This window comes from Vanellus vanellus (assembly GCF_965231255.1).
Source record: "Vanellus vanellus genome assembly, chromosome: 1".
NCBI lineage: Eukaryota > Metazoa > Chordata > Aves > Charadriiformes > Charadriidae > Vanellus > Vanellus vanellus.
The window spans coordinates 64,594,681-64,703,036 of NC_138905.1; the positions used below are offsets into that span (position 1 = coordinate 64,594,681).

Genomic DNA, 108,356 nt, shown 5'->3' on the forward strand with positions numbered 1-108,356 from the left:
CAAAATAAGAGTCACATATCACTAAGGTCTTCCTTTGGATTCTGTGTTGTATATGCTCCCTTCTGCTGACCACAAGAAGTTTTGACTGTGCTCAGCCTTGAAGCCAGGTTTATTTTTCCAACTGTTTCCCACATATGAGTAGCATTACTAACCGAGGAATCTAAAGCCTATTGCTCAAATATAATGACCTCAACTGAAGTGAAAAAAAAACCCAACCAAAACACCATAGCTTGAGTACATTAAAATCAAATACACTCCTGAGTAACTAAATCCAATCAATAAACTAGGCAAAAATGACACAGGCAAGCAAAAATGACCCTCAATGACCTTACGAGGATTTTTGCTTGTTTTGAAGTGACTTTTCCCATTTCTTTTATGTGACCTTATAATTCTTCTTGTGCCAGCTGTTCCCAGGGCATTCCTTACCAACACAGACTTTGTGCTCAGGACATTCAATGCCCAGTGTTAGGAAGTGAGTCTTCATTCCCCCATTAAACCTTAAAAACATAGCTGGTAGGAACTGAGAACGTACACGTGTGTTGCACGCAGAGGAACACACCAGCACACAGACACACAGGCACATGCTTTCACATTTCTTTTCAGTGTACTGGAAACCCACCGTATCCCCCTGCTTGGATGGGTGTTTTTGGAGAAGCACAAGCATATAGACTAAAATCCTCTGTCTGGAAGCCAGCCCGGTTTAATGAGGGCTCAGATGCACTGCGGTGAATTTTTGGCAATGACCGGGCCAGAAGCTCAATGGAGGCAAGAATCTAAAAATAAGTAGAAAATAAGTGATCAAATCTGTTGTTCCAAAGTTGTAACAGTCTCTTAAAACCAAAGGCAGAACATCAATTAACTAAAGAAAAATATTTATACACAAATTTAAACAGAAACTTTGAAAAATAGATTACTGCATCGCACTCTGATGTTTATATCCTCAAAAAGCTGAAAAGTATATTTTGGGAAGAAACTGTCTCATTTTCCCCTTTAAAAGGGCGTACTGATTTCCCTCTGTGAGCATAATGAATATAGTTGCTTTTATCTGCCTCCTTGTTTATGCGCTAGTACCTATACCCACCATCGCTGCAAATAGACCAGCTTTGGCAGCAGTTTGCTTAATACCATTTAGCATAATGCCAGCAGGGGGAGCTCCCTATTTTTGGAAAACGCTTTGGTTATATTCAAAACAAAAAAAAAAAAAAAAAAAAAAAGGCTCCCCCCTGCAAGCTTTTAGAATCCAGACCTTCCTCAGCAGGCATGACAAATCAAGTTTTGTAACAAAACTATCGGTTTCCCTTCATAAAGCTTGGGGGAGAGCAAGGAGGGGGGTTATAGAGATTTCTGAGAACATACACAGCAAGTTCTAGTTTGTGTGTCTGATTGTGATTATTAATTTCACTGTCTCCCACTTGAAACTTTCTCCAACACATAAATGTTTCTCCAACCACACAAGTCATTTTAATACCTGCTTTTTGAATGGAAAATAAACACTTCTAATTAAACAGCACTAACAAGGTACCAAACCGGTACTCTTACAGAGTCATGCTATAGCACTAATCAAAAACATTTTGAATTGTCCAGTGAGTTCATAACTGATCTTTATTTTTAATACTTGAATTGTAAAGTCTACTAAGAACTAAAGAGGAACATTTCGCACCTGTGGAAAAAGGGGTCTCTCATCTCTCTTCTTTTTTAAGCATTCGGCCATTAGTCTCTTCATAGCTTTTGGACAGTTGCTCCGTACTTTGCTGAGGTCTGGAGATAGGTATCCTCGTCCCACCATAAAAATTATCTTTATTTAAGGGGAAAAAAGATGAAAGGGTAAGAAGATGAGTCCATAAAACAAACAGTAACAAGAGATTAACATTTTGCTAGACCATTTTAGTCCCAGCAGCAACTTTTCTGCTCCCAGGAAACATCTGGTATTGAAATTGCCAAGTTTCTTAGAATAAGGCTTGCTAACCTACTCAGTACAGGAAAAAAAAAAATAGATTTTTCCTTCTCCTCCTGAAAGAGATTTCTGTGAAACTTGAACACTAGCAAATGGGTTACCATTTACAGCAATAACGATCTAAGAAATGGTTCTTCGGTGTCAAAAACTGTTATAAAATCAAGAATACGCAACCCTGTGGTAGGAACAGAATGCCTAAAAATAGATATGCTGTATAAATAAATATTCTGTTTTATATTATAAGCCAACAGCCAGTTCACGCTGAAAGGTATTTTAAGAAACACATGGACTTCAGATATTAAAACCCCTTACCTTACAAGAATAAATTCCTTCATATACTTTTCCACCACAAAAGCTTATTTTTGACATCTGACCACCTTCCTCAACCCCCCCCAAAAAAACTACAAAAAAAGAAACTGCTTCTCTGTAGAAGAGGAGATAGACAGGCTTTATATTTTCACAGTAATTCCTTTAACACAGAAAGCTTATATTTCACCCAAGGATAAAGCTTAAGCATAAAACAAAGTAAAGTAATAGAAAGCAGGAATGCAGAGCATAAATATGGTTAATGTTTTCTTGGATCTATAAAAAAAAAACATCAAACATCATCATGCCAAGCCAAGGTCAAATGCAACGTGGTCTGAGTACTGCAGTCACGCTGACACTAAAAAGCCCTTTCAAACTAGCTAATCAAAGATCCATTCATGCTGCAGCAGATAATCACTACCCTTTCTGAATACCCAGACAGACCCAGCAGGTGTATCATACTTTATATTTAATGAAGTGTAACTATTTCATATCTTGACACTGACAAAAAAAAAACAACAGAAAGACCCCACCATCTCAAGCAAGCTTTACACTATTTATACTACCATAATCCTGGTCCTTTTTCAACTTTCTGATTCAGTCACATCTGTGTTGGCATCGAGGAGCATAAAACTCCCATATGGTTCCTTTAGAAATCCCCATGTGCCAGAGCAGCATTTCATAGTAAAGACGTGTCTACCCTGTCCCTTACCTCTGCTGAAATGAGACTTATCATCATCTAGAAGTTACATTTTTCTAAACAATTACACTACTTAAGTTGAAACTATTCAAAATTTGTTATTATGTTTCCAGTGCTCTCGTAACAAATTATATAGGGATTAAACTTTTATTTTAACTACAGAAAAGACAGTATCAGTACAAGAAGAGTCCTAACCTGTCTAGAAAAAAATCTGTTAAGGTGCGAGAAACACTTTGAAGTGTAACAAGAATGATGCTTTGGTCACTAAGATTCTTTGTTATGTCATAATAGCTGGTGTAGATGCACCAACAGACTGGTTTTCAGACAACAGACCGGGAGTGACAAAACTCACATTTTACATGTTGGCTTCACTTGCAATTTAAAATTTATTGCAGCACTCAGTTGTGAGCACCCACATCACTGGGTTCATTTTTCACATCTCAAAAGGTAAAACCAAAACAATGCCCAAATACTGCTTTTAGAAGGCTATATCCATCCGGCCAGGAATCTGGACATTTCCCTTCTTTCAAAAGGCAAAATCAAAAAATAATAGTAATAATAACAATAATAATAATAATAGGAGTCACTCCAAATTTGATGAGTTGGGATGAAGTGTTCTGACAAATACGGAAGCAGCCTTATAAAATGGCATTCACAGATGAACGTTGCTATGGTTGCAATTCTCAAGTACTGACAGTGAAAAAACAAGGGATGCGGACACAGAAACAACATAAATATATCACCGCCCAGACATGGTATAGTTTACACCAAAGATCTTGATGCATAGATACTATTTTCAGATTAGACAGAGAAATAATGAATCAGATATGCCTTCGCAAACATGCCTATCCTTGTGGAGATATATTACAGGCATGTGGTATCATTAGACTGAAGGAATATTTGTTCACAATTAAGTAACCTTCTTACAGGATTCACACACTCTGTAAAGTCATATACTCCATCAAGCAGGATTTGAGAAATGCTGATATCCCAAAATTCAATTAGATGGTGCATGCATTTCTCAAGATTGAAATGAATATAAAACATTCAGCGAGATGACTACTGTTCGATTTTGTCAATCCTGTTGCTGAACTATTATTCAATGCAAGTGGAGGGCTGGGGGAGGAGAAAGGAATAAATGAACATATGGAGGATCATTTTGCCTTTGCAGAACTGTTCTAAACTACATTACTATTAAGTAACCTGCTCTCTCCCTAATAAGTATCCTGGCAACCAGATCAGAAGCTGAAAATCTATACTTGAAGTAAAAAAGAACAATCAAAACACCTCAAAAGAAGTAAGTAAATTGGTGTTACGTAGCTGAGGCAGATCTAGAAAATGCAGAAATGACATCTTGTAACATCAGAATCAGAAAAACAAACCAAACACACAAAAAACATCAGAACGTGTACTTCACAAGGCTGAATCAATCTCTGTTTCAGGCCACAGCTGACTGAAGTCAAGCACTTCCCTCCCCTTACCTGGTCCCTGTTGTTGATGTTTGAGTACGGTAACTGTCCAGTCATCAATTCATAAAGAACAATCCCAAACGCATACACATCCGATTGAAAGCTGTATGGGTTTTTATCTTGCATCCTGATAACTTCTGGTGCCTGTAACATAAAAGGAAAGAATTAGTTTTTCTTTCACCACATCAGGCCTCACATACCAGAAACAAAACATGGACTTGTCCAGAGTATAACAGGTGCAAGGCCCACTCTTGCCTTCAGATGTTACTGGGTCCTAATGTAGAGTGGATGTTGACATGAATCTCCAAATCCATTGGTTCTTCTTAGCTAGGTGATTATTCCTCTACAACAAAACAGAGTGACCTTGTCCAGGCCGAGAAGCTATTTGGAAACTAGAATTATAACACTACTGAAAAGAATGCCAACTAACAGAGCCTTCATTTTTTTTCAGGGAGAAAAGGAGAAAGCAGAGTTGCACAGGAGGCCATAACTATACTTATTAAGACTTAAGCGACTAGTATGACCTCTTGAGAGTAACCAATCCTTAAAACTTAAGAGCATCTTCCTTTTGGCTGAGCTAGTTCCTCTGCTCCTTTGCAGAATGTTTTCCATGGCTTTTCTCACCTTCTCCTCAACCCTCACACACTTTTTCCTCAGCCACCATTTTCTTTTCAGTTTAAACCTCAGAATAAGGGATGAAGACACTAAAGGTTTTTTCCTGACTACTGGAAAACACATGCTTGAGGAAGAACTGAAAAGCAGTCATTTAGTACTTCATATTACTGCTTGTCTTTTCCAGCTTAAGCCAGCTTGAGTATGAAAATGTGCTGGAGGAATAGTCTTAGAAACTTTCGCCAATTAAATTTCTTGAAACAAACACACTACTTCCCCCTTGCTTACCATCCATAGAATAGATCCAGACAACTGTTCAAACTGATGGGATCCGCTCCATCGTGATTTCACTGTAGCTAGACCAAAATCACCTATTTTTACTGTGAGGTCTTCGTGAAGAAAAATATCTAAGGGGGAAATGTTAAGGGAAAACAAACAAGTGGTACCAGTCCTGTCCTACAAGAACAATAAACAGCTACAAATTTGCAACATTAGACATAAGAGTTTTAATTATCCAGCACCACAGAAGAAGGTTTTCAGGTAATATAGATTCTAAGCAGCCAGCGTAGTGAATTATGGTACTGAAGGGTTACATAAAAAATGACCGAGCCAGTGCTGAACAGACCATGGCCCAGGTGGCTTTCTTGAAATGCCAAGTACAAGATGAAGAAAATATTCCATGAGTGAACTGGCATAATCTTTCATTATATGTAGAAACCAAACGATGCAAAAATCTTTGTGATACCACAACACAACTTGCTACGTTATTGCAATAGACATAGTAAGTATTCCTTACTTTGCTACCAGTGATATTACCCCTTCTCAGTGAAATTTCAACTCAGCAAATATTCACACATGAACAGCTTTTTGCATCAGCAAGTTCAGTGCTGGCAGAAAAAAGCCCCAACCCGGAATGCTGTCACGTTCCCCAATCACATCGCTGGGAAAGGATACTATTACTCTTGAGGTCTCTGTGGATGATTGACTTGGCATGCAAATAACTGAAAAGGAACATCATAGATTAGGTAGCTTAAATGATATTTCACTAATGAACAACTCAAAATTCACGATATTACTAAAACACCTATTCTGTAGACATTCAAACTGCACATATTTATCAAGGTGGTAAAACATCAGTTACCCATGATAGTTCCTGCAAGTCCCAAGAAACAAACAAAACAAAATAAAGCTTAGATTTCCAGCTCAAACCTGATGCTACTGAAGAACAAAATAACAATTACACGCCAACTTCTGCTTTTCAGTTCTAACTCAATATTCAGCATAAAAATGAAAGAACTTCAGTAGTTTTTGACATGCCATTGAGTGCTGAAGGTTCTGCCTCCCAGCCTTAATGGTGACTGTCAAGACACTTTGTGGGCTAGTCACAGCTTTAGGTAACCTGTTTCTAAATTGCGGGAGCTAAATGTGCTTTCCAGTCTGAGTGTGTACTCAAGTATACTGACTGCTTTTTCAGTATGGGACTGGAAAAAAGATCCCTTGATTGCAGAATGGATAGAATGCATGGAACACAGAGGGGAGTACTTGTCCCACAGCATAGATACAGCCTAAATTAGGCAAGTAGTCTCCCATGGCTCTTTGTTTAGTCAATGAGATTGGCACAAACCTGCTGGAAAAGCCCCAATTTATGTCTCCACTTTGAACCATGTTCATAAAACAGCTTCTGAATCTCCACTACCTACAGAGGGAGCCTGGGGAGATGAGCAGGCAAACAGAAGGCTGAGGCTGGTTGCTGCAAACACTTCCCTCCCCATCTCTTGACTGAAAATGTAATAGAATACTTAGTAGAAAAACGGCACAAATAACTGCAATCATCATAGTGGTTTTCCAGCCGGAGGGTAATTTCTCTGATCCTACATCAGTGTTCTGATTTTGACACACAATATTGGGATAGTTTTGTAAATTCTAACTCACTCAATTGGCCTCCATGGGAGCAAGGATTACTTACAGTCCTTAAAAAAAAATAGGTATGTTTTCTTCAAATGCTGAAATCTATTATTTAGAGAGCTACAATACTTACAAGAAAAGAAGAAAAAAATCAATTCTTTTTGCTAACAGGGCTGTCTGCCTTCTGCATTATCTTACAGGATTCTGTCCTTTTGTTCACAGGGCCTTTCTTTTTAAACTATGTTTTACCTCCTACCATAAGACTATCTGCACTGTGAAGATCATAAAACCTGGAACAGAAATCTTTGCTCACAAGATTGAAAGTTTAGCTGCATTGTAATTATCTTTATTCTACTGTCTAAGACTATATTTCCTTGATGATTTGTATTTCCCTATGTTCCTAAAAAAGAACACGAAGTCTATTTTCCTAATCAAAATAATAAACAATTCACCAAATGCTTTGCTCATCAAGGCAGGACTCTGGGCTCAGCAAAGTGAGCAGATAGCTGGCCGTCAGTCAGAGTGTGAAGGGGATAAATAAACATTGCCACAATGCTCATCTGCAAACAACTAATACAATACTTACTCCATGCCTTGTGCAGTCTGTCGTGCAATATCAATGAGTTTGATCATTTCAAATTTGGTCTCAATGATGTGTAGATGGTGATATAAACTGGACCCCTCACACCATTGTGTAACAATAGCCAACTGGGGTTTTGTTGAATAACCCATGAAAAGCAGGATATTCACATGTCGTGTTTTCCTGTTGGAAAAAAATAAAATCAGGAAGAAATCAGGCGGATCAGGAAATCAGGAAAAACCCAGGCAGATCTATCACAGTCTACATATATACTTCCAAACAGAAGTTGTTGGGTCAATCACAACTTTTACTAAGATAACATGATAACCTGTTGCTAGATTCAGTTTAATGAATTATTCCAGCAATTAGCCTTTCTTATCATAATGACATGGAATAGCTATTCTGGGGTAAGCACTGCTTCCTCTTGCTTTTGCAAGCAACCCAGCACAGGACTGCTCAGAAGATGCTGTTACCACTAGGTCCCCATGGAACAGCAACGGTTTGCAGGCTGCTTTTGTTTAACCCCAGTCCAGCTATGAGATGTTGCTGCCCATAAGGAGGACATCCAAAATGAAATTCCAGTCTCAGAGGCTTCCAGGAAGGACAACTCTTCATTCAGAAACCATCAACACACTCCCTTGACAAGGCTTCAGTTTTTCTTCGTGCTTTATTTGACAAGAATTTTGTACTCTCTATGGAGCCAGCATACAAGAACAGATGGAAACTGGTATGAAAACTGTACCTCAGTAAGGTTATGATATGAACTTGTTTCCAAGCAGCACTGGGAGAGACTGGAGTTCACCACAGAGATTTGGCCACATTAAATCAAACCTAGTTCAAAGACGGAGCAACTCCAGACAGAAAAACTTCACAACGAACAATGCAGAGAGGATTATCTCAGTAGATATCCCAGTAGATTCAAGGCCTGAAAGAATCTACTGATACACTGTGAAATCTGAAAGATTCTCCTCACCCTCCAGGAAAAAATCAATCACATTCTTATTGTCATCAAACAGACATGAAGAACTAGAAACCTCCAAACATACAATGAGGTATTATGAAGATGAAGCACCTAAGAATTCTGGAGTATTTCTTAGCTTTCCCAGGGGCTGAGGAAAAACAAAAGCAATCTTCCAACACAGCTTGGTATGGAAGGCAGTCAGCTCACTGTTGATGAAACCTGACAGTCCAAGCTTAAAACCTGTGGTAACTTCTTAAATCTATGCTGCTGCTGAAGATGGCAGAGCTCTTTATGTTTTCTTATATTAAAAAACTAACATGGGAGCCTAAAGTGTGAACCACTCTGTCCTCTCAGCAATGCAGACTAGGACAGTTCTGCACTATGTGACTGCCTTTTTCAGGTTCAAGGATTTGTCAACTGATGCTGAGAGTAACTGCTGAGTGAACAAAAAATAAGTGGTTTCTTGCAAATCCTACTTCAAAGCTAAGAAAGTAATGATGAAGATAATGAAAAAGGCACAACTACAGGTAAACATGGCTTCTCCAGGTCAAAGGATAGGACAACTGACTATTTACTGTAAGTGCTGAAATGATCAACCACAGAGAAAGGCTGGAATCCATCTATGGGACTGCCAGCAGAAATCTGGACTAGGCATGAAATACACGAGTCTTGATTTCAATAAGGTCTCCTGAGCAGGTATGTCAAAAATATGCAGAGATATCCACAGTAGCATGCTGCAGAAAGCCTCCACTTCCACAACAATGGGTTTAGTGTTTCCAGAAGTGTATTTCCTGGGGAAAAAGGCCGACCATCCCCTTTTCACCGTGTAGCTTACTGGGGATGTTCCTCCAGCACAGGCACCCAGCTCAACACATCAATTTTCCAGAGGCAAAATCCTTCTATTTTGTTTCTTAAAACAGAATTATGCTCAACACTGCTCAAGATTGTACTCGGATGCTAATGGTCTTCCCCAATAAATATTCTACTGTATTGTGTTGATGGATCCTCTTTTAACAACTGAACCCAAGACAAATACTTCCTCTGAGAAAGTACAAGCAGTAGACATGAGAAAAAGAAATCAAGAAGTGACTTCATGAAAAATACATTAAAAAAAACTCAAAGAAAAGTCAATGCTACTGAACAGAAACTATTAAACAATGGATATGGGTCAGTGCTGTATCTCAAAATGAACAATCAATGCTCTCCTTCAATCTCAAAATATGGATGAGAGGAAAGAAAGGCCGACAGTTCACACTTAGGCTTGCCTGTGCCCTGGGGGTAGTACAGTAGCAAAAAGCCAGTCCTGAGTGTTTGGACATACATATATTCACAACATAGGTGTATAGACAAACACATACAGGGGAATGAAGAACTAGCAGTGGATACAAAGCAATATTTTCAAATGGCAAGTTATATTTTCTGCCTAAAGTATCATCATGGAGGAATGAGACCAATGCGTTCTAATGGAAATACAAAATTCAATGATTAATGAAGGACAGATCTACACACATTATTTTATGCCATTAAAAATATTCTTACCTGAGCACTCCTACTTCATTTTTGAAAGCCTGTAACTGTTGAGGTGTAGGTGCCGTAACATTCAACATTTTCACTGCCACATCACCTTTAAAATAGCAATTTTTAATAAGTGTCATTGACATATTCCTCTATTGAGAAAATGCTATACAGAGCATCAGAAATATTGAGATACCCTATTTTCTAGCTTTCATGAAATAAACCACTACAATATTAAAATAAGTAAATATTCTGTAAAATGTATAAACACTGTTCTAATTTTACTGAGAAATCCTAGCCAAGTCAAAGCTTTCCAAATGCACATTTGAAATCCGCATTCATCAGGATGAATACAGAATCACACAGAATCACAGAATTTTCAGAGTTGGAAGGGACCTCCTGAGATCATCTAGTCCAACTCCCCTGCTAAAGCAGGATTGCCCAGAGCACATTAGTCAGGACTGCATCCAGGCGCGTCTTGAAAATCTCCAGAGAAGGGGACTCCACAACCTCCCTGGGCAGCCTGTGCCAGTGCTCTGTCACCCTCACCGTAAAGAACTGTTTCCGTGTATTTGAACGGAACTTCCTGTGTTCTAACTTGTGCCCATTGCCCCTCGTCCTGTCACTTGGAACCATTGAAAAGAGCCTGGCTCCATCCTCCTTCAGCCCACCCTTTAGATACTTGTATGCCATAATAAGGTCTCCCCTCAGCCTTCTCTTCTCCAGGCTAAAGAGTCCCAGCTCTCTCAGCCTTTCCTCATAAGGGAGATGCTCCAATCCCTTAATCATCTTAATTGCCCTTCACTGGACTCGCTCCAGCAGTTCCCTGTCCCTCTTGAACTGGGGAACCCAAAACTGGACACAGTATTCCAGTTGTGGCCTCACCAGTGCAGAGTAGAGGGGGAGAATGACCTCCCTCGACCTACTGGCCACACTTCTCTATGTAGCCCAGGATTCCATTGACCTTTTTGGCAATAAGGGCACATTGCTGGGCCATGGATAATTTACTGTCTACCACGACCCCCAGATCCTTCTCCTCCGAGCTACTTCCCAGCAGGTCCGCCCCTAACCTATACTGGTGCCTAGCATTCTTCCTCCTCAGGTGCAGGACCTTGCACTTGCTTTTGTTGAACCTCATTAGGTTCTTCTCTGCCCAGCTCTCCAGCCTGTCCAGGTCACGCTGGATGGCAGCACGGCCCTCTGGGGTGTCAGCCACCCCACCCAGTTTGGTATCATCAGCAAACTTGCTGAGGATACACTCTGTCCCCTCATCCAGGTCATTAATGAATATATTAAACAAAATACTTCAGCCTTCCTAGTTACTAGGTTTCATCTTTACCCTAATGATTACTTAATTCCAAAGAACATGCAAGAGTTGAGTTTCTAAACAGTGTGAAGTTCTAATATTACCTATTTAGCGCACTACTTATTAATTTAAAAATCATCTTTATGGCCGTTCAATATACTCTCCCCATATGTCCATGTCTCCCCTGTACTGAGGAACGCATAATTGGACCCAGCACTTCCCAGGTGTGGCCTCACCAGTGCTGAGGGGAAGGATCACCTCCCTCAACCTGCTGGCAATGCTTTTCCTAATGCAGCCCAGGACACCATTAGCTGCCTTTGCCGCACAGGCGCACTGCTGGCTCACGTTCAACTTGGTGTCCACCAGAATCCCCAGGTGCTTTTCTGTGAAGCTGCTTTCCAGCTGGGTGGTCCCCAGCAGGCAATGTTACTGGCTTAAGGATAACTGTTTGCCGCCCCGGCCACATACCATGCCACTTTCCTTTGTAGACTGTTCCAAATGATCCAGATCCTATCCTTTGTCCAACTGTGATCTGTCCATCTGGTATCTCCCAATCATCACTTGAATCCCGTCGACCAAGGGTTTTCTTTGTATATACAGATAAACAATAAAAAGGAAGAAAACAAGTGCATTAATGTCTGTGAAATCAACTCCTTTGTTAAAGATTTGGTATCAGCATTTCATATTATTAAAGTCCTAAAAGAACTTTCTTTTTCATATATTGTATTTGACTTTTCAAGCCAGCCATACGTAAAACTTCAGCACATAGGTACACTAAATTACTTCCTGGCATGAAATATTTGCCACAGGTTTCTTGCAGTGTTAAAACCAGTAAATAATTAAGAAATTCTAATCAAAAAAAAAGCACACATTTTAATGTTTTCAATTGTTACTCAATCACAATGCTAAATTGTGAATTAAAAAAAAAGCAGACATTTTAATGTTTTCAATTGTTACTCAATCACAATGCTAAATTGTGAATTAATAAAAAGCAGACATTTTAATGTTTTAAATTGTTACTCAATCACAATGCTAAATTGTGAATTAAAAAAAAAGCAGACATTTTAATGTTTTCAATTGTTACTCAATCACAATGCTAAATTGTGAATTTAAAAAAAAAGCAGACATTTTAATGTATTTTTACATTTGAGAATCACTACAGAACTTTCCAAGTTCACGAATCAAGGTGGGAAAAGTTAAGCTGTTATTTGAAAGGAAATTGGTATTATAATATGAAGCACACTGAGCACACTGAGACATTTGTGTGCAATGGAGTAAAAGTGAGTATAGTCAATTATTTAAATGATTTATATATCAGTCCCACCATTTCAATATTCCATTATTCGTTGGTTTAAAGTCCTTGATCATTACATACTCATCTTCAAGATAATTCAGAAGGCTTTGATGAAAGAAAAGTGAGAGGAACACGGTTGTGTAGTATTTCTATACTATGAATACACCATGCTATGAGTGAAAACAGCTGATCTTTCCCTTACCATTCTATTTCTGTCTTCTGAGGATGAGGATGATTTCCTTTCCCGTTGGGGTCCTGGTGACTTCTGTAACGCTTTCACATTGGTGAGTGACCCCGGCAAAGAGGCAGGAGGTGTTGCAGACAAACCTGCAGTTGAACCTAAATTTCAGAAACAGGATAATTTTATCTGCAAGAAGCCAGCTTACAAGAATATATTGATATCAAGTGCGAGAATTGTGTTTAAAATGCAGTATCTCCAAACATCAATGTAAATGTTAAGAGGGGACAAATATATACTAGGAATATTGTCCTAATATTAGATTAGTGCTCAAGTCTTAGATTTCAGGAAGAGACAAGTCTATCGCAAACATCCCTGTATACCAGATAGTTCCCAGTTTCTTGTTCAGGAATTACCTGAAGGACAATGTCTCTTTAAATAGAAAAAAAAAAAAAAAAAAAAGTAGTATATTTTAATTCCACCAGTTTCTTGGAGAAGAAAAGTAGTAGCATTTTAGTTAGCAGTAGCTACCCTTCAGATATCTTGCAGCTAACCTTTTAGGGACCTAATAAATAGCTGAAATGCTGTACTTTGGAATCAAAACAGACCAAATGCAAAAAATGGAAATGTTTTCTAGTTGAAGTCTCCAAGTGCCACCTAAAAACCATTTGGCTGTTTTAAAGCTATCTGTTAGCAGAAAGCTCTTCTTTAAAAGTAAATATTAGACTGCAGGAAGGATTAAAAAATAACAAGTACTTTAGTTAGCTATTTGAAGCATATTCTGTTAAATACAAAAAGAACAGTGTATCTGTAGCCTGTATGTTATCTAAACAAATTGATGCAGGACACTGTCACTAACAGAGCTGTGTTTCAGAGCCCCAGTGGCTCTTTACAAATAGAGCATTTCAACTAGACACTGCTTTTTAAAATATACCGTAATTATTCGTAACAAGGTTATGCTGACCCTCCCAATGCAAAGGACATGAAATAGGGTCAACTGTTAATTAAATTCACACTGCTCTGCTAAACAATGTATGTCATTGTACAAGACCTCCAACATTCCAATGCTTTCTCTCATATCAGTGCTTTGGGAAGCGGTAGAAGACAAGACTCCTCCTCGTATTCCTTCAGAAGCCCCCTTCTTACCAAAAAAGCATCTCCTAATGCCAACTTGAGCTAAAAAATTGACTTTGTGACTTTTAAAACTGTTGCTCAAATTCAGCCACTCAGTGCATGCTAATTTATCAGACTATATATATATATCTCCATGACTGCCTGTCCTCACTGAGCTAAAATCCATACATTTAGAAGTGGAAGCACAAAATAATGACATACCAACATATCAAAAACGGGACACAGCATCCATAAACTTTGTCCCATATGCTAAAGCAACAATAATGATGCATATTTGGTATCCTAACTACATTTACAAGCAGCTGGAAGCCAGTGACCTTAAGGATGGACTTCTGTTCATATTCATGTTATGGTCACTATACTGTCATTTATTTATTATGTTATTTGTCTGAAGTCACACGTATACGGAATTAAATGCATGATGTTCCCAGAACATGAGCAATTTTCCAAAAATTTACTGGGTTACAGACTTAAGTCTATAATAGCAAAGCTCTACTAAAATGTGTTTTCTTTAGAAGTAACTGAGTCTCCTACTTAAATTTTAATACCACGATATAGAAACACCAGCACAATATTCACCCTTCACCAAAAATGCTTACAGCACATGGTAGGACATTACCGTTAATCTGTTCATAATAATACCAGATGGCCTGTTTTCCAAGTTATTGGAATAGAATACTTCAGATAATGTTGGCTTAAGTCATTAGCTTGGACTGTGAAGCTGTACATAACGTATTCCATTCTGTAGCCAGTTTGCTTGTTGGGAACACCTGTCTTCTTACAAAGACTTCTGGAAAACCTTTACAAGTTCATAAGGTGAACTGCTCTTGATATATTCTGAAACAAAAGTCTTTGAAACAGCCAAGATGGTAGCATTTGAAAACCACGCTACATGCACTGAACTACCCATTTCTACATGTATATGTATAGACATAAATATTTACATTTCATGCTATTACTCAATAGTTGGTTTCTCCAGCATATGAAATCCCACAGAGTTTTGGGGGGATTTTGTGCAATACAACAGATCCATTGACAGCTTTAGGCCTGAGTTACCCCCAGAGTCAATGACATGAAAATGGAACAGTCTTATATTATGTGGTACAGGACACAAACAAATACTGTTTCACTGGAAATTTACTAACTAAATAAAAACTACATGGTCTAAACCATCTAGGGCCCCAAGGTGGTATCAATAGCACACTCTCAAAATGAAGTATTCATTGAAAGTTGACGTGACACATTACGTGAAAAGCTTGAGACCTAACAAGATATCAATGGAAATGTTTGTAATTCACATTTGATTTCCTAGATTACTTTCCAGAATAAAGAACATTAAATATAGAAAATTGTTAAAGCACTGAACTGACTTAAACTGAACAGTCAAGGAAATTCTAAGTTAAGGGCATCACTTTGTCTTTAAAATCACTGCAATGCAACCCAAGCACCTTCGCTTAGAAAAGTTATGTTAAGGTCCACGTTAAAACCTCAACTATGAAATTCCTTGCTTTTGAAGATTTAAGTCAGGCTTTATTTATAGTCATTTTCAAGCGTGTAAAGGTGAAAGTGAGTATGTGTGAAAAGCACATTCAAAGCATTCCAGCCAGGCCAAGCAAAAAACAGAGGTGTTTTGATAAACTCACACACTTACATACACACGGTGTGAGGGTGAGGCACAAACAGCATCTGTGGTTTTACTTATTTTGTTTGGGTGAAAACAAGAAAGAAGAGCCCAACTACCTCTGAACACTGGGCCAGGCTCAAAATCAAACACTATTTCACTGGGGACAGAATGAAGGAGGGGACTGGGAGTCCGGGATTGGTATTTCCGAAGACAGCGCATCAGCTGGTTCAAAGGGGCTGTTAGAGAGAAAGAGACGGGCAGGCAGAGACAGAAAGACAGACACATAGAAGAAATGAAAGAAGTCATGGGAAATAACTAGGATGCTTTGACTCCTATTCATAGATTGCTTCTGTACTTTGAAGGAAAAAAAAAATCGTCAATTACTAATAACGCTGTTTCAGGACTGGGAATAGCCAATTGTTTTCAGATGCCAAGCAGACAGTTTATGATCAAAAGTTAAAACCAACATGATAGCACAACATTTAAATGCTGGACAAAATGGGCAAAACTGTGGAGAGCCACACCTATCAACACATACAAAAATAGCTAAAACTGGTAACTTTAAATTAGTAGGCTTGCAGGATTAAAGGAAATTTCTTTTTAAAAAGCGTTCTATCACTGGCATAGGAAAAAACGGCTCCAGCAAACACAATGCAATAGGTAGGTACCATCCTACCAACTACCAGATTTGGATGGGAGAAACAAAGTCAGTGAAAGCCCACAATACAAAGCCTTAGAGATCTGGATAGACTGCACCAAGGTAATTCAGACTTTACTTATGGCTGAAACAAGTTAAAATTAGTAGGAGACGACTGTGTTAATGATTTGGTGTTGGAAAAAACTGTCATATGCCTGCCCTACTTACTATTTCTTTATTTCTATATTATTATTATATTCATAAGAATAAACAGAGCACATAAGAAGCCCTCTCAGGACCTTGACAGCCAGTGGAAGAAGCAACTTAACAGTCCCGTGCACAGCATGAAAAATACATTTTCTGGCACTAGTTCTGACTTAACTGTGAATTAGGGCTGTGTGTTACTGGAGGAAAACCAAAAAGACCTGGCTTTAGCGTCAGGTCCTAATAACCTTGTTCCAAGAGTAGCACAGGCATGCAGTACAGCAAAGCAGCATCTTCAGCAGGGGTAGAGGGGGAGAAGAACTGGAGTATTTCACGCTGCTTTAGGATGCAGCAGTTCATATGGAAGGTCCACCTACCACGTTGATGGTTTTCAGTGAAAACCCCTGTTGTTCCCACGGGTGGAAAGGTAACAACAGGCATAAAAATCTCCGAGAGAGAGTTGGGAAGTTGTAGCATATCTGTGTACAGCCACGTGAGGGAATGAGTGTGTGCGTGTGAGAGCAAAAAAGTGATGGTGCGAGATAATTTTGAAACTAAAAAACTAGATGCCACTTCAAAACTTTTTCTCCTTCCGTCTCCCCCACTCCCAGAATGACCGGCAAATGATTCAAACCTTTGTCAGACAAATATTAAAGTTCATGGACAAGCAAATGCAAATTAATTTTTTGTTCTAGTCATGTTTTCCTTTGTGCCTGTGTTTTTTAGAAGGAAGTAGAACAAAGGGAAGGGACAGAAAGGTTGTGTAATTAAATATAGCATAGTAGCTAGTGTAAACACTACTTACCTCCCTCTCCTCGTAAACCCTGGTCTCTAATCAAGTCCTATAAATAAATAAATAAATTGTGTTTAATTTAGGTATTATAATTTACATTCCAGAATCAACTGAGAATGATTAAATTGAGAATTCATAACCTCTCATGTTGTCGGTGAAACAAAAGTTGTTTCCTACCCTGGCTTACTAATAGCAGCAACTCCAAAGAACTATTTATATCTACTAAACTTTTCAAAATTAGTCGCTATAAAACAGCATCTATCAGTAGTAAAGTGAAACGTACACCACCCAAAATAGATGCTGACATGAAAATATTGATTTAAACATGCAGTTGGCCAAAATGCATGGAGAAATATCGAACCAAACGTTCTCATTACAGTATTTGTGGCACAAATTATTTGAACTGTCATATCAGAAGCTGGGACACCAATTTCCTGTACTGAGGTACACCAGTCAAATGAGTTCTGCTGCGTTTTATCTTGTAACAAAGCACCTTATTTGCATAGCCAGGCGCACTCCGTTCTTCTCAGAAATAAATGCAAAAGGTTTCCTTCACTTGCAATCCACTGTGAACTGAGAGTATCTTTTACAACATATCCAGACTAAAAGCAAACTACACTAAGGATTTTCTAAATGGAAGAAAACCAGAAAATTCTAGCAGTTTCCCTCTATATGTCCATTTTCATCATCAAGCTTTTTTCTTTTTTTGGTTACACAATTATTTTATTGCTTTATACATCGGGCACTGCTGCAGAAAGAACTGGTTCTTCCTCTCAGCTGCACCACTGCCATATAACATATGCAAATGTCCATGCGGCCACACTCTTAATACTTGACTAACATTTCACCTTTCACTCAGCTCACATGCAAAACACATTTTGTGCCTCTGTGTCCAGGCAGACTTCAAGACTGCTCACCTGACAAATGACTCATTTCTAGAGAGTAGACTTAAGGCCAAAATACAACCTGTATATGTTAGCAAAATTAGAAAGAGGTTGTTGTGACCAACATTTTGAGAGGTCCTAGCTGGCCCTATACCCACTATCAACCATTATTATTATTATTTATGATTCTGCATCCAGAATTTCAAAAATGTGGAAAACAAGTTAAGTATGGCAGTTTCTGAACACTCCAAAAGAATGTTCAGAACAATATATACCAGGCTCTTGAAATCCTAAGGAACATTCAGTAAACCTGAACTCAGCTTACTGCAATAATTTAATTTTCTTCAATGCCAGAAATATTACTTGAATTACAAATACTAAAAATCCCTATCTTGCATATAAAGAAATATGCTTAACACACACAATGGTTTGCGAGAGTGGCTTTCATATTCTTAAGGCTGTGGTACAGCTAGCAGCACGAGCCTTGGGACTAACGACAAAAAAAGAGAATAGTGGTTTGTGGTAGAATGTTGCTTTGAAAATGAAAGGACAGAACTGTCAAAAGGCAGTTTCTGCTTTTGCAGAATGGGTTATTTGCATTCTTACAGCTCTTAATAGCAAAAATATCATACGTGGTATCTATGAAGATTCTGAAAGACCACCAACGATTAGTTTAGAAACACAGCACTTGTGTGTACACATGATAAATTCAACACACTGATATTCATAAGGGAAACATCAAATCTCATATTCTTTATCCAAACATTATTAATACTTACATCAATATTGACTGGCTCGATTGTATTGATGTGAACATTGGGAGCTGAAGAGGATCGGTCGCGTTGCCCAAATTGATTCCGATGATCTTCATCTGCTGGTCGGAGGGGCTGTGGGATTGGAATGGATTTTGAAGGAGAAGGACTAGGGAGAATTGGTGGTCTGAGAAACAAAGTCAAGGAAAAAGAGGATTTAGGTCTACAAATGGCTTCAAACACTGCATAGTGGGTGTGGTAAGTCCTTTTCAACTATAATAATATATACATTACAAAAACTGATCTAAAGGCCTGCATAAAAGCAATTTATAATTAACGGTCTCTACTCCCCTATGATCAATTGCAACCACTCTGCTGCACAAACTACCTAATCACACGGCTATGAAGTGTTCTGAGTTAAAACAAACAAAAAAATCCTAACATACAATATCAAACTAGTAATAATAAATCCTGATCTGAAAAATTTACGCAGCCCCACATGCACTGCAGATGGCAAGATACTCTGCTGTCTCCTCACTTCAGCATTAAGGCAATACGTTCTTTTTAATGGCAACGCATTGAGAACTAAAAACGCTTAACATCTCACATCAACATTACAGTCAGAAGATGTCACAAAAGAAATTGTATGGGTGGGATTATTGTTCAATGAAGAAAGACTGAAAATTACATACTGGTCACTCAACATAATTGATTTGATATTGTGGCCAATATAATACAAATTCCTGATACTAAAAAAAAAGGCATATCACCTCTTAACCTCAACCTGTAAGAAATAACTTTGTATAGTGCAACACCTCAAATGTTATTTACAGTACTACAGTTAGGCAATGCAATAGATTTGACTTGAAAGATAAGCGTTCAGACTATACAGACAAGTTTTCTGAAGAAATGCAAATGCTGCCAGTCAGAAATGTAGAGAAAGTCTTTAATTTATGGTATCATGAATCATATATTCAAAAGACAAAACATCTAAACATTTGCTTTTATTTCTAAGAAGGCGGAATGCTACTTTTTTAGTTATCCATTTATTTCGTTAAAGTACAATAAATTGCCATTTATCTCTTACTCAAGGGAAGGTCAATCGCTGTTAAGTCTAATAATTCAATTTAATGGATATAAGGCAAAAGGTCAATGAGAACCATTTGCCACTTTTGTCAAAGAAAATTTTATGTTAAAATACACGTGATATCTGACAACAAGAATTTACAGAAAACACAACTCCTAAGAGAGGAGTCGAGTCCTCCAGTCATTCAGTTACTCATGGGTTAGCTACCGTGCCCACAAAGGCAATGTCCACAGGGAGAAGCTTCAGAAATAAAACATACAGCAACATATAGCTGCTATAGGTCCTGGTGCCAGCTCCTTACAAGCGAACGCTCCTTGGCCTCTCCAAAGATCTTTAGGGGCAACAAATATTTTCAACAGCATCTCTTGAAGTTTTTTCAGAAATGGGTCTGCTTTAAAGACCATTACCCTACCTTTCTTTGAAGAGTTTATACGGTTTGGCACTGACCGTAGAACTCAGAGCTACCTGTATCCTAAGTGCCTGTCATCTTTCCCTTCCTGGCCAACAGTCCCACAATTGAGAATGGCAAAACAGCACTTGTGAATTAATTCAAGTAACAGTCTAGTAAGTCTTGTAATAAACAATTATGTTTGGGAAGTGTGCGTGTGGGAAGAAGAGGCTGGGGGTTTAACCCTGCTTAACTTTTTTTTTAAAACGTTACCTATTGTCACATGACAGAATATAAATATTGGGAACATACTGGGAAGCAATGAACTGAAACTGCCAACAGACAAATCTCTGAGAAAGGGCCTTGAACAGCCCAGCATTTCAGAAGATGCTCAGAATTTCAGAAACAATTTTTAAACACAGTTGATTTATGTATACATAAGCTGAAGTTTTCATTCATTGCTACCAAGTGCCTATGGGCACAATCTTTTCTACCGAAGATGAGAAAGTTTTGAACTCCTGAACTTTTTTGTAAGGAAAATATGTGACTAGAACCCACATCAGGAGATGGGACACCGCACAGATACAAGCGCAGGACTTGGTTGACATTCTAAGGCACTCTAATTCCATGTTAAGGCAAGCGCGTCAGATGCTGCACAGAAAGAAAAGCCTAAAAAATGTCTCAGCCAGGCCAGTACTGTCATTGTCGGGATAGCGAACTCCTGCTCTAACTTCCTGGGAGTTCTCAGTAATAATGAAATTAAGGGAAATGTGTAACAACAAACACCAGATCATTGCACTGGGAGTGACTGTGAGACAGCATTTGAGCTCTGCCATAGAATGAGAACAGCAGCAGTCAGGTTTTCTGTGATCATGAGTAAAGCCAAGGGACAGAAAATCAAATTGCAGAAATACTGTTTCAATTACACCCTCCTTTGAGTCATAAATGCTCATCTGCTAAGGGAATTTACAAATACTTCTGTATTTCTGGTCAGAGGTCATCATGCCCATCATGTTGCTAGCACAGATAGCGTGCTATGTCATACCACGTTTGAAAACAATTTGAATAGCTTTTTCTACTCATTAAATTCTAACTGGAGGAAGTTCAGATCTTTAGAAAACAATTATAGGCTGATAAAGAACTCTTTTTTTGGAGTCTCTAAACTATTATTGGGAGGATTGCTGGATTTCAGACACCAAACAATCACCAAACCAAAAGAGATGGGAATCTCATAAGCAGTTAGCTACGTGTTCCATCTATACAATCAGGGTTTCATTAATGGGTGTCTTTGGGACATTTACAAAAAGGTAGGTTATTTTTGCTAAATGGGAATTTTGCTTGAAAAAGGTAACTAGTGAAGAGAAAGACACAAGTGGTTTGCTAGCCAAGATGGCCTACTGAGACCACAAGCTCAGAAGAGATGACCACCAGCCTCAGCCTGTGTGCAGCAAAAGCTGTATCTTGATCTGCATCAAGATATTGATGTACAGAAGCATATCAGCACAAAGAATGCAGCAATCCTCTTAGCTACCAAAAGCCCGTTCTTGTAATATTCCTAAAATTTAATTACTCCAGGAGGGCAGAAGGGACACTGAAGCAAAAAGGACCAGCCATCATCATCATTTGGAAAAGGGTGATGTCATCTATTCCAGGTGAGTTACAAAACTAGTTCTGTAGGCTACACAAACATATTGCCAAAAAAAAAAAAAAAGGTACCAAGAGGACCAGAACACAATTGCTGAAAAGAACTGTTTACTGTGGCATACATGTATAGCAGGCTGGGGCTTAAAGGAGCAGAAGTTTAAATACTAGGATCCGAGTTTTTGTTGCTCCTGTGGCCTTTGTGAGCAGGTAACAGCCAACCCGCTAGCTAGAGGAGACCTTCTACCAATAAGAAGGTCAATATTCTGACCTATTAGAGAGGTTATACCACCTCATCTTGCACACTTTCTTCCAGCTTCTTAGACATGGGCATTCCTGTAACAAACAATTTTCAGCTTCCCAGGCACCAAGCTGATAGAGTTGTCCAATCTCAATTTAATATGTTATAACCTTTCCTGGCAGTATGACAGAACACGCCTTTTCCTTGGACCACATATTTAGGATAAGCACATTTTCCCTTCCCTTTTTATCAAGGCAAAACAGAAAGACGTTTTGTCAGGTTCTACCCTTTGTCAATCACAGCAAGTGCCAACATGTCTGCAGATTTACTACAGATTTTCTGCAAAATTGGGTCCATGGTAAAGAGGACGGTAACTCAGAAAAGTGCCCAGACACCCTACCTTATACATAAATAAACAATTTTATAAAAATCATATACAGTACCTCCACCAGATCTTGGAAATGATACAATGATAAAAGTTAGTTCACTTTACAAATACAGAAGAAAATTTTAATACAGATTTTCCCGAATTTACTTTAACTCCCCAAGGTGATGTTCCACATATCTAAGAGCTGGTCTACTCAGGAAAGATTTTTCTTTAAAGAGGTTTGTTTGGGCTTCAAGATTTTTGCTTGGTTTTTTATTTTGCTGTAGTTAGGCAAAAAAATTAAACTGAAAATTCACATTCATCTAGCTTTAGTTATAGAGTGCGTGTCACTTCCCTTTCAAAACGACAGCATGTCTACTGGACTGAGATTTTTCTGCTTCTCCTCCCAGCCTGAACAAGTGCATCCCAGTTTAGCCACAGGGCTCAATGTAGTACCCTATTCACCTGGTAGACTGCATACTCATACCCAAGCCAAACCTACTGCAAGCTAAAATGCGTACTAAGGCTTTTTTTTTTTGTTTGTTTGCACCAGAGTATGATTTGCTTTGTTTTTTGTTCCTGCTGTTAACAAAGATCACAGTGCACTTCCATTTTCAAGCTAAGGTCTGTTAAAGATCTGGGATACAATGGTATTTCAGCTACACTAGCAAGCAGGTAAACTGTAAATTTTGGAGGCCAAACATGTTCCAGCTTAATTATTGTGGTACTCCACAGATATTGCCAGAAAACAAAGTAATTTTTTTTCTTTCCCCACCTCTGCAACCCAGAAATAGCCAATAACCCCAAATCAAATGCTGATTTGGAGAAAAAGATAGCATACAAGTTTGTTTCTCCAAGCTAGAGAAGGTCACTCCTACAGCATCCTGTGAAGTCAGTCTACAAGCACCATGGGACAGATCTGAAGCAGTCATAACTTCATACGGATTAGTGCATTTTTCTACACCATGACAACTTGTTTTCATCTGTGTTGGCTTGTATAAAACAACTGCCAGGATTATTACAACAGCATGCATTTATACTGGCTTTTGGGCCCAGATGAAAGCTTAGCAACACTTTCCTAAAATTTCCGATAGCTTCATAAACCAGGGGCTATCAAGAGAACCCCCACAGCTGTCATTAGTCCTCCAAACCAGGTTTCAGTTCTCTAGCATGTTATTGCAAATAAAGTATTGGGGAGCAAGGGGTTTCCCCCACCTGTTGTACAAACTAAAGATGATTTTTCCAAAGATCCTGATACCAGGCCTTTTCTGCTCAGCAAGAATGCATATCAAGTTGGATACTGTAGAAAGTTTGCTAATGTTTACATGGAGTGATCTGGAAAAGGTCTGGTGCCAGAATTTTTAGGGGAAAACTACATCATCATTTTTACGCAACGAAACACAAAGCTTTTGCTCACTTAAACACATGGGGATCTAAATGGTGTTGTAGTACTAAATACAATACTGGAAGACCGTGTCTTTATTTCCTTGGCTTTTCAGTAGCTTTTCTAGACATTTGAATATCTTTGGCTGAGGCAGAAATGATCAGTGAGCATTTGGAAGACAGAAAGGAAAGCAGAGGTGTTTAATCACGGGCTGGAGCCTGCTCTAAGGCAGGTTCTGGCAAGTTTCCAAGAATAGTGCACCAGACAGTCCCCCTTCCTTCCTCAAATTTAGAAGATGAAGCATGTTGGGAAATGTTGTTTTTCAAAGAGCCAAGATGTTGCCAACCTGCTTACTAGCAGCGTTCCGCCTCCAGCAAAGCAGACACTTTTAGTTTCTATTGAGCCCCTGTGCTATTCAAAGTCTGATCACACACCCCCTTACCACCCACTCCACGGGTTACTTACCCTGCCATAACACCTGCCTCATGAGTTTGCTGAGTTTTGCCCAACATCACAACATCTGAGAGAATAGATGGAAGTTGAAAAAAGATAACTTTGGAATATTTTGAACAGCTAACGTCTCCCTTTTCATATATTTGTAACATCCAGGGAAGTGTGTTGACAGGAATTCTGTGCTCATATTTTACGAGCAAAGACACAGAAGGAACTTTATGATAGTGCAATGAATGAAATGAATACAATGTATTACATACAGTTTGTGTACTTCAATTTTATTACAAATGGCTTTTATCAGGGAGACCTACACTTTTAATAATTCTTTCCAGTTAAGTGCGGATTATAACTAAAATGACTGCTTTGGCACAACAGGATAGTGCAAACTGAAAGAACTAAATCCGGACAAAAGACCTAATGTGGAGGCTGGACACATTTTTATACAGGGTTCAGGAATGTGCAAGTGGGACCATACGTGCTCCCTCATCTTAGGGAGGAATGTCTGGAGGGAGTGCCTATGGCTTACAGTTGGAAGAATGAAAGGCTACAGGACTGGATTGCTTTAGAATGTTACACATGAGCTAAGTGCAACAAAGTTCTCCAGCACGTTTAGCAGCTTTTGCATCATGTCCAATGGTCTCTTCCTTTATGTCTCTTTCTCTTTCCAACTTCTCCATTTGATCCCTTGACAATTTCTCAGCATGTCACACACGCCTTTGCTCTTGAGCTTGTCTTGCAACACAAACTCTTCCTTTCTTTGGCACTTTGCCTGCCGCTGGAATCCCTTCACAAGGCTAAAGATGAAGAAGGATGTCTGCCTTCTCTTTCCTCAGGTTTACCAAACGATTAGTAACGTCCCTTCCTCTGTGGGCTGTATCATACAAGTTGCTAGGAGAAATCAAAGGAACAATTATTAAACTAATAAGTGTTAATAAAGTGCTAGCTCCTCGTATTTTCAATCCCATTGCCCAACTCTCAAATTTCAATCCTTTACTCTCCTCCCAGACAAGATAACCCCAAATGTCAGACTTTTTTTTTTTAATTCCAGTTGAGCTGTTGTCACATATTGTAGTGGTACCCTTTAAAAAAACTGTGGGTAAGTATGTTTTTATAGAAAAGGCCAGCATTTTTTTTAACTCTAAAAAAAAAAAATCAGAGAAGTTAATATTTCCACAATCATACAGTTAAAAAGCAGATAAGTATTGTTAAAGAAAGGCAAAAGGGTAACTGGAGAAAGGTATGGACAGTGCTATATGCTCATATAATAGCATCAGAGCTGCTTTTGGAAAAGAAATACTACAAACAGATGCTTGGGGAAAATTGCATGACTTTGTAACATGCACACTACTTACAGACACCAGCTGATAATCAAAAACCATTTTCAAAATAAACAGAATTTTGAAGGCATAATGTATGCCCTTTTTTTTTTTTTTTAACAGTGAAGTGTACAGCAAGGCAAAAAAGTAGAAAGCTAGAAACTTTTTACAGCTCCTGCAACTATAAACATTTACAGATGCAAAACTTAGGAAAAGCTCCTTAACCTCAACTGGCAAGTATATTTAAATGTTAACACTTGTATATATGTGTAGTTTAAAACCTTAAGGCATTAAGCACCTTTGTCTCATTTTTTCCTTTCCATTTTTACTTCACAAAACTAAGACTGCCTGAAACAAGGCATGTATCAATTAAGATAATCCATCCTGTTGTATCCTCATAAACTGCTAAGAAAGCACAAAGAAGCAGAGACAACTAAAAAGTAGGAAAATTTAGCATACACCAGTGTTAGGATTTGGGCTATATAGTGTCTTTGGCACCTGCAGGCATTTAACACAGTTGGTATGAACAAGCTCCTTCACAGACTAATAGTTCTAGCCTGGTTATAATTTCAGCTGTACCATGAGAAAGGCAGTGCCCGTTTAGCTTAGAGAAGCACAGCAGCAGCCTTGTCCACAGTCTGTTGCACTAACATCCGCAGGATATAAAGGCAAGATCCATGACCTGGAAGAGGCACTTCCAAATTTTCTTGAAACTGCACAAAATAGTACAAATAAGAACATCATGTCTCTCTGTACTTACCAAATGAGGTTCCCTCTGCAGGACTGTCAATCTGTTTTCCTGGGAGGCATCATATTTGATGTTTCATAATATAGTCTTGAGTGTCCAGGGAATTTCTCTTCTACTTAGAGTCCATAGGTGCCTGCGTAGCTTCCAGCTGCGTTTCTCCTTTAGTTTGGGCACAAGGCTCACTATTCCAAGAGAGCCTCTCTGCCAAATTCAGTTCATCTCCATGCAGCACACAGGTCCTAGGAATGTTTTTCTGAAGGCTTTTGTATTTGGTGCTCTCAGTAAATCTGCATCAGGTTTCTTGGCTTTGATACACATCCTTGAGTTACTTTTTCCTGGAGATTTGTTCAGCTATCTAGTGCTGGGTGGTACCAGTGATCTTTTAGCTACTGGGAACATTATCTAAATCTGATCACTTATCTCTTCACAGAGAGAGCATCCAGAATCTTTGTTGGAAATACAGGGGATGGAGGCAGAAATCTAATTTTACAAAACCTGGGTCTGCGGCAAACATGCTATTGGTATATCCCAACATCTAAATAGGAGGAAGACAGCTGGTCTGGAGGATACTAAAGCAATGTGTATGTGGAAAAGCTACTAAAGCAGTATTATGAACCTGGAATTGGCATCTGTTCACACCAATCTTATAGTGGTGTGGCCTGTTCTGAAACAGAGGTATGTCACTTCAAGGCAAATAAATTGTAGTTTGATAACACAAACTAAAACAATTTGTGAGGATATAGTTTTGGTTTGTATTAAGTATAAAATCTTTCCAGTTTAGACCAGGTCTAAGCTACCATGCAGAAGAAATCAGTTTAACGGGTAAGGCCCCAATTCTACAGACACTAATGCACACGTTCAACTTCGGTTCGTTACTAATTTATATCATTCATGTGAATGAAAACATTCACTTCTTTGAAGTTAAGCATAGGTGGATATATTTGCATAAGAAGCCTGATTACAAAAATGTTGATAGAGTTGCAAAGCAGTATTTTGAGTGTTTCTAAGCATACAGTACTGAAATGTTATGTTATTAAACAGCAGGAATAAGGTCATACCCAACGGAATCTGAGGGGGGCACTGAGGGGTACGATCCAGATGCTGGGGTGGTCTCTCCTAAGGAGGCCTCCTCCTGCGGTATGGGGTGATGTTCAAAGAACTTGGAGACAAACAGCAAACTGTGAGGCAAGAACAAAACAAAAACAGCCTAACTTCTGCAAAGCCCAGAAGCTTCACAATACAACACTCAATAATTGACCCCCCACCCCAAAACAACCCCAAACCCCCTCACTGATCAAATTCGAAATTTTAAAATAAAGACTACACTAACACATTAATCTGCAAGATATGTTAAAAATAGTATTTGCTTGACAAAGGATCAAAAGATCATGCCTTAGACATACCTTTTTGGAAAGTAATTTTTTAATCTTTTAGTTGAAATTGCAGACATCTGGTTCCTCAAGAATGCACAACTTACACCTGTATGTTCAGTACACGAACTAATTTTAAAGTTTGCACTGATGGAACGCCAAAACCCAAATGCCAAAGGGATAGAACCATGTTATCCATAAGCCCTGAGCACAAACTCTGGAAGTGCCCAAGGAAATAGTTACAAATACCAACCTAGCATTTTAAATGATTCCTTATATGAAAGTCTATTTAAAAGACTTAATAGCATCTGCTGAAACCGATCAAATAGAACACAGAGCCAGTTTACAACAGATCCTTAACCTATATCAAAGACTTGCACAAATAGATCAATAATTAAATTCAAGAACACACAACTATTTGGGACATTCTCTTTTATGTTTCTTACCTAGGCATCAAACTCTCTAACGGATTTGTTTTCAATCACTGTAAAACCAACTGCAATTTCACCATATTAAACTAGTGTCTCAACATTTTTTTCAGATTGAAGAGAATAAACCCACATCAAAACATTTAAACAGGGCCCTAGCCATCACATAATAAAGAACTAGTTTTGATTTAGAATAACAACTGTGAACAATGAGAAGCCTGTCTGATACAGTCAAGTGCTCAGCCACCCCATTCATGCTTCAAAGAAAGCGTTTCATAGTCCAGGAAAAAAAAAAAAAAAAAAAAAAGAACTGGTTGTCTGAGCTAGCAGAAAGAATATGAATTATGCATTCTCATAAGAACAGTAGAGCTCCTATATCTTTTTCAGGCAGCACCTCTGACTTCCTGCATTACAGATTTAACATAAGAAATCACTGACAGCTGTAAGCTTAATAAAAGGCTCAGCTTTAAAAAGAATTGTGATTACTTACTCAAGTTGGTCATAATTAACACACATCAGTGGCACTTCTGTACTACAGCGCTGGTGAAATTTGTAGCCACATGTCTGGCACCGGAATCCCTGGAAAAGCAGCTTTCGACAAAAGTCGCAGAATGCTAACGTGAAGAATGTTTTTCGTACCTATATTGTCAAAAATAATCATAATTAAATAGAGTCCTTCTGCAAGCCTAAGATAGGCTATTTGCTTTTACCTCCCTCAAATACACTTACAAGCCTCTTTTTTTGATGATGGAGCTACAGTTTTATATATCAAACAGACTGACATAAAAGATTGTCTCCTTTCTGAAACAGTCTTCATGCATTAAAATTTTCTTTCAACTATTTAATGGAATTAATGCTTCACTTCATTAGCAGTAAGAAAAACAGCAACAAGTCTGAAGCAAAACAGTGCACTGTTATAATGGTAGAGACAAACATTCAGAATTTAATTGGATACAACCTATAAAAACAAAAGCTGCTGAAAGATTATCTCATCTTCTAATTTTTCCAGGAGACAAATGACATTTCTATCCAAAATTCCTATTGCAGGACTGGAAATACAGACAGGGCTTATATATGTCTTCTATGTATAATTACATATACAGTTGCAATTTTGACTACTGAAACTCACAAACGTTTAAAATCGCAGAAGGGTGAACATATGTTATCCCCATATTATAGAGGGGAAAAATGATTTAGTTTCATTTTCAAATTTATCAATACTTGGCATAAAAACACATTCTAGTTGTATTACTACATGTAATAATCAAAATTTCAGAAGGCTATCAAAAAAATGTTAAGCCTACTAGACTTTCATCTAACTAGCCATAGCCAAACTACCTTGTTGGAATGAAAGTTTAAGCACCTTGAAAATAGAATTTGGGGGTTTTAGTAAATAAAAGGTCTGTCTTCTCAATGTGAAAAACATTTTTTCCAGGATTTTGTGCGTAGCTATAGCAGTTTAGATGGATTCTGTTTAGCAGCTTCCATTTACTTGGTGCCTTATCAGGTCAAAACATATTTGTGCACTAGCATCACTGATGATGTCAGCACTGCTCTGGGAATAGTTAGTTCATTAGTTAATTGCTGCTGCAGAGCCAGCAGGGAGGCCCAGAATACATTTTATAGATACAGCAATACAAAAATAGTAGATTATTATTACAGCTCTGCAATGCAGTGCTGATTTAAACCCCCTCCATTTATAGATTTTAGAGGGTGTATTCCATCCAAATGTGAAAGTTTTAAGGGCAATCAAGTACTCTAACATCACTTACTTCAATTACAATTCTATCTAATTCACTTAAGCTATTGTGATTAAAAACTTCTTTTGCAACCTCCACCGCATCCCACAGATAGAAAATATTATTCAAAGTTGTTAATTTGAATTTGAAAGTACAAAGTTGGCTTAACCCTACTCAACACTCCATAAAACCCAATACATACGAAATTGTGTGTCGTGAGTGGCACATTCTCCAAGACTTCCACATGTAACTCCTCTCCCGTGAGCCAGGAAATGTCAGTGTCCCAGCCAATTGGCTTCTTCTCTCTAAAGTGTAAGGAAGCCTTCCATTAGCACCAGTGCACAAACCCTTGCAGGTCTCCTGCTGAAGATGTGAGATCAGCTAGAAAGTTGCACTGTGGGGGTTTGCTACCCAGTCTCTAACTGCAGGAAGCTTTAAATGCAAGACATTAAGCTCAGCACATAGCAAGGAGAGCACACCTTCCCTGGACAAACTGCATGAAAGAAACGCACTTTTTCAAACAGCTCCAGTTGTGGCCAACTCCTTGGTTCCAAGGTGACAGACACCCTTCTGATCAAATAAAGTGCTTGTGAAAATACTTGTTCCATAAAAGAGCCAAAGAGATGGCTAGTTTTGTGCAGTAAGAAAATCTACAAACTTTTTAGGACTGCAAAGTCTATTTTTTTTCCCCACAGGAACTCTATAGTCAGTTAGGAATGCACAATAACCAAGTAAAATTAAACCAAAAGGTTAAAGAAACCTATTAATACTTGTTTGGTTAGCATGACTTTGATTAATGAGTGTTTTGCCTGCAGTCTGTAAGCTCATATTAGCCTATATTTTTCCCGTTCTTGAAGTGATTAAATCTTTTTCTAGATGTTTGCCATTCTTTTTAGATGTCATCAAGACACAAATTGTTTTAGTGCAAAGTGTCATATCATTCTGAACTTTGGAAACAGCTTCCACAACGTTGGATAGGATCAGCCATACTGGGTAACTCCAAGAAGAGATTCTGAGAGCAAAAACCATCACACACAAACCGTACCCATCTTGTATTCTGTAAACAGCACAGCATTCTGGAATAAGACCTCTCATCATCAGAGCTTTCTTTAGGCTGTCTCGGACTGTCACTCCACATCTTGCTGGAACCTAGAAGTCAAATATAAAAGAAATTACTTAAAACAAGTTCCAATTTATCCCCCAAACTGATGCAAACATTTTGACCCTGAAGTGCCAAAACCCACTTTTCCCGATGCTTTACAGAATGCTAGGTAAGTTTTTCAAAATGTTTTCTGTACTGCGGATAATTTTATTGGTGAATAGTATATAAGCAATCTAGCTCAGCTAGAAGAAAGAACAAGCTCTACATTTCTATTAACATTTGGAACGTAGTCTTGACCCAACTCCAAAAGTGACTGTCCAACTCTTCTCAACTTGAAGAAAGTGGAGGCACAGCACACAGATAGCTAATAACTATGTACATCTAGAAAAAGTTCAGGCCAAGCTGTAAAATTAAGTGGGGCAACATGCCGAGTGGAATTAAAAATGAAAGAACTAACTTAGGCTGCACTCAGAAAACATGACGGTAAAATGTAAACATCTTATTTTCTATTTCTAAAATAGAAGATAAGCATGCAAACAAGTAAAATATAACAAATCATCTGAATCAGGCAGACCCTCACCTCTCACTTTAACCTACGTTTGCAACTCTACAGACACTTCCTATTTGAAAAACGTACTCCTCGCTTCTGTTTCACTACGTGAAAAGTTTAAATATCTAACAGGATGGGAAGAATAGAGAAGCAGACTAAAACTAGCCAAACAAAGAACTGCAAACTATGAAAAGTAAAGATATTTTCCTTGCCTCTATTCTAGCTGTAGGCATATCATATAGGAATAAGTATATCATCTCTAGGTATACCTGTGATTTAACAATGTATAGTGTCAAGCCATAAAAACAGAACAATATATAATCTGGTGATTAAGTGGAGATAAGGTGTTGAGTATTACCCACTTACTACTACTAGAACTAAATAGCGAAAATATATAACACTTCAGGTGGTATAACACTGGGACATCTCCCAGTCACAGACAGCTCCTCAAACATGAATCAAAAGAAAAACCCAAAGTTGTCTGAACACCCGAGACCCAATTCTAGCTTGCTAGTGGCCTAAGCCAGAACCCTCAGTAGCCAAAAGCAGTCTCTTAATCAGCTTCAACTACCTTTGGATCGGAGCCTAGTTTTTGCTCCTTGCACTTAAATTTCCATGGGTATTTAGGGGCCCTATGTCCTACTTAAGGATGACAGTGAAAAGTAGCAGTCTATTTCAAGTGGCTTTGTGAACACCACTTGAGGTTACGCTATATATTGCATTTCTAGAACTCAAACATATGCTCTCACAGAAGACACAAGTTAAAGGAATATTTTGCTTCACAGTCTTCCTCCCATTAATATGAAAGTGCTTCTTACTGGATATTGGTGCATTTCATCTGATCAACACATAAACATTTAGAGAAGAGAATTTTCACGAATTCCTTGGAAAAAAATATCCTATAGCATACTGCTTTACAATCTTGATATTCAGCCTTAAGTGACTTTGGTTTACACATTCCGTTACTTCTTAATGCATCTTTTTATTAATCTAAGTAACTTCTTCCCAGCCTAGAAGTTAACACTGTGACTTTCAATCACTTGTAGGTCAATCCTCCATCATAAATCATCCTTAATTGTTACCAGTACCTGTCACTGGTATTAAGAGGGAGTCTGGGAGCACCTATTATCGTCAATATTGTCAACAAACTTTCCATTGTAAAACTCAGCCCTCTGTTGCTTAGTTTTCTACCAAACTAATTGTTCACACCAAAACCAACTGTTCATAGGGTCACTCTGTGACCAGTATCCCCTGCTCCCGATCCCTGGCAAAGTGTTTAGCATAACTAACACCATTTTATGAGGCAAGCAGCCGTTCTCAGTGACCGAGCAGGTCATGTATTTGTTCCCTTTCCTCTCATTATTAGGTCCTGAAGGTCCTGTGAACCAAGTAGATAAACCAAACAGATTTCTTCTTCCCCTCCCCACTGACCCCGAGGTTCCTGGGTGCCGCCAGGCTGATTATTCCCTTTCTTTGCTGGCCTTGATGGTCCCAGTCACCCAAGGCCATCAGGTGGTGCTGATGGCCTTGTCACAGAACAGGAAAGAGTAACAGCATGCAGAGCACTGTCTAGAAAAATCAAGCCATTATAAGTCCCAAGGGGAGAACTTGGACTGGAGCTGCTGCTGGACAGTGAGACTCAGGGCCTGCCGCCACCAGGGATGCCTCCACCATCCTCTGCTTCCTCCAAGAATTGAGGGAGTGACTTCTTTTATATGAATTTAGAGTCTAGATTATGACTGCTATATTGATATGGCAAACCATGTGTTAAGATTTGACCCAATCTGCAGAGGGTGCAGGTGATTAGAAATTATAAATTAAGTTGCACTATAAATTCTGTATTATGCTACTAATAAGTTGGACTATACTGATCCTGCTTGTAGAAATCGTGCCATTCTAATAATAAATTTTGTGCTATACTAATCATAACATAATGTTAAGAAAATAAAGCTTTAATTGTAACTACAATTTAGTGCCGCCATCATTCTTCCACGGATCTCTAAAAGAACCTATCTGTCCCCTAAGTACCAGGTGACAAGTTCTCCCTGCCTTCAACATATTTATTTACAGAGTACATATTTTGAAGAATTTGACTAACATCTCTGAAGATTTTGGAGATGTGCTCCAACCTCCCACACAGATCAGGTCCCATTACAAGCCATTTTGATGGGACATGCAAGTGTTCTTTGGCTCGAGGCTATTTGTCCTGTAAGTACAGCTCCCACAGGATTGAGGTAGAGCCCCCACAGACACTTCAGGTCTACTTTTCCAGCAACCTCAGTTACTTCATCACTGATATCTACAGTGGAAGAAGACATTCAAACACTGAGCAGGTGACAGACAGACCCAGGGCAGGGGGAAAAGGGGAATGAAGAGAGCCAGGAAAGCGGTTGGGCATGAAGGAGAAATGGGAGAAGAGAGGCAGGACAATCTTAAGAACTGACCAGGGAAAGCATGTGTATGTGGGGAGTCAGCATTGCCATGAGCAGGTTGGGAAACAGCCAAGCAGGACAGAGGGAAGCCAGAAGAGCTAAATGAGGCAGACGGCAGAAAACACAGATATGATGAACTACCACTGGTTGAAACAACTAGGGAGGCAATGGAAGCACATCCTGAACAGGAAGCTTTCATGCTGTGATTAGGAGAAAAGAGAGCTCATTTTGAACAAGGAGCACCAGGGGGAAGGGAATGCCTAAGAGATGCGTTAGAACTGAGCATAAGGTGGGAGAGTTTCTAGCTTAGGCAGAAAACTTCAAGGCAGCAAGTATTAAGAGAAATCAGGGCAGTAAAATCTAGACCTGGGTGAGGGAACAGAACAGGACAAGGAGGAAAAGCCAAGCAGCGGAAAGGTAACTAACATTAAGGAAGAGATGAAGAGAAAAAGGGAAGGAGCCTTGTGCTCACTGGAAGACATTTTCTTCCTCCAGCACTGATCCTCCATAAAGGGCAATAACATCCTGCAGTACCTCATGAAGAAAAAAAGATCTGCATCAGGAACCTAAAAGTTCCAACTCTATTAATGAATTACACTGGTGTAAATAATGACATTTCAAGTGATTACTTTTTTCTTTTAAGTTTTACTGAAAACAAGATTTATCAAGTTATAGGCTTTCTTTAAAGAAATCAATAAAGTCCCAAGAAATCAATAAAGTTCCCAAGTTTTGAGGCAAGCTCTCAAAACTTGGAAAGTATCAGAATGAAGGTTGCCTACAGCAATGCAAGCGCAACAGAAATATGAAAAATGTGCATTAAACGTTTTGCTCACTTGTCATTTGCTATTCCGCAGTATTACTTCCCCAAGTCCCCTTCATTAACATCTGAGCCGTATTTATGCAACTTGTAATTAGAAACATGGATAGAACATTTGTTCTCTTCACTGCCATTTACAAGATCCAGCTAAAAAACAGTTGGGGAACTGTTTTGATTACTTTCGAAAATCACCAGAATCCTGTAGCAGCATCACATTTAGAACATTCTCTTACAGAACTCCTGAGCAGAGAAACAGAAGGCTAAATTAAAAGAACTAAATACTAGAATAAATCCCTGTAGTATTGATTAATCATTTTCCCAGACTGGTACAGTACGGTCTATCACCATCTGTGCACATAGCCCTTCAGCCCCCTCCTTCAGTCCCTACCAGCGCCTGCTGTAAAGCAGGAATCTCACCCTGCAAAGTATTCCCACTAAAACCTCTCTTTTCCCCCCCCCTCATCCTCTTCTCACACCCAAATCATGGCAAAGTTAAAGAAAAATCCCGCTCCAAGAAAGTGATTTGGAGAGCAACTCAATCTCAAGGAAAAAAAAAAAAAACAAAGACATTATTTTTTTTTTTCCAGTTAAGAGACAGAAGCAGGAGTTTCAGAACAGCTTCCTACTCGCCCTCAGCCGGAGGGAGGGAGGTCATGCGGCCCCGCAGCCTGGGAGAGCAAGGAGCAGGAGCCCTGGCATGGCACAGCCCCCCGGCTGCCTGCCAGGAGCCGGCAGCTCCACCACCGCAGGCAGGCACCAAAGTGGTTTTATCAGTTCCATCAAGAGTTTTCACAGGGTTCCCACAGAGCATTTTAACTGAATCACACCAGCATTCTTTGACAAAATCGGTTCCCCATGAGAAAAGTTCTGACCTACTCCAAAATCCGCACCCTTATGACTGTAATCTGGTAAATTGAACAGTCTGCACTTTATTGAAAAAAAGAATGCTTAATATTATCTCAAACCCATTTTGTGCATGCCCATCCATTATCTTTTGATCCCTCTGGTTTGTAACTAAGAGAATCTTAATCTGTTTCATAACAGTTACCACCTAGAAATTCATGTTACTGAATCAGGGAATCTCCAATCAGGAATTCCCAAATTTTAATTGCTAAAGGGTTTCTTTTTAATTTACTTATATACCTAAGATTTGTAGATCAGAAAAGGTTTAGGTTTACATAACAATTTGAAAGTTGATTCAGAAAACAATTCTCAAAAGCGAAGAGCATGAAAGAGCATGGGCTACACAATACTAAGGAATAGTATGGAAGCTGCCAATACAGGCTCCAAGCTGTGTTCGCTGTGTAGCTTAATAATATACCAGAGAAAGTAATCTGCATCTTGAATCGGGCAAGTAGTCATTGATCCAGGAAGACACCAAAACACATGCTCAACTTTGCAAATGTAAAGTTCCAAGGAAACAAATGAAAATTATTCTAGATTCTAAAAATTCTCAAAACAGTCTTACTACCTAGACAGATTAAGCAGAACTACAGCACTTAAGCTCCTCGTTTCTTTTACTCATGTTAACTATTTCTATGGACAGTAAGTATTAATAACAACATTGCTGATATATATTTAGTACCGCAGCCACAAGCATTTAAGCAATGCATAATAAATCATTTATTTCGGTAAATCAGGTCATTCCCGATTCTGTAAGAAATTCAGGGCTACATCCCTAAATAACTCTTACATCACTTTTCTAACATCAGAGCAGAAACTGGCATAGTCTCAGTAAGTTAAAAGTGTTCCTTACACCAGTGCAGTTTCCAATATTTTACAGCAATAAAGAGACTGAAGAGACTGAGGAGCACTTCAAAAACCAATGTAAAGGTATTCTCTGAAAGTGGAGAGGCTGGACAGCCCTGAATATCTAGTATTATACTTCTCAAAACTAGTTATCTGGTTCTGTTTTTTCCTCAGCCTAGCACTGTAGTTCATCTCACTTTACATACATACATAAATAACACTTGGCTAAAGTACATCTAACTTACCTTAGAGCTTCAGAAAAATTCTAAGTAGTTAAACAGAGTACTGGGTAAAATAGCGAGAATATTGCAAGTAGTATGGATTTTGAAATAACACTTCAAAGTACTGATATACTTACCTCAACACATACACCTTGAAAGATTACACGTTTTTCCTGTCTGGTACCTATATGACTAAAAAATGCCAGCAACATGCTCACTGAATTCAATGTGTCGGAAGAGAATTAAGCTAAGCTATCTTTTTGCCAAATAACTAGTTTTGCCTTCTGACATGTTAGGTTTTCTGGTAAAAATCCAAACATGAGATCCACATTTAATTTCTCATCTTAGGTATGAAGGACAAATGTTTAACCAGCCAGCCACTTCTTACAGCACTAACAGATAAAATTAACCCCTTCTGTGGCAAAGAGGTATCCTGGTTTGAGGTAATACAGAACCAATTTTCTGTTCGGTAATGTTACTTTTCAGCTAAGCCTCTAACTAACTGAATTCTCTGAAATAAACAGCATATTTTTAAGAGTGTAGAACACTCCCAGAGCAATAAAACCTGACTGTTTATAATTATGCCAAGGAATGGTATGCAGAGAGGCTCTTGCTTATACTTATTGCTATAACACCCAAGGGCAGGGAACTTTGTTATTTGCCCCATTGGAGGGTTGGAAGCAGAAAAGCATAGAGGGGTCACACCTGCGGGGAGGAGCGGGCCCAAAACTGACCAACAGGGTATTCCACCCCATCTGCCTCATGCTCAGTATAAAAGCTGAGGGATCAAAGGGTCAGTCTCTCTCTTCAATGGCTGGCGTCCAAGGAGGACTCTGTCTATTCATCTGCCTTCAATCCCGATCTGTGCGTTCCTGAATCCAGATCTGAAATCCAGTTCCCGTCCATCACTGAGTCCAGTCTGGGACTTTCCCAGTGTCTGCCAGTGATGTGACCATCATCCTGGGAGATCAATATGGTTTTGTATATATTCCATTAAACTACTTTATTAATAAAATAATAAAAAAGAAAATAATCTCTTTTTTAAACTCACAGGTCTCTCTCTCTCCCTTGTCTCCTTGGAGAGTGAGGTGGAGAAAGGCATCTGTCATTCATTTCAGTGGCCAGTATGGCCCAAACCATGACAAGAGGACCTAAGATGATACTGAACATCATAGCCTAGTCTATAAAATGAAGAACATTGCTTTCAGACACAGCTGTTCTGGATTTCAGTGCATGAAGCTCTGATCAACTTCCAGGAGAAAGCAGCATTTAAGAATATACATTCTTAATGGAACACATTAGTAAGACAAATGGGAGACAATTCTACTGCATTAAATCTTGTTTCCAAGGGAAGCTGAACAGAATTTACCCATTTTACAAAGCTGTTACCATTCCATCAAAAGCATCCCATTTAACTTGCAAAGACATCGGTTATCAGCACCCACTTGCACCTCCAACGCAATTAAGGGGTACTCACTTGTAGAACACAATGGCCTGATTTATGTGAATACAGAACATTTGCTCAAGAGTATACCATCACTAAACCACACTGGATGAAACCTGCTGTGCATAGTCAGCAGCAGTCTCCACACTATCATTTCTCAAGCTTTTGAGGGACAGCTTCCAAACTGTGTTCAGAAGAGCACTGATCATTTTTAAGGTGATAGTAGACATCAGGATCACCATCTTCAAATTTTAGTTAGGGTGAATATTAGTCCCAGTAGTTGTGAAGACTGACAGCGACCCACTAATAAAAAAAAAACGTTTGGAAAACACAGCTTCAGACTTGAGAGAAATGCTCATCTAGAAAAATATCCATAGGCAGTGTATGGGAATGAAAACCCAGGACCTTGCAGTTTCTGTTCAAGTGACGAAAGAGTCAGCTGGCTGCTCTCCAAACAAAAACCCAAACGCATTAGGAATTTAAGTTACAAAATAGCTTAAATAAATCTTTCTAATAGATCAGCCCCAGAGCCCACTTGCATAGTATCCTGTCTCTGACGATCACTCTCCAAACGCTTTAAAGGCAGGGGGGAGCAAGAAACTAGAATTCACATCCCTCTTTAAACTGTTGCAACTGATCCTGAAAACAAACGGATAGTTTCATCTCCAGGTAGTATACACACTCTCTAAAAATATTAAAGCTTTGGTTGGTTAGTTTACTTAAACAACACAAGAAGCCATGAATTTAAGTATGACTTACTAGACCTGGAATAAAAACATTTCTTCCAATTATTTTCAGATTTGTGACTTGCATTCCATTTCATCAAGTGCCGAGGTAAAGGAAACACTCCAAACAGTATTTTCCTCTATCATTAATTTCTACAGACAGACTTTCCGTCTCTTAAGAAATCACTAAGCTCTTCTTACTTGAGGAATATTCTTGAAAAGCAGTGATCAATGTTGCACCAGGCATCCCAGATGACAAGCCATCAATTTTATAATGGCAAGTTTTCAATATCGTTTGACTTTGCAATCTAAGACTGTGTGTCAACAGAATGGAAGTAGATTTAATTATTCTCTTTTCAACATATACTACTTTGGATTTAACCAAGACTGAGTTTAGCCTGGTGTGGTGGGTTAACCCCGGCAGGCAGCTAAGCACCACCCAGCTGCCTGCTCACTCCCCCCTCAGTGGGGTGGGGGAAGAGAATTGGAAGGACAAAAGCAAGAAAACTCCTGGGTCGCAATAAAGACAATTTAGTAAGTGAAGGGAAAAAAAGAAGGGAAAAAAATTTCCTAGTGATGCAGAAGCAAATCACTCACCACCAGCAGACTGATGCCCAGCCAGTCCCTGAGCAATAGCAACTTTAGAAAAACTCCCCTCTGTTTTACTGCAGAGGATGATATTATGTGGAATGGAATAGCCCTTTGGTCAGCTAGAGTCAAGCTGTCCCAGCCGTGCCCCCTCCTCAGCCTACTCACTGCAGGGGCAGTTGGAAACAGGGAAAACTTGACCCTGTGCAGCACTGCTCAGCAATAGCTAAAATACTGGTGTGTTATTAGCACTGGTTTGGTCACCAGTCTAAAACACAGCAATATATGAGCTGCTGTGAAGAAAACTAACTCAGCTCAAGCCAGACCCCAGTACAGTCTGCTGTAGCACTGCTGCTCACCTTGTTTCACTAAACACCTCCCAAAGACATATTCTTCAGGCTTTCCCAGACATGAAGCACTTACTCATGGTAGCTGTAAAGTTTATTTCATTGTACAACTCCTGTGATGTAATAAAATTTCGTTTGCTTATTGACAGCCTAAAAGAGATCTTCCATAGTTAATTACTTCCCAATGAAAATTTAGTCTCTAATTTGATTTTGCCTTTCAGCAATAGGATAGGTAGGCCAATAGCTCTCCCAGATAATCCAAGTTTGTTTTTTTTTTTTAAAGTATCAAGTGACATTTACTTGTAAGTAAACTCCCTATTACTTCATTCTACCAGTCTGTTCATATAATGCATTAAATTCCAAAGCATTCAGATACATTCAGCAAGCATCTATTGGCACAGGCTAAAAATAAACTCAATTTCTGCTGCATGTTTGATATGTCATGGGAATTTGTAATTGTTTTTGATTAGAAAAACCCAATCATGTTAAACCAGGTGTGTAATTAAAAGCAAGAAACTAATTTATTCAGCTGCCTGAACATCCCTTCTCTGAATTTTCCTTATACTTGACAGGTGAAACTGGTAGGGCAGCTTGAATGCCTACAGAAATCCAGTGATTATTACTCAGTAAGCTTGAGGCACAAACTCGCTGCATAAACTGCAGAAAGCAAGATGCAAATCTTAAGTCAGAAGAAATGCATCGAGTACCAGATTTGAAAACAGAACATTTGAAGCATTCCAGTTGTGCATGCATGATGAATTAAGAATTTATGCTAAGAATTTAGTTAGGGTAAAAAAATCTGATTCTTCCAGTCTTCATGACTGCAGAGAAGACCACATGATTGCTTGTCTAATTAAAAGGCAGATGTACGCTAATTAACCAAGGTGTGACAAGTAAGAAACCCGAAATAAGAGTTGTCCCCATGCACAGCATTCACAGTCCTGTTTAGTTTCTGCAAGTCTTAAAAATACAAATTTTCCCTTTTAAAAACTCAGTCTCACATTTGCATTTTGAGAACTTTCATTAACTTTCTAATACGTATGTAACTATGACACTTATATGAAGCATACCAATGCACTACGAAGTGGAAAAGAGCTTTACTGGCCCAAATTTATGCAGAGATTTTATACAAATCAACACTAATTACTCTTAAACTTAAAAAAAGCAAAACAAAGAAAAACCAAAAAACCAGACAGTCCTCCATAATTAAACATAGAAGAAAGGGAAACTTTTTTCTTTACCAAACTATTACTTTCAGTTTAGAAGCTACCATAGGAAGTTTTGAGACCTCATGGTGGGTGAAAATGCACAATGATTGGATCCTACCCAGAATCTGCAAACAGCTGAAGTACTTGGAGGCCACCAAGCTTTCCCAAAGCAGGAACAGCACCTGCTACTTCTCCCTCTCCCCCTCCCAAGTTTCACCATCACTACTCTGACCACTATGGTCAGAAATGAAATTCAAAACAAACAAATCCACTCCTTGTTCATGCTCACAGAAAGAGAGCAGGCGCTGGAGCTGTGAGAAGGCCCCCTATAAACTCACTGAGCAGAGCAGCTGAGACTCCTTACCGCCCTTACAGCCACTCCACCAAGAAGGCCATAAGACACCAAGCAAACATTTCCTCTGGAAGCTAGTACTGCACAGCAGACAGCAACAGGCTACATACAGATTAAGAGCAAGAACCGTCACCACCTGATGGCTTTCAACCGCCCAGCATTTCTTACAACTAAACACCAATTTTTTCTAACTTTCCACGCTCCAGTTTACCATCATTCAGGGCTGCTTATTCGCTTTCAGGCTGTTTCTTCCCACACTATAAGTACTTGGCTGGAAGAGGTTGCTTGGGTAAACAAAATCATTCAGGGCTGCTAATATAAGCAAGTTATACGATCTTGTTCATAAGGAACTTGAGTTAGAAGCCCCCCCTACCACATTATCTACTTTCCTACAAGACTTCATGTCAACATCAGAAACCTCCTAAAATTGTTCCTCCGTGCAGTTGTGACTAGCTTTAGCTATTTTGTTTTTGTACCAGGCCTTGTATTAAATAGCTTTTCTCAGAAGCCTTTATTTCCTTCAGTATAAAGAGCTAGCATGTGGCAGATTTAAAGGCCAATACAGAATATGATTACTCACATGACATATAACCATGCCCATGGAATTCCTTACCAGAAGACACAAATTTCTAATATCCACAGCATGGGTTTGATGGAGACTGGACAGAGGGTTTCCAAACAGAAAACGCTCAAACTCATAAAACTCCTGAGTGACAAATAGCTCAAATTTGGAAGAGGACTCAAGGAAAATATCATACATGCCTGCCCTCTTCTTGTACTCTTCCATTACAACAGAGATACTCCAGGTACATCCACAACATGTTTATTTCATTCAAGGTCTCAAAACACTTTCCTGCAAGGGATCAGCCACACGTGATGCATCACAGGAAAGCTGCCTAAAAGTCTTACTAATGTCTTAAGGTCTACAGTAACCAAGCAATCCAATAGGTGAAAATCTAAATAATTTTAACTGTTTTGTCAACTCTTACAGAGGAATGCAAAATTGGAACAGTCTTTGCAATTGAGAATGTTTGGGTTTTTTCCTTATCCCAGGCCCACCAGTTTAAAATTGGCAGTCCCACAGGTGCTCAAAAACCTAAAACTTGCCCCCCCCAACCCCTCAAAGAAAAAAAGTCACACAACTAGAAGCAATCCCAAAAAATGCTTAAATCTTGTCCTATATGCAAATACTATATTCCTGTAATCTCTACATTCATGGAAAGCTGTTTATTCTCATTGCCCGGAACTCCTCTTCTTCAGTTCATTTTAAACTTTTTCACTGTCTTCTGCTTTTTACATTAAACAGAAGTTACCCTGTTGAGATCTTTAATGACTTCTTCCCACACCTCTGGATCAGTTGTTAATCCTCATTTTCCTTGAATTACTACCCCTTCCCAACAATCAGATACGTGTCTCCTCCTATTCATTTGCATGAATGTCATCTTCTGTTTCATTTCTTTCTCTACTTGCACCTTCAATCATGTAATTTGTAAAAAAAGAAAAATAATCGTAATCCACAACACAATTATCTAAGGACCCCACAAGGCTGTGTTCTCTTCTGGCTCCATACATTCTCTTAGAAATCTCATTGGTAAACATAAGCTAAGCTTTTATTCTGACACACTACTATCCACTTCCCATTCAAGACTACTTCCCTTCCACCAAAACCAAGTCTCAGCGTCTAGCGATCTCTCAGACTTCTAGTGGCCTGTTCAAGGTCAGAGTTCTTACCTCCCTCTCTCATCCAAAAGCGCTCCCTTAATTAGCAGGTTTGTTACTATCCAGCCTACAGCCACTTAGTTTCCTAACCCAAACAAGCTTCAAACTGATTTTTCCCTAAATTCTTCCACCCACAGTTTGGATAAGCCTCATCAATTTGTTCTGCAAAACAACTGACAATCTCAGGTAGGCTTTTACCATCTTGCACTTGTATTATTTCAACATCTTTCTCTCTGGCCTTGAGCAAAACAAAACAAACCCACCCGCACAGACTTATCCTGGTCACATCTATGCAGACTGCTTCTCCAAAGGACATTTAACTTGCCAGCTGAACCATGCCACTGAGGAAAGAGGAAGTGTACACACTTCAGACATTTATCTCCCTGCATTATAGGGGATAAACATCTCCCCTGCCCGAGAACAGTAAACAATCTGTTGGTTTTTCTAGGAGGTTGTTCAGAGAAGGAAACTTTGTCTCTTCCCAGACCAACTACAAAGGAAAACAATCTTCTATTTCTGACACTACTTATTCATTGACTCCCCTCCAACTAACCAAGCCAGCTACTTAGTTTTGCTTTAAAAAAGTTACATTCCAACCCTGCTGCATGGCCGCTTGAATCAAGATGCTGACTTCAACTGCTAAATGATGAGCACCAGTAGGATCTATCACATACTGGCTAGACTTTCATGGAAACACCTTCACACGTTTTCCTACATTAGGAAAAACTTTGTCCAACACTCTGCTGTATTGTGACACCTATAAAGACACTTGACATCAGCTACACTAGCTATGCACCGAAATCACACTGATCCACATGGTCTCATTTCTTTGTACTCCATCAGTTTCCTTGCATTATATTTCTAATTGGAGCCAACTCAGATGTATTTGCTTTATCCTACACACAAACAATACTACTAATAAACAAAAAACCTAGACAACTCTCAAGTAACAAGGCAGTTGCTAGTAAAAAATGTAAGCATTCCCCCCACCCCCGTCCATTTCCTGCATTTTTAACAGCTCTAAACAAATAGAGGCTGTTGTAGTACCTGGGACTGCTTCAGAGTATGATCGAAGGAAAATAAGGAGTTGGTTCTCCATTACCAACTTAATTCCAGTCACTTTAAGAACTGTCATTGCATTCCCAGATAAAAATAACAGACTCATGGTATCTGGCAAGATTTCTCCCCTCCTGAAGTGGGTCTGCAGTTGGAGGTAGAGACTGAAAATAGTATTGTGATATTAAAAAGATATTTATTTCAGAAGCAGATATTAATCGAAAGCAATTAAGATCAGGGTGCGGGGAAGCTTGTTGCAACACTGCAACTTTTAGCAGCATCTCTCCTGTCTCAGCTATGTGCTTGGTTATAGGACACATTTTATCTTTATTTTAACAGCCATATGGAACAGGGACTTGGGCGAGGTGAAGGCCCTAATAGCAGGTACAACATATTTTCAGAAGGAATCTCCTTCCTGCTTCAACCCATCACATTGGAAGTCATCCTGTATAGTTGAAAACTCCAAACTCCCATCATGGCTACATAAGCAAATGGCTTAGTTAATGGGCACAAGAGAGACACGACAGGTTTGTTCCTAAAGCCAAAGGTTATCAAGGAAGACTAAGACGTGTGCAACACTTCTCTATCCATTGAGAGAACAAAGCAAGTAATCTCAGTGTTCCCTGAAAATTGCTGCATGCTTTTTAGGCAAGTAGCCTATCATCTGACTACTGTCAGTTAAAACTGCAATTCCTTCTGAATTGGGTTCACTTCTGGAATTTCCTTAGTTTTGAACAGACTACATGTAGGATCAATAAATATTGAAAACAGAGGAACTACATTAAGACTCGCCCTACAAGAAATTCCCTACTTTCTCAATAACATGAGCACTGTTTCAAATTTCAGAGAAATGAACTTCAGCTGGTCAATAACCCAAACACTCGGGAGTTCCTATAAGCACCATTTCTCAGCTCTAAAACAGATAATTTACTAGGTCTATTAAAGAAAAACTTCAACTTAGTAACACAACTAGATCCAAGCAGCATGTAAAACAGAAGTAAAAAAGTCAGCTCTCTCCCTGAGCCAAAGCTGAACCACTAATTTGCAGTCTCTGCTGACCAGACCTGAATATATATTTCAAATTGCTTATTTAGCACAACGATTTCAACCAAAACCAGGTCTCTCCTAGCAGAACTGGAGCTGACCTCCACCTTGCTGTACAGTATATGAAGCTGAATCCTGTCAACCTGAGCTCCCAGCCAGTGATCTCATACCGATAGCTCATGAGTTCCTCCATCTGCAGGCATCTGTCTGTTAATTTATTCAAGTGCATCTACAGACATACTTACACCAGATTTGAGACTAAAGACTTCAAAGAATCATAGAATGGTTTGGGTTGGAAGGGACCTCAAAGATCATCTAGTTCCAACACCCCTGCCACGGGCAGGGGCATCTCCCACTAGACCAGGTTACTCAAAGCCCCATCCAGCTTGGTCCTGAACCCCTGCAGGCACGGGGCATCCACAATCTCTCTGGGCAACCTGTTCCAGTGTTTCACCACCCTCACAGTAAAGAATTTCTTCCTAATATCTAATCTAAATCTACCCTCTTTCAGTTTAAAACTGTTACCCCTCATCCTATCACTACACTCCCTGATAAAGAGTCCCTCCCCATCTTTCCTGTAGGCCCCTTCCCAGAGCCTTATCTTCTCCAGGCTGAACAATGCCAACTCTCTCAGCTTGTCTTCATAAGAGAGGTGCTCCAGCCCTCTGATCATCTTTCTGGACTAGTTCCAACAGGTCCATGCCTTTCCTGTGCTGAGGACTCCAGAGCTGGACACAGTACTCCAGGTGGGGTCTCACGAGAGCTGAGCAGAGGGGCAGAATCACCTCCCTCGACCTGCTGGCCACACTTCTTTTGATGCAGCCTAGGATGTGGTTGGCCTTCTGGGCTGCGAGTGTACATTGCCAGCTCATGTTGAACTTCTCATCAAGCAACCCCGAAGTCCTTCTCGTTAGGGCTGCTCTCAATCCATTCTCTACCCAGCCTGTATTTGTGCTTGGGATTGCCCCGAGCCACGTGCAGAACCTTGTATTTGGCCTTGTTGAACTTCATGAGGTTTGTGCAGACCCAACTCTCAAGCCTGTCAAGGTTCCTCTGGATAACATCCCTCCCCTGTAGCGTGTCAACTGCACAACACAGCTTGGTGTCGTCAGCAAACTTGCTGAGGGTGCACCCAATCCCACTGTTCATGTTGCCAAAAAAGATATTACAAAGCGCTAGTCCCAGTACCAACCCCTGAGGAACACCACACATCACTGGTCTCCACTTGAACAAAGAGCCATTAACTGTAACTCTTTCAGTGCGACCATCCAGCCAATCCCCTATCCATGAAATCCATGTCTCTCCAATTTAGAGGCCAGGACGTCATGCGGGACAGTGTCAAATACTTTGGACAAGTTCAGATAAATTATGTCATTTTTACTTGCCTTATCCACCAATGCTGTAACGCTGTCCTAGAAGGCCATGAAATTTGTCAGACACAATTTGCCTTCAGTGAAGCCATGTTGGCTGTCACCAGTCACCTCCTTATTTTCCATGTGCCTTAGCACAGTTTCTTGCACTTTCCCTCCACCACTAGCTTGTCTCCTACTCTTTTGTTGGTACCACTGGTTTCCTGGAAACAAGCTGCAAGGGTAGATTGGTAAGGCAAAGGGTGTGTTTAGACTCCAGTAGAGAGCCGGGACCAGGAGCAAGAGCCCCTCCTTGACTCCACCCAAGTTAAACCACATTTGTCTCCCATAGCCAGAAAAGAGCATCTAGATTCAGTGCTGGAAAAAACTCTTATCGCCCTGCTGCCAGCCACTGAGTACTACTGCTAAGAGATACAATTCCCTAATCAAAAGGCAGCATGTCCTCAAGCTAGAAAGGTAACTTTTAGTGAAGACATGGCAACAGACAAGCTGGCTCTCTTGAACTTAGTATCTCTGGTTAAATCTGCAAGCTCCTCATGAGCATGACTGATAGGCACAGAATCACAATATTCACCAAAAAACCCAAAGCTTGGGGATAAAAAGTAAGAAGAAATACTAGTTCAAGAAAACACTGTCTCACACATGGTTTTGAACATACCAAGCTGATCTTTTACTGTTACTTAAGAACTTGAAGACGCATTGGTTGAAGACAACCTGGTTTACTTTGATTAGAATGGATCAGCAACATGCACAAAACCACATCTCAGATGAGGCAAGACAGTTCTGTACTGGCCCAAAATTGTATCACCTGGTCCACACTGAAATTCAGTTGCCCTTTTTTCCTAACTTGTAATCACATTTGCATATTCACAAATAACTCAAACTTGGTGAAATACACACACAAAAATAATAATAAAAAAATCATGCTTGCCTACAAGTTCAATGTAGTATATTTCATAATTATAAACTATTATTTATATTTATATATTTATATAAAATGATTCCTGCAAAAGCAAAACAGAACTCAGACTTGAGACAAGCCTTACTACATCTCTGATAAAAGGCTTGAAGAGGAGGTGAAAAACAGGAAGAGCAGAAGAGCAATATTGCAGATGAGGAGAAAATAAGAAGAGTAGAAATATACTATATTGCTTAGAGAAGAAGACAAGATAACACATAGGAGAGACAGAAAAGGAAATGCACAGACCAATGCAGGAAGCCATATACTGTGAAAGAAAAAAACTTGTGGGACAGCCCCATGACAGGGGCTGCGGTTACAACAGCCAGACAGGGTGTGATAGAACACATGAAGAAGAAACCAGTCTCTCCAAAATCCAGCACCTTCTCTTCAAATTTCACAATGTGGGTAGTACTATGTGCCTAGCCATACCTCACAGGCAGACAACAAAATCACCTTGCTTAACACTGTACATCTGCACAGAGGTCATAGTTTGCATTAAACCCCCATTCTCTAGTCAAATAACAAATATTACTTCCAATCTTTAGCGACATCTCTAACAATTAAGCAATATTAAAAAACCAAATCAGGTGAAAGTAACTGTCCTTTAATTTGTTGTTCCCACTACAAATGCTATGATCTCTTGTTTGGTGGGGCAGGGAGAGGGAGGGATGGAAGAAAAGCAGCAGGGGAAGGGAGAGCATGTTTCCAATGCCCAGCACTAGGGCAGTTCATGTTTTTCTCTCTTCGTCAGCAACTCAATTTGCGCAGGCAGTCACCGCCCAGTGACAGGCAACACCTGACTGAGTGCTACAAAAAGCACTGGCTTCACATGGACACTGGCTGTGCCATCCATTCATTTTCCACTTTCTCTGGAACCACAGTTCCCCTCCTAAGTGAGGAGGACGCACCATCTTGTAAAACAGAGCCTACAGTATGGCTTGTCAGTAAGTCTCATGTACCACAGTCTGCAGTGTATTATTCTAAAGCACATATCAAAGCTCCTCAGCTCTTAAATGATAAAAAATTCCTGCCTGTAGCAGACAATTAAATAGCCAGCAACAAGTCAGGTCTTCTTCCATGACTCCAACAATCACTGTAACATTGTCAAAACTGAAAAACACTAGTTTTTGAGCAGTTTGCAGGCAATGGTTCTTGCCCCTCCTAATAGCAACTATGTCCCTCCCGTAGCCAGTTCTCTACACTGGGCCTGAGAGCATCAGGGTCCTAATATGAAACACTCATCACAGTAAGCCGGGGGTGGGGGGGTGAGGGGTGGAGAAAACAAAAAAGAAAACCCAAGCAATTCTGCACAGCAATTCTGCAGGAGGCTTACTTTCCTCAATCCTTGCCCTGTTAAACTAATCAATAATTTTGTATAGTACAAGAAACAGAGCTTCCTCCCCCCCCAACCATTGTAAAATAGTAGATTACTATTTAGCCAAGGAAGCTGATTTAAGAAAAATATTTCTTGAGGTATCTTTATTGTTATAAAACTCCTGAAAGTTTTGTATTTTGTATTACTACTATAATGGATATCTTTGTGTTAACCCTGTAGAAACATTCAACATATCAAAACAACTGAGTGCAGCAGAGCACAAATAGTGATCATGCCACCTCTTTGACCTCCACACAGGTATTTTTTCAGCTCCAAAATTAACTTTTGCATACATAGGGAGAGAGATACAGGAAATACTGAGGTTACAAGTATGTGAACAGAAACTGACTCACCACAGTTCTTTGCTTGTTGGGCAGGAAGACTCTAACAATCGGCTTCTGTGGAGACTTAGGGTTATTCCGTGACATATCAGCAGGGTTTTGATAAACCGAAAGGGATGAAGGTGCTACAGAGAGGCTAGAGGAGGAAGATGATGCAACTGTGTCTGTTGAAGCCGAACTGGAGACAGAGAAATCTGTTCCATTCCCCATGGATTCCAATAACTGCTGTTCTCTCTGCTGTAGAGCATCTAGTTTGCTGGTGTACTCTTCATAGGCCTATAAAGGAAGAGTAGCTGTTTTAATGAGGTAGTAGCCTCAGACAAAACCAGAAATCTAAATTCAGAATGAACATGAAACAAAACACATTCTAAACTAATTCATATTTCCCAGGAATATGAACAAAATGGTCTAGTCAATTTTTTAGTAGGACACAAAGAAGAAATGGCTCTCAATTCATTATGTTAAACCTTCTGAACCAACAACTAATTTTTTAATAGACTGGATAAGTGGATAAAAAAATCATGTCACAATTTCAAAGCATCTGCACTAAATTGTCTAATTCAAAACTACTTTAAAGAACACAGCAATCTTTAACAAATGTTGTCAGCTGCACTGCCAAATTACTGTGCTACAGCTAAATTTATCATTCTGTTGGAATGACAGCTAAATACATCTAATGCAATAATTAAGAGAAAGCTGAAATCTGCCTTTTACCTTCTGTATCTGACAACTCACCTGGCTCATTGTTCAACATCATCTCTGGCACTACCATTTCATACCAGATAGTAGAAAAAACTTTCTTTCAATCAGAACACAACTAAGTTTGCCCTGTTACAAAGTCATCCATAACATGTAAAAGCGATCCTTTGAAAGAATTTTTTAACATATGCATGAGATAAACTTGGTGGAAAATAAAATTAATGTAAAACCTTATTACACATAGACCAAGTTTCTTAAACAAACAAACAAACAGAGTAACATTAAATTTTTCCATTAAGTTTTTATTAAACATAGCCAAGGTAAACATTACTGCCAAGCTCTATAATACAAATATACAACTAGTATACATTTTTGTTTAAAATTTGTTGCAATCAACTTTGTCTTTATAACAAGAAAATTTTGATCTGTATCCAAGTATCAGAATTAGTACGAAGTACCTTCAAAAATCTGAATCGGTTAAAGAATGCGTATTTCATGCTAGATAAGCACATCATTGTTAACCAAGGATGCGTTAGACCCTTACAGACAATAAGAAGCAAAAATCTTACAAACCCAACATCTAAGCAGTAGGGATCAGAATTTTCTACTTGGCTCTCTGGCAAGACCAAGATCTATGCCAAGCTGCATAAATTTTCAATGCCACAGAGGATATATTTATGTAAGAGAAAGATACTCCTTTTTTTAAAGTTGCTGTCCTCAAGTTCTCTGTGCATAACATGTTGCTAATTGAAGTTATAGGAGAACTGAACTGACCAAAAAGTCTGCAGGGTCTACATGTGGGAAAAAAGTATTAAAGTTAATAGAAAAAAATAACCAGCATGCAGCAGTACTGCCACAAATACTACCTTTTACCATGAATTTAGTTCTCTGAGTTGCATGTGCGGGTTCACCGAACCCAGGCTGGGTTTGTCGAGTAAACAGTGGTTGGCCACCTGCTTTTCATGAAGGTTTAGCATCCCCCAGGCTGGATCTGTGTTCAAAATTTGTGTCATTATCCCCACAGTGTTAACAGAGAATGGTAATTTGACAGTGAGGACTAAGAAAGAAAAAGCCTTTTAAAGTACAGTGGTGAACATTAGAATTTCAAATTCTAAATTTTATGGGTTCCATTTTTAGTAAATGGACATAAGTTGCAGGAAACTGAGAACTACTTACTATTTCTTTTGAAAACCAAAGATGTCTAACATTTCACGAACGGGCCCCAAACTTGAAAACTTAAAACCAAAACATTTTCACTCTAGCCCAACTCTATTGTCAAATGTAAATTGAAAGGTTACCCAATTATAAATAATGTCATTTTTTGCCTGTACAGTAACACAAGTGTCTCTCTCCTACTTCCAGGATCAACTTTTCATGTAAATTCCGGTAAAAGCTCCATGTGTCAAGAATTATTTTCAGTAAACAAAAATTTAGAGTCATAAACTGTTACCATTACACCAATACTTTTCTAAATACTTACTTCCTTTTCTCATGAACATTGCAAAATATTATTTGAACACATGCAACATTACATTGCTTCTGGATACTTGCGGGTCTAGTTCCTTCACAAAATTACACACATCTTTCAAAATACTCAATCCTACAATGTTTACACTGGCAGCTTAATCTGTCACTAATGCAAACTCAAAGTCAAATGATTTATCTTAAGAGAATAAACAATAAGCATGGAAAGCTGGGAACTGCTGCTGGCTTTGGGTTCTACAGCATTAAATTCTGCATGAAAAGCTCTCTTTTTTATGGAGACAAAAGCTCTCAAGTATTATACTGTTAACTCAATGTCATAGCAGAAGATCCTGTAATAAAACATAATGGAACTAGAAATGCATCAGTAGACTGAAAATACATTTTTCTCTTTTGAAAAAATAAATTCTTTTTACACAGAAGGAGCAACAGTACATGCAGCAGAAACAGAATATCTCCAATCAAATCTCTTTTTCACCAAGATTAAGTACTTTGGCGAGACATTGGTTTCAGCTGTTGACTAGCGCCCATAGACCTTACACAGTCAAGAGCACCAAGTCAGAACATAGAAGTATCCTGTGGAATTAAATTGAAAGAGCTGACCAATGGCAAGTATTTCTAGCTGAAAGAAAGATTATGCTGCAGAGTTGGCCTATCTACAACAGAGACCTGCAGTAGCATAACCATATTATGAGACAGGCACCAACAGCTACACAAACCTTCAAGTCAGTCACGGCCCTCTGGGTCAACTATAAGGTTGATTTCTAACCTTGTTTTTCAAAAATAAACTAAAAAATTAAAATTAAGTTTGTACAGTGTCTTCATTATAAAGATTAAGCTGAACATCCAAGCAATTCATTAAATTAAGGATTTTAAAGGCATTTCATAAGGAAAAGTTTATGAAATCCAGAATGAAATCGATTCAGTTTACATATTCCCATTAAGAAGTGAGTTTTACAAGAAAACTTAAAACTGTTTTACAAGAAAAACTGTTTTACAAGAAAACTTAAAACTGCCTCTCAGCTTGATATAGAATCACAGGAGAAAAAAACTAGAAACAGAAGAGGTTGAAAGGTAACCCTGGAAGTCATCTAGTCCAAGCACTTGTTTAACAAAGAGCTAATTTTTAAGTTCAGTCAGGCTGCTCAGAGCCTTGCCAAAGCAAGTTTTGAAAAGCCCTGAAGGATGAAGACTCCGCAACCTTTGGCAACAAGTTCCAGGGCTCAAAAACCATTCTCATGATGAAGAATCTTCTCTTATGAAATTCACTCGATGTGATGCTGCCTCTTCCCCTTTTGCATGTCTGAAAAGGGTCTGTCCCTCTCTTTAGGTTGCAAGAGCCTGCAGGTTCCTTCTTGGCCTTCTCTTCTCCATGCTAAACACCATCCCCAATGCAGTCCCACAAGTAGCAAGTAGATGGGTCCCTCTTCGTGCTGGCTACACCCTTGCTAATGCAGCCCAGCCTGCAGTTTGCTGCTGTTATGGTGAGGATGGGTTACTGACAGCTCAGTTCGTTGCTCACCAGCCATCCCTGGTACTTCTCCTGCAGAGCTGCTACCCAGCCAGCCACCGGCCCGAACCCATGGGCACCCACCTTGTCCCAGGGGCAAGATACCACATTCGTTTTTGTTGTTGTGCTGCTTCTTGTCATGAGGCTTCTGTTCTTCCAACTCCTCCAGCTTGTTTATGAGTTGCCAAAAATAGAGTGTCTTTAATAATGTACATTGTCCTCAACAAATGTATTTGTTTGCTGTATCACTACTGGGCTCCCATTTTAGTGTGAATTTACAGTATTTCACAAAGTTAAAGGAAAATACATATTTGAAAAGGAGACAGATTCAAATTAGCACGTCATCAATCTACACGTGGCTATGTAAAATAGTTAATTTTAATTACATTGCATATCAGTATAAATGCATATCATATCATAGTCTCATACACATGAGAATACTCCTTAGGCTTCAGCTAAGCAAAATGTATAAAGGCCTGGTAAGCTGCCCAGTCCATCTAAAGCATTAGAAGTTGGCATGTTTAAATACAGTGTATATACACACCATAACAGAACTGCTGCTCACTCAGGAGCAGCAGAGTTAAAGGTACTTCTTAAATGTTGCAACCTACTGACAATATAAAAACTGACCTCAGCAGTCAACACTAATTGCATGGTGTTACACAGATGTGCCAAAAGGGTTCTGTTGACAAGATGAGGACATGGGATTTTCTCAAAAATATGCGTACTTTTTTATTACATATTATTTATACTATATTTGAAATTTGCTTTCTGGGGCCCTAACCAGGCTATACATTCTAGTAATAACTTCTAAGAAAACAAAAAGCAACAATTAAATATATTTTTTTCTAATTGATATGGGAAAAAAATCAAGTAGCAAAATATGGTTTCTCCTTCTCCTGCATCCTACCACATCTGGTTAGAAACTCAGTCTAAACTCAAGCAGACCAACTGGTTTTACCATGCTCTCTCCCTTCCTCATCAACGTTAGATAATATCTAATGCCACACATGGCAAGACTCTCAGGAGCCTAAACAACAGTTTCCTGGTCTTTGAAACTGAGATTGTGTTTCTATTTAAAAGATGTCTGACCTTTTAGGCTGTTGATCAAATGCAAATCCCACTAAGTTAAATGGGAGCTGAAGATAGACAGCAACGTACGTCAGGACTTCTTCATTTAGTAAGACTCCTAAATCTGTACTTAGTCTAACTTTAGACACTCCGTTTTTGGTCCAACATATTTGATCAGCATCTGTTAGGAGCCTGGTAAAAATTAATCTGAATTTCCACAGAGATCTGCCGTGTTTCTCAGTGCCTGCATCCAGAGTTAGCATTCTCCTGGAATACCACAAACAGTCTGAAATAACCTGAGATTCAGCACTAAGATCCATTTCTGACTGTATCTGCCTGCTGTTCCAATAAGCATCCTTTAGATCAGCAAAGAGGTAATCTTCTTTAATTAATTAATTTGACCTCCTGCATGGATTCTTCAGATATACAGGCATAGAAAATTAAATACTCTCCTGAAATTCAAAAGCCAAACTCTCAAAAATGGCAACAGCAAGGCCTCTGAATAAAATATGTTTAATAGTCCAGGAAAAGAGAAAGCTAGAAAAAAAACAATCACAGTACTTTGGGACAAACATACCTCTATCCCCCGATTCTCATTTTAAATTACTTCCAAGAGAAGGAGTAGGAAAGATGATGATTCCCTTATGACAATACTAGAAAGCTGACTAAGTTTTAAACCTTATTTTGATACTGCTATCATTCTATCTATGCATTTGTATACTGTTTTATTTTGTGTGGAGTCCGAATAAAACACAAAAAAGCAGGCAGCTTACTCTTGTACTGTTAACTGAAGTAACAGGTCCAGGATGCAACTTCATACCGCACAAAGAAATATTTACATGCAAATGAGCTAATACTGTTCAATTAACTTCTCACGAATAAAGTGTTCACAGATAACACATAGGACACACAATGCATTTTGGAAGTTTAAATAGGTAAGGCCTCCCTGAACAGTCATTAAGAGTCCGCAAAGGCTAATAAATCTGATTAAGTCATTTAAGCACGATCTCTCCTTTCTAAGTGTGAGCTGACTGCTTTTGGCCAGTCTGGATCTGTACAACCCGTTTCAATTTGTAAATAACATTTGTTGCCAATGCTAAGTTGAAATGCACAGATTTTTATTCTCCTTTCCCTAACTTAGGTTATCCTTTTCATCAGCACTTCATTGGTAGAGACAAAAAGAAAAAAAAAAAAAAATTTTGATGGCCATTATAGAATACCCAACTGCATACTTTAACCATTTTTGCTCTCCAATTCCCAGCTTTTTCCCAGTTATCATAATATTAGGCTTCTTTGCAGTAAAGATTTCCAATATTTACAATGCTTAGACAAACCCTTAAGAAAAGGGTTTTTCCACAGTGAATCACAAACTGTGTATTTTGGGAAACAGCACTTCAAGGACAGATGTAACGCACTAAGAAATTATGTGGGAAGACAAAAATCATTGATGTTTTCAGCTGCTGTGATACAGAGTGCTTCCAAAGAGTGTGGTAAAACCTACCAAGGAGCTCCTGCATCCTCTTTTCCAGAAGAAAAGTAAATGCTATTAGCGATATTTCTACATGTACTTAGTCAAGCAGTTATTTCAAATATTTGACAGTGATTTCCAGGAGTCTGTTATACACTCAGGAGTCTCTCTGCAGCTTTGGTCTCTTTCCTCAGGCCCTACTTTCCTGCCCAGAGAGGAAAGAGACAAGCTACCCGCTCCCCTCCAGCTTCATCCTACGTGGGCATGGAACACCTCTCCAACAAGGACAGGCTGAGAGAGTTGGAGTTGTTCAGCCTGGAGAAGGGAAGGCTCCGGGGAGACCTTATAGCAGCCTTCCAGTACCTAAAGGGGGCCTACGAGAACGTCGTGGAGGGACTTTTTACAAGGATATGTAGTGATAGGATGAGGGGGGGGGAGTGGCTTTAAACTGGAAGAGGGTAGATTTAGATTAGATATTAGGAATAAATTTTTCACTCTGAGGGGTGGCGAGACACTGGAACAGGTTTTCCATGGAAGCTGTGGAGGTCCCATGCCTGGAAATGTTCAAGGCCAAGCTGAACGGGGCTTTGAGCAACCTGGTCTAGTGGGAGGTGCCCCTGCCATGGCAGGGGGGTTGGAACTAGATGATCTTTAAGGTCCCTTCCAACCTAAACCATTCTATGATTTTACACTCATAGGCAGCTGCACACAAAGCAGCCTGAGCAGGCTTGCAGGCCTTATTCCCCATGCTCTACAGTCACCTTTTTAAGGCCATCACTGAGAAGCAATTCATACGCCCAATTCCGAATACCCCCCTCTTGCAAGAATAATTAAATACATGCTGAATTCAACATAGGACACGTCAATCACTTTTGGTATTTCAAGAAATCCATTTCTCTTTCATAGTCAATTGATGAATCCTGAAATGATGGCTGTGACAATAGCTGTCAGTTTTAAAGTTCTTTGATGTAAAATGCATCGAACCCCCCCAGAATTAAAAAAAAAAAAGTCTGCCACAAGACTGTGCTCTTGCAGATGAGCACAGAAACAAAAGCTTGTTAGCTTCTATTTTCCTGACCAACTGTAGCTAATGCAGAAATAATTTTTATTTTTAAATGAGGTATATGGTTTATAGTCAATGCACAAAATTTTACTACATCCTTTGAATGCTCAATTTTCAGAATTAATTTTCTTCTTCAGTTCCTCAGCTTTCCTTTGCGCACTTCTGCTCCCTCAATCCCTTCCTTTCCGCTTTTAATTGAAATGCAATTTTGTCACCAGGTTCAACCACAACTTTACTTGACAGGTCTACAGACGCAGATCCAGCACCAGTCAGGCGCCAGCACGAGGGGTGCTGCAAATTCTGTGAACATGAGCAGTTAGTAAAACGTGTAAGAAACTCAGGATATAGAGCCAGACAGGAGTACAAAAGAACTGAACAAATCCCATTGTATTGAAACTCTACACACCAGAAGATGGATGGATAGCTGTCAAGCTTTTCATAGGTAGACAAAAAGGCATGGTTTTGCAGAAAGTGTTACAATAACAAACTAGATGTTTACAACAGTGGAAGGCAATATGGGTGAAAGTAAAAGTGTTCATTTGCAGGTACTTATCTAGCAATTAGCTTTGGCTAATTCCAACTTTTGCCAAGAGAAGCAAACAACATGCTCGCTGATAGCACTCAAGAGATGATCAATAGGCACAATCTACAGAAATCCTTAAGAGTTGCTCCCATTTTAGGGAAGATACAAAGAGATCAGAGCAGTGGAAGGCAACAAAGGGAAGGGTGATACAATTCAAGTAACAGACTACCAAAATTACCCATACAGATTCTGGGTAAAAGCAGGGCAATATTGCACTTTACAGCCAGAAATGAGACTTCAGCAAAGTGATCAAAATATAAAAGTCAGAAGAGGATGGTCAGAGTATAAGTTACATTACCATCCTGTTCAAGCACTTTGGAGATAGTACACAGACCATACCGCAAGACCTAGGCAAAAGCCCAGGCATGAAAGCTTGGGGGCAAAGAGGGGTCATGCACAGAAGTCAGTGATGATGCCCAGGTACAGAACTGAGCAACAGGCCCGCTATCACACAGGGGCTCTGTACATCGGGAGTTTGCAATTTCTAACGCATGTTAGAAGGATGAGTTATCCACTGAACCACCTAAGCTACCCACACATATTCTGCATACTCTCCTGTTCTTTTTCCTCATATCAAAAGTACTGTATTTTCTTAGTTCTACATTTCCTAGAAGCAAATGTGTTCTTCCACACTTTATCACATTACAATCAAAGCTTTTTACATACAGCTTTGTCCTTTCACGCTGCAACCAGGGTTGTTCTGGCCCTTTTTCCAAACGGTGGAGGAATACAGAAAGTCAAAACATTAGCTCTAGCACTCACAGGTAAACTGCTGCAAAGCCAATTCTGGCAATAGAAAGAAATGCCTGTCCTTGACCAAGCCAAAAGCAGCCAAAGAAGTGGGAAATGCACAGAAAGGATGCACCAGACAACTGCTGCTGGGTTGAAATGAAGTCAAGGGTAGACAGTAATCTTGCTTCTAACTGTATCAAGTACTCAATAATGTGTTTCTTCTTTTTCTTTCCCTCACACTTTAGTTCTACCACAGGAAATCTACACACTAAACAAATGACAGGTTTGCAGCATTTAATCCTACTCACTTTAATCAATCCATCTGAGGATGATCTTATCTAAGCTGATGATCATCCAAAAAGAAAGTTCCTCTCCTCTCTCACCCCATTTTCTAGGTTCTTGGCTCACAGCTGCAAGCTCTTCCCTTTCCCTACCTCAAGCACAGCTTTGGGACTCGGCTAGACTTCATCATGACCAAGTTCAATCTACTAACTGGATGGCAAACTAATCCAACAAAACCAGAATATTTTCCTTTCCAGGTTAGTGACTGGAAGTGTCTTAGCCATTACTGGTACTACAAGTACCTGAACAAAGGTAGTGGAGGAATCACATAGCAAAGAGCTGGGAAAAGTAAGGCTTTTTAGTTCAATGATGGTGGGCTCTTTTCACAGGACTGACTCTCTCATGGGATAATTGAACTGAAAAAGCAGAATCCCAGTCACTCCCACCTTCCTCTCAATGACTTACTGCTCCCTAGTCAGTACCAGCACTACTTGTCACGAGACTGGCTTCATGATCCAGCAGAACTCACTGCAGCAGCAGAACACCCTGCTCCGTCTTGCAGGGCTTCCCTACCACGTTGATGTACCTGAGTTGCAGTTTCATCTCAGTGGCACGTGGAGCCATCGAACTAAGTCTACTTTAAGGTTCACAGTTTGTAGTCACCAACTATTTCAGGCTTACCATACTCTTTACACTACTGTAATCATTTCCTAGTACACATTTACGACTGTAAATGCCCTCTTCCCTACCAGCGAACTAGAGAATAACCTACAAGCTTCCAGCACAGGGATTTCAGTTTTAATTTAGATACAAGCAAATGGAAAATGGCTATAATGAACTCAGGATTTCGCTACCTGAAATACACACTTAGACCAGATTAAGTGCATTATTATTGTAATTTGATATACAATCTAATTAAACCAACATACGTGGCAATATGAGATCCAGACATATGGAACGAACTAGTTCAAGTGAAAGCAGAGGTGTGTTTATATACCATCGAGTTGTTAAAATAGTGATTAGCACTCATTCAATACTCCCATTTCACATTAGCAATAAGTAAAGCAACTATAGAGGGCCTCATTTGACCTTAAATGTTAAGGACATTATGTCAACATTTGTATAATCAAGTTAGTGCCCTGCTCTGACATATTAAGATAGAAGGTAGAGGTACCTCAAATAATGAGATCTTTATTTTTAATTACCCAGCGCCTTTAAGCAGCAATTACAATTAAAAAGACTACAAAAGAAATCTAGTTGACCTCCAGTTTGATACTTGAGAGAACCAAGAAAAGGGCAGGGTCTGGAGCAAGTGATACCCATTCAATTCCTAATAGATGTAACTTATGCATGCAGTCCTTTTTTATGCTCTTAATGGTCCTATGTCAATGCAATTTCATGAATCAGGAGTGATGAAAGAATACAGAAATTTAATTTGTAGTTAGTTTACAAATTAAACACAGCTTAAAAATATTACTCCACCCTACAATTTTAAGTATTACTTCAAGAAGTTCCCTTCTACTAATAGCATTTTTTTTGATGTCACATGATTATTTTTCAAAGAGAAAAAAATGAACTGCTTTAATGTCAGTCTTGTAAGATGTTTTCACTTGTATGTGTATATATTTGCTTTTAACAACACAGAATGCCTTTTTCTATTATACACACACAATCTTCCCCCCACCCCACATAAAGGATGCTTTATATTTCAATTGCACCAACATAACTATTAGACCTGCCACTGATCTTCCCCTACTGATGCATGTCAGGATTCCCATACAGTTCCTTTCTGTCTCCAGGGAAACAGTTAAGTTTCTAATACACAAGGAGAATATTCTCTTTTACTACAGGTATTCTCAGTTTTAACATAAAATGCTTCACATAAGATTAAGACAACATACCATTAATCTAACCATATTCATTTTAACGTGAACTTACCTCCAAATATATCGATGGTGGGTTATGTTCTCCTCCAAATTTGTCTAGCAGTGCCTCTATATGTTCTTGCGTTAATTTAATCATCTGTTTGATATTCCACACCTAAAACAGAAAATTAAATTTTTTTATAATCAAAAGGAGCCTAGAGAATCTGTCCAAACCCAAACAAATTACATTTTCTTGATATTTCATAACATAAGTCCATAATACAAGTATTTTAATTATCAGTAAAAGAGTGCACAAAGCTATCCTGTACATTCACTGTAAGGCACAGTTTGCTTCTGAGATAAACAGAGAAAAATCAAATTTGGCTTTAAAATTCAGGAACCATCGAATGAGCATTTAAGAACAGTTTAGTTTTCACGTTTATCAAAACCATATTAAGTATTTCCTTGCAAGACTTTGCAACCCGATTTCTACAGTACTACAAAGTTAAGTGAAGAAGTTATTCTATCAAACCTTAACTAATCTGTGTAAACAACATACACAAAACCTAGACCTAGTCTTCCATTTGCATGGTGCTTCCTGATGTTCAGAGGGAAACTCCTGTGTTTCAGTTTGTGCCCACTGCCTCTGGTTCTGTCAGGAGGCACCACCAAGAATAGCCTAGCTCCATCTTCCTTTCACTGACCCTTAATCATCTTTGTGGCCCTTGACTGGACTATCTCCAGTATGGCCATGTCTCTCTTTCACTGGGGAGCCCAGAACTGGACACAGCGCTCCAGGTGTGGCCTCACGAGTGCAGAGTAGAATGAACTCCATGTCAGATGAGTTTCCAAATACTTTTGTTGAAGATTGATAACAAATAACTTCCTTGCTCATACGTTATTTTCTATTTTGCGCCACAACCTTGCTTCTCTCGTCTTTTACAGTAAAGATAATAGAATAACAAATATAACTGAGCAACAGCAGTATGCAGAACGGAAGCATGTTATTTAGGAAATGTTGGCAAGAGAATCAAACAGCCTCTAATGAGGGCAGAAATCTTCCTTCTAAGTTAATATCATGACAAGAGCAAAAATTGACTCATGAAGAAAATAAAAAATTTTGAAACTTACTTTTGCCAGCCTATGGCAAAAAATGTCTTCACCTGAAGAAGCTGAATGGAAGTCTAGTGGAAGACAACATTGCTCAGAGGAGCTGAAAACAGTGCCCTGAACTACCTACTATACACTCGCGCACTAAACCAAGAGCCTTTCCACAACTGGATCTTACAGACAAACTTAATATGGATTTCTATCATCTTCCAAAGAGTATTCACAGTTAAAAGTACACTGAAGGCAGAAGGAAATTTATCAAAGTCAACCATAGCAACAAATCATTACTTGTTGCTCACAGAAATGGAAAACCTATTTCGTGTGCCATATTCATCAAAAGTCTTACGACAAGCTGAAAAAACTTTAGTCAAATCTAGTATTGACTAACATATTCTATCCCTAATCAAGTAAGCACAAGAACACATATGCCATGGCAAATTTCCAAGCTTCACAATTTCCCTTGAAGTGGCAAATTCTACTTATTTTTACTCATAGAAAATTCATCTTCTGGCTTCCCATATTAGCGAATATATTATGCACAGTGTTTTGTGGTCCAGAGCATCCCCTAACTAAATTGGGTCGTTGAGAATCAACCCCTGTGCAAGTATATTGCATTCTACTACACAGGATCTATGGCTACCTCAATTCAATTGAAGCAACTCAAGCCTTTTCCTAACTGGAATTCGGAACTAGTGCTCTGTGCAAATGACCTCACACGACTCAAAAATGTCTGCTTCTACACACCACAGTACCCACAGCTTCCAGCTCACAAAAAAAACCACCATACTTGTTGCACTTACGCAGCCAGCAGAGCCAGCAACTTCAGCCTGTCTTTTCTTCTGTCAAACTTGCTTGTTCAGATAAGTTATCTCAGCTAAATTCGCATCATGTGTGCCAGCCCAGACTTACAGACTTGGAGCCAAGACACATTCCCATTTAAGAATTAAACCTCTTGTGACTGCTACTGAACTCAGACATACGGGCTTCTTTCAACTGTCTAAATAAAACCTAAGTGTACAAAAATTGACTAGGATTTTATTAAGTGTCTCATTCTCCATAAGCACATACATCCCAGGACAACAGCAAAGAACCACCTAACAACACAGACAGCAAAAACATGAAATATAGAATCCTTTTAGCAATCAGTTCTGGGTCAAAAAGCTTGTTCCTAGACAAGTTTTTCAAGCTAAACACATGCACACTAATACCATTCTTTCCTCGAGATCTCACAGCAATCCCTTCATCCACACTTTATTCACACTTTCTCTAGAAATAAAAGTGCAGAAGCCTACTGGTCGTTAAGAAAGAACAGACATATTTTTTGTTACTTGTATGAGCACTCCAGTACACTTGTGAAACTCCACACCTATAGGAAACCATAAAACCACAACTGCCAAGTATCTTGCAAAAATACAAAAATCAATGCCAGCCTAAGAGACAGTTGCTAGAAAACCTAACGTATTCTGAAGTAAATCTGCAGTGCACCTAGTGTTGTCCACATGCAAGTCCAGTCCCTTCCCACAGGAAGCAGCATCGTTATTTGAGACACATTGTTTCATTGTAATTCCACGAAAAACTAATGAATCCTTTACAGCTCGGATAACTTTATCATTTTTCCAAAAAAAGCCTCAAATAAATTTTTCTGCCTTATCTGGTAGCATTAGATTAAGGTTATTCCCTATCACAAGAGATTAGATTTGATTGTCCTTTTAGTGCTGCTGACACAAGGAAGCTGACGCAGGCTAACATGGACGCAGGCAGCCAGAAGACTGGAAATATTCCAGATATACTGGAATAGATCAACTTGTATCTGCCTATTGTGGCTAATTGTGCATTAATTTTGCAAGGAAGCACTCCCTTGCAATGTAATAAAGATGATGACCTATTTCAAGCCAGAGGCAAGTTAGATACAGTAGAAGCCTAAATCCATTCTACTCAAGGAAGACTATGGCTCCACAAGCGCAAGGCTATAAGCCACAAAGTTATTTTCGCATCCTTTGCTGCTTGTATACGCAGTGCCTGAAACAGGACAAAGCAAACTATCTTTTATACTTTCTGCACCTGGCAACAATACTCAAATCTTGCAGCACATCCCAACTCTAAGCTCTATGATTCATATTTGGTAGACGACATCTGAGAGTTCAAATCTATTCCATAAAGAAAAAAGCAGCCATTATTTGTACAGGCACAGTATGTCCTGCATTTGGATTATCACGCTTGGTGATGGAAATACTTTGATAGAACGAACTAGGTGATTTAAAAATATATATATAAATTAAGCATTTGATTTGGAAACTGTTTTATAAGGAGGACAAAATCATCGATACTTATCCAATACTATTCTAATCAGTCCCTTCAGGCTTCTTTTTTACAGAATCAATTCAATTGTTTGGTCCACTGAGCTAGGATCCACTTTGTCAGAAAATGCTTTAGAAAGCTGTCATGTAGGAGATCATTCTTAGCTGGACTAATGTCTTAACTAACTTGAAAATCAAGTATTAGAGTGAGAGGCAAGAGAATATATTAATGGGGTTAATAATTCAGCACCTCAGCATTTGTACGTCGAGATACAGAGTTTGCATTTTCCCAGTTTCCTTGCTGAAAAATCACTGTTACCTCTTCCTCACATTTTGAGATCTTTTTCTGAGATACTTCCCCCCCATCAACCTCGAGTGGTGCTAGTCCTCCTCTTGCCTCTTACAAAGCCTGCTTTTTATTTTCTGCAGTCAGTTGCTGGAACGTGCACATACAGTGGGAAGGATAGTCCTTTCCTTCCTCCTGTACATCAGGCTGTAGCTCTTCTCCATCTCTCAGTGGAAGCTTCTCTCAACTCACACATCCACTGTGTTAACTTCTGCATTTTTCCTACTCTCTGCTGGCTCCTCATGCTTATCACATTTTTAATAAATAGTCGAACTGCATTGTTGAACAAGTATGAAAAAGAATAACAGCTGAGAAACTTTACTGACTTGAAAACCAGCTTGCAATGGGTTTCACGTAAGAGTTTACACAAGTGACATTCATGTCAACGTGGAGGCTGCATTTCCTAGTTTATCTTCCCCAGTTTTTTATTAATGTCGGTGAATCATTTTTATCACAGCTCCTTTACAGTATCTGACATGCAAACTTCAACAGTGTATTTTTGTTGTTGCCTAGCTAGACAGTTCAGAATGAGTCCAGTAAAATTTACAATCACAGATTAGTAAATAAGTTACAGACAACAGTATCTACAGAAGTTAGGGTAGCAAAGAGAAAAATGATCCGGTATCTCTTTTTCCACAAGAGTCTATGAATGTATTTTTCCAGACTGATGAAGAACGGCTTTGGTGAAGATGTGTAATAGTAGGTTCAAGAATGAAAATCATCAGGAAGAGGCATATTTTTTGTACCATCCTGTCTGATGACTAGGATCATAACTAGGGCAGCTAATACAGTAATGTGATCAGCAGACATCTGCTGTAAGCACAGCAGTTAGTAAAATATTAAGAAGGCTTCAAGATGAAAACTTTTTTCCATTTAACAGGTAACATTTTTTAGGAAAGAAAGGTGGATTCTTAACCCCCATAACCAGCAATGCAGGTTTCCAACTGTGTCTGTTGTGACACTGTTCCCATTAAGAAAAAAAACCCAACAAATCAAAACCAACCAAAACCCAACAACTCCTTCCCTACTCCAAAAAAAACCCCAACCTGGGAAACATCTGATGAAGTTAACACTCAAGTATGACTATCATCTTTGAGGAGTTAGCAGCAGAAACTGTACTGAAAAAAAAAAAAAAAAAAAAAAAAATCAGTGGTAGACTAACTCTGTGACTCTAAGACAAACATGTTCAATAAAAAACTTGCTTATCAGAGGACATCCACCACCCAAAACCCTGGTATTACTAACAATCAGTTTTTAGTTAATATTCTTGCATCTCTCATTTATTTGCAAACAATCAGTTGCAACTGAGAGTATTTAATCTATGTCTTTTCTTTTGTTTAATTCTAAACACTAATTGAATTGCTCGTCATTCAATCCTACTCTTAAAGCAGAATAAAATAGCCTTTCAGTCTGTCGGGGCCTTTGCCTCTTAAGTTGCCTCCTCTTTAATAAAAGGAATTCAGACTCCAAATGTTCCTTCTTATAAGTGCTAAAAATATTTTTTAAATACAATGATAAATTGTAAAGGATAAAGCTGAATAAAGTCTACCCTTGTAACATAACCAAGCAGTTTCTCTAGAAGAACAAAGTCATCCAGAGTCTTAAGCAGTAGTTGCTTTGCAGCTTACACCAGCCTAGAAGGTAGGTGCAATTATCATATTGTCCTTGGCTAATTACCCCTGCTCCCTTCTTTACTTTTTCTCCAGAACTTAAACCTTTGGCTGAACCATTTTAGCAAGCTAAACAAGCAGAAAATTGTGCTCTTGGCCAAGGTTAGTTTTCTGCCAGTCTAGTGCGCTGGAACAGCTAGGCAAAGGACCCGGTGACCACCTGAGCTGGTGCGAAAAGTCACCTTTCCTCTCTACAGCCCACAGATGAATTCAGACTGCCATGAAGCAGCAAGCAACCTTTGAGTTTAAGTTTCAATTCTCTTTCATTCCCCCACTTCTTCCATCACCTGCCATCTTTGCTGCTACGTAGAATTTGGCCCCCAGCACTATAAAAGGGAAAGTTAACAAATATTTTCTACCACAGTAGAACAGCAGAGTGTGAAAAATAAGAGGTGTCTGTATCCTTAATTTAAATCATTAACTACCAGTTGCACAGCTTCCTTTGATCTAACTAAATCTTTAATTCCACATTCCTCAAGGCTTTTGTGTTGCATTACTACCAGTCTCTTATTCACTTTGGTACTAATTCAGTAGTCATAAGGATCACGCACAGATCAAGTTCTCATACAATTCAGTGTATTTACATTTATGAATTTAACAACTTCTCCCTAGACGGCCACAGGTTTAATAAAAAAAAAAAAAAGGAGGGAAAAAAATCCCTATCCAGATTTCCTAATTTATTTAAGAATGCAATTTTGCTTTAGAGAGGTAACTACCACAGACTCTCAGCGTGGTAAATCCACACAGCAGTGACATTTTAAAAAAAGACTATCATGTATAAACCAGGCCATTTCTCTGCACACCTTAAGCTGAAGACAAGTCATGTTTGTGATGGAAAGCAAGCAGCCAACCAACTAATTACAATAATTGCCTATAAGAAGCAAATACTAGTTGAGCAGAGCTCTCACACAGCTTGGGTCACATTAATTAAAATGACAAAACAAATAAACTCAGTCTCAGCTGAACTACAGAACTTATTCTGCTCTCTCTTTGCCAGAGCACACAATTAATTAGACTATCCAGAAGATAATCAGCACCTATTTAAAAGTTCGTGTTATCAATCCATAAAATAATTTGTTATACACTTTGCAATATTCCGCCACCTAACTATTACTATACTGTGTCTTCTACCAATTCGAAAATGTAAGAGACAGATGGAATTGTTAGTCAAGCATAAATATATTCTGTTTGTTCAGAAATATCTGTGATCCAATGAAGTAACTAAGGTATCCCAATTTTATCACAAACAGGTCTCAAAATCTGAAACAGAGCAAATGTACTTGGTTTGGTTGTTGGTTTGGTTTTTTTTTTTAATTGTAATACACAAGTAGTTTGCTCCCAGTTACAGAAAATAGTCACAAATAGAAACTGCCACAGAAATCACATTCTCCTAAATGGCATTCTACGTTCTACTCAGCAGATCATGCTGCTTTAGTAACCCTAGTACTAACATGAAAAAATGAAATAATTTAAAAGGCAGAATTGGCTCCTTGCCACCCATTGTAGTGTTAGAAGAGTTTAAAAAAAAAATCCAAACCAAGATACAACAGCTACCATGGAAGGATGTTGAAAACAACCATCTAGTTTAGAAAACTGAAAAAAAAAAAACCAACCCTCTGATAAAGGTATTTTAATTTAACTCAGTCAAAATTCAGCTGATCAAATCAGAGAACTATTTAGTACATAAAACCTGCTGCAAGACTTATAACCTATAACTGCTGACTTGAGAGACTGGAAAAAGTTACATTAATTTTCAACGATGTACATAACCTTAAAAATATCACAAGATACTTTATTAGCACTTACAAACTGTAGCAAAATTTAAGAATGCTTACAAAAATCCTTTCCGAAAGCTATCTCAGATGATGCTAAAGACTCACATTTAAATCTACATTACTTACAACCAATTAGAGAGAATGTTTGACCTATTACAATTTAATGAATAAATTAACAAAACCAGTTCAAAGACTGAGGCACCAATATACAACCACCCAGTTTCAAACACCTAAATGTTACCAACGTCTTAAAGTCATAATGATGTATTTTATTTCACGTTGATTTTATAGTGCTTTTCCAACACCACTAGTGAACAATAGTACTAGAGAGACAAAAAAACTATACACATGCTGCTCAGACGTCACAAATGCCTACCCTCAAAACAATCCCTTCATCTGAAATAAAGTAAAAAAAATAAATTAAAAGTTACCAAGTCTGTGCTCCAAGTGTCAGAAAATGTTGACTGAATGCAATGTAATTACATTTGAAAAGTATTTACTACTTATCAGTGCATTTAACAGCAGCTTTACTAATGACTATGCTGTTTAAGAGGCCTCACCACATAACAGATGAAGATATTAAAGCTGGTATCCTCCTTTTTGTGGTAAAAAAATTCCTGTCCACTTAGTTACGCAACACATTTTTAAACAGTAAGTACATTTTGTCCATTAACAACCTTACTTGCTTGCCTTCTAAAAGAAAGATTTTAAAGAAAGTTGGTACTCTATGTAGAAATTGAATTGCCTCTTCATACTAAATTTTGTGCAGGTGTACTGGGAAAACCCACAAAAATATTTCACTTGATCAGAACCTTAGAAAAAGAAAATCTTCCTTCGGTGTCCAAACACATTCCTATGATCTCTTGAATTTGGTATCGACGGTGTGGAGAATTCAGTTGATACTGAGCACTATAACTGCAAGACTCCACTTTGAGAAGAGCACAGGTACTGTTTTCTGTTTTTTACTGTTTTTCATGTTCACGTTGGTTGGGGAGTGTCACAGTGGGATGATAGCTGGCAGCACTGCTCCCTGAAAACTCCTGCCTGAACTGGCAGCACCTTTGGACAATGGGAGTGGTTAAAAATAAGACCTTTGCCTCTTTCACCCTTTTTTTTTTTTTTGCTAGCATCCACATTCATAAAATGTCATCAGAAACAGAATACAGAAAGGCACTGTTGCCGCTTCTTCACAACACACAAATGCTAAAAAGGTCGAGTAACAAGCCAAACACTTGCAGCAAGGGATCTAAACAGGAAAAGAAGACGACAAGACATGCAATTCTGCATCAAGCAGCCTTGTTTAACTTTAGTATTGGCCACAGAAGAGGAAATCAGTTGCATAAATACGTATTTCATCGTTTTGGAAAGAAGCTGTGCACAGGAGGGAAGATTAGGAGGATGCCCTTGTATGCCCAAAAAGCTCAAGAGCAACTGGAATAAAAAAAAATGAAGCAAAAAAACTGAAGCAAAGAGACATGTATATTGCACACTGGCTTCTGTACCCTGCACTAGCTACAAGAAAGTAGCTGTATTCGCACACACAGATGTGTGAACAGTTGAAAATTACAAAAAACACCCCACACCTCAAAAAACTAAATACTGTACCTAGAAATCTCACGTGGTCAAAGCTGTTGGAAAAGTATACTTACTATACAAGAACCTCATAGAGGACCTTCACATCCCTGGCACACTGGCAAAACTGGGGCATGTAGTCACATTTCTGTGAAAGATACGCTCAGAAGCAATCCAGAGAGACCAAGTAAGATCGTCACAACCTAGCACGGGAAGCTCAAGACCATAAAGATCTGAGGTGTCAGGATCTAAACCAGGCAAGTTCAGCTAACGAAGCCTCAGCTGAACAAGATTTCTCATTCAAATACAAAAAATGATGACAAATAGTGCAGTTTCATGGGACAAAGATGATCTTGGAAAAAAAAAAAATAAAAGTGGGGGGGAAACCCACTATACTACCACGACTCCCCCTAACCACATTCCTTTTGTCTCCTACCTCGCAAGAGTTTTGGAGCTCGTTGGTGTCATGTTGAAGAGACTCAGTTCACTAAGCTTGCAGCACTCTAAGCCAGCAAAAGCGATGCCAATTTTCTTCAGCATTAGTGAGTTGAGTCAACTTCGGAAAGGACCTATGTGGTACTAAGTTGGCACAAAGGAGTTGATCTGGCTGAGCAGCCCAACGTCAGCACAGGCAAAAGCAAAACCTCCCCCTTGGGTGGCAGAGCATCATTTGATGGACTTTACTGTAACCGCAGTGATCGGGAGCTGCATCAACCCTTAGGGACTACAGTTATGACAGAGCATTTTTACTATAACATACATTACACCGCCCTTCAAAAGTGACTTGTTCAAACTGAAAATAAAACTTACGTAAAACTTACACTTGGCCAAAAACCGTCACCAAAAAAACTTTTACACCTGAAGCAGCTTCTACATACAGCTGGACTGGAAGAGAATTAGCAATTTCATTATCATTTGAAATCTTTTGTTTCCCTTGGAAGTACAAATAAAATTGTATTTCCTTCTAATTGAAATTTCCTCCAAAATGTTTCATGAAGTCCAATTTTCTATAGAAATAATAACTAATAAAACTGAACTACAGATTTGTTACAAAATAACAAAAAAAAGTGAAACATTGGAGCTTTAAGAAAATCTGGTTCTTTTCAGTTTGTTTTAAAAAATATCTACCATCAAAAGATCTCTCTGTAAATAAAAAAAAAAATAAAAAACAAACAAACAGAAAACAAATCTCATTTGATCTACAGTATTTTTAACTGCGTGCAACAAAAGAATTGCCTTTCCTGGCTAAAAAAAAAGTGTCAAGAAGGATACTAGAACAGCTTTAAAAATAAGAAGTCTTTGAGTTTAACAACTACAACAAAACACAAATGGGAATAGCATTAGTGGCTTAAGTAACAGCATAAATTAACAGAAAACTCAGTACCAAACACTGTATCCAACCAGTTTGTGCATATTTACAGAGACAAGAAACAAGCCTCTTGAGACAAAAACTTTTCAGAAGAAGCTACTACTCTATTAAGCAAATTTTGTGTAATCAAACAAGCTACCACAGGACAGAGCTGTTAATGCTATTGTCTTTGGGGAAAAACATCATAAGCAGAAATTTCTTTAATATCCCCACTAAACTCAAGTATTTCAAGATTGTATTCTAATGTTCGGACTACCTTACCACACATAAATCATAAAAAGCTTAAGGAAAAAAAGACACGAGGTTATCAAAGTCACTGTCCTTTCTACACCTGGATCAACTTTTCCCCATCACTCACTCCTGACATAGGTTCGCCTCTGAAGGTGACAGAATCTATTAATGGACATTTTATGAATAAGTTAAGAAAGACTATTTTCATTCTTCACTATATCTAGCCATAAAGAAAAAGGTCTAATAGTAATGTGAAACCATCTCCTCTGCTACCATTTAAGCTTACTATTTCTGGCAGTAATCACCACAAGCCTGGAGAACAAGTTATTTGCATTCTTCTTTGCATCAGATTTGACAATTTCCATTTTTCTTTTAAACAATCCCAATTGTTTGGGTTGGTTTTGGGTTTTTTTTGTTTTGTTTTTTTTTTTTTTTTGTTTGTTTGTTTGTTTGTTTTTTGTTTTTTTTCAGTCTTTCCTCAAAGCTCTGACCTTCTAGACTTCAGATCACTGTAATTTATTCTTTAGACTCTCCTCAGCTAGACCATGTATTTCTTGAAGCTGTGACCCAAAGTCAGACATAGTATTTGGCTCAGGCCTTTCCCATGCTGTGCAAAACAAAACAATTATTTCACTTATCTTTTGAGATACACTCCTGCAGTATATTAGCTGGATATGAAGCATCTTGTAGCTAAAGTTTAACTTGTCCTCACAATTAAATTGGATGTCATTCACAGACTATAAAGTTAGCTCAATCACTGAACACAAATGCAATGAAACATAATTGAGATTCAACATAAAACGTATTCCCAAAATTACAAAAGCTATGAAGTAAAAAATGCTTATATCTTTTCAACTTTCCAAATAAGTAGCATGTTTAATTGTAAACTCTACAGAGAAATAGAAACTTAAAAGGAAAGTTATTCTAATTCTTAGCACGATAGGTTCCCTACATGTTATTGCAACAAAAACAACCCCAGTTTTTCTTGGTGTACCTCTGTTACTTTATGAGAACCCAACACTTACTTAATATTATAAGGTTAGAGGCGCCTTTTCATTCTGTGCATTTTATTCTTCTTATTAAATCTGTTTTATAAGATTAAGGTTTCTAAATATATAACTAATATTCATGCAGGATAAATTCCAGCATTGCCACGTAGAAAACGATTGACCATCCAACAGCTCAGGCCCTCACTTCACAACCTTCAAAGTCATTTTTTCATCTTCCAAAGAGCAGTTCAAGGCACAAAGCTCTGAGTACAGAAAATCCCGTTTGAATTATTTAATATTGGTGTAAATAATTTCTAGCAACAAGAACAGAGCCTTTCCTCACAGCTGTCACACACTCCTTACTATATCAACAATCCTGTAATACTCTGAAAACCTTCCATCCAAACAATCTCTTGTCCCGAGAATTCATCCTGGGGTAGAAGCCAACCTACGTGCCTCTGGACGCCAGCACTCATCTTGGGCCTCCCAACACCAACAACCGAACGGTGAGAAGAGGAGGAAAATTTCTGCTAAATTCACTGGCCCCTACCTTTTTCAAATCCTTATGCCTCCAGGAAGTACCTATTTCCTAAATGTACTACTTGAGTGCACGTGCAACTACTCTTACTAATCTTGTATTGTAACATGGGAAAAAAAAGCTTTAGCAACTATTATACTCTTCCATAGAAGATTTTTTTCTATCAGCAGTTAGGCTACTGAGGCAACTTCTCAAGAACTACATTCATTATTTGATTAAAACTGGCCACGAGTTGAACGATATGGCTTTAACTTGATTTTCAAAACACCAACCCTTGAATTCGTAAGCGGTGTTGATGTAGTTTCAACCAGCAGAGAAACACTCGATTACAATCTCGATACTGAATACCTCCTTTACCAGAGGGCTCCACTTACAAATTTGTGTAAGACTACTTCAAGGTCTGCCAGAGATTCTTGATCTCCACCCATCTTTTAAAACTAGAAACCAAGTGCAGAACTGAAGGCACAGGAAATCAGGACCGCTGTTCCCAAAAGATTATAGAGAACTAAAACCTTTACAGGTAGCTCCTCAAAATAAGTAAGGTTATGCTCCATAACAGGCTTGCACAACACGGTTACTTTTAAAGCTTAGATTTACATTGTCTTGAAGGAACGAAACAAAACACTAGAACACGTACTTACATTAGAGCCATGAGTCAGTTAGAAGCACTTCAGTATTTTTCTGACTTATGTCACTTTGACTTTGCATTACACTTTAGGTTGGCTTGTTTTTGTATTAGGGATAGTTTCCATTTTAACTGTACCAGCAATTTTTTTGTTTTGAACTTTATTAAAAGTACAGGTTTAGATGAAGTAGTAGGTGCACTTATACAGTAAACAAAACGTAATTACTTACAACTTGAGGAAGAACTAGCTAACTGAAGAACAAAACCACATCAGAAAAATAAAAATTCTAGCACTGGCTCTGCCTTAGACTTGTGTGTTTCAGTATTTCCAATGTATTAAACGTTTCCTTTAAAAAAATACAAGAATACCCCCACACACTTCCTAACGGTGAATATATGCACCCATACTTGTGACATATCAACCTCTCTGGTTGGCAGGTGTTTCAGATACCAGACTGCTCCTCTCCCTCTCTCTCATACAGAGATGTAAGGTATTTGGAGGAGGGGGGTAAAGCTACGCTACGTAAAGTCAAATCTAAAAACTGAAAGAGGCTAAAACATTTTTGAATTTCAGGTGACTTACAGCAGTTTCACAAACATCCCCCTTGGTATGAAAACTGATTTTTAAAACATTCTTGCCTCCTGCCAGTGCTTTCCCCCCTCCTCTCCCTTGCACTGCAGTTTATTTACCCAACTCAGCTGTACTGATGTTACTGTTTCTAGGGCCACAATATAAACCAGTTATTTAAATGATTCCACAGAGATTTGTTTGTTTGTTTTTTTTTTTTTTTTTTTTTTTATGGCAGAAATAACTGAGAAATTTAGTTCCATGTACAGTTGTGCCAGCACAATCAGGGTGACAAAAGTCAGCGAGAAGCTTTTTTATCTCTGTTTTGCTGCTGAAAGAAAGTATTTTTTAAACTCCACTCTTCAAGTATTTAGGTTTCTCAACCAGTTGAGAGTTTCTCCTTACTCAGGGAAGTTAAGATCAGACTTGCATTACTCAAAGCATTTAATTGCCCTGCTGGTTAGGTGTAAAATACATGTATATTGCCGAGTTTTGCCTCCTTCAGCAAGTAAGACAGTAGCTTCTTAAGATGAGGGAATCAATCTCACCTCTCACTAGCATCAATAGGGGAAAACACCTTTCCCATTTCTCCTTTCTGGCCACCAACCCGGCATGAGCTCTAGTACTTGTCAAACTTTTCAACTCATCAATTCCACTATAATCCACCATGCTATTAAAAAAATAAAATGGATAAGAAGATAGAACTTTTCCCGGTAAGCTGGGAGTCAAACTGGATCTCTCTGTGAGCCAATGATCCAAGCCAGCTCATTTTCTCTGCTGAAGGCTCTCCCCCCAGCGCCGCGAGGAGCCATTGGCTGGTGGGCTCGGCACCTCACAGGGCTACAAGCCTCTGCTCACAGGTGAGAGGTCCTCTATCCATTACACAGACACGCTCAGGAAAGCTGAGCTGAAATAATCTCTGGCAACTAAGACTCGGAATGAGAAGGCAGAGCTTCTGGCATCTGTATTTACCTCCAGAACAGACTTGATGCACGGCGTTTGCCGATCCGTTCCGAGCTCAATGCCTATAGCATTCGAACTCACAAGATACCTTGCGTTGCTACGGCACATTTTATTCCACCTTCTGCAAACATTTCCGAAGCATTAGCAACTTACACTTTAACCCTAGCAAAACAGGTAGTACCGCTCGCTCGCCGTGGGATTGGGAAGTTAAGTAATATGCCCCAAAACACAGGAAGTATGTGAGAGACACACGACCCAGAGGCCCTGATCCCCCCGCCCCGCCCCCCCCCCCCCCCCCCCCCCCCGGTACCCGCACTGTGCCCGGGCCGTTAACGTTTCCCCAGGCGCCTCGTGCAGAAACGGCGCGCCAGGGCCGGCACCCACTAAAGGAACCGTACCCAACCCTCTTCATAAAATACATTTCAAGTGTTTCGACACCATTGCTGGGGGGTGGGGGTGGTAGCGGTGCGGAAACCGATTATAAAACCTTTGCCGGCCACAGCCGCCAGGTAACAGCAAGCCCGACAGCCGGGGGGCACGCAGGTGGGCTCGTCTGAAACCAGACCTCCACCCGACACCCCTCCCCCGCCCGGGGGAAGCCCCGGCCCTCGCGGGCCCGGGAGGTGGAGGAGGGGAGGGGACCGCAGCCTCCTCACAGCGGCACGGGCCGCCCCCGGGAAAGAGCGGGCCCGGGCGCCGGGGGGTGCGCGGCGGGAAGGAGGGAGGCCGCGGCCCGGCGCGGAGCCTCCCCGCCCCGGCACTGCATCACCGCCGGCGGTTGGAGCCAGCGGCGCCCCCGCCGCCGGAGGGGGGGTGGGGGGGAGGGAGAGAGAAGGCCGGGGGCCTCCCCGGAGCGGGGATCCCCGCCGCCGGCCCCGCGCCTCACCCTGCTCCGCGCCGCACACTGACCCGGCCAGGCCCGCCGGCGGCCCCCGGGTGCGGGCCGGCCAGAGGGGGGCGGGATGGGCGGCGGGGTGGGGGTGGCCGCCCCAGCCACCGTGTGCGTGGCCTCACCTCCTCCGGGATGGCCGGGTCGCCGCTGCCCGCCGCGTAGCAGGCGCCGAGCGCGGGCGGCGGCGGCTCGGGCTCCATGTCCCCGTTGAAGAGAGAGGCCCCCTCCGCGCTGCTGCCGCTGCTCAGCGCCGCCATCTTGGATCGAAGCGCCGGGGCGAGGGCGGGGGATGGGGGAGCCGCGTCCCCGCCGCCGGGACGCCCCCAGCCGCGACCCGTAGTGGGAGGGGGGAGGGGAGGGGGGGGCCGAGCGCAGATCCCGGCCAGCTCCCAGCGGCCCGCGCCACCGGCACGTCACGCCCGGCCAGTGACGTCACCCAGAATCGCCGCCGACACCACTGCGCATGAGCTGCCGGACGTCACCGGGAAACACCCTGGCGTCACGGCGCGACCACCCGTCGCCCTGGGAACTCGAACGTGAGCTCGGGCCGCGCCCCCCTCACCGAGGCCACGCCCCCCGCCGCTGCGGCGCCCCCTAGCGGCGCGGAAGAGTAGCGGGGGCCGCAGGCGCGCTCCCCCCGCGGGGTCGGTGCCGGTGCGGTGGGAGCTGTAGGGGCGGGAGGCGGGCGGGAGACCCGGCAGGGGGTGGGAGGGAGGTCGGACACCAAGTGCCGGGGGTTCTGCGGCGGGTCCTGCCGTGCAGCGCGCTCGGTGGCTGCGTGGGGAGCCCCGCGAAGCGCCTGCGGGTGGAACGAGGCCGGGGCTGCGGTGCCGGCAGGGTTAAAAGTAGAAATAAACGGGATCTTACGTACTGCGTGAGCGAATGGCGCGCTGGGACAGGAGGGCAGTGGGCACGGTGAACGGGCACAGGGGGGAAAGGGACCTGCCAGCCCCTCGGCCGGCACGACATTGTTTGACAAACAGTAGTGTCGTGGCTCCGAGGTAAATCTTTGTAAATACGTACTGTGCAACAACGACAGAGATACACCCAAAAGTCACATTTTCATCTGAAATTGTTGCACCTGCTCTGCTTATAATTAAAATATCTGATGTGGTTATAACTGAAATAATGGAATGGATGAAAACATCCTTATTTTTCCCCCTTGACCGGCATTTAGGCCTTCGGCTGCCACAAGCCAGTGCTTTACTTACATGCGGTGCTGCAAGTGAGGGGAGGGTCCAGCCATGAGCTCAGCAGACGTCGGGGCTCCTTCCTTCTCCTTGGTGACACCTCTCAACCCCTGGCCAGCTTGGTCCAATCTGGAGGTCTGGGAGCAGATCCCAGTTTCCAAGTGCGAGCATCTATCCTCGTCTGCACCGTGTCAGCAGGACGGGACATGTGCCGCCTGCCCCGAGAGCCTGGCTCACCAGGGAGGAAAGGTGGTGGGCTCACACAGCAGGACCTGCAGGGGGCTTGGGTCCTCTGGGGGGGAGGACAGAGGAAGCGGGGTTGTAGGCAGGGTGTGCTGGGGTACACCTCTCCCTCTGGCTCAGAAACCATGAGGAGCTGGAGCTGGCAGCCACCACTGCCCCCCAAAACCCGGCCATTTTCCCCCAAAGTGCCAGAGTGCTCCTGTTTAAAGTCAAAAATTGACCGGTATCATACCCCTGCGTGCCACACCCACTGAAATGCCACTTGCACACATAAAGCCTTCACTAAATCAGGTGGTTTAAGTTGCTTTCTTGCTGAAAAGGTCTTTATGATAAATACTGAATTGGTAACGGTATTTTAACACGTTGCAAAGAAAAGCCAACAGATCAGAACGGCAGCAGGATTTTGAAGGTAAAGGCTGTTCTATCACAACCTCATATATTTTATGGCAGTCAATTAAAATACTAAGTTGAAACATGCAAGTGCAAACATCCTTATCTTTGGTTCACTTCAGCTGTGAATACGTAACCGTACAACCGCTTCATGTAATAATCCTGATGATAGATTCGAGGTTTATATTTCACCTTTCACACTGGGACCATTGGTGTGTAAAAGTGTTTCAAACACAGCTGGATACTGGCAGTGCTGTACCCGGTAAATAAATGCAACGTCAGTTTACTGTACGGACACAACAGAACCACAATGGCGTCAGGAATAACAGACCCCGTGGTAAGGAGGGAAGGAAATTTGGACATGAATTTAGCTGAGGATCTTTCCTGTAGAGAGCTATGCAGTATTAGACACCTCCCAAACACAAAGGAGAAATAAGCAAAATATTCTAGTCAATATTTAAATGGATTTTAATTGATTATCTGACCAGCTACGCTTTCCTGAGATAGGAGCCTAGGTTTTCCTAGGACTGGTGGCTGGCATCGCAGTCAACCAAAAGGCCGCACAAATGTATAAGAATCAAATCTACAAACTAAGCAGCTCACCAAGTTTAGAAATTTCTCTGTAATAGCCACGTTAATGAAGAGGATAATTAGCAGCAATTCCTGCTATGCAATGGGAAAGTGTAATGGTAGTGAAAAGTGCGCACAGACTCTGGAAAATAACACACATGCTGAGGATGAAACGCTGGGACAAATTTCTCTGATCTTTGAAGGAAAAGGTGGCAGAGGTGATACGAGGTGGCTCTCCCAGCACACAGCCTGTGGCTGTTAAAGGAAAAGCCAACAGAGTAACATGGGTTAATTATCAGAGTAAGTCCATTTGTTTAAATGAAACTGATACCAAGGATAATTTAGTCTCAATGTACAGATCATAGTCATAGCCCTTGTTTTATTCCCCAAGCAATTTATGTCCAGGGCATAACTAGCAGTGGGCTACTATCAATCTGTAACTTGTAACACCTTTCTCAATGTGTTTAGTAATCTTGAGTTTAGTAAGCTTCTGGTTTTTTTCCGAAGATTTGCATTCACATAAAATATATTTGCTAGACTTTGTTATTACATTTGATGTACCACTTGAAGGGCTGCAATTCTAAACCCTAATATTGACAACTGATGACCAAAACTGGGAACACAACAGAGCTACCATCCGAAATACATGAAATATAGCTGGTACACTGTTTGTTTGGTTTTTTTTAAATAAAGAACAGAATAGTATTTAAAAAGACACTCATGTAGGAAGGAGGCAGAAATCTACTACTATTTGCTACACCTTCCTTTTGTTTGGGGGTAATCCACAACTAGTGATAAACAGAATTTCCTCCTCCTTCACATGGTGGCATCTTTGGTCTCTCTGCTTAATCTATCATAATGGAAGACAAATAATTATTAACTGTAACTATTTCTTGGTGATGTGGAATCCTATCTACTAAGAACTGCTACCATCAACACCTTCTACAGAGGCAAACTTTCACAGAATCATAGAATAGAGTTGAAAAGGATCTTAAAGATCATGTTCCAAACCCCCTGCCATGGGCAGGGACACCTCCCACTAAACCGGGTTGCTCAAAGCCCTATCCAACCTGGCCTTTCATCATCAGCATAGGTCAAAGTCAAACTTACAACCTGGATGTGAAAGGCTGGTTTCTGTTATTAAATCTGTAGGCCACTCGGGGCACCAGCTGGTTGATTGCTACAATGCAGCACAGCCAGTTTATCTGGTATTGCAGCAGGTAATGCATACTTGTAAATACAAAACCTGCCACCTCCCATCAAACTCTTAGTCATGCACTGGGGTTTGATCCTCAGAATATTTTTTTTTTTTTAATTCAGATCGGAAAAGAAGCCCAGCTGTTAAAACTAGATTGGCCACCGCCAGAACATTTGTCTGATCTAACCAACACCCGAACTTCCAGAGAACAATGGTTTAATGAGTCAGTAAAAAAAATTGTATGGCTACCTGACAGCGATTGTTTCATTGTGACTGTTTGAACACACCTTTATCCTTTCCCCCCCAAAAGAATTAATCTTAATGAGATGCTCTAAAACAAGAATGTCCAAAAGAGATATTAGATGAAACCTAATATTGGTCTCGTTTATGACATTCTTCCAATAGAAGACAGTATCTCAAGAAAACCTCAGCCTTCCAGTTTCTTAATAAAAAAAAAAAATTACATAATTTGCATATTGGTATGATAATAGAAACTGATTTTTTAAAGTGGTGTGAAAATTCAACACTTCTTAAACTCTGGCACTTAAAATTTGTCCAAATTTCCAAAAACTGCTTAACACCTTCACACACTGAAAAGACAGTATTTGTCCCATACGTTGTAGGTACCATTTGTGCTTGGTCCATGTACATTTGAAAATGCTGGATTAAATTGTGCACCATGAGAAAATAATTGCAGATCTTCTAAATTATGTTGAAATATACACATCACTTTTAAACTCTTTCACTGAAGTGGGAGTGCACCTCTTCACATATCTAAGGCAATGGTACTGTTTATATATCAGATTAATCTACACCCTTAACAGCAGAAATACAGATGTTGAGGAACACAGACACTAACGACAGCAGTCATATGCCCTGTTATCTTGGCCAGAAAATGTGAAGCAGAACAAAAATTAGGTTGTCATCCAGAGTTCAGGCATTTTCTGATGACTAGTCAGAATAATACGTACTTAAGAAAATTACATTGCTCTCCAGGAAAAGATTGTTGAAGATGTTTTTTGAGGAAAGAACCCAGTTTTGTTTTGTTCTTTTTTCACCTCTCTTTAACACATATATTGGTATATTATCCCACTAATTTTAAGTTATACATACATCTTTTCATATTTCTAGGGATTGCTGTCTGATTGCTCCAATGTGATGCAACGAAAAAACAAGGCTTTTTTTTTTTTTTTTCTCCTTTAAACTATTCCCATGCAGACCATATGTGTTTTTTCCTTTGGTATCTTCTTGAGAACTTCTAGTTCAGGAGATTTACCATTCTCTGACACTGCTGAACCTCAAACTTTCATACCTTTGGTGAGAAATTAGGTAATATTCAGGTGGTGATTTGACTTCGGCAGCTGAACAATCTCTTTTTTTTTTTTTTTTCAGTTCACGGAGACTTCATAGCTCTTTGACTTTGAGTTGAGTACACAAGCAGAAGTGATGAGGGTGGGTGGAGATTAGGAGAAGAAAGGAGGTAGGGAAAAAAGAAAATGTGAATCCACCAGATTCTTAACTCAGTCTTCATTCTACCATTAAAAGCAAAGTTGATCTAACAAGCTTTCTTTTATATATAAATAATAACATATTCTGGATTTTCTTGTAATGATACTAGAAATATTTACATAGTTTTCATTTGATTCGAGCATAATTTATTTTAGAGTAATTATTTATAAAACTGTTGCTCTTCTCTCCCTAAACCACAGCCCAGACCTTCAGAAAGTAAAAAGCAAAACTTTTCCTTTTGGAGACAGTATGTGGGAGGTGGGGAGCAGGAAAGGCGATGGGACTGGGACGTGGGAGTGACTCTGCATACAGGTCCCTTCCGTACTCTGCACATTGTTCAGCATTGCAAAAACAACCTGCTAACCTGTTCCCTTTCTTGTCTGAGTCGTAACTTCAGGGTCCAGCAACATATGCGTGGCATTGCAGTGCTCTGCCTCTCTCTCTGCTGGCTTCCTGCCTTCGCTTGCGTACTAGCATGAGGAGCTGAGAAAACTACACATTTTATTGAGAATAAAACTAATAATAGCTTAAATACTGACAAATGTAGCATATAAGGAACCCAAAAGAAAGCATGAGCCCTGGAACCACTATTAAGAGAACAGAAGTAGCATCCAGTGGAAAAAGAGAGGGAGGGATGGGACAAGAGGTTAGACCGAGAGAGAGAAAATAGTGAAGTAGCCAGCGGAGGAGAAGATGCAGCTCTCCTGGGAAACAAGAAGCAGATGAAAATAGGGAAACAAAGCAGTAAGGAGTGCTGATTTTCCTGCCTGATGTACTTGACTGAGACCAGGACCAAATCTCACATTTGAGAGGATTAGTCAAGACCCTCCTGTTACCTTAGCATCCTTCGTCATTGCTTTAATGCATTCAGCTCCTTCGCATATCTGATTTCTGAGTCCTTTGTGTTTGTTAGTGATAAGCTGATCAGCTTTAAGGACTAAGTAGTTTTAGATTCCTAGCATTATTATTCCAGTGTGAACAATCACATTTCATAACTCAAAACCATCCCATTTAGGCACAAAAGAGCGCTAACGCGATTGAGTGAATTCCAAGAAAGGGCAGCAAAGGATTCCACCTCAGACAAGATATTTTGCTGTTCAGAAAATGACTGTTCAGTTACTTTTCCAGTCTTGGGATTTTCCTTTGTAATATCCAGGCTAGCTGATCTTCCCCTGACCTGAATACCTGCTGTAATTTGATTCTCCAGCACTTTACAGATAGGTTGGTAACTCTCTACATTTCTGATCTAATAACAGTTTAGTTAGTAACTGCACTTTTCGGTTTCTAGCCTCTTCACTGAGCAGAAAAAGTCCATTAGGGTTGGCATTGGCCTGGAGTAAGAGTACAAAAAGGCTAAATCAATACTCCGAATCACATACAAAACCCGCAGCTTTGATGTGGGACAGAGAGACTGCGGTGACCCATCATGGTTTTTCAGGGCAATACCCCACGTTACTGGAGCTTTAAAAGTTATTGTTCTTCAGTGACAGGTCGAATGGGATGGATAATCTTTTTACATGAATGCTTATATTTTAATATACACACTCACATCTTATGTATTTAAACATGTCTTTTGCTGACAGAGTCAGTATCACAGTTCACAATCCATCCTTGTCTTTTAATCCTCACTACCCCTGAGACAACACAAGCCTCACAGACATTTGGTCTTTCCTCAAGAGGCAAGCTGCCTGCCAGGCACATGGGGATTAGGAGTCTCCAAACCATGTTGCTATATTCTCATCATTCCTGCAACTATGCACTTGGCCAAAGGCAAAATTTCTGGTGCAGTGGTCAAAGACCTCTCAATGTTTTTGATGCTGTAGATTGCTTGAAGCTTGTGGTTATGCTAAAGGCTCTCAGATGTGGTTATTCCTTTTTAATACAATATGACTTCTCTTTCCAGAAGACACATTTGTTTTGGTAAATTAACACAATTTCTGTTACCCCTCTCTGGGGGAATTCTGCAAGGCTCCAGCTTAGAACTTCATTTTATCTTCTTTTTGAGTGGTTTGCATGCCTAATCAATACCCTACCATCTGTCCTCAGAGGGCATTAATGTTTATTAATAAACTTGATGATACTATCAAACAACTTGAGTTTGAAAATACAGAGACACATCACACTGAGCTGTATTGGTGTCAAGCAACAGAGCAGTATTTTGGCCAAGATCACAGCACACAAGGGGAACAACTAAGTGCAAAAGGAGAAAACCAAAGAGGCTGCAGTGTCAGTAACAACTCTGACGTTTCTGAGCATAGTTAATACTTTTTGGTTTATGCTGCTCATTCAAAAAGCATTTGTGAAGTTTAGGGCTTGTGAACAACACTTTGGTGCACATCAGTTACACCAAAACAGACCCAGGACAGACAGCCAAAAATAATACATGCCGCCTCACATGCAGCCTGCGTATCAGTCACCTCCCATCCACTCACGCGAGAAATGTCATCTGTCTAGGTGGCATCTGCACTGCCTCATTCATGGGCTGCTCTCCCATATAAATGTGCCCGTTTGGACAAGCCAGCTGGATACTGCTTCAGGTTGGAGTCTTCATGTAAATGCTCCTGCGCCTGCAAACTAAACATATTACTAAGTAACATCAGCTGAAACATCAATCATATATCTTTTACTTAAATAGAAAGCCAACAAACTCTGACATCTCCAAAATAATTTTAAAAAATCCCAAAATATATAATAAACATCTCTGTAAACTAGCCAGCTCAATAGCAAATGGAATACCCTCATGCCTCCTGGATTATCTCTGTCATTGCCTGCTGTTCCTCCAGAAAAACTCTGAGCAGCAGTTTGATGCTGCCTGTCACACAGAGGCTCCTTCGAATGCAAGTACAGAAATGAGAAATGTTGCACGTTGTCCATGATAGTTGCTGGTTGTAAATAAGACAGCATCACCCAGCTGTCAGCATAGCACACTTCAGCTGTACCGCTCCAGTCTCCCGGTGGATGGGGCTTCCCTCAAGCCACCTGCAGCTCTCTTCTCCATGGAATCCAACATATGGTAGCCAGACAGCCTAATGTTATTCTGATCAACACTGAAAATTGCTGGGGAAGCAGCTATTGCACACATAGGCATGACAGAATCTCCAGAGAGACGTTTCATCAATCCTGTCCTAAAGACACCACTACCAGTCAAAGGCTAAAGGGGACTACGACCCTGGATGCTGGCATAGGATTTACCTAGTTGTTATTCAGACGTAAGTCCCATTGATAGCAGTTGGAGATACTCAACATTCACACAGCTTCTAAAATCAGACCACTTCTGTAGCTGCTTAAATCTGGAATCACGTTTTAGACATCTGTTTTGAAAGTCCAGGGCCAAGTGACTCCAGTCATTTTTATCCAGCCAAGACTGTAGTGGAAATTGAGGAATGCGATGCATTTACATTTATGCATTTGCAGTGACACACTATTGCATGTAGCAGTAGAATGGGGTTTAGACTTCCTGGAGCTCAGGTGGTTTTTGCTCCTACTACCATTAAAAGCCTATTTACTGAAACAGCCCATGAGGCAAACACCAGACCCGCAAAACAATAACTGAAGTGGGAGAGACCCTCTGAACTCCATGAAATATTTACAAACAGCTTTAGGAGCCCTGGGATGAAGTAAAGTACTTTCAAGCATAGACAGAAAACCTAATGGATACAAAAACCCTTTTTTAGCTCTTGGTGAGATTTGTTTTCACAGACCTAGCTATGATGTGAGAAAATGTATGAGGTCATCCGGTCTGCCTCCTCCTCTTCCAGGAGAGAAATAGTCCCAGTGCACTGTTTTATAACACTTGGCTCAGCCAAGCTCTGCCCGAGTCAGACAACAAGAGAAGCCAAACCCACTTCTTGGGAGGCTTCTCAATTTTTCTAAATATTTCACTTTGCAGAATTTTCCCCAGTATTCCACCCAGAACAAGCCAACCGTGTATTTATAAATATACTTTGGGTGTCGCGATCGTTATCCTGTTGATTTCATATTTATACCCATAGCCAACCCTAAATAATTTCTCAGCCAGTGCGATGGTTATGGCTTGCTAATATCTGTCTACAGTCACGTTCCTCACCATTAGACCCACTGTAGCTGTGCAATGCTGTGACTGAGCCTTCACCAGCAAATTCTTTCAGATGTTTCCATGTCTGTTCCTTCTTCTCTGTACTCAAGACATTACACTTGAGGAAAAGGACAAGGAAAAGCAAGGAGGAGACAGAAATAAAGAGACTACAATTCTTTCTTTGTGATACCCCAGCTGTGCAGGCACAGAATGGCCCATTCTAAATATCTGGCCCCCGCACACCATTTAAGTTTTACCCCTAGGATTTATGACAAAGCTATTGCTTTCATTTCTGCTTCCTCATTTATGCCTAGGAAATCCTCTTTTTAAAAAAAATATTATTAGAAGCCTTCAGTTTTCCATTGTTGTTTGGACAGTTCAGGGCAATGAAGCTGCCCCTAGAAGAGCTTAAACAGGAAGAGTTTCTGCTCTCACACATCTCAATATCAAGATGATGAACAGTGAGCGCGTTCTCTTGGAGGATTTTGTTTCCAGGCTCTACTCCCAAGAGATTGTACAAGAAGCATCACAACCAGTTACAGGGGAGAACCGGGTTTAAAGGAATTGATCCAAGATCCCCATAGCATTTGTTGTCTTTGCATATTATCCTTTGTGCATTAAAAGAAAAGGATAAAAAAAAAAAAAACAAAACAAAAACCTACAAAACCCACAAAACAGACTTTTCCTCATCACAGCAGCCTTTCAGATTCATGAAGCTTTTCCAGAACATATAGATTTTGTTGATTGTGTTTTTTTTAAAGTGATCCTAAAACGGCCTTCAAACTCAAAATGGTAGAGGAGTAGGTACACAGATAATTTAAAATTTCAAAAATATTTACAGTTTAAGAAATACCTCTGATTTTTTTTTTTTAATTTTACTTGCTGACCAAATCAAGACTTTTTTCAGCATTTGAAGTCTCTAACATCTAAAGCAGAACAATGAACACAGTAATTTATCACAGCTCGTTTTATATGCTAAAAAATTCATCAACTGTTGCATACAATCATATCTCCGAAATAAAGCTCTGAAATACACAGATGTACAAGTCCTACCATAGCCAGACTAAGCTGCTCTTTACACAAGGTTCTCCTGGGGTAAATTCCCATCCTAGAAGCAGCTTACCCTCATGAGACTATTCACTAAGTGATCATTATTCTAATTTTACTGTTGAGAAAATGCAGGCAAGTAAGACAAAGCATTTCTCTCAAACCATAGAGTAACTCAGGTGCGTTTCGCTGACCTGTGTAAACTCAGCACGCTGCTTTAATACATAGAAAAACTCTTTCCACCCTAGGAGAACATTTTTTCAAGTTAATGCTTTCCTGAACGGACCACACATATCTATACTTTAACATACTGGTACATTTGCCAGAGAGCAATGCTGCCTTTTTTTTTTTTTTCTCCCACCATTACAAAGTACAATTGTACGCAAGAGAACTTCTGCCTGTCTGCAGGACATCCAACAATAAAAGAGTTCTAGCACTACCTGCATAAAACCTATAGGATACAACTGGGTCAGCCTGTTTACAAAATAACTTGTGATTATCAAGGCAGTACTCAGCAGCTATATTATACCAGAATATAATTAAAGACAGACATAGTTAAAACACTGTAAAATAAGGAAGCAGTGGCAATTAATAAAGCTGTTCAGGACTGGGAAGAGGTTAGGGGTTTGACTCTGTTGGGTCCTCAGAGATCAGCTAACCAGGTTTATTCTGATCAAGAATTAAAACACCCATCCAAACATCTGCCGAGGACAGGCAGGTCATACCCTCAGGAAAAGAGTGAATATTGCAACAAAACACAGCAGGGTTTGAATAGTGAAATGAATCATTGTAAGGAGAAAGCCCAAAATAAAAGTCTAATTGAACTAGATTATTTGTACATCAAATGGATACGCCACTATACCTTTAGCTGCAAAAAGCATGTGCTCCGAGCCTTACCCCTCAGAATATGGTTGAACCTCTCCTTTCCCTCCTAAATGGACAGAGTGTGTCAATACCAGGCACAACGTTTCAGGATTGACTTCCAATTCATCTAGACACTGTGATTTATCCCAGGAGAACCTTATGTAAAGAGCAGCTTAGTCTGGCTACCATAGGGCTTGTACCTCTTTGTATTTCAGAGCTTTATTTTGGAGATATAATTATATGCAACTTTGGATGACCTTTTTAACATATAGTCATCTTCAGGCAATAGCTATTCCTAAATGAGAGAGCATGGGGTGGGAAGGAGGTAGGAAAGTGCCTGTTTCTATCCCAGCTATAGAGTGGAGAAAGCTGTATTTTCCACAACAAAACAGTTACACTAACAATCCCAGCAAGCAATGGACTATCCTAATACTAGCATAAATTCCAAAAATGGCTGAATCATCGTTATTTTTATGGTGAAGTCTCAGGGAAGGGGAAACTGCCATTTTTGAGAAGACCTAGTTGTAGAGAATGAGTACTACCAAAGAAAGATCACGAAAGATTAGGTAGAGGAACCCTTCTTGTATTACACTGATTTTTTAAAAAGTTATCATTTTTCCTCCATCCACTTTGCTTTTGTAAAAACTGTGGGGAAAAGATGAAAATCAACAATTCAGTCCATTTGTTTCACATCTGCCTACGTCACAGGCACTTCCATCACTCTCTCCCTTTTAGGATATGCTGCTGTAAGTATCTTCCCTAAGTATGTTCCCAGGGGGATGCTTTGGTGCTACAGCAGGTTTGCTCTGGCAGGTTGCAGACAAAAGGGATCATTATACATGACTAGTCAAACAAGCCGTTCGCTCTCCTGTTCGTGACAAGACCTTCTCAAAATCCATAAATAGCTAGGTGGCTTAGAGTAGGCAAGGAAGAACAGATCTGATCTCCAAGCCTAATTATCTAATATTACACCGCTGAGTCCGTATCTGTGTCTAGCAAGGTGGCACGCTGAGATACAGAATACCTCTAGCATTCGCTGCCCTCAGTAGGCTCTGTAGATGCTCAGTCCTTAAGTAGGTTAAATGTGGGTTCAGAAGCATAACCATGGCAAATCATGCTGTATAAGTATTTATATATCATTATATATATACACTCATAACTAGGTCTCACACACACACAAAGTTTAAGGCCATGCATAATTACATTACTAGAGCAGGACCATAATTAACTTTTTGATGCATTATGCACTTTCTCTCTTGCATGTTTATACTGTCAAAGCTTTAAGTGTTTCACAGGAACAAAAAAAAAGATGCTGTTGATTTTTCATCTTAGATTGTAGAGAAAGCATTTTTATTGATGCAAGTCCAGAGGAGGGCCATGAAAATGATCAGAGGGCTGGATGGAGCACATGTCCTGTGAAGACAGGATGAGAGAGTCTGGGTTGTTCAAAGAAGAGAAGGCTCCGGGGAGACCAAAGAAGAGAAGGCTCTGAGCAGCCTTCCAATACCTAAAGAGGGCATACAGGAAAGACAGGGAGGGACTCTTTATCAGGGAGTGTAGTGATAGGATGAGAGGTAAAGGTTTTAAACTGGAAGAGGGTAGATTTAGATTAGATGTTAAGAAGAAATTCTTTCCTCTGAGGGTGGTGAGACACTGGAACAGGCTGCCCAGAGAGGTGGTAGGTGGCCCATCCCTGGAGGTGTTCAAGGCCAGGCTGGATGGGGCTTTGGGCAACCTGGTCTAGTGGGAGATGTCCCTGCCCATGGCAGGGGGGGTGGAACTCGATGATCTTTAAGGTCCCTTCCAACCCAAACCATTCTATGATTCTTTGATGATTATTGATCTTTCGTTTAATCTTAGAAAACACCAAGTTCTTGCCATCAAAGCTGTTGTGTACAATCACTGGCTGCCCAAAGCTGCTGCAGCAATTCTGCTGAAGAGGTTCAGAACTGGTCTTTCTCTTCACCAAAGCAAGCAACTGAGCAACTTCACCCCTCACAGCCACAGCCATAAACACAGCATCAGGCAGCAGCAACCTTCCTACTGAGGCAATTCCCTCTCCTACCTTGTATATGGCTCCATGCCACTCTTCTTTCTGAAGAGGAATTCAAGGGAACCAGACTGCTTCCCCAGCTGCACACACATGTTCCAGGAACCAAGTACTCCTCAGAGGGCCCATCACAGGCTGTATACTTCAGTACCAGACAGGCCACAACCCACAGACAACACACAGAACACTAAAATGCCATAGGCATGTTAGAGTTCAGCAAAAGTTGTAAGTTACTAAAAGGATTTTAAATTAGAGTAAGAGAAAAACTTACCACTATAGTACAAAGCAGATACATATTTTACTAACTTTTACAGCATTTTGTTGACTGGGGTAAGAACTCAGGTACTTCTCCTGCAACACTGCAGATCTCCTAAAAATCGTGTTCTCGGAGCTTAGAAAACCAGGTAACAGTAAGAATACTGCACAAGAACTACACAGCTAACCAGAAACACCTTTCAGACAATCAGCACCTATTCAATTAATAACCTTGGTGAAGTACAGTTGTTGAGGTGTTACAAATTTACGTAGATCTATTGATTTCAATGATCAGATAGATCTCTTCAAATACACTTAAATTTGAACAAGCTTGGTTTAGAACTGTCAGTAGGTTAGTACTGCTCCCTAATTCAGAATGCCTCTGTACACAAAATCAAGCACACCCCAAGCTAACTGCAAATACTTTTTGCTCCAGTCACTGTACGTTTTTAATAGCTCTCCTTTGCTACCTCAGGAATGTTCGTCTAAGCTTACATGGTCTGAAAATTAAAAGATGCCTTTTCAGGGCACACACAGTCAAGCTGCGCACATGGCCAGGCAGAGCAGCACAGCTGCATTCTGTACCTTCTGTTCCCCGACAGGTAAGAATGGTAGACGTACACAATCATTAATATTAGCAACACTGAAAGAGCCTAGCAATAAAACCACATACTGAATACCAGTAAAACTGTTCATCACCTTATGAAGTACTTCATACATGCCTCCAAGCAATCAAAATAAATTCCAAATCCTTTTGTAACAGTATTTTAATTAGTAGGGGGTCTCAAAGTGGAAAACAGTTTGAGCCTTCATATTTCAGCCTCTTCTGTTGCGGTATCTAAGTATTCCGGGCACAATAAGAGTGCTGTGGCCAGGTAACGGACCATGAAGTATTGTCCAGCGCAAAGTGCAGAACAATAGATTCTCACAGCAACTTAAAAAAACCCTACTACTAAAGGTACCTGAAGTGAAACTCATTTTAATAGGCAAGATGACAAGCAGCAAGAAACCTTTTTTTTTGTGGCCACATGCAAAACAGTGTTGAACTTAATCCAAGAAAGTAAAACAATGAAAAACAATTTTCCAGATCCAGAAAAACTGAAACAGCTACAGGTGTTTGCAAGAAAAACACTGAGCACTTATTTTTTACTATTGTTTTTACTACTTGGGTAAGAGAGGGCTCTGACAAAGTAACGTGCTACAATATACAGTATATTTAAACTACAGAAATTAAAAAACAATAAAACCACAAAGACCCAAGTGTACTCCCGAGGTTGACACCAGTATTCCACAGCGTTTCTTGTACCCCAGACGCAGCTCACATGCCAAGCCCTCTCCAGCTGGGAACAGAAAGTCTGGGTTACAGCTGTTCTCCTGCATTTCCAGAGTAGTTCATTACATTGTCCAAGTGGCACTATTTCTTCTTCAGAGCTCTCTTTCCTTCCCCCTTCTTTGGTTTTTCCTTCCCACGGAGCTTTTTCAATCGCCTCATCTCCTCCTTAAAGTCTTGATGCTCATCCCTAGACAGGGGAGGAAAAAAAAAAGTTTACTCTGTTTCTTGGAATACGTAGATGTGAAAGGTTCTTTGAACTACATGGTAACAAAAAAGCTCAAAACTTTTTAATGGTGAAGTCCACATTGAAACTCACTGCAACGCATTCGGTATTACTGCTAGCAGTAATTTTGGACTGAACATGAAAAATTTCCTCTGGTACTTTCAGAACTAACAAGGTTGCCCTTTTCAGCAACAAATGGTGTGTGCATATATATTATTTCCATCGCATTTATCGATCCACTGTGTTTAAATGAGCAGCAGAATATAAAAATCAGCAAGAGACAAGAATGAAAATTTCCCCCTTCTCATCTAGCTCAGCAGTCTAGCAATAGCACATTGTGTTTCTGTGCTAGATACTAAGTTCAGGTCATTAGTTTCTAAGAAAACAGGGGCATGCTGAGCAGTAATTACAGTACACGACACTGCTCTCAGGTGACTTTAAGAATGAGTTATGAAGAAAGCATCAGCTACTGGTAGAATCTTAATAGGAGAATAAAACAGGAAGGAGGATAAAGGGGCTGGCAGAGATAATGAATCCTCAATAATGTTCTAATAAATTCTCTTTAATCTCTGTCCCCATATTTTTCAGTGCAAAGGTATTTTTCAAGAGTCACAACTGCATCCTAAGTGACCTAAGATTACTGCACTGCTATTTTTAAACACAACTTTTCTAAAAAAGAAACTTGCAAGTTATTATCAGGCCCTTTTACGCTACAACTCTTCATTACCTATTTCTCACCAGCAAACCCGATCCTCTACAACCTCTCTGTCTACAGAGCAGCTAGAGAAGGAACTTGAGATTAGGAGGGGAAGGAATAAAGAACATTACCATGTCTTTGAGGCTTTCTGTGAAAGAATTTGCATGCCCTCCTAAACCAAGAGCATCCTGGGCGCAATCCTTGATGGCTAGTCTTGTCATATTAGCAATACAAATTAGTCTGTTTTGACTTCACAGGGTTAGCAGCCTCACTTAAGGGATTTTTTTAGTGTTACCTGACTGAAGTCAAAGGTTTGCATTTGACTCCTGCTGATGTTCTTTAGCAGTGCAATTTTTCCTACTCAGGGCTGTGGAAATTGATTTATAAATTAGACAACTGGTTTGGATGAAGTTGTAATTAACAAAGTTATTTAAACCATATCTGAATTTAACTTAACTGATTTTAAAGGACAAGAAGCCCCTCTAGCCTAACACAAACTTTCCTTCTCTTCTAAATTTCACTTATTAGCTGTTGAATGATTAAAGAATATATGGTAAGATTGTCTTAGTGCAATTTTTGCATTAAGGTAACATCACCTTTTTGTAGCACGTTGATTTGCCATATTCAGAACTACAGACCCATCTCTCGTCTGTCAAGAAGCTCTTCCCTTCCCCACAAAGCCAAAGCAAGAACTATTTTTAAATAACTGGTTGCCCATAACTACACCTAAAGTCTTTCTCACAAAAGGTATGGTAAAAGTTATTTCCACAGTAGTCACTTATTTTGCTCTCCTTGCCCTCAGTGCAACAATCAAGTGCATATTTCCACATGCACCATATTCTGAACTAAACCTTTTTCTATGTTCCTTTTTTCCTCAAGGAAAAAACTTTAACAAAATTCACACCCATCCTTTTCCCATCCCCAGTCCTGCTCCCACCCTATAAGCACAGAGATTACCTGTAGAGACCAAAGTAACGGAGTTTCTTCATGAGGGCATAGTAGGTGTTGTGAGGAGGATACCAGCTGTAGACCTCCTTCTGCTTGGCTAAAGGCTGCTCACTGAATAACTTCACTACTTTCATAGATTTTGAGTCAGTTGGCCTGACAACTTCTCCAAATATCTGAGCACTCAGCCGGGCCATTCGAAGGGCATAACTGGAAACATTGGACATCTCCCAGGGAAGAGTGGGCACACACAAACAGATGGACCTTCCTGAAAAAGTAAACACAAAAGGCCACAACTCTAAGATGGCTGAGTATTGCAAGCTATCCCAGAATTTAGTCAAACAAAACAACTCATCATAGACTGATCACATGTTTGAAGTCACGCATTCCTTGTGTGAAGTCAGTCTAATTCTCAGTACATAATCCTGCATATAAAGAATGTCTACACTAATTCAGGTACAATTACCAGCCTAACTAGGCCACTACAGACAGGAATACGGACTATAAAAGTACCTACACTCAATCACAATTCACCACGCCTAGTTTATTAGCAGATCCCACTCAGCTTGCTTAAGGCTACCTTTAATCTCCAGTCACAGGAACAATTACAGTGTGAACTCTGCCAAAAATGGGCCCACTGCGATGCCTCCAACTTCTACACAGGCACAACGTAAGTCAGCACTTAAACATATTCAGGAAGCAACCTGGAATTTTTTCCTCATGAAAATTCCTCACCCAATTTTAAACCATTGTATGAATATTGTTACAGTTCATCTAGCAAAAGTGGCCTTTTAACTGTAAAAGTAAATAAGTAAGTCACGTTTCTCTGTATGAAGCACGCAGGTCTTTCTCATCACAAATCCCTTTCTTTGATCGTTTCAATCAGCTTTTACTCCATTCTCTTTTCTGTCTCTTCCTATATTCTTTTTTTTTCTCCAAGCTTCCCATTCTCTTTCAGCCATCTCCCACCTAAAGACACCTCTGCAACAAAAAATGCTCTGAGGACAAAACCATTGCTATTACACCACCAGAGATGACATTCCCACTCTCTTAAAGGAGTGTGGACAAGGGATTTCTCTCACCTTTCCTACCCCTCCCCATTTTTCCTCTTCTTTGCATCTTTACTTTACTTTTTCTTTGCAGAATGGGATACAGTAGACAAGAATAAGAGTCCCATAATCTTGTATTTGAAGCTGTATGTTGCCTGTACTGTGCCTTTTTGAATAAGTGATGACATAAGTCTCCAGAGACTTCAAGTTCAAGTGCACTACTTTATGTTAAAGTGTAAAATTCTTGTTTTAAGAAGTATTGCACAGCTGAGCATAAAAAATTAAAGAGCATGGACAAGAGTAATCAGCAGGACTGGGCTAACTTCATTTTAGTATGATAACAGGGAGCCTGTTGTTTAATAACACAAATCTGAAGTATTCATAACCTCACTTACATATGTCTACCCACTGGAGGACCCGATGTACAATCATCTACTTTGATTTACTCCCATACACAAAGCACTAGAAAGGAAGCGGGGAAAAAAATCAAGCATGAAAATAATCCAAGTAATCTGAGTCAAAGAGAATAATGGAAGAGTGGAAAGAGTAACAAAAAGGAAGGTCAAGTGTCAGAGACCTCAAGTTAAGGCAGCAGACCTAGTGTGAGAAGATAGACACTCTTAAATGACTGCAGGGTGACCCAAAAGCAGGGCAGTACTTCGACTTGAGTATTTATTACATGGGGGAACCATCACCAAGTCTTGCTAAATCATCCATTTCAGAACAACCAGTACTAATTCCTACATTCAGAGATATTGTCCCCAAATTGCAACAAATTGTCCCCAAAACTCTTCATCACATCATCGCTCTGAAAATATCACCAGACTCTAATCGAACACAAAACTTGTTTAATCACTTCCAACTGCAGCCTTAAAATGAAGATACCTCTAGCTCCTAATAAACACAAAACAGTGGTCTGAGGGACCTGCTTTTCACTTCAGAATTGCTAAACGAATCTAAATAGCCCACGCCAAGGCTGAAGGCCTGTTAATCCTTGCCAGTCTAAGAACATTTGAGGGATACGAAAGACAAAAGCTACAAAATCCCAAGTGCCAGAGCTATCCAAAGCCTGTTTTAGGGTGACCTCTGATTCTGTGAGATGCTGGCAGAACAGTTTTGTTCTTGTCACTTACAGCAATGATATTTTCAGGATCACCTACTGGTCATTAACACACCAACTAAACCCACCATGCCGTGCTGCTTCTTCACCTGCTTCCCCACTCCTTATTGCTCCTCAAAGCCTTGCTTTCCCATCCTTTGCTGGGGGTTTTGTTCTTCCCGATTTGCTAGCTTGTCTCAGACCGCTTCCTTCTCACTTTGCATCTACCGGGAGAGCTTCCCGTTTCCAGAATTACTTTTGATTTTTCCATGACCACGCAGGGAACATGAAAGCTGCCCCAGACCACCACCTGGCCAGAGGGGCACCCGAGCCCGGCAGGGCCCAGCGCAGCCCTGTGCCCTCCAGCTCCGCCGCCTTCCTTCCTTCCCTCCGGGAGGGCACGCGTGGAAACCCACCCGCGGGCTCCAACCGCGCCTCCGCATAACAGCCGCCAACGGTTCCCCACTGCCACAGGCCCGCGCTACCCGCCCGGCAGTACCCGCAGGGCCCACCCCAGAGCCCGAGAGGCGGCCCGAGCTCGGCCAAACCCTCCCAGGACGAGAGCCCGGAGCCCATTTGCCCCTCTTTCCGCGCACATCCCCAAGCCCCGCTCCCCCTTTCCCCTCCAAGGACAGCAAGACTAGGCAGCCATACCCTCCTCCTCCTCTTCCCTCCCTCCCTCCCTCCCCGCTCACCCCTCCGCCCTGGCGTCCGCCGCGGCGCATACGCGGTGTCTACCCCGCCCTGGCGTCGCGGCGGGTGACGTAGGGCTGCGTGAGGCGCAGGGCGGGGCGAGGCGGCCGTTGGGGAGCGGCAGGTATTGCTGGGCTGCGGCGAGATCCCCTTCGCTGTCGCGTCACCGAGCGCCATTTTGTTGGGGTGCCTCGGAGGTGATGGGATTCCCCCCTGCCCGCTCCTCGGGGTCACTCACCGTCATATCCCCCCAAACTGGGACCGGGGGGAGCAGCGGGAAACCCCTGAGGCTGGGCACTGGGTATCCTCAGGCTTCTCTCACCACTGCCGCTTCTGGCAAGCCGCCAGCTCCTCCCCCCCCCCCCCCCCGAGTCTTCCCGGTGCTCGATTTATGCTAATTTTTAATCAGTGCCAGGAGGTACTAAGTGAGGCTCTGTGCAAACATCTGAGTAAATGACAATTATGTGATTACATTTATAAGCTGAACGTGTAATGCCATCAAAGAGTGAAATTGGGTTTGTCTGGCTGAATCTGTTTTCTAGAAGAGTGTGTATTAACTATCATGAAATACATTGTTAGTCCTTAGTCTGTCCTTGATTAATTTTCTGTCATCCATGCCTGCCCTGGGGCAGATCAGTCTCATGGTCTATGCACCCTGGTCATCTTTCTTGCCCCTTTTTGAATATTAGCATGATCTTCTGTAATATCCTTCACATTCCAAGATTTATTAGAATTAACATTCCTGAGATTTCTTTTGCCAGTTCTTCAAGGATTGTTGTGCAAAAGTTCCCTAGATATCCTAATTTAAAAATGTTTGTTCTAATAGATGTTGTTTACCATATTCCTTATTAAGACTGAAAAAATCTGCTTTTTTTTTACTAGTTAATAAAGTTTTTACCATTTCTGTCACTTCTGTGAGATTTTACTATCTCCATCTAGTCATACACCTCAGCATTGTTGCACTCCCCACTTTACTGTCTGTAGTAACATCACTCAGGCATTTTCTGTAGTCTTAATTTTTTTTATACTCCAGAATATTTTCCCTATATTTTTGCCATACCACATTATTCTGTATTATGTTTTTAACTTCTGAATGTTTCCTTGATCCCAGTGCTGAGCCCAAACTGGCCATTTTTGTTAATTATGCAGTCATGACTTTTAGACTATGGAGTAAGATCATAAGAATTCTCATTACATTTCTATCTCTATTTTTGAATCATATTTTTCTCATCATTTCTCTCATCTTGATGGAAATAGTCTTTCTGGAGCATCTCTGTGTGTGTAGGAGAGTGTTTCCCTGGCTGGGACGGTCCTTTTTCACTTATCATAATCAAATTGTGATTGCTGGCTTCTAAGCAACCACCACTTTTTGCATCCCATGATTAAATTGTTTAAACATTATGAGTTCCAAAATACTTATTCCACATAGACTGGAATAACTTCTGTCACAGAAAATAAGTTTTACAAACTAACGAGACACGGCTGCTGGCTATTTGGGTTTTTTTCCTCATACAGCTCCAAATTGAGCACTCTTTTTGTACATTGGAGAAGTAAGTGGTCAGATTCTCTGTAGGCATCTCCACTGTATTCCACCCCTCCAACAGGGTTAATTGGGACAAGTTATTGTCTCTGCAGCTCTAAATTAACGATGGTGGTTTAGTATGTACAGTTAACTTCTCGGATCTCCAAATGTCTTTATTTGTTTAAAAGCATTGTGGCAGAATATTTGAATATTCCTATTTGGTAAATCATCCTGCCCATTTCAGTAATTACATCAGTTTGGTCTCATTTCTTCTCATCAATGAAAATATCCAATTCTTCTTGCATATTACCCAAACTCAGAGAAGTGGCACACAGACCACTGAAAAACACCTTCCTGCTTCCCTCAAACTATTGATTTCTCTAAAAATGGACCAAAGAGAGTGATTCTGGTTCCGTTTCTGTTTTCCAGCAGCATTATCAGCCTGGTGTCTGATTGTCTAAAGTTACTCTGCTGAGTTTCAGTGCAGAGACATTTAGTGGATTAAGCTGATGTGAGAATTACTGCAGTTCCTGGTCAGGGCAGTAGGCAAACTGACTTTCTTATTCATGGTTAACACATCACAGCTCTAAAGCACAAGGAAGGAGTCACAATACAGAGATTTTCTCTTCAGAGACCCGGTGGTGTTGCCAAACCTTGCAGGAACACAAACGTTTAACTCTGTGGATGTGAAGAGCTCCAGCATGGCTTTTTTTTTTTTGGTGCGATGGAAGCACACATGTATGAACAGGTCTGCATTAGTTCATTTCTTCTGCCCTTTTCCCTCTAAAATCAATGGTTTCTCCTGTCAGTTGTCCAATATCATGCAAATATTATTAAATCTGAGGCCAGGAATAGAGTAAAAATGTGCCCTCACAGGAGCATATTTTCTTTATTATATCACTGTTATTACTGTGGTTAAGAGGAGAATTGCTTGCAAAGCACCCAGCCAGGGTTGGCGTGTTCACCAGTAAGGCAGCGTGCAGGCACTCAGGAAGGAACACCAAGGTCACAACCGTCAACAAAGTGACCACACATCTGCACATTTGCAGAGGTGGAGGACAGTCAGTGTTGCAGTCCAGGTAGCGGTAAACCATCTTGCGCACCTCATCTGAGGGACTGTGTCTCCCTAGGTTCTGCAGGGGAGTTGCTTTTCACTGTGGAGGACTTTGTCCATGTCACTCTCCCTGAGATGATGCACACTATGAGAACAAGTTAGACAGGCCAGTCTGGCTGCCTAGCAGTGCTGTAACATGCATCCCCGGGAATAATTACCACCAGCGCTGCACTCCTGTTTTAGTTGCTAGTTCTTAACATTCAGGATGATGGCTGAACTGCTGCCCAAGCTCTTTATTACTGTGCCTCCAGTCACAGAAGGTATTTCTTTGCTGAATTTTTTAGTTATTGCTGTGAAGAGGCGACAGGAGTGGAAGACAGTTATGTCCTGCTCCTTCATCCCTGTGAACCTCATCCACTGTCATGGTAGTGCAGAGTGATGGGGTGGTTATGGAGACAGGGTGCACAAGAGTCAGACCTCCCATTCCTGAAGCTGGTGGCGTACAGGCCGCTCTGCAAAGCCAGCTCTCTAATCAGACCAATGCTATTTATGCTATTTATGTAGTGCCGTAAGTGTGCATGGACTCTTTTGGACACATAAAGTGAACGTTCCTACTCTGAAGTTTTCACAGTCCAAATTAGACTTGGCACGCTAGGGGATGATAATAAAAGGGAATGCAGCAGAGGCTGACAACAGGAACGGGCTTGTGATGAGCTGAACTCTATGGACATGTTAATCCTCCTGAGCTTTTTGCTTTTTGTTGTAAATAAAGCAAAGTGTTTTGACTCATCAGTAATTATTTAGAAGAAAATCAGTGGCAGATGGATGAGTGAAAAAGGTAAAACCGTAGCAAGGAGTTAAAGGAGAGTGAGTTGACGTGGAGCTCAGAGACAGCACAGGCATTCTCTGCATGGGCACTTTTGTGAAGGAAAGAAATCAAGGGACTGAAGAAACATGCATGGAGCACATGCAGAGCAGCAAAAAAAAAGGGGGAAAGGACCTCATGATAAAATAACAGGGAAGGCCTGTTTACAAAGAGTTGGCAGTAATTTGATCTGGAATTATTTTATTTGATCAATAGTGATCGGGAATTACTTACCTGGTTAATCCTCTTGTGTATGTATTTTAGTTATAACTGAATGTTGAATAGCCTTAAGGTAGGTTTTTGACAAAAAGCAACACTTGAGCAACAGTGAGTTAGTCCTGAGAAGGCAAAGGTATATCCAGAAAGAAAAAAGATCAGGATGCCAGTTTGCTCATTGGTGCTTACTTATTGATACTTACGAGGAAAAAAAGAGTCTGAACTTGTTTCATTTGATCTTGGAAATGAGGCATTTGAGTAGTTCCTGTATGGCACACTAATCAACTTCACTCCTAAGTCTTATGCTTAGAACTATAATCTCATGCTGTAAAACAATCTCTAACGTTTTCTCGTTATAAATATTGACACGAGGGAACAAAATCATCTTCATCTGAGTCAAGTAGAAGGACCCTCTGAGCATTTGGTAGAACTGCATTGACTACATCTGTGTTTAGAATACATTTGTTATTAATTTTTTATGTGATCATGATTAATTGGTGAACTTCAATTGTATTTTGTTGTGCAGCGATTCATGTTGAGCCATGGAGACTAGCAGTGCAAATCCCTCTGGAGAGAATGTGTTGTATTAAGACTGACAGACTTTGGGTGGGCACTTGAAGGATATTTTGACTTTAAAATAACTTATCAAACTAGTGCCACAGAGTGAAATCTACAATGATGCAGCTATTAAATACTGCCGCTCCAGCTATCTAACACTGGAAGCACTTGGGAGGGAGATGCAGCATAAAAGAAAAGTAGAAATTATTTTTCAAAGCCAGTTGGCATCTTGAGCTTATTGCTTTCCCAAAGAGCTGGGCTGTTGAGGCAGACTTCCCACCTCCTGGGGAAAGAGAGCAAGTGCTCTTCCTCTCTCTCCTCTGATGTCCTCGGACTGATGCCTGAAATGGTATTGACAGTTCTCTAGAAGAACTGTAGCACATCCATTTTTAATGGCAGATGAGCTGTTCAGTGTAACGGGGTGCATGAGGCTGAACAGGCAAGTGAGGGGAGGACACTGTAGATTGCCACACATCTACATGCTTGTCATTTAGACTGACTAATTTGTAGTTCAACAATATGTCAGAATAAATGATCAGTGATCTAAATGAAGTACTTAAGACTGAAGAGAAGGAATATTTCTTAGTGGTTAGATCAAGGGATTGGGAATGAGAATTGTTGAATCTTGTTTTTTCATAGCTCCATTACTAAGTCACTGGATGACCTTAAGCAAGTTAATTAACCTATCTGCCATTTCATCCCTCTGTAAACTGGGGATAATAATGTCTGCTTCAGAAATGGATTGTGAAGAATAATTGATTCTTAGAAAATGCTTCAGCTTCCCCTAGTGAAAAAACATACTACAGAAGTATTATTGTTACTTTACCAACACCATGCATATAAAACTTTTACAGGCATCAGTAACAAAACCGCATCTTTCTTGGCTGGAACAAAGTATTGCGGGGGAGAGGGGGAAGGAAAAATATTAAAATGATGGAATCAGCTGAAAATAGAAGAAATAATGGAGACATCTGGCTTACTGATGATAAAAGCTCTTGTAGTTTCTCTTCCATCATTCCTTGCAGAATCCATCTGAGAGGACATCCAGCAAGATTTTCAAATGGGGTCAAAGCAGCTGTCCATCTCTAACTCTGTTTGACCAAGTGTAAAAACAAAGAACGAATAAAAATGTTCCAGCAATAAAATTTTCAGGAAGACAGCAATCTCTTAAACAGAAAATCTAAGGAGATTGGTTGGGTCTGTTTGAGTTCACATGTCTGGTTTTGCATGCTGAACTCTTGTCAAGATGCTGGTTTAGATCTAGACCTCTTGGGTTTGTGAGCTGTTGGCTCCCCTGAGGTTTGGCAGGCTGATATTGTATAACCCTGTTGACCTCTACGGTCCATTCCAATGGAAATTTCTCTCTGTGTTTTCCTGGTTTGAGTGCCTTCTTGTCTTAGGGTATTCCGACTGATGCTGACCACAGGATACATCATTAGGTCTTTGGCGGCACTCTAGATACCCACTTTCTGACTGTCTCTATTTGCAAGTCAGCAGGTTTTCCAAGATCTGGCTGGGCTCCCAGGTACCCAGTCATCTCAGTAGCAGTCTTTGTAGATCTAAACATCATTGATCAGCCTTTCCCCCTTCCGTATTCTTTTGGAGGCAGGTCCATGGAAACAGATAATTCTTTGTTTTTAGTTTGGAGTTCTTTGTTCCAGTCCTGGTGGATGACATAAAGCTGTCGATACACGCAGCGACCTTGCACAGCACTAGTAACCAGCATTCCTCTTTGCTTCAGAATTTGCTTGTCTAGAGAAACGTAATTAATCTTGTATGCACTTCTCAGTCTCAGTCTCAGTTCCTTCAGCCTGCGGGAGCATTCCTCTGTCTGGTGGGCAGGTTTTGGGGAGTATTCAGGATATTTCTTCTTGCAGCTTGTGCTTGTCTTTTCAGCTGCAAGCGTTTTTTTCTCTCTGACCTTGGCAGTACCAGGGCTGAACAAGCCCTGCTCCTACCTGTGCTCTCTGGGCATCTGTTCCCTTTTTCCTGTGAAAAATTCCTTCTTCAGATTTTATGGCTGTGAGTCCCATATTTCCCTTTTTCCTTTTTTGTCTTTGGGAAATTTTGTTCCTCAGTCCATTTCTCTGGAAACAATCAAAACAATCAACAGAATTAGCTTCTTGCAGGCCAGTCTTTTTAACATACCTGTTGGGCAATCAGAGTACGGTCATGCAATCAGAGTACGGTCATTAAGGCTTAGTATTCCCCATTGTTTCTTGTTTGGTGGGTACTTACTTGAGGCCTTTACAGCAAAGGTGAATAAATGCAAGTCTTGCATGGCACAGCAGTTCTCACTGGAACAACTTCAAAGTATGAGCCATAATGACTGTTGCAGATGGTTGAATACCCCAAATAATTGCCGAAAGCATATCAAACTCCTCATTTTGCCCTGCTGTGGTGGGTAGTCTGCACAAACTACTCTCTGAAGGTGTTTAGACCTTTTGTTGTCTGTTGCTTGCCCTAAGTGGGCGGCTCAATCCTGCTCTATGAATGGCCCTGTTGTATTCAGTGCTAACATAGTAATCAAAGCAGGGCCAAGTTTGTTGCCACGGTCTTAGAGATGTCCTGCTGAGCCGTTGTTACACTGGGATTCCTGGAAGTGCTGGAGATGCCTTGGAGAGCTCTTCTTCCATCAATTGAGCAGACAAGCAGCTAGCTACTACTGAACTTTGAAATCAAACTGTGTCCAGCCTGGCTCGAGTGGTCCCAGTCTGCCCTAGTAATGGGTCAGTTCTGCTCTAAACAGGATTGCAAAAAATGGCAGCAAGGAGTTGTGTCTGCAGAGCTGAGCTTTCCACAAGGTCTTCACAGTTGGAGCTGCTGCTGCCAGCATGCAAGTCACCGGCAGGTGGTCAGCTGCTGTGTGGGGTCCCCAACCATAAATCCTCCTGAATACAGGACTGCAGAGATCATGCTGGCCCTAAGTCAGAGATGTGGGGAGGAAAGCAATTCCCTGTCCTGGCTGGACACTAAACAGGCATTTTCCTCTAACACGTTTTACCTACAGAGTTTGCATCCATTCATTGCACTGTAAGCATCTACATTGTTGCTGTAAAGCACTTTGAGGTGCCCAGCTTCTGAAAGGTGCTCTCCAAGAGAGACATCAAGCTGTAGGTTTCTGTAAATGCTTCATTTTGTGTATCAGATTTAGTGGTATAATATATTGGATTGCAATTTTCAATGAAGAATAACAATGGCATGTGAAACTAACTGCTGTTGTGATTTCAACTCAGTGTTGACAGAAGAAGAATGGTCCTTAAAGAGCTGCTGCCATCTCTTAGAAAATGAGCACTGGTAGCAATTCTGCTGAAATGTATAGATTTTCTTTCCTCCACTTTCCTTTATTTGTTGTTAAGACTAACGAACCAATGGCAGTTGTATAGAAACTAGGTCTTCTTGCTTACGCATTCATCTCTTCCTGCTGCATGTTTCCCACCTGGAGCTCTAATCTTCTCTTTGTGATCTAATTAGTTCCTCAACAACCAACTGGAATATTACCGTGCTAGAGTTTCAGGTGGGGAAATGAACTGCACAAATGAACAAACTCTGAAGAACCAAATACTTTCTTTTCATGCAGATACTGTTGGTGATAATAAATGAGGAGAGGTAAATGCAAAACTGTTGAAGATAGCAGCATACTTACGTCTAAATAAAGAGTTTATCATCCTAGATGTCACTGCTCTTATGGAGATACACAATGTATGTGTATACACATTTTTTTCTTTTTTGATTTTAAATGAATCTACTCTGCTAGGACTTCACAGCCAAATTAAGTATATGAAGACTGAGGTCTTACTTCTGAGTCATGTTCCAAAATGGATTGCTTTTAGAGAAAATAGGGTTTTTAAGCAAGTGCTATTTTTTGGTTTTGCTTACTGTTTTTCTTTCCAGTCCCTTCTGTGATGATTTCATATGATCTATGAATTCTGATTTTTAACTAATCCTTTGTTCTTCTTTTGTGACTTAAAAAAGCAACAAATTGAATTGGCAGCTGGGAGCCAATCACAGATGTGATACATTCATTTCCAAAACTGTGTTATCAGTGTATAAAGACTGTGGCTCTGTCTTTCAGTGGATTAGTTAACAACACACTGCTGATAGAACCCATGTCCAGAAATCTCTTTGGGAATGAACAGTGCGTTCTGAAATCTGTCAGAAGTTTAGGGAAGGTTGTGCAGTGTGACTTGGCACGTCAAGCAAACCAACAGTGCTGCAGATGCACCTTCATATTAGGCTGGCCATATGAATTAAATATTTGCACTACAGCAAAATCAGAATTATTCAGGCTTTAATGTATTGAAGATTAATGTGTTAGATGTTGCTTTAAGAATAAAAGTAACTTTTTACAAAATATGCTTATTATTGGCAGCCAGAAGTCTGAGTTTTTGCTCTGAGTCAGTACTCTTTGGCCTTAATATCTCATCTCTGCCATCCTGGATTCTTCTTGCTATTTCTATAAAAGTTGCAAGATCCATGAATTCTAATGAGAACTAATATCTCCTGTTTTCAGCTTAGCCCAATGATGGTGATGTCAGAGAGACATTTTCCTTTTGTAGCTGGCTTTAGGCAGCAAGTAACCTTGCTATATAACTCCTGCATTCAGAGCAATGTCACCTTCCTCACTGCAGCAGGCGATGGCTTTTCCCTGCACCAGGATTTCGGGTAGGAGGCTGGGCTTGGTGTATCCATAAGGTAAACTGGGGGAAGCATGGAGGGGGCTGTATGAAACAGTAGCCCTCTTAGCAAGGCATTTGGGGAAACAGGTTTGCGGGAGAGAGTTCATGTGAAACCAAATCCAACTCAGAGGAGAAGCAGCTGTAGAGTATGAAGATGTTGACTCCCAAGTTGGCAAGACAATGAGCAGGAGGCATAACAGAGCGCCTGCTGTGATCACAGAGTGCACCAGAGTGAAGCTGAATCTCAGCTTGTGAAAGCAAGGTCTAAGATTTGTTTTTTGTTGTAGGGACATGAATTTGAAATAACCCTGAGGACTAAAGATTGCCTGTGTGCTTTGGCTGAGTTGTCTCCTAGCCCAGCAGAACTCCCTCTATCAACAGACTTACACATGTGCAACTTTAGGCCGTTTCTTTTTCTTAAATATTTTCTTGATGCTCCTCTGACATTGCAAGAGCTTGACTGTTTACTCCGGACTCACTAGAGACACGGACAAGGCTGGCTTTCCTGAGTCACTTTAGTGCTCAGCTGTGAGTGTGGTACACATTTAGGTCCTACCACCTGGTTGAAGAAGCTAGAACTTGTGGCAACACCTTTAAAGGTGGAACGATGGGTTCCAAGTTATTCTGCAGTTTACCACAGTGCCCATGAACACTCAGTCTGCGTGGAGGTAATGCGGGGATAATGCCTTCGGTTGACTAAATTTGCCTACCAGGCCTTGTTTTCACTAGCTTATAGCTTTGCTCAACTTCAGCTGCTTGGGCTGCCATTTTCCAAGCATGATGTCTGCGTTGGGCAGTTTGGGGGAAAGTTTAATTATAATTTGCTTTAAAAAAGTTTATCCTTGTTTTGCATGAGCTTAAAAATATTCTTGGAGATGTTCTGATGAGAATCAGTGGTTATCATACCCAGTTAGCTGTGTCCGCAGTGTAGCCTTAGGTTATTAACAGTGGTGTGCTTTTGACAGGTGACAGCTAAATAATAAAGAGTAAGTTTCTACTGGAGGAAGCGGTTTTAGTGGAAAACACCCAGTCATTTTTTTTGGTTTTGTCTTCAGAAAAACAACATTATACTGTGGTTGTTTTTAGTTGGGTACTGTCTTTTAACTGTGTCTGCGTAAGGCAATGTAATTTTGGCCATTCCCTCAGTTTTATTGAAAAAGCTGATATAGGACTGCTCACCTACATGTCTTCCCGCTTTCTGCCCAGCAATTCATTTTGCTTCCTCCCAAACCAAATCTGTTCTTTTGATGCTACACTCCATTCAGCTCCTGACCCACTGATTAATTCTGTCTCAGCTCATGCGTGCTTCTTCAGTTCATCACAACTTCAGGTCACTAAATTAAGACTCTAATTAAACACCAGAGTAAAAATTGTCCATGAATTGCCATTCATTTGTGTCATATGTTCATAAAGTAAGATACATGATCAGATCCTACTTTCTACACAAACTCTGTTTCTATTCATGGTAGATGATGGATGAACTGGGACTCTGCAGTCCTGAGATGGTGGCTGTTTGGTGAAGAGTTTGGAGGCTGTGCAGTGAGCCTAGCAGAGGAATACAGGTAGGAAAAATCATGGTTACACGGTTAAGGCAATTGAACTGAAGTTGAAAATTGGATTTTATTCTACCCTTTGTGAGAGTTGCTATTATGAAGCTGGATGACTCAAATAAATGACATTCTTCCCAACTACTGTCCATGCGGTTCCCATTTTCTGTGTATCCAGTTTCAGTCACCCATGCACTAATTTGTAGAAATACTGCCCGCTGTGGCTAGAGCCAAGGTGACTGGGAGCTGTTCTCTGAGGAAGGAAAGTGCTAAGCACTCTGAAAGTTTTGGTTCTAAGCTTCTTTAATTGAGCACCCAAAATACACTGTCATGTTTGAAAATATTGGCTTTTATCTCTGTTCCTCAGCAGGGAGCTCTGAAGATAAATTCCTTGATGTTTGTAAAAAAAAACACCCTCAAACACTACAATGAGAACACCACTATAGAAAAGCCCATGAGGAAATTAATCATTCTGTATTCAATGCAAGATCTGGATGCTCTGCAGTAAATAGTACATGCACCACACATTGGATGATAAGGATAGGAGAAAATTTGAATAGCGTTCATTAAGTGAGCAACATCCATCCTTTGCGCTGAAAAAGGCAGGAGGCCCATGGAAACAAAAATTGTGTAATTAAAGATTGTATCATAACATGTTTGCATAAGGGGAGAATTAATGTTGCATGGGTGATCTTAAATCTGGCATTCACTAACTTGCTTAACTTTGCAATCCAAATGTTTTTTTTTTTAGAGAGAGCAAAACAAATCCCTTTTGCGAATTGGCAGGGGGGAGGGCAGAAGTGATCCAGGTAGGTGCTGGGGTGTGCAGCTAGATACTGGTGTGTGCACAGCTAAACACTAGTATGTACATAGTTGTCTGCCTAATCTCTGGGTGTGTAAGTGTGTGTATGGCTCGCTCGTGTTTATGCAGCTGGCTAGTGTTTCCCTCTGAAATTGCCTTTCTCTATTAAAAAAAAGTAATGGAAGGAACATTAAAAGTGGTTTAGATTCCTGCATTTTAGATGACAAACTTTTATATGGTGTTTTGTGTTCCAGATCTTCCCTTATAGAGCCTCTGCTTGGTTCTGACTCACCTGAGCACCCCAAAATCTGTTTGACTGATGGGTCAAGTGTTTGTGGGAGTTATCGTAAGATGCTTCTATGGGATAGGCTGCATCTTTTACGTCTATGTTAGGCAAAGGTCTGGCATGCTGAGTATTCACCCACACCAGTATCCAAGGTGCATTGGAATGATAAAAAATATTAGTAGATATAATTTGTTATATCTGTGTTTGGTTTGATTTTGTCTTGTATTTGAAATCCTGTAATTAGAGCAGCGAACTGCCTCCAGGGCCAATGCTACTCCAAGTGATACAACACTAGTATGAGTTCCTTTGGCTTCAGTAGGTGGTTCATTTCAAAGGATGAAGCCTGGAGTCCATGTAAATTAAACACCACCTCTTGGGAAATGAAGATCACAAAGAGAGAAAGGAAATAGTGAGGAACATCTCTCCCTGTTGAATAAACCGAGTTAGCGGTGCAGATCCCTAGAAGTGGGAAGCGCATTGACTTGCTCAATCCCCTCCCCCACTAGATGGCACTGAACTCTTTTTCTTTAAAAGAAAAAAAAAAAAAGGAGGAGGAAGAAGAAAAAGATGGTGGAGGTCATTTTGATGTAAAAAACCCGAAGAAAAGCAAATTGCAATTGGTTGTCCATTAACTCTGCCCTTCCCCCGCTACTAACCCAACACTCTGCCTGTGTGTACCTCGGTACAGGCGCTCTCTTTGCTTTGGTGCCTGAAGCTTTCTTGGAAGGTGGTGGGCGATGGTAGCTGGAGGATGCTAAGGAAAGCGGAAACAATCCTGGGAGGGAACGGAGAGGAGAGTGTCCCTCTCTGTAAGACAACATCCGTGGTGAGGTCTAGCAGGCAGCACACAGCTTGTCACAAGGAATTTGCTCTGAACAGACTTCCTGGGCTCCGCTTCTCTGCCCTGTGCCTTCAGACATTTTTTCCTGTGCACTCATGTACTTTGGCTTTCCCTCTGGATCACTGAAATCGTAACCAGCAGAAAGGAAAGCCTCAGCTTTCAATCCTTTACTAAAATGGCATTTTCAATCCCCGATTCATTCAGGACCCATGAATTACCTGCCTTTGCCAAGATGCCCTTAATTCACGGGAGGGAGTGGTTTCCACACAGCGTGCCCAAGAGCGCGTGGAGGTTTTTTTTTAATGCCTTTTTCCCAGCTTACATTCATCTGAAGATCGACAAGGATTGTATTTTTCCCCCTGTGGTGAGGTGGGGGTGGGAGGAAGAGAATTTAATAATGATCTGTTTGCGCTGAGAAGGGGCTGTCTGTAATAATCCTGGGAAGAGACAGAGGAAAGGTTCCTAACGCCTGCAGCAAGCAATACTCTGCCCCTCCTGAAAAGAAGGGGATAATGATGATGAGGGAGAGAAATCTTTAATTCTAAGAGTTAAAGTAGAGCTCATCTGAAATCCAGCACTTTCTCCTACATTTATGTATTTAAGGTGACTTGCAGGAGGATATAGATTGCCACCTGATAAAGCTACAAATGTGAGTAAAAAAATAAGAATGCATAGAAACTGCCACTGAAGTGCCTTTTCAGAGAAAAAGAGAAAACCTGGAACTGCATGCCAATTTTTGGCTTTCAAACCCATGTTTAAGAATGAGAAGAGGGAACAAGTTTGGCTTTTCCAGGCACAAAATCCCCCTGCCCCAAACTCTCCTGCTGCCTTGGAGTATGACAGAAAAACCTGGCACCTGGACCTGCCTGGGTCCAACCAAATCTTGGCTCTTTGGACTGTAATCCTAATGTTTAACTAGAAAAGTAATGTAGGTATGATTACATTATATGATTTTCCTGTCCCCTAACATGTCCTTGGCCAATATAATGAGAAAAACAGCTCTAGTAGGCGGATCCTCCATTTTGGTCTTACCTACAGTCTTCAAGTTCAGCCTAAACAGAGAATAAACATAGCAGACTGTTGTGCTTAAATCGAAAATCCAACAATCCTATCAGCCAAAAACCACGTTTGGTAACACTAGGCTTGTTCCCTGTTCTCATCCTTCAGCTTAGGACTTGATGTTAAGAATTGATGAAGAAATCCAGGTGCACTCTCATCTCAGTGTGGATGCAATACAAGAAACCTGTTCACCATCTTCTTATAGGAGCCAGCAGCTTTTTGACCACAAACCTGTAAATTTTATCTCCAAACAGATAAGAAGTATGGTTGCTCCAAGCTCATGATAAAATTTAATTCTTTTTATGTACTGACATGTAGTTGCTTGAAAAATTCAGTTAATAGAAGTGGATCCACCTGTGCTTAACTGTTTTTAAAAAGCCTTAGATCCTTAAATATTTGCCTTATTATCAACAACAAAGGGAAGTTACTCTTAAAAAAAATTTAAAC

General features: G+C 40.2%; 2 protein-coding genes across 7 annotated transcripts; both read right to left on the reverse strand.

Annotated features, from left to right (window-relative positions):
• Positions 1 to 599: 599 nt before the first annotated feature.
• BRAF (B-Raf proto-oncogene, serine/threonine kinase) lies at positions 600 to 75,328 on the reverse strand (the record flags this gene model as incomplete). Of its 3 annotated transcripts, XM_082495522.1 has the most annotated exons (19): positions 600 to 773; positions 1,661 to 1,795; positions 4,442 to 4,573; positions 5,330 to 5,448; positions 5,996 to 6,042; positions 7,533 to 7,709; positions 10,027 to 10,111; positions 11,777 to 11,894; positions 12,805 to 12,941; positions 15,655 to 15,774; positions 17,185 to 17,221; positions 18,836 to 18,995; positions 27,492 to 27,611; positions 28,722 to 28,870; positions 30,173 to 30,275; positions 31,016 to 31,119; positions 49,384 to 49,647; positions 60,200 to 60,301; positions 75,194 to 75,328. In XM_082495522.1, 19 exons carry the CDS (start codon positions 75,326 to 75,328, stop codon positions 600 to 602), a joined length of 2,418 nt encoding a protein of 805 aa, XP_082351648.1. The 3 variants fall into 3 exon arrangements, with proteins under 3 accessions (XP_082351648.1, XP_082351650.1, XP_082351649.1); XM_082495524.1 differs by lacking the exon at positions 15,655 to 15,774 and having other exon boundaries at positions 12,805 to 12,875; XM_082495523.1 differs by lacking the exon at positions 15,655 to 15,774.
• A 14,111-nt stretch (positions 75,329 to 89,439) lies between these two features.
• Positions 89,440 to 94,534, reverse strand: MRPS33 (mitochondrial ribosomal protein S33). Of its 4 annotated transcripts, none has more exons than XM_082498539.1 (3): positions 94,483 to 94,534; positions 91,652 to 91,907; positions 89,440 to 89,961 (listed from the first exon to the last, which is right to left on the reverse strand). In XM_082498539.1, the coding sequence occupies exons 2-3, from the start codon at positions 91,864 to 91,866 to the stop codon at positions 89,856 to 89,858; spliced, it is 321 nt and encodes a 106-aa protein (XP_082354665.1). In that variant the 5' UTR covers positions 91,867 to 91,907; positions 94,483 to 94,534; the 3' UTR covers positions 89,440 to 89,855. The 4 variants fall into 4 exon arrangements, with proteins under 4 accessions (XP_082354665.1, XP_082354667.1, XP_082354666.1 ...); XM_082498541.1 differs by lacking the exon at positions 94,483 to 94,534 and adding an exon at positions 93,898 to 94,108; XM_082498540.1 differs by lacking the exon at positions 94,483 to 94,534 and adding an exon at positions 93,084 to 93,150.
• Between the last annotated feature and the right edge of the window lie 13,822 nt (positions 94,535 to 108,356).

Bases quoted from the DNA above. Each gene is read 5' to 3' on its own strand.
- MRPS33 (XM_082498538.1), bottom strand. From the start codon at position 92,758: ATGCAAAGAAGAGGAAAAATGGGGAGGGGTAGGAAAG. The intron at 91,908-92,721 runs GTGAGAGAAATC...TTACTTTTTCAG, and splicing joins AATGGGGAGGGGTAGGAAAG to GAAGGTCCATCTGTTTGTGT. The intron at 89,962-91,651 runs GTAATCTCTGTG...TCCCCTGTCTAG, and splicing joins CGTTACTTTGGTCTCTACAG to GGATGAGCATCAAGACTTTA.